General features: G+C 47.7%; 1 protein-coding gene across 4 annotated transcripts; it reads left to right on the top strand.

Annotated features, from left to right (window-relative positions):
- Window positions 1-6,942: 6,942 nt before the first annotated feature.
- SMOX (spermine oxidase) lies at window positions 6,943-80,678 on the top strand. 4 transcript variants are annotated; one of them, XM_040555341.1, is made up of 8 exons: window positions 6,943-7,021; window positions 11,430-11,539; window positions 57,917-58,151; window positions 62,644-62,870; window positions 69,886-70,059; window positions 72,360-73,059; window positions 78,764-78,924; window positions 80,212-80,678. In XM_040555341.1, the coding sequence occupies exons 3-8, from the start codon at window positions 57,944-57,946 to the stop codon at window positions 80,347-80,349; spliced, it is 1,608 nt and encodes a 535-aa protein (XP_040411275.1). In that variant the 5' UTR covers window positions 6,943-7,021; window positions 11,430-11,539; window positions 57,917-57,943; the 3' UTR covers window positions 80,350-80,678. The 4 variants fall into 4 exon arrangements, with proteins under 4 accessions (XP_040411275.1, XP_040411274.1, XP_040411277.1 ...); XM_040555340.1 differs by lacking the exons at window positions 6,943-7,021; window positions 11,430-11,539 and adding an exon at window positions 30,668-30,840; XM_040555343.1 differs by lacking the exons at window positions 6,943-7,021; window positions 11,430-11,539 and adding an exon at window positions 32,235-32,252.
- The last annotated feature ends 21,071 nt before the right edge of the window (window positions 80,679-101,749 follow it).

Below are 101,749 nucleotides of genomic sequence, written 5' to 3'. Positions count from 1 at the left end.
AGTAGTCTTAATTTCACATCATTGAAATTTGCTTTGTCTTTTTTTTAAAAAAAAATTAATTTTATTCTAGGGGTTTAATTGCTTATTTTGAATTACAAGGTGGAAGGATTGTTCCACAGCTTAGAAAGATGTCTGTGGCTCAGGGAAAAGAAGAAAAAAAAAAAGAATGCAGTTCCCTGATTCTGCTATAAATTTGGGAGATCTTAGTAAATTTTAATACATCAATCAGTGATAGTCTCTTGAGGTTTATGTCCTTTGAATGAATGGCCATGCAGACAAGGGACTTCAGGTACTTAAGGATGTGGGTCTACATCTGGCCTTGCTTTCCCTTTGTGTTATCACTGCCCATAGCTGTGAAAAGAAGATAACTGCATGTCCAGGGAGGAGACCTGTCGTTTGGCAAAGAAGCCCCCAGGATGGATTTTGCTTTGGCGAGGCAGCTTATGAAAGCCCATGCTGTGTTTCCTGCACATCTCCCTTTCCAATTCCTGCACTTTCAGAGAGGGCTTTTCATTTGCTTGAACTCGATTCCCTTTTTGGGGTTTTGACAGGGAAAGCAGATCGATGCCTTGCGAACCTGCTCCCTAAAGGACAGGTGTGATTTACTGCCCTGGGGCGGCTTTTGGTCCTGGAAGCTGCATCATTCTCTTCCCCTCTCCTCTCCCTGTTCCCCCTGTGAGCTCATTAGGTCGTGCCACAGGCAGAGATCCATCACAGGATATAACTGCTGGGGATGCTGCCTTAAGTGTCTCCTTCAGATGATGATGAGACTTGAGTGCTTCTCCTAATGCAGTCACAATTCAAAGTTACTGGTGTGCTCCTAACTAATAAACTTGCAATTGCAGACCAGAATAGAAAGCTGTGTAATCATGGGAAATTGCTTTCTGATGGGTGAAAATGCATGAGGCTTGGGTTGAGATTTTTTTCCCTTGCCCCTCCTCCATCTCTCCTAAGGCAGAAAGCTGCTGGGAATTGGGGGATTTTGCAAGGCGGGGGCTGCGAGGAGGGGAGAGGGAGGCAGGAGCATCCTCCCCTTGCTGTAATGATGTATCTTCTCGCAGCACTCAGTATTCAAATGGGATTTGACACTGGTTATCCTTGCAAATTATGGCTCTAGGGCAGATGGGAATGAGATCTCTCCAAGGCGCTGTGAAAGTCTCTGTGCTCTGGGCTTCATCCAGCACGTCTCTAAGCCTTCCCCGTTGGTGCCAAGTCCCCGGTCTCCTGGAAAGGTGGGGCATCAGCATCCTGAGGAGAGGTGCACCTGGGGTCCCTCTCCTTTCACCCACATTTTCTGATGCATTTGTGCTTCATCGGGGTGTACGTGAGCTCCAGAGAGAGTAGGGAGAGCCTGAGCCCGGTCAGAGGCCTCCATACCTTTGGGAACATCTCCCTGTGCGCCTTTCTGTGTTGCACAGCTGACGTGAGGCACTGCAGGGAGCAAGGAGCCTGTGCAGCATGGTGCCAAGTCCTCTCTGAGGGGACTTGAGGGCGAGGAGCACAATGGGGTCACCTCCGTCCCCGGCACAGAGCGGGAGGCTCTGTCCTGGTGTCAACCCTGGTGACTGTGGAGGGAGGGCCAAAACGTTCCCTGGGCTGGAGCCGAGCCGTGCCGAGGTCGGATATCCAGGGGCAGGAAGAATAATGTGTCCCCAGAGATGTCTGTTAGACTGATGGCTGTGTGTCCCTAATGCCCAGCTGCACAAAGCATGTTGACGCAGCACACGTGCAGCAGTGAGGGTGCCAAGCTGCTGCAATTCACATGCTTGTAGCTCCAGAAAAGCCAAATCTTAGATCCGTGCTTCCCCCTGCAAGGTCTGGCCTTAATTGGGACCTCTGTGTTCATTCGCAATTATTCATAAATAAGGGTTCTTTCATACACACTGGTTTTGGTTATCCTGCTTCATATCTGGTGTCTTGCATCTCAGGCTGGCTCCTCTAATTAATTGGCACCTACGAGATTACGAGGCAAAAAAATCCCTCCAAGCCTTTCTGAGAGCTTTGTATCTGAATTCACAGACTAACCAAGGTCTGAGGTTCTGCCTACTATTAATATTCATTAAATAACATTTATCCTTATACTTATCCTCCTCCTTTTTGCTCTCCTCCTTCCTTTGTGCTGCATTACCTCAAGACAAGGCCATCACATCAGCGTCACTCAGAGCCTTTCTGGAGGTCCCAGAACAGGCTTTGAAGCCAGAATAAGTCACTATATATATGTCAAAAAACCTGATATACTTCAACAGCAGAAATAAAGGTGATCTCCCTATTGGTATTTGGCTGGGGTGGGGGAATGGAAAGTACTGGGAATGAGCTTGGAGGTGGCTCAATCCCAAATTGCTCACTGTCTGTGGGTGTTTCCATGCCAGGATGGCCACCTTGTGGGGTCAGCTTATGGCCAATACTTTAGGGATGTAGAAGATGTTGCAGGGCTGAAGACAGCCCTTCTTTTGTGCATATCTTCTGTCACACAGTGGTGGCACAGCACCTGTGGCTGTGGCTTCCCATGATACTGCCCTCCCAACCAGGCAAATTTTGATGGCACAAGAGTGCTTCCCCTGTGTCGTGTTTCCTTCCAAGGCAGAGTGAGTTACAGCTACGGAGCCTGGAGAGCTCTGGTCTGTGGGAAACTGCAGCCAGGCCTGAGGAGGAGCTGATGAGGAGGCAGATGAAGGCCGGGCTGAGGTGGGGGGAACACATCTTTCCCACCAGGCCTGCCCGGATGCTTGGGGAAATTGAGGAGGACACAGGAGCTGTGGGATGATGTGGCTGTCCGAGGGCAGAGGTCTTGGACAACGGGCAGATCTCCAGCGGCTGCAGCCCTGTCCGTGCTCCTGCCTCTTCCTCTCGCTGTGTTTGGGCTGGAAAAAACCCTTGGGTACAAGGGGACCCTTCACATCCCACCAAGCTGAGGGACTGGGCCAGGGCAGAGGCCTTGTCCCGGGGCCGTTCCCATAGCATTGGTGTCCTGCCTGGGATAGCGTTGGCTCTCGGAGGGGATGAGTGGAAATTTGGGCTCACTGGGCCTCACAGATGTATCACAGCCCCCAGCCTCTCCTGACCAGGGCCTCTCTGCAGAGCTCCGGGCTGCTTCAGCCCTCGTAGCAGCGAAAGAGTAAACAGGGCGATGAAACTGGCACAAACGAGCACAGAGATCAGAATCCAGGCCTCCCCACTTCTGGCCTGACGGGGAGTCACAACAAACCCTTTCCTCAGCTGCCTCTGAAAGGGAAACCCACACAGGCTTTCTGCCATTCAGCCCAAACACAGGCCCCTTCTCATCCGAGGGCTGGTCGGGCCGTGCCAAGAGGAGTGAGGCCACTGCTTGTAGGTGGGAGGAAACCACAGAGGCTGAGCACAGCGTTTTCCAGGCCACGTCCCATCCCGCTCATCCCTTTTTTTCCAGGGGTGAATGGGTAAAAGTGGGTGGGAGGACAGCCCGGAGTGTTCTGAGCTTCCTCCTGTAGTTCCTATTAGGGTTTGGGCTCCCTTTTAAAAGTGGAAGCCAAGCTGATCGTTAGCCCAAAGTGGCTGCGTCCTCATTTGGCCCCAGCCAGAGCAGGGTCAGCACAGAAAATTCATATCTGAACCATCCCACGCTGACCACCATGGGTCTGGGGCAGAAGCTGGTGTGGGAGCTCCCCCCAGCTGTGGGTGCCGACTTGTCCTCCAAGGGCACGGCTGCCTTGGACCATGGGCCTCTCAGTGGGGTGTCACCCGGGGACATCACCACATTCTGGGCTGTGTTGGCTCCTTGGTTCAACGCTCCAAGGCCTGGCAAGGCTCCTAGTCTGCCTTACAGCCTTGGGTCAGATTAGAAACAGGGCCCAGCAGGCAAAGGAAAGGGATTGCATGCGTTGCCTGCCTTCTCTTTTCTGTTCAGGAAGAGAGGCTTTTGGCCCTCCTCCACGTTTTACGGCAACCTTCAGGAAGTCCTGGATGCACCTCCACAAATCCTTTGATTTTTAGCCCAAAGAACACCTTGAGAAGCAGCTCATCCTCATGGGTGGGTCAAGGAGAAAGCACCAGGTTGTGATCCACACTCCTCCTTGTGCTTCTTATATGTTGGAGCAGAGGTTACAACACTCACTTCACCTTCCCCAAAGCCTGTGACAATGTACTCAGAGGCATGCTTGCACATCGAGATGCTATTACCATCACCCACAGCTCCGTTTCTCCCAGCTCTGTGGCTTTTCCCCTCTGTTCTCCACTACAAAGCCGCTCGGAGCCCGCAGCCACCACTTCAGTACCTTGCCCTCTCCATCGCCCTGGCTCGTCATGAGGAAAGTCCCTCGGAAAACCACTCCTGCCCTCTGAACGTGTTTCCGTTTGATCTGCTGCCTTTTCCAGACTTCACCACTTACAGCACTGCTTGTTATTTTGGCTAATTGGTGCTGGTGCTGCTTACGTGGGATTTTAGGTCCCCTCTTAGCCAACAACACGGGGATTCAGATTTCTCGCTGGCGCGCTGGGACCGTACCAGGAGGGCTGGCGATGCCAGGAAATTCCTTGCATTTTCTTGGGCAATCTGTTACCCTGTGCCTCCTTGCTAGAAGGGGCTCTGACACCGCTTTTGTTTGTTGTGGCTGCCACAGAACAGAGCCGTTATCGTTCCTCTCCTCCGTGGGTGAAGCTCGTTATTGTGGAAAGGGGGCTGGCGTTTTCAGAAACCTGCTGAGTTGGCATCTTGGGTGCCAGTGTCCAGGGCAAGCACAGCCCAAGCTTTTTGGGCTCTCTGATGGGAGGGACACGCTTCTGGGCTTGCAGAGACACTCAGGCAATGATTCAGTTCCCTAAATGCAGGTTTCCAGTGCCGTTTTATATATACCCAGGGTCTCCTGCCTTGCACATCCCTCTCTCCATCCGCTGCTTCGGTGGTCACATCCCCGTCCTCGCAGAGCCTGTGCCACATCCCCACGAGGATGTCCTAGGCACACACATATATATATATATGTATATCACATAACCCAAGACATCTATGATCTGACAACCACATCAAGACTAGTGCCCCCACAGGCAATAACATCCGGAGGGTAATTCATCTCACCACGGGCAGGCACTTTCTGCAGGGGTCAATACCTCTTCAGGGTCCCTTGGTTAAATCTCCGTGAACTGTAACAGGCCTTTGGGTGACTTTGGCTAAATCTGGTTGCCTCAATATAGATGTTTCAGGCCTTTTGGGAGCTGTGGCACCGTGTCCAGGACACCTGCCAGGCTGGCACAGGACACAGAGGAGACCCATGGCTTTCTGTAGAGGTGGGTAGGATGCCCAAGGAGGTCCCCAGTGGAAAACAGGACCCATTCCAGGTAGACACCTGGTGCTAGCGGGGTTTTGATCTGTGAACTGAGCCCCATTCCTGCTCACTCAGAAAGACACTGACCCCTCCAAGCCCTTAAAGAGAGGATGCAGGGAGCATCCTGGTGCAGGGAGCACATCTGTGCTGTCATTGCCCTACAGATGATCTCCCAGCTTGTTTCCAGGCTGGATCACTTTGGCTACCTGTGCCGTCCCGGGAGCTGCCAATGCATGAATGCAATTTTGGCTCCCTGTAGTGCAACAAGTGCAGGATGTCAGGCAGCATCCTAGGCGTGGGATGGGTTCCTGTGTGATGTGGTGCTGGAGGCAGTGGCTGTGAGCATCCCATAGCAGCGTGTGAGAAGGAAGCAGCCCAGAAGCTGCACTGTGCCCCAAGACCTTTATTCACCCCCCCCCTCCAGGTGAGCTTGGTGGTAGCCACCTCTCCAGTACTTCTACTAGAGTAGAGATTTGGCACCTGCCGTGATAAGGACACGCTCCCAACACAAAATCTTTGGAAGTGATGGAGTGGAAGGACCAGCATCACCACGTGCCCCTCTCGTAGGCTGTGTGCAGGCAGGGCAGTGATTGATGCGCTCTCCGTGCTGGCGGTGGGGGAGGCTCGTTTCATTTGGGTTCCCTTTAGCAGCCAGGGTAAATCTGGCTGTTATCAGGGATAATGAATGTTGCTAAGCAACACGTGATCCCAAATCGGCTCCATCAACCCTGTGGGTTGGTGAGGGAGAAGACAAAAGGCTTGTGAGCAGGGATGTGAGCAGGGAAAATCAGCCCCTGGTGAGGAGGTGGAGGACAGCACCAGCCCCAGTCACCCTGGGGACAAGCCTGTCCCTGTCCCCATGCCCACTGGGGAACAGGGGGAGCCCTGGGCTGGCCGTGCTGAGGTCCCCAGGGATGCCCTGCCCTGGGAGCTGCCAGCCCCTGCCCTCCTGGCTGGCTGGAGCTCCACTGTTATCATCTCTGGTGCTAAAAGCCAGAGGCACCAACGTCAGCGCGGAGCTAGCTGATATCCAGAGGGGTTTTCCCGGGGAAGGATAACACAGGAATTGGCCTCTCCTGCTTTTTCCACTCCCCTCGGATAAGAAAGCTGCCTCTCCTTGTTGCCGTAAGCTCACAGCAGATGCGGGATGAGCACAAGGGGTCACACACGTGTCCCTGGGCTCCTCCATGAGCCCGAGCTGTTTCCTGCCCTGCCCTGCCGGTATCTCTTCAAGCTCCTGGCTGATGTCCTTGAGACCTCACCATCAGCCTGTGTCATTGCAGCAGAGATGTCACCGTGCTCATCGACTCCTTCCCACGCAGATGTTAGGCAGGAGGGAGCGTGGTTTGAGCCTCTTCATCCCCACCCTGCTGCTGACTCCCTTTCTCCATGCCCTTCCTGCTCAAACACCTTCACTCCTGGGCTGTCTCATCACATGCATGCGGCTGGGGCCAGACGAGGCCAAGCCAAACCCAACGGCTGCGGTGGTTTTAGCTGAGAGGAGCAAAGCAGGCACCAGCTCAGCCATGGGGGCTGTCCCCAGAGCCATCAAGGGGCCAGGAACTCTCACGCTGGAATAAAGAACAGAAGGGAATATCACAATGCTCCGTGTGCTGGCCCAGCCCTGCCATGGAGACAGCCCAGAGGTTCTGGAGCAGAGAAAGGTGCAGAGAAGGGCAGCGAGGCAGGCAAAGGCATGGAGTGATATTCCCCTAAGGAACAGCCGGGTGAGCACGTGTTGGCTTCCAAGAGGTGGCTGTGGGAAGACACGAGGGTGGTCTAGAAAGCCAGGAGTTGTCTTGGGGGGGGGGGGGGGGGGAAGGGGGGGGGCACATTTTTAATGCACAGTAGGTGAGCTCTTACACTCTGAGCCAACGCAGTGTGTTGCTGCAAATGCAGAATGAGATTTTCCCCCGTGGTTTCTTTGTGCCTGGGTTAACTTCTTACCCACATCTGCATCGACAAGGGGATGAGACAAGGGACAAGTGAGATGGGTGGTGGCCACTAGAGGGTGGCCATCCCCTAGCTGGCCTTGGGGACAGTGCCCTCCTGGGGCAGCTCTCCGCCTTGGGGACCTCCTTGGGGTAAAAAGATAAAAACGTGGGAGTCCAGGAGGTCAGGTAGTTGTCTAGGCAGGGCCAAGAGTAACGTCCCAGCTGTGTGCCCTACACCAATCTCCTGATTCTCTCAAGGGGGACGTAGAAATGCAACCACCAGCAGCCCCAGGCTAAGGCACTGTATGGGCTGTCCCTGGGGGCCCCAAATCAGCTCTGCCCTTGGTGCCTCCCCCTGCAGCTGGCCGCAGGTCCCCCCAGCACCCCCTTGCCCCCCCAGCTCTCCCGCTGCGGATATCTGATGATAAAGCCGGTTTCCTCGTTCGTCCTCCCCCCGTTTTGGCTCTGCACGGGAGCTCGCTGTTCTCTTCCAAGGAGACTTTGGCACACAGCACATTTCTTCCTTCCCCTCCAGCAGCCCCCTTCCTGCCCCGGCACTGCCGCGGCCAGACCTGTCCCTGCTCCGTCACCCCGTGCCCCCTCCTGCTTTGGCTCTCCCTTTGCTTTAACCTCCCACCAGCTTCTGGTTCTCCTCCTCCTCGCAGCCCAAACACAATTTTAATCTTTCCCATCTGAAACAACTCTCCTTCAGCTCCGGTTTCCTCTCCGGCTCGGTCCGATTGCCACTTCTGTGCGCGCGCTGTGCCAAGCCCCGGATCGTGCCTTCGCTAAAACCTTGGCCGGGGTCTGACAAGTCCTCGTGGATTTTGGGTTGTGCCCAGCACAGCTAATCGCTTCCTCCTGTGCTGTCCTCGTGCCTTTTCTCCGAGCCTGAGGACAGCGCCGTGTCTGCTGACACGGTGAATTTGTCCCTCCTTGCTTACGTACTTCTTCTTCTGCCAGACCTGGGTGTTGGTGCTGTGCCTGAAAATATTGCTGATGCTCCCTGTGCTCTGCCCTTCCCGCTGCTCCCCATGGTTGCGGGGCTCAGCCACGGCCCTTGGCATCTTCATCACTTTGATGGAGATCTGCCTCTGTACTGGGCAGCTGTCCCCTGCTTCTCCTCAGCCCACGGTGCCTGCAGCCTTCTTGCTCTGCTTCCAGATATGTGCCTCCATCCCACACCATCCCTTCAAAGAGAGGAGGTCAGAATTTCCTTTAAACATCCTTGTTCTCCTTCGGGTAACTCCTTAAAACACCGCAGTGCTGTGATAGCTGCAAAATGAAGTGGTTGGGAAGACCAACACCGCCTCTCTTCTTTCTGTTTTGTTCACATTGCTGTCTACTGATGGTCTCTGAGCATACACACCTGAGTGCTAGGCTTTAGGGCAGAGGTTTGCCATGCCCTGGGTTGGGGTTTGAGTGAGCCTGGGTTATGGACTCTAATTTCAGCATCTCTTTTGCTGGAGTTGTGATACCGGCAGAAACGTGCCTGGTTCCCTGGGACGCTGGAGGCAGGCAGAGCTGCCTGGAGTGGACATGGAGGTGCAGGATGGAGGTGCAGACAGAGGGATGTTTGCAGGGCAGGCAGGCTATTCTGGCAGCCAGCACCAGCTGCCCACAGCCAGGACCTGCTGGAGGTTTTGTTCTTCAGCCTGAGCCTCTTCAGGGCTCAGCTGTGTTCATCAGAAGGGCTGTCCGTGTTTGCACGCCCCCAGCACATCGCAGTCCCATGCTCTGACCAGCCCTTTGGGGGCTCTGACCACAACAAAGAAGCAGGGACGGGCATGAAAGTCTCACAGCAGCTCGGGAAGGTTGTGATTTCTGTGATCAGAAGCAGAAAATACTCAACAAATCCTCTTACACTTCCCACCTCCCCGGGCCGTGGGCTGGGATCAAAAGGAGCCTGATTTGCTCGGCAGTGCTTCCAGCGCCTCCTGCCTCGGCTGTCAGAGCTTCCTCGTGTGCCAGTGTTTGTAAGGCGATCCCGGGCAGGGTCCTCTCTCTGCTGACTTTGCAGACGCCAGCAGGCACGGATGTTTGCCTGTGATATGCTCGTGTGAGATTTGCTGTGCCCTGCCCCACCTCTTCCTCAGCAGCTTGGGAGCTGGAAATGGTTTGCCCGGCACCTGGGGTAGCACAGGTGGAGAGGGAGAGGGGAGAGGTTCACGGATGATGGTCCCTGCATGCCTTTATCAGCACCCTGGACCTTTGTCACCCTGGAGGAATTCATGGAAGAATTCACGGAGGAGGCATGTCCTCGTGGGAAGGGGTCTCAGCTGCTCCTGGTCTCTTTTAGGGAGCATCCGAAATGTGGCTTGCTTGCCTCAGAAGGAAAGTGAAGTTGGAAAAGACTCAGGTGAGGACACCAGGAGGCTCAAAAAACTCTTTAGTGGCCACCTGTCACTTAGTAGATGAGGACTCATCAGGATGGAAGGGAGACATCTGAGAAGGGCCATGGCAGAGGAGAATAAATCACTCAGTGGTATGGGAAGGGTGGGCAGGGAGAGTATGTCCACCACCTCTGCCTGCACAAGAATTACAGGGCAGCAGCTGAAACCAGCAAAACTCAAAACAAACAAGAGGAGGTGGTTCTCCCAAGGTGTAATTAAGCTGTGGAACTCCTTGCAACAGGATGTTGCAGATGTTGAAAATGTACGGCGGTTTGTAAGGCAATTAGATAAATTCATGGAAGAAAAATTCACTATGGGTAATTAAGTATGAAAACACTCTCCATGGCACAGGAAGTCTGGAAGCCACAAATTGTTGGAGGCTGAGTGGGTATTTTGGGGCAGTATTGCGAAGTGTTGGCTGTATTCTGACACTCTCCTCTAGACACCCGCTCCTGGCCATGGCCAAAACTGAGGCACCAGGTTGAAAGGAGCTTGGTGGCCTTTCTTACAGTCTCACGTTTTCCTGCCTAAATACTGGGGGGGTAGGTTAGGGCCACCGACACTTTTTAGGTCCCAGGACTTGTGAGGATGCTGTGGTGGTATACCGTGGGAGTTTCTCCTCTCTGTTGGTGGATATGATGTTAAAATTAATTAACTTGTGAGGCCTTGTGTGGGTAGGGCATAAGTCACTTCTATAGAGAACATACGTCAAATGGCTTAGAAACTGTTGGTACCATCCCTGCGTGCTTTATCTTCCTCCCTTTCATGGCTTGTTGGGCTCTCCAAACCACGAAATCTCTCTGGGTTCAGTGGGAACGGGCATGGCGTAGACAGGTCTAATTGTACTTATATGAGATTTCAGACACCTGCTGGTTGTGATGAACGTACTGTTTTTACTGTTTTCCTGGTCCTGATCCACAAGAAAAAATCTCAGCAAGGCTTAGACCAAACTTTGTTATTTCTTTGCAGCTTTGAACAAAGAAACGTTTTACATTTCACTTGTTTCACAGCCAAGACGTGTAAGAAAAGCGGTCACTGCCCCTTTTCCCAGCCTCATGGGGACCAGGATCATCAGGCAGACCATGCAGTGTCAATGTAAAGTGTCAAACAGCGTCAAACAGTGTCAAAGATGGTGTGAAGCCACTTGTGCTTGAAATGGAAAGGAGCAGCCCTCGTCAGCATCCAGGTTCCCCAGGGATGTTTTTTAGGGGATGCCTTTACCTGGTCTCCAAATGCAGCTCTTACAGCCGAGTCTAAGAAAGTGCCTATCCTCCAGAGCCAATTAGATGCAATCCTCTTCCCTGAAATTATTTCTTCCCCATCTGAAGCAAAGCTTCAGTGAGCTTGCAGACAACTCCATCACGATGAACACCCAGCTCCGTGGCATTATTAGCCCACCAGACTCTTGCCTCTTTACAGGGTGACTCCTCCAGGGGCTGAAAGCTATATGGGAATCTGTGGGGATGGAAATCACCACCCTCGTTTAAAGACACGACCAAAGCAAGCTGGGCTGTTAAATGTGCCATGTGTGATCCACGTTAACCCAGTTCAGCTTGGGGACCTTTAGATGAGCACGTTCCCCTTGGCTACCAGTGGGTGACCTGTTGGGGCAAGGAAAGGTCCTCCTGCCTGGGAACCTCCAGGCTGCTGAGCCTCCCCATGTGGAGCCTTGCTCTTCTCCTGTTCCGACAGATCACAAGGGAAAGGAGAAGTCACGATGCTGGCACTCACTGTTTTGACGGCCACAACTCCCTGCTTTGCTTAGCAACAAATTAACATCGGCTTCCCCGTCTGGCTTCCCTCTGCAGGCTACGGTGGACGTTTCCTGCCAGAAGGAGCCCAGGACAAGCAGAAGCCTGCAGCTGGCTGACAAGTGGCCTGCCCAGAGCTGAAAGTGAGAGGTGACTTTGCCATCGAGGTAAGGCATGAGGCTGGCTGGTTGTCCTCGCGACAGCTCTTGCTGATTTGCAGTGAGGGTCTGAGGGCTGCAGGTGAGGGTGCAAAAGACGGACTGAGATTTGGAGGGGAAGAAGAAGTTTTCTCAGTCCTTGGTGTCCACACCCCAGGCAATGTCATCTCACTGAGCCTCGGTGTTGTCTGTGAGCATCATCACTGAAGCTGTAGCTGGACAGCGTTGGAGGTTGTCCCCAGAGGCCAGTCCCAAGCATCCCACTGGGACCCCCCAGCTTCAGATCAATGGGGACTCCTGCCCATTGGGTTGACATCGAAACACTTAGATTCAGCTCTTACCTTCACTTTTACCTTCCTAACAGCTAAAAAGCGAGCATTTCTACTCAAAACTCTCACTGCTCAGGTCAGAAACACCTGCAAGTTCCCAACTCATTAACCTTTGATGCAGGGTTGTGTGGGAGATGCTCACTGCAAAGGAGGCATCAATTAGCCTGTTACAAGCTAAACGACATCACTGGGATTCAGAAGTGTGAAGGTTATAGGCCACATATTAAGCTATCTAAAACCAGCTGGAAATTTGGAATAGCTGCAGGTTGCAGCACACAGGGCTGCAGGTAATGTACGATAAAGCTGAGCTCCCAGGAGCTAAGGAGGAGGGCTGACCCCGGGTACAGAGCTGTGGGTTTTTAAGTGCCCAAGTACCAGTTTCACTAAGTAGCATAAAAAACTCTTAGGTTGGAGGTTTGTCTGCTTTGGCAGGAGAGGGACACCATGAGCTGACCACTTGGAGTCCAGGATCCAACACTGCTCATAGCTTGGTTTCCCTTTAGCATGGATAAGGTGTCCTGCCAGCCTGAGCTGGGCCAGTGCATTCTCTTACTACGAGTTAAACCCTCCCTTGAGTTCACTCTGTTTAAGCCATGCCACATGCTCAATGCCCATGCAGGGCATTTTGGGTCAAATGACTGAAAAAATCCTACTTCCTCTGGTGGGACCCCATTTTCTTATTGGTTATTAAGATAAGTAGATGGATTGACAGCAGTGGTCTTTGCAGGGTGGGAAGGACTCTCACATATTCTGAAAATATGGCCCAAAGGCTGGCATGGTTAGCAGTTCTCACCTTTGCTACACGTAGCAGTCACGTAGTGTGGGGACAGTCCCACACTACGTGACTGCTCTCTTGTCCCCGGCTCTGCTGCAGGGAGGGGATGGGTCTGTCGAGCTGCCTTTTCTGCTCCTCGCTGACCATCTCTGGGGGCGTTCAGCCTCCTCAGCTGCTGGTCCAGCTAGCCAAAGTCACTCCAAACATGGGGCTGCCCCTCCTGACCTTTCCAGCTTTTCCCTGAACCTTTGTGCTCGTGCTGCTCTGATATAAAGCTTAACCGTCCCTACTACAGAAGGTAGCAGGAAGGCTTCAGCAACAGATAACCAGGAACATGAATTTGGGTAGATACGCTTCATTGTGGTAGGCACTAATTTGTACTTGAGTGCCAAGACTTTCCATTGGGATTAATTTCCCTTACTTTTGTCTGTATGACAGTCAGGTATTGAATCTAAACGTTGCCCAGGCTCCTTCAGAGGCCAGTTCCCCAACCAAAAAGAGGATGGAAAGGACCATTACTTGCCATCACATACTGCAGGAATACACTTTGCTGTGCTTGAGCTTTTGCTGGGCCAGAGCCTCTCTGCCCGAAGCTGCTGCAGTCTGAGTACCACTTCCCTGCTCCAGCCATGGGCTGCATGGAGAAGGTCTTCTTGCAGTGTGTGTTTCAGCCACAGCTGGCCGAAAATTGGTCCGGGTTTGTCCGTGACGAGATGGAGGGGGAGGAAGAGGGCTTTTCTCCTTCAGCCCCCTCACCCCTGGGACTGCTGCCTGTGCCTCCATCTCCAGCTGCTGAGCCCAAGCAGCAGCCAAAGGTCACAGTCTCAGTCCTCAAATGCCTCAAAAGAGGAAGTGCTGTACATGCTGAAACTGACTTCTTGACTAAAATAATTTAAAAAAAGCAAGACAAACACCACAGCTGGTTTAAATAGTCTGACCTCGAGTAACATGGGCTCACCAGCTCTAAGTGCAAGGTAAATGCCGTGTTTAGGACTAGGGAAGTGACTGCAGGAGGGAAGGGTCTTTCAGGAGAGGTGAGGGCAGACCCCTGGCTGCCTAGGCCAGGTGTATCTCCATGCCACGTGGTGTTACGACCAGCGGTGGTGTGTAGGTGCCCTGCAGAACATCTACGTGCCCCCCATGTGCATCTCAGGACCCCTGGGACACCACGCTAGTGAGTCGTGACACAATCCTTACAAGGTCTATGAACTTAAAAAAAGAGTCCATTTTGTGCATAAAGGCATCACAGAGGAGACTCAGAGGAAGCCCTATTCAGAGTGGGCATGGTCAGTCTGTTCCAGGCGAGTATTTCTGAGGGGTGAAGACAAGAGACGCCAGCATCTAGCCTGGAGACCACAGACCGCTTCCCGGAGAGGGTGGCTTTGGCAGCAGGGAGATAGTTCGAGTTAATTAGATCATTTGAAGCTTGCTGAAAGGCCGTGAAGGATTTATTTCATCTTTTGTAATGAAAAGTCTGCGGCCTTGTTTCACAGAGCAAAACCAAAGGTCTAAGCCCTTGAGAAAGTACCTTCGCTCAACAAACGTGACTGGCCATATGGATAACTGACCCAAGGAGAGGGTGAAACAGGGTAATTGACTGCTCTGGCTTGGTTTTGGTTTGGGGTTTCTGTGTGTTGGGAGCAGTGGGAGCACCGACATTTCCCAGTGGGAGAATGGGAAGGGTCCCTGACTGTCTTCCCAGCCACCACTGCTTTTGGTTTAGAGGTGCTCATAGATGGTATGAGTGGATATCAAAGTGCAGTTGGCCATGAGTCTCCTGAAACAGGAGACAAAACAAAACAAAGAAACAACCTGCATAAAAAGGCCTGGGGACCCTGGTGGACAGCAAGCAGAAGACTGGCCAGCTGCATGCTCCTGCAGTGCTAAACCACAAATAATGCCACATCAGCAAGAGAGCAGGCTGAGGGAAGTGATTATTTCCTTCTGCTCAGCACTCGTGAGACACATCCAGCTACTGGGCCCTGTTTTGGCCTCTCCAGTACAGGAGAGGCATAGACGTTCTGGACTAGGCCTGGTGAAGGCCTTGGAGGTGGTTGAGGAGTACAGGAGATACAAGGAGAGGCAGATAGGGTGTTGTCTGCAGAGGGGTAGGGCGACTCGTTATCTTCTTGCTGTTGACAAATAGGTAATGGAAAGGTGTAGAGAAGATAGAGGAGATATCTTGGAGGTGGACAGTGGAAGGACAACATGCAATGGGCACAAGTTGCAACATGGGAGATTAGATGTGAGGAATAAGTTCTGCCCCATGAGGGTGGACAAACAAGGGAGCAGGGGGCTGGAGAAGTAGTGGCATCTCCACCCTTGGAGATATTCAGAACTTAGATGGAGAAGGCCCTGAGCACCCTGAGCTAATAACCCTGCTGTGGGCAAGGGGCTGGACCAGAGACCCCCCAGAGGTACCTTCCAACCTGAAATGCTTGGTGATTATAAGGCACGTGAATATATGTGTATGTAGATGGTGTGTGTAGGCAGACACCTCGGGGTGTTTAGTATGTGATCTGAGATGCCTCCTGCAGTTATCCTTAATTCAGGATGTGAAGGAGTGAGTAGTTATGGCTCCTGGGACAGCATCCCAAAGAGAAGAGAGAAATTCTCTTCTTGTCTTGACACTCCCTTAATGCTCCTTTACAGTTTTGCATTGTTCCCTCGTTTTGACTAACCTAAAATCTGAAATGCTGTCGTGTCCCTCCTGGGCCCCTTGAATTGGGTCACCAGCCTATTCAAGCACGAGTTCCTGTCTGGCACCGTGGCTCGGGGATCTGGAGAGGGGTGGCGTGAGGGAGGTGGTTGCAGTCACTCTCAGCTCCTCCATCCTCTGCAGCAGCAGCAGGGGTAGCAAGCCTGGCTCTCCTGGACTCAAGCTCCACTCCTTTGTCTCATCTCCAAGCCTTTCATCTCCTGAGGGAAGGCACCAACCCTCTGTCTTATAAGAATCAAAGTTCCTTTCTTCCTCTGCTGCCAAAAAGCCCTGAGCCTGCTCTGACTGCAAGGCACCGTGCAACACCCCAAGAAGGATCCTCTGCATTTTAATCTGCCAACTTGACAACCTCCTCCCATTGGCACCAAATGCTCTTCCAAGCCCATGAAATCCTCCGCAATCAGGGTAGAGATGGCTGATTCTTTTGTGCAGGGAGCCAGGCCCCTTCCTCCCTTGGGAAATGCTGGTTTTTGGGGAGTCACCAATAGCAGCCTGGATCCGTCTGCAGGATGGCTCCTGGGGTTATCAGACATAATTAGGTGTCCGTCCGTAACTGCCCCGTTTGTTTTGTCAATATGCATGGCTCAGCTTCTTGGTGGAGTTTGTGGTCACGGCGCTGCAGGACAGTGCTGCTGAGCGTGTTCCCGTATGTGGGGAAGTGATACAGACACAGACACAGACACAGACACAGATTTCTAGGTTGGAAGAGACCTCAAGATCATCGAGTCCAACCTCCGACCTAACACTAAGCACTCCACTAAACCATATCGCTAAGATAAACTTAAGAAAACTGGCGAGCTGAGCCTGCAGACTTCTCAGGAACTTCACTGTTATGATATCACCTATAAAGTCACGAAGAACTTCTAACTGTGAGAATAACCTTTCTTTTTCTGCCTTGACTACCACATCTGTCAACGCCTGCAACAAATGAGGTGAGGATCTGCAGAGGAAAATTGCTTTCGCTCTGCACAGCAGGGCTACCGAGGCCAACACACAGTGCAGGAGTTCTGCAGGAGAGGAAGAACCTGTGCATCGACCACCTTAAAGGCGTTATTTCCAGGCTTCAACCAGCTGATGGCTGTGAGTCAAGGTCCCCTCACCTGTGCTTCATCTCTATCCATGAAACCATTGGCTAGACTTGCTAATCCTCGGCCCTGAGACCAGGAAAAAGTGGATTTCTCCTACAGATTAGCAGTGTAGCTTGGTGGGACTATATCTCATGGGCAGGCACGGCTAGCAGATGAGTTTGAAGGGTTCTGGGCTGCCACGGTGCGAACGTTGTCAGCACTAGAAATTCCTGGGAAATGCCACATTTCATCTGTGTCCTCGCTGGCTACAGAAATATGTATTTCCCCTTCCAAATGGAAATCTCATAACATTTTCATCTGAGGCCGTGCCAAGTCCAACTGCTTCCAGACTCGTATGTGGACCCCAGGACCCAGCAGCGCTGACTGAAGAGCTGTGATTGTTGCCAATTTTAAAGCTGCTATCCCAAAGCGATGAGAGCTCTGCTGGTTTCAGATGGTGGCTGCAGGGATTTCTAGGGGTAAAAGAAGGAGCCATGACCTCAGGCAACCCAACTGGATTTAGGTTTTCCGAGGCTGTTCATCTTGATGGGTCCATGGGCCGCCTGGCTGATGGGACAGTGAAGTTCCCCAAAAGAGAGTCCAACATCCCAGAGATAACATGAGCAGGGATTGCACCTGTAATGAGCTGCTCCAGAGCCACGAACTACCAAGCTTATCCCAATACATGACCAGGATCTATCAGAAAATAATTTGGAGAAGTTTTGAGCTCATTGAGTCCTCTGGCTGGATAACCTGGGGACCTGACTGCAAATCCACAAGCCTGGCTCCCTGGAGGTATGGACGAGTGGGTTTGTAAGGAGCTCGTCACAGCATCACACGAACTAGCAGCCAGGTTCCCCGTGGAAATTCATCTCGTCTAGTGGAAATATCTCCCTGCCTGGGCTCCATCAGAGGTTCACTGAATGCAATGCGTTTTATGTGAAACGTTCAGTGTTCCACGCGACTGCACGTTCTGATGGGAAAAAAATGTTGCTCTGGAAAATTCCCAAGCAGCTTGCCTGGCCCTGCGTGGCGTGAAGCAGGCCTGGGAGCAGGGCGATGTTGAGAAAGGCGGCTGCGTCACACCATCCGTCCCGTCTCCTGGGTGTAACCTCGCCCCAGACCTGACTAACCTGTCGCTCTTGGCTGCAGGCGCTGGCTTTCTGCCCCTGCTCTCGTCTCCACAGTCTCTACCGAGCTTGTTCCCAAGGCTCTCTGCCACGGGGATAGCTGTACCTCGGTCTCCTAAGGAAGCACACCTTCCATGAACACCCTATGGGCTTCACCATACGTTTGGAAGAGACGAGTGGTTTCATCTTGTCCTTCCCTACTTCCACTTCTTGAGGCGTTTGACCAACTTCCATCGGATTTCATGGTAGGAGAGTCATGAAGATAAAGATTTTTTTCAAATGTGCAGTCAGCTTGTAGCAGAGTCCAAGCACAAGGCACAAATCCACGTGAAGTCATTGGGTTTTAGTGACTGCTGCATTTTGAGCTATTCATTCTTGCTCCCCTCCTGCCTTTCTCTTGGTAGGGTGAGGCTGAGGTGGGTAAGGAGGCCCACAGCCTCCAGCCAGGGCTGGAAGAAGGATGCTGCAGAGTTTTTTTGCACCCTGTGTGGTGTCCTTAGTAGCTGAGTCAAGCAGGGTCCCTTCTCTTTCTCTGGGGATGTTGCCCAGCAGAGCAGAGAAGAGCCCTGGTGACAACTGCCTAGGAAGCTGACCTCCACGTTCTGCTTCGGCCTCCCAAACCCGCTGTGGTTCTGGAGCATTACAAAAGCAGAAGTTCACGTTTGATGTTAACGAAGCCAGCCAGAAGCCTCCGCTGTGCAAACAGCAAACTTTCCCGTTTAAAATTCGTGCTGCCTGCGCTCCTCGAGGGACGGCTTGGAGGCACCAGGAGCAATCGCTCACACACTCCAAGTTGTAAGTCAGTCCTTCCCCTTCTCTTCCCCACAAACATGGCATTTGGCTGAAGTTTTACATTTATCTGCCGCCTCAGCATAAAGCACTGAGCTGAAGGACTGGAAAATTCAAGGGAGTTTTGTGTGTATGTGGCATCATGAAAACTGTTTTTCTTCTCTAACTGTGTAACTGCAAGGCTGAGCTTCAGGAGGGATGATGAAGATCAGGAGACTCCTGATGACAAGGTGTGAGCTGGCAATGCCCCCTGTCCTAAAAACATCTCAGGTGGATAAAAGGCATCAGCACAGAAACGACGTGTTCTGGCATCTGGTAAAAAGTGAATTCTGAATTGAGTTCTGGCATCCAGACTCCGTCCTGGTTGTAAAGCGGCCACAGTTACCCCCAAAAGTAAGGCTCCTGTGTTGTCTGCAGCTGCCCAGGAGGCCTGGGACAAGCTCCAGGACTCCCTTCCTGCAGGAATACCATTATTTTGGGATGGGATACATGAGGTGGCTCTGCTCTGCTGGGGTGCGGGGTCTGAGCTCTGCTCTCAGCTGCAGCCCTGGAGTGGTGCAGCAAGGAGCGCTTTCAGCCCTGTGCGGGCAGCCGTGGGTGCAGTCGGGGAATATCTCTGCCCCTGCTCCTTTCACTGCTGGAGGCAGCAGACTCCAGCCCCGCGGGGCCGTGGCTTTCCTTGGCTCGTTTGTTTTGCTCTGCAGCTCTTCATTGGATGCTGCACTAGGCAGATTGTTCTGCCCTCCGAGACCGCTTTTTTTGGAGACACGGCACATCTGCTCCTCGTGCTCCTGGTTTTGAATGGCAGCCCCCTCCCCAGCTGCCAAAATCTTCGGCTTCCTGCCAGTGCCAGGCTTTCACAACCTCTCGGACGTGGGGAAGGGTGACAATGTACAGGGTGGCTGCTGCACTAACTAGGGTTCAGGGTGCTGTGCACCCACTCCACGCGTGCGGCTGTGGTGCGAAGCTGACATGGAGTCAGAGCTGGTCCCTTGGACGAGCTGGGTGAGAGCCAGAGGGGGCCGGGGCTGTTTGGAGACAAGCGAGGATGCCGGACATCTGGGCTGACCTGGAGAAAGGATTTCCAGAGAAGATCTGAGTGTGCAAGGCGGTGACATCTCTGCAATGGCCCAGCCTTGTCCTGGAGAAGGCAACGTGGGGGTTGGCACTGCCTGAATCTGAAACCAAAGCAGAGCAAGGAGAGGTGTAAGGAGGAGCCACAAAGGAGTTTGAAAGGGCAATCTGTGAAGAACAGCATGATTAAGGCCTGATCCAGCTGATAAACAGCACCTCTGGGAGTGACCAGCACCAAGCCCAGGTGTCAGTGGCACTTGACCACCGAGAACTCAGTTTCTTGTCGAGTTGGTTTGACTGGACAGGGAGAGCCAGTGGCGGAGGGAAGGCAACAGGGTGCTCTCGCATCCCTGACCCACGTCTGAAGCAGAATGGAGACCTCTATCTGATGAGAAGTGCTTTAATTACAAAAAGGGCTGCCCAGCTCGGTGTTACCAAGCTGGTCAGTGGGGTTGCAGCAGTGCTTGCCATGGGGCGGACACCGGGTGAGGGATGTGGACTTATCCCTGCTTGGGGCTGATGGGGGGGATCCCACCGGGGAGGGCAGAGAGTGATCATGGAGCAGCAGAGACCGAGAAAGGCAGCGTGCTCTGCTCCATGGTGGCTGCCAGAGCTCACCAAGGCCACCTGGCACGGTTTGGGTCCTTCCACTTGTTGCTAGCAAGGACCTTGGGGACCTCACTTTGTCCCATATCACCAACTGGCTGCAGGGCTCTGCTGGTCGTATGGGACAAAGCCTGGCTAGGAGCCTGGAGCTACTTTGTCGTGATTCAGGAGCACTCTCTGACGTGTGAGATTGACTAAAAATTAAGCATGTGTTTCAAATTACCCATGTACAGCGAGGAGAGAGTTCGGCACCTGGTCACATCCCAAACTCACAGCTCGATCCTGTGAAATAAAGGATTATTGGCACACATGGAGGTGTGCCAGCAGACTGGCCACCAAGCTTGTGAAAAGGTCTCTGTCAGGTGCCCCATTCCATTGGGATCCCAGGGGAAAAAAAAACAAAACAAAACAAAAACAAAACAAAAACAAACAAACAAACAAAAAAAAAAAACAGAAGTCCTTCAACTTTGCAACAGACAGAAGGAACAGACCGAAAGGGCTTTCTCAGAGTCCTTCCAGCCTCCTAATGGTTAGCCATATATATACATATATAAATGGAAAAAATAACTATTAGCCATATATATATATATTAATGGAAAAAAACTTCCTGTGCAGGCAATTGATCTGATGTTTCTTGGTGAGCCAGGATAATTAGATCATCGTAGCTATACGCTGCGAAGCGCTCTTGCTATTACAAATAAAGGTCAAACACAAGACACTTCCTGCTACTTTTGCTGACACGTGGCTGCCATTTAATGATTCATAATCTCTACACACAGCTTGGCAAACAGAGGGGGATTTTTTTATAGGCGCTGTTTTCCACTCGTGCAAGCACAACAAAGGATTTAAAGGGACCTGCTCCCACCCCTGGGCACCAGCAGCTGGAGGTAGCTCGGACACGTAGGGATGCTGTCTCCAGGGTGAACCACGCACCGGAGGGGCTCTTCCTCCTTGTAGGAGGCTGAAAAAAAGTTGAAAGTTATGGCTGTTTGTGCTTTTTTATACGGTTTTGCTTCTGCGTATCGCATTGCCTGGTGAAACTGGACGGGCGCTGATAGCGCCGAGCGGCAGCGGGGGAAGGCAGGCGCTGGGAGATAAGAGAACCTGGTGGTGTTTGTATGGGCTTGGGGTGGTCTTCTGCCCCTCAGGCTGTGAGATGAGTTTAATTACACCACCTGGGCGGTCATAGGGAAAAACTGTACGTGAACTTTCTGCGTAGGGTCTGTTCTGGGGTTTGCTCAGCACCTCGGTAGCAGGGATCCCACGGTAGCCCTTAGGTACAGCAGCAATAGGAAAAGGTGAAAAGGACCCTTTGCTTTTAGGAAAACAGCTGGGCTTAATGTCCTTGTAACATCAAACAGTCACTTTTATTTCCAAAGATTTATGTTTAAGTTGAGTAGGATCACAGTTATTTTGAGACAACTTTTCTCCTTTTGTGTGGAAAGTATTGGCAGGATTCAGACACGTGGAACATCAGGACACTGAGAGCTGCTGGAGATTTGGGTATTTGGCCTGAACACAGAAAAGAGGAACGGCTTTTTCAATACACTCTTACCATTTCTCAGGCTGCATCACCCCTCATTTCAGTTTTTTAAATGACCTGATAGGAGACCTTTCTGATGGGAGCTGGGCTGGGACGTACGACCCGGGTTGCGTGTCTGTGAGCAAGTAATTCCACAAGCCCATGAAGGACCATCCTTCACCTTTGATGTTTGGCCCCTTTCATTTCCTTTTGGTAACTTTTTTTTTTTTTTTCCCCATGGAAAGTTCAGGGAAATGGTTTGAATTCTGTAGCTCGAGTGAATTCCTCTCTCGGTTGGGTGTTTGCATCCCAGCCCAGCGTAGACTTTCCACTGTGCCGGGCACCACCTGGAGGTGCGGTAAGAGCCAGCGTGGGCAGCTGAATGGAACGGGACAGAGAGAGCTGCCTGGGGAAGCGAGATCTGGGGCGGGCACCCAAATGGGAGACCTGCCACCCATGGCCCTGAATCACACTGATTTTGTCATTTTGTAAGGCTTTCTGGTGAGGAAGAGACTCCTCGCCACATGGGTCACCAGCCACCGCTGGCACCCAGGAGCAGTGAATCACCGGTGCTGTTTGTGGAGCTGAGTCACTTGCACGGACAGAGACAGAGACCTTTTCACAGAAATTGTTCCTCCGTGAGCTTTTTAAAACTCCAGCAAGTCTGTAAAAAAATCCAGGCCTCTTCTTGGTAGCCTTTCTGAGACGGTGGTGGTGCCTGCAAAGTGTATTGCTCAGCTGTGTATCGCCTCCTCCTGAGGATTTATCCGTGGCTGTGCCCGGGTGCAGAATGACCTGAGGTTTCCAGCTGGCAGAACAAAGCCAGGGGATCGTGTTTGTCGGCTGTTTGCTCAGTGTCCCGGTAACAGGACATGGGGCACCTGGAAACTTTGGCATGCAGAACTTGTATTTCATTATTTTTTTTTTTCTAAAGAAACTGAGAAAAAGAAAAAAAAAAAAGCTTTATTTTTTTTCCTTTTTTTAAACAAAAAACAAATTGTATAAGGGAGACAGAAATTATTGTCGGGAGGCCAAACTGTCACCTGCTTGCTTGTAAACTGTTTGAATATGGGCTCAGGGGAGATAAGTGAAAGCTGAATGTGGTTTTAGGTTCTGGAGAAGCACTTGAGGGACTTCTTGAAAATCCTGAGTGCCAGGGATGGGGCGGTGAGCGTCCCAGCCAACACGAGACCAAGGTGCCAGCACATGATATTCCTGGGGTACGGGCTCCAAGAAAACCAAAGGACATGAGTCCTCGAGCACTGGCTGGCTGAGCTTTCTTGCTGAAGGCTCTTGTGGGCACTGCGAGCCTCAAGAGGAGAATGGGGAAAGGGTTTGGAGGAGAGAGCTGCTGGGATTTACTAACAGCCAAATCCCATCGGGCTCAGCAGGTCATAAGCTCAGACGTGCCCCAGCACTGCCAGCAAACAGCCTGGATGCTCAGCTTTGCCTTTCATTTCTTCTCCCAGTCCCATCCCAACCAAACCTGGACCCAACAAAGCAATTTTCCAAGCTGGACAGACCCTGGGCCAGAATAACGCGGCTGGTTTTAGGCTCTTTGTATGTCCCTAAGCATCAGGCAGCCAGCCTAACATTTTGACTGAGATTTTTGACGGCTTGCTATTACAAATTCCCTTCTGTTTCTCTCCCAGCAGCACTGGGTAATTTTACCAGTTCTTGTTATGTCTTGTTTCGCCCTTCCTTTGTGGTCTGGGACCAGAAGGCTGTTTTCCAAAAATTGGATTTGGGTGCCAGCCTCCTGCCGGTGCCGGTCACCAGCTCTGCCCACCTTCCTGCAGTGTGCTGTCCTCCTTGCCCACCTCAGAGCCAAACAAATTCTGTCCTTTTGGGAATTACATCCTAGTGATCTGAATGTCACAGCAGGCTGCCTGCTTTAACACAGGAAACATTTGTGCCTGCTATTTAAGAGAAATAAGTCACTCATGTTTCCCTGGGAACCAGCCTGTCAGTCGGGCTTGCTTGACTCCCCTGTTATTAAAATAAAATGTGAAAGTGTAAATGGATACGTTGCAAGTTGTGGAAGGGTAAAATGCGATCTGGATATGTTTCGTATCCAAAATATGTACCCTTACGTAAAGAAGGAGCTAAATCTGAGTGCTTTTTCAGATGATTTAGGTGCGTCGTTATGCTTTCAGATTACTTTTGGGGCTGTATCTTCATGCACAGAACTTGGAGGCCGTCTGTAACGAAATCCCAGTGGCTCAGCAGTTGTTGCATTATGTCTGTGTGCAGGTTATACAAAACGCTTGCTCCCCAGGCCCCTCGGCACTAGTTCCTTCTGCTGCCCGTGGGTGCACGGAGGCTGTATTTCCTTCTCTGTTCTACTCCTTAGCCTATTTTTTGGAGCTTTTCTCTTCACCCCAGGAGAACCTTTGCTCCCGACTTTGCCCTCCTGACTTTGCTCCTGACTTTTAAGGCTTACCGTCCAGACCTGCGTCTTTTAAAGACTGCAGGTTACCCGCGGGGCAAGCTATTTTTAGGGAAGGCAGTACCAGGACGGCCCGTTGCACTTGGCAGCGTACATGTGCGGCAGACAAAGGCAGCCTCTGTCCCAGACGGCTTGCAACCCCGGCGTGGTGAGGAGCCGAGACAGGCACGGGCAGACAGCGAGGCTCAGCAGACAACAGGACCCTTCCTGGGATGTTCCTGCCCTGGATGAGGCGCAGGAGGAGACGCAGGGCTGAGCAGGATGGAAACGGTGGCGAGGGCAGGAGGACTCGGCGGACTGCTCGCTGGCTTGTGCAGGTATCTGCCCTCGGCCTTTAAAGGGGGAGCATCCAAAGCAGAGAACCTGGCAGTGCTGCTGCCACCTGGTCAAAGCTAAATATCAAAAATGAGACCTGTAGGATTTGTTTGCGTTTTTTCCGCTGTTCTCACTGCAGTTGCTATTGCTTGTGCCTCCCTCTGCTACCTGCTGTGAGATGCTCTCCGGCAGGCGCCGCGTTGTTATCACCAGCAGAGCCTCCTCCCAGATTTCCACATTCAATCCTCTTCCTTTGCGCCCGCCAAATTTTCATTTCCTGGACTCTCGGTGTTCAGAATAGCTCCAGTGATCACAGTTTCATGCAAGCGAGGCTGAATTGGTTGCAAAGTAGAGTTGAGGTCTGTAACTGCTTCCGTAAGAAGGCACAGAGCTAGGACTCTCCCAGAGATTACTTAAGAAGGATTTTCCAGAGGAGTACAATATCATGAAAGGCTTGGAGACAAGTCAACATTTGCTGTGTTATCCAAAAACATGAGGTCATTGAATGAAGCTAGCAAGCTCTGAGCAAACCAAAGGTGTTTGGTTTAATACCAATAAAAGATACGGTTCACCATGTCGCTAACACCATAAAAGATATGGTTCCTTGGTGGAGCTCTTTGCTGCAGGGTCTCAGGTTGGTAAATAAGGAGACATGAGCACAGACAGGCTCATGAAAGCAAGTTCCTAAGAAGGATTCTAAATACATAGAAAATATATCTATATTATGAAGTCCCTGAGCAGAAAATAACTGGGAGCAGAGAGAGGCGAGTCTTATTCTTCCCCATGTGGAGGCAGTATACTGTCCTGGACAGACTTTTGTTCTCACCCAGGACAATTGTTCTGTTCCCTGCCAGCCCCATTTTTCTGCCTCTTTCTTTTCCCTTTTTTTCTTTTTTTTTTCTTTTTCATTTTTCTTTATTTTTTTCAAAAATTTCACACCCTCTGGTGTGGCTGGGGTACTGCTGTCCTTCCCGGTGTCTCCTGAAAATAACTTTCTCTGGGATTGCTGAGAGACGTAGCATGATGCGAGGGAAAAGAGTGTATAATCAAAGCCTGAAATGCAGAAGCGTGGCTCACCCAACGATGGTGGGGACTGAAGGCACAGGAAGGATGCATCTCATATGTATCCCCCTTTGGTATGCACACACAACCCTCTGGCTGTCCTGGGATGTCTCACAGGACTTGTGCAGCCCACATAAGGCAGAGCAGTCATGCAGGCTGCCTTCTGGATGCCCCAGATGTTGTGTACGAGGAGGCAGTGGGAGACATCCCAGCTGTCGGACAGCCCCTGGCTGGCACACAAATGTGCGAGCTCGTGCGGGTGTCTGTGCGTAGGGGACAGTGCTGTCTTTTAGCCTGTTTTCTGGCTGCGCTCCTGCAGAAGTACTTCCAATTTCCCTAGCAGAAATGAAACCGAAGGGTTACTTCAGCTAGGAGAACTCGCAGAAGTGGAATCGTACGGGATTTTTAAAGTTAATCAGAACGAAGTGGTATGAACAGATACTTGGGACTTGGAGCTTGAGAGATGCAAGCTAGGAATAGCGACGCATCGCTGGCATTCAGTGCACGCTCACTGCAACCATTTATCGAGGATTACAATGGAGATTGCACAGAGATTACTTCTGCCGTTGTTGAGATCAGATGCGTTTCTCAGCAGCTAGATTCTTCCAAGAAACTGTGTAGATAAGCGTTAGAGACAGTAGCTGTCAGGTTATTAGAAGAAATTATTGTTTGAGCTGTATCGTCCTGGAAATCACCTTCTTAGAAGGGAATAAAGAAGAAAAAACCCTTTCATTTCAAGGGAATTTCAGGAGTTGTCCTTCTCACCTGGGCTTGTTTTGTTTCTCGCTGTAAAGGTGAGCTGGATGGTTATTCTGGATTGTTGGTCGTAGCGGGGACATATTTATGATGGATCTCCCTGTCAGCTTGTCAAACGATGACTGAGCAGCAGACGTCACGATTATTCACTGCTCTGAATTTCTGTAGCTATGCTGGAATGACTGGAAGGTCACAGGGCTTTTTAGCAAAGGGCAGGCTCTCTGAAGCAGCTTTTGAAAATGACTGTAGCCAGAATATTCTTTCAAAGGGAGGCTGCGGGGCTTTCAGATCCCCTTTGTAGTCTTGGTAAAACCTTTTATTGAATTATTATCAGGGGATTGCGAGGAGAAGGGGAAAAACATTCACAAGAAGTGATGCTGTTTGATCTTTGCTCTTCCCCGTTGTGTTTATGATCAGCGGCCTTTCTTCGGCTGAAACATCTAGCGGGATTTTTTATTTATATTAACATGTTTCTCTCTCCTGTGCCACATGTGGTTTTGCTTTTTCTCCTGGGAATGTGTGTTTTTGTGTGCCCATTGCAGTGTCCCTCAACTGGGTGAATGAATCCTGGAAATTCCGTATTACGTGTGGATGGAAAGATAATAAAGGATTAAATCTGAGCCCCATCGGTGAGTTTGCTTTGCCTGCTTTGCCTGGAGCAGGTAAAATGGATTAGTCCCTCCGTAGTAAACAAACTGTGCGGAGGATGGAAAAGTCAGCTGGGCTGTTTGGAATTGCTGTAATGTAATTATTTAACACAGGCATTTCCAAACTGTGCTTAGTGTACTGCTTGGGGGAGCACAAGCTGCTCTGCCATCGTGTGTTGCCCAGCCCTGATCAGGGAACCTTGGAAGCCAAAGGCAGCACCCAGCTTCCCTTACGATAACGATTCCTTGATTAGAAAATCAGAAAAGCCCTGTTCTACGCTACATATATTTGCCTATGAGTTAAATGGGGACATCAGTGCACGAGTGGATCCCTCAAAGGCATGAGCAGGTGCCAAACTTGTGTTTCACCAACCTTTTTAAATCTGTGGATAAAAAAAAAACACGCTGTGTGAGGATGGTAAGAGGAGAAGGTTTTTTATATTGAACGTCAGGAATGCAGCGTTTTGGAGCACTGAGGAGTACTGAGTGCTGCCTGCTTTTCATCTCCCCTCCTGCTCTCTTTTACAGGCAGCTGGATCTTTATTTTTCCTAGAAAAGCTTTGTGCCATGCTTGATCCTCACCTCGCCTGACAGTTCTAGGAATGTGGCATTATGTTGCTCAAGGGGAATCTGGAGGACAGTCGCTTGATGGCTTTGCATCATTATTTTGCTTGGCTGAACAAAAAGGATCAATCCAGCCAAGAGATCCCCTTGACAAGACTTCAAACACCCCCAAACCCAGAAGGACGGGTTAGTACAGTGTCCAGGTACCCCTCCAGGCCCACTGTGATCTGTTCTGATTAGTTTGCTATCCTCCTTCCCCCTTTGAAAGTGTGTGTGTGGACCTGAGCTATTTCTGGCCATCCCCGGAGCCTTGCTGTAGCGCAGAAAAAAACCTTCCAGAAAGAGACCCTCCAGGCAATACCCTTCTCCTACTTTATGTGGATTAGTTCTGTGGCTTGCAGCTCTTGGCAGCCTCCTCAGGTGTGTTGCACAAGGAGATATTTCTCCCTAGCTTTTGGGTTATGCTCTACGGACTTTCATCATTCACTTCGCATTTCATTCGTGAACCTGCAGCTCATGGGTTCTTCCCGGGAAAGATGCCTTATTTACCTTGAAGGCCAGCTGTTCGCAGACCACAAGCTAAGAAAAGTAAATTTCAGAGGCACAAAACGTCCTTGTTTTATGATTTCATCAAATTTCAAAGGAACTGCTGTATGAATCAGCCATACATCATCCATACCTATTAACCCTTCTTTCTTAATGCACCAAACACTGCATTAAAGATGTGCTTGCAATACATTTTATCTTTATTTTCCCACAGGTAATTGCATTTCTGTGCATCCTCAAAATGTCTTGCGAACATGTCGAGGGCTTTCGAGCTGGCTGGGCTCTGTTGCCAAATTTAAACTGGAGAACGAGGGTAGAGCCCAGGGGACCCCAGCTACTCCGAGCTTTCTAGATTTAGTTCAAATCCTTCAAATTGCAGCCAAGTGAGCTGAAAGCTAGTGCAGTCCTGGAACATGGTTGTTTATTTGCTACAGAGGAAATAGAAGTGCCATTCAGCAGGAATTGGCTCGCCAGCTTTCCCAGCTGCTGGATGACTAGCATCTCTCATGGGTCAGCTTCTCTGTGGGAACAGGGAGCACCGGTCTGTTCTTCACCGTGGCTTCTCTTTGGCTATGAAGAGACACAGCTCTGGTAGGAGACAGCCCCCCAGGGCAGGTATTGCTCTGACGAAATCCTGGCTTCCTCCCCGTCCCCTCCAGAGAGGCAGCTCCAACCTGGACCATCAAACTGACCCTATTTCCTCACCATCTCGGACTCTGTCCGGTCCTGTGGGAGAGGCTGCTCTTTCTAGCCAACATAATCCACCTCATTGCCAATACTTCTCTTTCCAGATATAGCTGGTTTAAACAGGGATATGGCTCACTTCCCTAAAGTCCTTTAATTTGCAAAGCTCTGCTTCCATCTGTAGGCTTGGTGGAGACCCTGTGCCATGGGGCATGAACAAGGGCAGAGCTTCTCCATCAGCACCCAGTGTGGGTGTGCAGGCTGGGGACAGCCATCTTTTGGGCTTGCAGGCTCAGAAATCACATTTCAAATGTAAGTAAACAGCCTATGGCCATGGGATGCCCATTGTCCTTCACTGGCTGTCAAATACTACCAAAGTTTCCACATCTGGGTGCTTTAAGATGCTTTGCAGATGTCAGCTACAGATATCAGTACGGGCAGTGATAAGAATGCAAGGTCTGGAAGGAAAGGGCCCACATACAACCACTGTACACATGAAATGGAAAAGTTTGCACAGTTCCTATTTAATATTTGATTGAAGCTGGAAAACCCAGGTCCCATGTTATTGCTGCTTTTTTTCTCCAGATGTTTTGGCTGTGTGCAGGTGTGAACCTCAGGCAGTCAGATGAATGGTGTATAAACCTTAAAATGCTCGGAGGCAACGTGCAGACATGACCGTTCCCATCCAAGACAATCTGTTCTTAAGACCTCCTCTGCCATGCAGCCAGCATTTGATGGGGACACCGTGGGACACCCAAGCGGTTCAGCTCTACCGGGGGATCCTCACCCTGTATGTTACACATTCTTCATTCCTTCCTGTAAACTTTTTTCAGAGAGGGACTCTAATTTAATAAAAATGTGCTGTTTACAGGGCTGATGCTTGGAGACAGACTTTTACCATATAGCTGCAGCTGCACGACACACATCAAATTCAGAAGCAGGAGAGCCCTGTCACCGGGTGGGCTGTTATGGGGCTCTGAATGCTGCCTTCTGGCTTGTTAAACCCTAATGAGGTGTTCACTTTCCCCTACCTTTGGGACAGGTCTGTATCATCAAGGTCTGAGCCCTGAGGGTAGTTTTTAGGATATCTATCTTGCAGCAGCCTCGATGGTATCTCTGAGGGGCGCTGTGGGTTAATGTTGATTCCCAGCGCAGTCCTTTACCCAGGTACCGGGCTTGTCCTAAAGGAGCACACAGAGATTTATTAGGCCCAGGGCTTTGACTTTTCAAAGCAATTTGCAGCATGGGGGTGTAGGTTGCAATAAATTTGAGACCGATGCGAATTTTCTTGGCCTGTGCAAGCTGCTCGATGCTTTCAAGGGAAGTCACGTAGTCGTGTTTTGGCAGGTAGGGACGGTGCTTTAGTTCCTCTGGGTTTGTTTCCAGGCTGAGTTCTGTTTGTATTTGAATGTCAGAAAGCTTCAGAAAGTTTATTTATTTTTTTATTTATATTTATGCTGTGCAGGAATGAGATAGGAAGGCTTGTCCAGGTGGAAGTGTGGCACTTTGGAGAGCGATAATTGGGGCTAACTGGGGAGATCTGGGGAAAGCGGTGCTTCCAGGTTGGCAGGAGGGACTGGACGCGATTTGGGGAGCCATATATCAACACTCAGCTGGGATTTGGTGACGGGACGTGTTTGTGGTGACATTTTGGGGTGACGACAGCATGGTTGTGACAGCACGCTGACTCGGGGAGGGCGTTTGCATTTTGTGTGAGGGTTTGGCCACGCTGGGGTGATCCCTGTTAGGGCCAGTTTTTGGGTTTTTGGGGTGACTTTCCATGATTTGTAGTGTGGAGAGGAGCATTTCAGGTGGCATCACCTGAGGACGGGGGTGATGGCGGAGGGGCCCCTTCACCTCGCACCATAGCCGAGGGGCCCGGCGCTCCATGTGGGGGCCCTTTCGGGGATTCCGGGGCAGATTTGTGGGCGGTTAAAACCCCCAAAACGTGCCGGTGGGCTGGGGCAGAGCCCGGCGGGCTGCGGCTGAGCCTCACGCCCCACAGGCGGCGAGGAGGAGGAGGCGGCGAGGAGGAGGAGGAGATGGAGGAGGAGGAGGAGCGGGGAGGAGAAGGGGGGGATCCTCGAGGCGGAGCCGGGGCGGGCCGAAGGGGAGGCGGCTGGAAAACAGGCCGCCGCTGGTTCTCGCCTCGCAGTGCCAGGAGCCGCCGCCGCAGCCGCGCCGGGAGCAGCGAGAAGCGGGGAGGGGAGCGAGGCGCTGAGGCGACCAAGGGCGGCCGGCGAGACCCCCGTCCCCTCCGGTCACCGCAGAGAGAGGTACCCGCGCCCCGCCGCCCTCAGCGGGGGGCTCCCCGCCGGCCTCGGGGGCTCCCCTCGGGGCTGGCGGCCGCTGCCCGGCCCCGCTGCTCCCCTCACGGGTGTCCCCGGCTTGGGGCCGGGCCGCCCGCAGCCCCCCTCCCCGGCCACCTGCCGGCGGTGAGGGGCGGCAGGGGGCAGCCGTCGCCCCGCGCCGGGAGCCTGAGTCCCTGCGGCTGAGGTGGCCCCGGACGGGGACGGAGCACGGCCCCCGGCCTGCTGCATCCCCCTGGTGCTCCCCAAATCGCCCCCAAAATGTGCTGAGGTGGGCGGCCGAGCTGCCCCCGGGGAGCAGGAGGCGGCGGGGGGCGGCTTTAGCCCTGTTTTGGGGAGGCTGAGGGGAAGCAGGTTGGGGGCACGGAGCTCGGACAAGTGGCAGAGCATCCCTCAGAGGTGTCTTGTCTTGTCTTCTTCTTATTATTTTCTTTTTTTTTTTTTTCCCCCGTGTGTTTATGTCAGCGGACAGCCTGCACGGGATTTGTGTCGCCGCGCGCCTCTGCTTTCCCTGCCTCGGCGTCTCGGGCGATGACACGCGAATAAAGGTTAAGTAGGAAAGGCACCGTAAGCTGACATCTCGGTGTAAATCACGAGCCACGAAGGCTCGCAGCCCGCTGGTGTGCGGTGTGCCTTGTTTACACGGAGCTGTTACGCTACCGGGGGCTTGGCAGTCCGGCCGGATCCGGTGTTTTCAGCCACATCCATTGACTTCTCGGGATCGCTCCGTCTTTCAGATCGCTGTGGTGGATCAGGAATTAGTCCCAGACACGCAGTAGCGAAATGCATGAAGCCAGTTGTCACCAAACCTGACCTCAAAACAAAGCTTTTTAGCAATTTACATCCTTCATCCCAGCAGTACAGCTGCTCCGCTTGATCCTTGCTGTCTTAGCACCCCAAAAAATCCTGCCCTTATTCTGTAGGCACGCTGTCTCAAAGCCAGTTTAAAGTCCATTGTGAAGAGAGGACTGAGGCCAGCTGTAATTATCCAGCTATATTAGATGCAAACACAAGCTTTATGTAAAAGTGAAACCATATGTATCAGCTAATACACGTCCGCTTAGCGATCCTGCACAAACAGAGTTGTGTCCAGGGCTCTGTCCTCGGCTCACCCTGTTGATCCCTTTTCCCTTAGCCCGTACAACACAGTCCGGTTCCCGGAGTTACCAGACAAGTTTAGTGGAGGACACGGAATCAGCCTGCGAGTATTGCTGTCTTGTGTAGGAATGCAGTATGTTTTCAGTCTTTTACAAATGTTGCTTTATTGACTTACTGATAACATTTTGCTCTCCCAGGTCCTTTTCCCTTTTCAAATTGTTAGCTGAACACGAGCTAATCTTTTACGGCACTCCTGTGGAACAGATGTGTGGTGTTTTTCAGTGAGTAGCAAGGTTCATAGCTTCAGCTGGTTTAGCCTCTAAAAAAGACAAAACTGATTTTTCCCTTGTCCCCCTGTTCAGCCTTTTGTGGAGTGGGAAACAGATACAGACAAATACTGAGCTGGCAAAAAAAGAAGGACAGTCTTTGCTCTGACTTAGTGCCTGGACCCAAATCATTGCATCGCTACTCACGTATTTACATGGGCATCTTTGGGTTTAGAGGAGCAACTAGCTGGTATTTTGGTCCAACTGTGGGTGGAAATTGCCTGGAGATCTGGGTCTTTAAGTCCCGAAAATGGCAGCTGATCTTGGGCACTGTTGTCTTTTATAGTCCTTCTCAATCCTTAGGCTCAGCAAAGCAGCTGCCCTCAAGCTGTACCGTTTTGTGCCACGCTTTCTTGAAATGGTGGGGTGTGTTGCTGGAGCACCACAAGCACACAGCATGTGTCCTGGGAGCCCCTGCCCTTATCTCTCCTGCTGCTGAAAGCAGTCCTGGGTAGCTCTCTGTGTTTTTTTCCAAAAAGTCTCTGCTGTGTCTTTCCCACCAAAATGTGTCAGAGAGCTGTCACAAGTTGACTGTAGAGTCTTTGTAACACATCTTTTCCTGTGGTGGGGGAATCTCAGGCAACTTGGTGGGCATGAAGAAGCTGAGGTAGAGTTTGAAAAGCTACGTCCTCATAAGCAGAAGGATGCTGCTTATGGGCTCCCTACAGGACACTTTGGTCTAGAAGGTATGGATCCTACTCTTAATACTGGAGACCACCTCAGCCTCCACTGCTGGTAGCATGATTTGGGGTTTTTGCAACATGTAGTAGGCTCCTGCCTTCGAAGTCTGAGGGGTATTCCTACACGTAGTGTATTCCTGCTGCTTACTGTGAAAGTGGAGCAGCGTTTCCTTTAAACCCCGGGGAGTGGGTTATATCGCTTCATGGTTTTTGCGACTGTCTTCCCACAGAAAAATAATCCCTTCTAATGAAATCTAAGACTCTCCATTTAATTTCCTGCTGGCCCAAACGAAGGTCTAAGGAGAATGGCAATGCTGACTTCTGAAGTATGTAGATTTACTTTGTATGATTGGGTTGTACTAAAAAGAAACAGAAATTATTTTCTCTGTGCCTTTGACAAGTATTAAACTACAGGCTGTTGTATTTCACAACTCTAACTGCTGTCTCCTTCTCTCAGTAACCATAATTAACAGACCAGAAAATGGAAAAATGTAGAAATACCCTTTCCCAGTGGCTACAAGCATCAGTCCTGTCTAGAAGTTAATGAAGTCAAGTCTATGAAAATTAAATAACTGAGTTGTTTGCTTCTGTTGGTAAGCTAAAAACTTGTGTCAGAGTGGTAAATAACGAAGAAGTACAAAGACTACCTCTTGGAAATGAAGCGGGTGGCAATGAATTTGAACTCTTTGTTCTCGAGAGAGTGGCTAAACCGTCTGGCTTAAGGATCTGTCCTGCTCTGCGTTGGTGCAGAAATGCATCCGTAGCACAGCAGTAGGGTGGGAGGGTGACAGTAACCCACCACGTAGTCCCCTGGTGGCTGGTGAGCGAGGTGGGAGCTGGGTTTCAAATCCCCTTGCACAGTCAGTGTGCTGGCTGCTCCGTAATGAGGGGGTAGAAGCACAGCCGCAAATCAACGAACGCAACCGAGCCCTTGTGTTGTGGGCTCCTAAGAGGTCAGCTGTCTAACGAGTGGCATCACAAAACGGCGTGCCATTTCCACAGCATGTCGTCATGTTCCTGCTGAGGGAGCATGAAAGTTCTGAGTCGCTTTGATGATGCACCCGGTTATCCTCTGCTCTTGTCGAGGAGTTGGCTTCGATGCGTCCAGGTATTTATTCCTTGCTCTGCACAGAGGGCACGTTGGGGTATGCGCAGCGATACCGCTCGAGTTTGTGCCGGTCTCCATGGCAATGGGTTACAAATCCTCGCTTTTTGAAATCTGATGTTTCTGTGGTTTCTTTTATTTTAAGAATAAATTCCAGAAATACTGTGGGTGGGAATACGAGCTACTTAGAAAATCAAACTTCCTGGTGACTCGGCTGAGCACCAGTGCACCACGTGCGTTGCGGTGTCTGGAGTGCGTGTTGATGCAGTGCGGCTGTTCCACGGCACGAGTGGCTCTGCTCTGAAAAGTGGCTTTGTAAGAACCCGAGCTTGAGGTCCTCTGTTTGTGGCTCACTTGTGAACGTATTTTGGGGAGCCCGTGTGGTTCAGCTCCTCCCTGTGCCTTCTGAGGTTCCACTGCCACCTGTAATAAAGCCTCTCGAGGTTTAACTTGACACATGCAATTGTCTTTCCTGGAGCAGGGTATTGTCAGTGCGGTTTTAGCAGTCTCGTTCTTCAGCTGTGTGGGGCGCGTGCTTTTTTAAGGAGTTCGTGGCAACGTCCTTCACCTTCACCAGACCAGAGCACACCCGTCACATCGCCAAAACGCCCAGCTGTGCCACCAGGGTTTGGCTGTATTCTCTGGTCGTCCTTTGGGAAGAAAAGGCATTGGGTACCTGAGCCAGCACTCGTGAGGAGCCCTGGGGTAGGATTTGGGCTGCAGGCTGGAGGGACAGCGCTGGTGGGGGGGCAGCGCTTTGCTGCCCACCCTGGCTGCAGAGAACACAGCAGGCAGGGGTTTTGCAACAACCTGTTTGCAGGATGCAGCTGGCACTAATGTGACACAGAGCTTTGCTTTGGCAGATGCATGGTGTGTGTAGAACCAGGGAAACACAGAGTATCCTGAGTTGGAAGGGGCCTGCAAGGATCATTGAGTCCAGTGCCTAATGTATCAGTGACTTTTTTTCTCTGGAGGTCTTTAAATTCAGTGGATTTTAAAAAAGTGGTGCTTCTTTGGTGAATTTTAATTAGGCCTTGTGGTTTAAGTGCAGTTCTGTCTTTTTGCGGCCACTGGAGTTTTTATTTTTTGACTTCTTCGGGCCAGAGACGTGGAGGTTGTAAGCATGGAAGCATGGGGAGTTCTGGCACCGAGGAAGGTTGCCGTGAAGGTGGAGAGATGAGCACATCACCAGGAACGAACAGCGAGAGGGGATCAAAACAGCCCTCCCTGCTCTTCACGCCAGAGTTTGATCCCCCAGCTGTTTCAGAGTGGTTCTCTGCAACTGCGCCGCTCTTTAAGATTTTCTGCAAGTCTCGGGGAAACAACACGCCTATTGTTAGTGCTCTCAGATCGCTCCAAATTATGGCGTCTGGGAACTTGCCGGGTCTGAGCGAAGCAGACTTTGCAGCCCTGGAGTAGGGATTTACACAGAGCGTTGGTTGTCGCACGCTCCATCTTCAGAGCCTTTGCCCACATCGTCCTCGGAGACAATTTGTACCTCACTTTTGGGAGCAGGAGGTCGGAGGGAGAGAGCTGGAGGCCATGGAGCAGGTCGGTGGCAGGATGGAGGTTGCAGTAAGGCAGGCAGATTCGCAGCTGTGGGAAGTCCAGAGAGCTGAACTGATGTAAACAAAGCTGATTTCAGGAGTCTTCGGTTTAAAAAAACCCCAAACATTTATTTAATAGGTCTTGAAAGAACTGCAAAGTCTTTATAATGGCTTGAAACTTTCGTTAAAATCTGTTTTTTAAACCCACTGAGCTCAAAGGCAGGAACTACCTTTTAAGAAGTCAGAAAATGTTTGTTCTCCCGGCTGATGAAATAGAGAGGTAGATCAGTTCTGAACAATGGGTAGTTATTTATTCTTTTCTTCATAGCTCATTATTCAGCATAATGGTGTTTTTTTTTTTTTTTTAAGTGTGCTCTCCAGATTTAGCTGAATGGCATTTAACAGCGTAGGTTGCTGGCATGCTTGGAATGACTCAAATATTGGACAGGATATGATGATGTTTGCACACTTTGAGGAGAGAAAAGGAAAAAAAGCTTTGGTTTGGATCATTTCCGTTGTGAAGCATCTACTCAGGCTACCTTGTAGCTCAAGTATCCAGAAAACACCTTGCTCTAAGCTAGGCAGGGAGTCCTGGCCTATCCCTAAGCTGGCTGTTGCATACAAAGGAGTGTTTGCCTTTCTATTATAACACCTCTCTTCAGTTTAATTCATTTTGCAGGGCAGGTGGGGAATGCTGGAGTACCAGGCTTTTTCTCCAGATCTCGTACAGGTGTAAATTCCTAATGTTGCTGCTGGACACACAGACATTTATTCTGAAACGGGATTTAAAATTCTTCTGTCCCACGGGCGTGCGTGTTCCAGGATGTAGGTGTAACCTCTTGCTTTGATCTCCTATCTTCTTCTAACAGGATTTTCTTTTTTGGACTCGGTCGCAGTTGTGGTCCCAGAGGACCCTGCCAGGAAGACGTGCATCGTTAAAGTGTCTGCTGAGCCTTTGGTTGAACTCCTGACAACCACAGATCCAACAAGTTGCTGGAAGGAGCCCTATTTTGCAAGACACTGGAACTTGAGGAGTGAAACTGCATCGAGATATTTTCACTGTGCTGTCCTATCTCTGTCTGCTTATTTCCTCTCTTGCACAAGGGCTCTCCACCCCCATCAGGGCACAGTCTCACAGCTGGCTTACAGAAATTGAAGGCTGGGGAAGGGGTTGGTCCTCTTCTTGCTTGCCTGCTGCTGTGACCGTGGACGAGAGATCCTGAGCAGGGAGCCCACCCCACTGACAAAGCCTTGTACCCCCCCCCGCCTCGCTGCTGAAGCTGATAGCTCCAGCTCTAACCCTGAGATAAAGGTCAGTGCTTTGGGGCTTGCAGTTTACAGTCTGCTGCTCGGATTGTCAGATCTCACAGAACACTACGTGCCATTAATTAACGCTTGCAGAAACACACTGCTTCCAGTAATGCAGCAGACTAAATGAAACGTCTCTTTCATAGTCGCGGGGAGCTCGCACCATTGCTCCGGTTATACAACAGCATCTGGTGCCTCTGCGTGGACTTTGAAGAGAACCTGTGTGTGACAAGGGGGCTTTGGAGCACGGGGTCATTGCTCTTTTTGTCCCTTGATTCCCTCGGGGTGGGATCCATGTGCAGCGGGGCAGGATGCTGGGAGGGGATCTGGAGTTTTGGTGGGAGCACTGCGTAAAATCAGCTTTGCTCTCAATAGCTGGCTGCTGGGCTAAGCTGGTAGGAAGCACTGGAGGTCGTAGATCTTGGGGATGACCGAAAGGATTGCAGGTGGGATTTCTCATACCAGGCTCCCAGCCGAGCACAGGAACTGGCAGTGCTGGAGGGGAGAGGAGTCTGTAATGCTAAGCAGGTGATCTGCGAGGTTTTTTTGTTGTTAGAAGCACAGACATTTTGCTCTGAGCTTCCCGAAGCATGAAAGGGATCCGATCCTGAAGATAATTGTGAAAATATTCCAGAAGAAGAGGAGGAACAGCAGAATGACCTAAGGAAAAAAAAAGAGTCCTCCTCTGACTGCAGGGTGAAGTGTGAAGGAGGCAAAACGCGAGGAAAAAATGCAGATGGGCTCGTGTTAACAAGTGTCCCCGTGCTGTGAGATGCGGGAGAGGCACTCAGCTGTGACCTGTCTCACTGGGAGGGCTGTGCTGGGCAGCTCCTCTGCGCACACGTGTCCTGTAGGACCCGGTGGCGTGTGCTATCTCCGTGCCGTTCCTCCAGGAACGGAGCGAGAGGCGAGCACGTGGGAACGGGCAGCTGCGGCTCGCAGCACCTCCTAGCATGTCTCTGACATATGTGATGGGGACGTTAGGAAATATTCGGAAAGCTCTCGTGCTCTGGGGCTGCTGCTGCTATGTGCTGCTGTCGTATTTCTGGTACGAGCAAAGAGCAGCAGGGCCGGAAGGGCCCTTAATAAATTGTCTAATGTGACCTTCTGCCCCAGGGCTGGGTCACATCTATCTAAACTTTCCCAGCAGATGTTTGTCCAACACAGTTCGTAAAAGCCGCCGGTGATGGACTTTCCCCATCCTCCCTGGGTGATCCTGTAAAGTCCTTCATTGTTCTTGCCATTACCGAGATTTTCCTAGTTTCTGCTTCTTTGTGCAGCAGTTGAAAATCGCTGACCTTTTGTTATTGCCCTTTTGTTTTTGTACAGCGAGCGTTGCTCAGCGCCCTCCTTGCAGATTTGTGGCCGGGCCGTGGCTGCAGCTTGCCTGCAGTGCTGCATCTGGCACCTGCCAGACACACGTGGCTCTCACATGCAGACTTTGGGGCACGATGGATTCCTTCGTTTTCATTCTGGCAGCTGCACAGATAACGTGTTTTGTCCCGAAAGGTTTCCTTATGGGTTTACGTCTCTCTACCCTCTGTAAAAATAGGGCGCATGCTTTTCTAGCACGTCTTTTCCCCAGGGAAAAGATCCCTGGGATGTTCACCAGCTGTCCCAGAGCAGCGCCTCTCCATCGGAGGGTGAAGGTCCTTGCCAGCTGCTATCGCCAAGGCTTTCCCCACGATGAGCTGGGTTGCAGTTCGGGCAACGGGGCTCTCCCGATCTGACCTCCCTGCTCTAGTTCACGAGTGACCTTCTGTGCTCGCACCCTGCCGTGGTTACACACCGTACATCTGACCTGCCGGTACTGTCTCTTTGTTTCTGTGAAGGTTATTCTTGCATTTGCAGAACTGTTTAAGTGTGGCTCTGCAGATTGTTCTGAGAGGAGAGCTAATACTCAAATGTAAAGCAGGACAGAAAATACAGTGGATAAGCGTTAGAAACATTCCTTGCAAAGGTAAGCTGGGTAACGTCAGCCAGAATTAAAGGAGCGATCAGACATCTTCCTGAAAGTTGCTTGATAATTATAATTTTAGGGAAATGATTCCAAATGGCTGTTGTGTGACAGAGCTAGATATTTTGGTCCTTCTGGGTGAAGTGAGTTTGGGTCTTGCTGCTTACAGGTGGGCAGATGTCGACAAAACACTGGAGTTTGCATTCCTTGGCCTTGCTGTACACCACAGCTGCATTTATTTTGTCAGGGTTTATAGGGTTTATTTTTCAGGATACACAGAGGAAGGTAGTGGTTTCATTTGAACTGTGTTAAACTGCTTCACTTTGTGGAGTGCTTCACTTTTGGGACGGAACAAATAACTTGCCCGTGTGTATTGGTGCAGGCATTTTCTCTAGGTCCTTTAACACCTCTTATACTTTTCAGTGGGAGAGAGTAGGAAGCATGTAAAAAAGGTATGTCTACATACAGAGAGCCTTCGTCCTGAGACACCTGAAGATGCTAACACCAAAATAAAGGCTGGTTGGGGCAGGTCTGAAATCCCTCTTGGCATCAACTCACATTTATTGCTGTAGAAAGAGCAGGTAAGGAGGAGTAGTCTTGATTTTTTTGTTTGTTTAAACCATCAGTACATACCTTTTTTGAACTCCCCCCTGTTTTCTTGCAGAGCTTTTGTACAATAACTCGTGTAATGTGATTCTCCAGTGTCTCTTGTTCTGTTTCAAATAGCAGTGATAGCTCTAGTGTTTTCTTTCCTACTCTTTTTCTCCCTTAATTACAGATAAAGAGAACTTCAATCATGTGGAAAGTATTTTATTAACAGCTTTTGAGTCTAAAGTACTTGTTAACACTGAGCAGGTGTACAGAGCTGTAGGCTGTTGTGCAAAATCCCATGCTTAGCGTTTCTTCATAAGGATTTTGTAGAGTTTTAGAATAATGTTCTTGGGGAGTGCAACTAAATTTGATGGTGCCCCAGACTCAGGCTCCTTGGTGCCACTTCCCTGAGCTCCTGCCTGTGGCCATTTCCAATACAGAGCAATATGGGGCTGGCTTTCATTGCCGCAGGGACACACTGCTGGTTCCCATTTACCTTACTGTCCGCCAGCATCCCCACGTGCTTTTCTGAAGAGCCAGTACGTTCCCAGTTGTGTTGAGAATGGGTTTGCTCTGTCTCAGGTGCAGGACTTCACGTTTGTATTTCTCAGCTCCATAAGGTTTCCTTCAACCCGTTTCTCCAGCTTGCTGCGCAGTCCTGCCCTCCTGCGTATTCACCGCTCCCTCCAGTGTGATGTTGTCCCTTTGAGCTCAATTCTCCAACCAAATTTTAACCACCTTGTATTCCACCCGTACCGCCTGTATCTTCGCATTTGTGGGGACAGGTTAAGTGTCTCTAGGACAGTCAGTCTTCTCAAGATCAGCTAAAGAGAGAATTATTAAAAAAAAAAAAAAAAGTGGAAAAGTTGTGTTCAGATTAACCTATGTGGGACTTTTCTATGTAGGAAGAGTGCTGGAAGAAAAGGGGCATAAAGTGAAAGCATATGGGAATCTTAGAAATACTTCTTGATCTCTTTTTCTTCGTTGGTAAGCCAGTGGTCTCTTGTTATTTCCATCCTCATTGATGGCCTGTGGCTTGTTTTTAAGTAGTGATTAAAACCAGAGTGTCCAACACAGAAGAGAGAAACTGAATTTTTCCTGCTGGATGTTGGAAGAAGGAGGCTTCCTTCAGATTGTGACCTGCCTGCTTGCCTGGGCTGGTCTGTTCTTTAGAACATACCTGGCTTAAATGGATCCAGCTTTGTCTCATACCTGGTGTTTTTTAATTTCTGTGACTTTGTGTTGTCCTCCCCAAGATTCTCTCCAATCTGCTTTAAAAAACCAACAAACGTATTAGTTGCACAGCAGTGAGCAAGTAAGGGCAAAACCATGCAAGGTAGAGCTAACTGCTTTTCATGGATCATCACTGCAGGCTGAAGGTTGCCTTAATGCAGCTGTGAAACCTTGTTGAACCTCACAGTTACACTGTGACCCTCCGAAACTGCAGAGCCTTTTCTGGAGTTTTGCTACCTAAGAAGTTGCTCCCCCTTTTTGCATTCGTACCTGTGATTTCTCTTAAGCGTTTCCCCTTGTTGATGTCGGGCCAGTGTGTCAAGAGCGTTTGGAAATCTGAACCTGTACCCCATAATGCTTGCAGATCCTCCCAGCTCTGAATCATCTCTTGGTTTTATGTCCATACATTCCAGTCTATCAACCCAAGCGGTAATGAAAATATTGCACAGCTCTTATGCCTGGCAGGGCCCGCTTTCCAGTGCCCTCTCAGTTAGATATGAAACCCTTGATAATTACGCTCTGAGAGCTATGTTGTCAAGCAGCCATTTTATCATGATTACATCTAGTTCATGTTTTCTTAGCTGGATCTTTCGGGAATGTCATGTGGAACGGTGTCAGAGTTAATAAAGATTGCGTATCCGAATATCCTTATCGCTTCTGCACAGGCATACAATTTTTTCCTGCTGATGTATATATCCTTTATTATTCCATAGATTTCGGAAGATAAAAGGGGCCTTACAGGTGATGGGATTTGCCCTTGTCCCCACTAAAAGCTGAAATGTGTGAGCCATGCCAGATTTATCAGGACTTTCATAACGGGACAGTTGCCATATGACAGCTCCAGGAGATCAAGAGGAAACAATCGTGATGTGTTTATGGGTCCCAAACAAAATAAAACAATTACCTGAATCCAGCCTTCAAAGCAGCCTTTGAACGAATCCCAACCCTCTTTCTGCAAGGGCTGGAAAAATAAAGAACGTGTCTAATCTGTACCAGCTATCAGCCAACTGTTATCTGTGCCTACGTGCTGTTACTCAGATCTCGTTAGCCGTCTAATTGGATAATAGGCAGTACACTTCACAACTACATAAGTATATTAAACTTAATCTGCTTTGGAGCTGGGAGGGGAAGATATGCTTGGTGACAAATGGACACAAGAGGCTGGACAGGGGTGGAAATATGGCTCTCTGTCCCCATCACTTCGTTTTCGGGAACTTCATGGGGCAGAGGCTCAGTGGTTTTAGCCTTTACATTAATATTTGAGTCCCAGAGCAGAGCTGCAACACTTTCAAACTTTGCCCACATTAGCTGGGCAGCTTCACTTTTAAAAGCACGGTTGCTCTAGCTGTTAAATCCCTTTCAGAGGTGTCTTTTAATAACACATGAAGGATGATTTCATCTCTGGTTTTAAATCCAACATGCCGTAACAGAGACACATCCTATGCATGCGTGGCACACCTGGCTTCGCAGCAGGTTCCTTGTCCTAAAGCTTATTCCAGCATTTGAAGGCGATGCAGAGTTGACAGAAAGCTTTCATGGGGGTTGGCATGCCCAGTTCTATAAATGGAAGAGAAAACTCTGTTATTATGGAAATACTCTTCCCTTTCCTTCCTGAGAAGGTGCAGTTACTGCCTTTACCTGCTTTAAAACTTTTGAAGTGGATTGACTCTTTTCAAAGGCATAACTAAAACAGTCCGACTCTTGTAAAAGATGTGTGTTTATATTTTCCCAGCAGCTAGCTTATTTATTGAAGGACATGCGGATATGAGCACATTTCATCAGTTGTCACCACCTATTCCATATTCCCAGGAGAAGGTATTTGCAAGGGACATGTCAGGGTACAGAAGACGCCAAGGGGCGTAGAAGACTACCAAGGGGATCTTTATCTCAAGGGACTGGGAAAACAACTGTGTGAAACATGCACTGTGCAAATGTTTTCTGGCTTCCCTTGGGATGGATCGAGAGTTTTGATACAAGGCTCAAGTTAAGCCCAGCTTCTGTCGCTGTATCTTGAGTGAGGTGCCTGGGGCTTTTCATTTATAGCCTGCTTACCTCATCGAAGAAGTATCTTCAGCTTTTCATGCTGTCCAACAGCCGTCGGTAGTAGGCAGAAAAGATGGCAGTAGACCTCTTTTTCTTTGTCTTGAGCAAATCTAAACCCTGTGAAGTGTGTTTATCACCTAGCAGCTCAGTCACCAGCTGGGCCGAGTAGCTTGTGGTTCATTTATCTGAGGAGTCTGGAGGACTCTGTGATGCTTTCTGTCTTGATATCCGTGTTGTTTTTGGCCAGCAAGAGTTACGAGTTCAGCACTTATCTGCGTGAGGAAACTGCTCCCCTGTCAAGTAGGATGTGAATTCAGAGCATACTGGCTATCCTGTGGAAAATCTTATTACATAACAAAAACCGTAAATTGCCTTTATTTTGGATGAAGGGAAACGATTGTACAGTAGTTGCTCTGGTCCATTTCTGTGTAGGCAGCCTCCCAAGCCACCAATTTGTTTTGGATGAACGAGGGAATAGCTGTTGAATGCAGAAGTGTTTGATAGTTATCCACACCTGATTTAGTGCCTGCATTAAGAGCGTGGTCAGCAGGGATTTTTTTTTTTCTTTTCTTTTTTTCCAGAGTGTAATTCACATCCTAGCATCTTAATTGCTTGGAGAGGCTCCAGAGACAGTCCAGGTCCTTGCTTTCACCCCGTAGAAACCTAGCCTCCTAGCCGAGGCACTGATGGTAGGTAGCTACAGGTAACTGTTCCCTTCTGTTGCTGCATGCCTGGGCCACCTTTCAGGCTGAGGCATCCAGAAGAGGTGAGTTAGGGTGGTCTGTTGGAGGTGGTCTCCCCAAAGTGTTAAATGAGGTGAAGGCTGCACACTTGGGATAACAACATACACTGATAATCCTTTTCTTCCCCATCCTGATCTGCTGTGCACTGTAGTAAACTCCCATTCCCAATCCATCACCAACGTTGAGTTGGGCTTGACGTCAACCTTCACTTATTAAAGGGTGGAGAATGTTCTGTCGTATGCAGTTGATAAGGGAATTCCGAAATGAAGCTGGATATTAAGTTGTCAATGACCTTCTTTTCCCTTTAGCTTTAGGTGGAAAAAAATTAATGGCATAGGCTGTTTTCCTCGTCCTGTGTGTGCAGTATCTAGACATGCCCTGCACTTTCAGAGCTGTTTCTCAAGACCAAAACAACCCTTTTGGCAGTCCTGCCTGCTGCAGTTCAAGCCCACGTGCAGTAACTTGTCCATCAAAAGCCGAACACCTGCTCGGATGGCCATTAGTGTCTTCTGTACAAAACGTCTTGGAACCTAAACCGGACACGCAATGGTGTGTGCTTTCAAGGAGATGAGGTGGTGAGGTTTGTGATGCTTCTTAGTTCTTGGGGGGGATTCATCTCACAGCCGTGGCTGAGCGTAGACGAGCTGTCCTCCTGTTGCAGAGGGCTCCACGAGGTCTTCATTAGGCCCTTCGGCACTATTTTAAATTGCCAGAGCCTAGGTCATCGAACATCTTGTGTCTGGAGTCAAGGCCTGGGCTGTGACGGACAGGTCCTTGGAAAGCTGTGCAAAGATCCTCCTGTCTCTCAAAAACAGCGGCCTCGATTTCAGAAAGGGACATTGTGAGCGAGGAGAACAACTTTCAGATCACATGTACCCAGCAAGTACTTTTCTTTCGATAGGAAGACTTGTTGGAGAATGTTAATTGAGTCCCTTTTTAAATGAAGGAGCCTTTGCTTCCTTCCCAAGTTTTCAAAACAAATTTTCCAAATACAGAGCCTATGTTTCATTCAAGTGTAAATCCTTTCTCTTTAACCTGGAAGTTATCCCAGAAAAAAAAAAAAAAAAACACATCCATTCACTGCAAGACAGACCCTCATGGTTGCGGTGGAAAAAATGAAGTGGATCAAATTGTCCAAACAGGAAGGCAATTAAGAAAAGACTTTGCTCAGTGAGTTTAAATGGTCTTCCTACAAACTCGACTTTATATCTCGGTTGCTTCTGAAGCACAACACAATAGCTGAAGTGTCTGCTAAATTTAGAAATGACAATTTTTTCTTGCCAACCTGCCTGCCTGTCTGGAGGCTGTATGTGTTTCAGCATGTAGTTATGGGATGGATGCGAGAAGTGATTTGAAATCCATTGGCTTGTTATCTCTTCTGACTTCCACGTTGCTCAACAGTCCTGTTGGGTATCTAATACCTTACACTAATCCCTTTTCATTTGAGAGCGTTAATCGAAGTGCTTTTTTTGGCGCAGGTAGGTGCTAATGCTGTTCTACATACGCTGGAGTTGGAGTATGGAGAGGATGAAGCGTGACATGCTAAATGAAATGAGCTCCTGTCTAAAAACATTGAAATTTTACTATATTTTTAGCAGCTTATGGATAGGATTGTTATTCTGTTACCCCAGTTGCACAGGAAGGCTGTGGAAGAACAGATCAAACACAAGTGTACCCGTTCCCGGTCGCTACTGTTTACCACATGACAAGTCTTCCTGCTCTGTGCAAACTCCTTTAGATCTAAAATATCTTTTTTTTTTTTTTTTTCTCTGCCTGTGCTGTGTGATTTTTTTCTTTCTGAGCAATGCTTTATCTTAATTCTGTAAAGTGGTTTGCGACACGGTTTGCTGAAGAAGAGCCATACAACCCAAATCTCTTTTTGTTTCAGTAAAATGTCTTGGTTGAAGAAGAAATGTTTTTGGATTCAGGTGTGTCAGGAGGAACGGCAGGCGCCTTGCAGAAGGGATAATCCATCCGCTGTGTGCATCCCGTAGCAATTCAGGCTGCAGCTGCCTGCAGGGCATTTAGTAACCTCAAAGCACAGGAGCCCGTCTGGAAGAGGTGTTGTGTCGGAGTCTCCAGACAAAATTTCATCCTCGGGGTTTGTTTGCAGCAAGGTGCAAACAAAGCCGAAGGGGTCAATGCTGTGTTTTCCTCTCTTCCCTCTCCCACCCCTCTTTTCCCCATCTTTCACCAGCTGTTTCTACAGCAGGGATATGAGACGTAGCAGTCACTGACTTTAAGTGGGTGTCTCTGGGTGACCTGAATGCAGACAGTGTTTAGGAAGGAGAACGTCTGTGCTTTTGCACTGAAACATTAATAACATCAGAACATTTAAGCTGTCATATGCAAAACCCCGCAGTTCAAGGAGCACAGGGAAAGCACCTTTCATCTTCAAGGCGATTCTCTGGTGGGTGCAGTTCTCAGAAAGCCAGTTAGCCAGCCATGACCCAGACGTCGTCAAGATCTAAGGACACGCTTCCCAGCCTGATTTCCCCTGCCTTGGGGCTCCCGTCTGATGCGTGAGCGTGTCTGTGCAGAGAGCAGGATGGGGAAGGCTGCGCGTATCGCAGCGTGCTGGAGCCAGCCCTGCTCGTGCTCGCTGTCTCAGGGCTGGAGCGCAGTCGTTTGCATTTGACTTTTCAGCAAATTACAGCCTGGGAGAAGAAATCCCCTCAATACAGCTCCACCTGGAGAGGCACACATCTCCTGGACTCGTGTCAAGTCTCTTCCAGGCTGAATCCAATCCAGTTACTGTGGGAGTAAATCAGCGCGGTGTTTGGCTTTTCTAATTCTGGTTCTCATCCCCTAGCGTTTCTGCTGCATTTGATGATTTTCCCTGTGGCTTGAATGGTAAAGATGTGGTAACTGCTCGGGGATGGCTTGAAATCAAAGATTCAGTGTGGGTGTTGCTTTCAAATAGAGAATAAATGATGCTATTTAGAGAGCCGTGTTGCTATTTCAGGGCAGTTTGTTAGGTCTGGATTCTGAGAAGTGGTGAGAAAATATAATTGCTTTTGGGCTAGCGTGTCTCATATGGTGTGTCCTGAAATGATCCTCATGTACACATCGAGTTGGAACTGAGTACTGAGCCTGTCTGCATGCAGACTCCTTCCCCGTCTCACCCTCCTGTTACGCAGGATGGGAGAAGGAGAAGATGCCTGTTGAAACTTTGCTCCCAAGCTTGCTGCAATGAGCTTAAAACACCAAACCACAAAGAATTCCCAAATGTAATAGGGACAGCAGTGTTTATTTGACTGAGACCCCATTGTGTTCTGAGTTGTGCAAACACGGGCATTTTTCCTATTTAATTAAGGCCGGTTTTATCAATTACGTTTCCCAAACAATTGCAGAGAGAAGGAGGCTAGCAGAGATAAGATCGCACGGTTATGCAGATGGGATGGGGTACAGCTCTTTTTGGCAGCCAGACTACGAGTTCTGCAGGAAACTTGTTTGCAGCATTGTTCTGATCCAGTATGCCAATGGTTTTAGCTTGTTACCTCTTTTTTTTTTTCCTGCAGTTTACTGCCTCTCTCGTCTTCCTTTTACAGTCTGAGCACCAAGCCTTGCTTTGACGGGAAGCGTAGCGGTGCAGATGCCTGCCAATACCGAATGTCAGTGAGGAGCTGGAAACACGGGAAAGATTCCCAGCACTGGGGCAGCCAGAGCTTGGCAAGCTTGTGGGTCGGTATTGGTGCTCCAAGTTAACTTTGCACCAGAAATACAAGAGGCAGGCACATGGTACAAGGCTGACCAGTTTGGGTCTGGTTGTTACTGGGCCTGGTTAGCTCAAGAGCTCTGTTCCTGAGCTGTTAACCCCCTGTGTCGGCCGAGGCCAATGTAGCCAAACTGCATCTTGCTGTGCTGGTTTAGGTATGCAGAAACACAACGATTTCTACCCCAGGTGCAAGAATTTATGGCTGGGTCATGATTTTTATCGCCAGGGTTAAGGCAGGATTATCCCATTCACTGCAGCAGGTTAAATACCTCTCAGGTGTCCCTATTTTCTCCAGCTTCTCCTGACATGGTAGAAGAGTGTTCTGGCAGTATAAGCTCTCCCTGGTGATGGAGCAGATGTTGTGGGATGTCTTCAAAGTTGGTGGACCCTTGTTCTCATCTCCACGACCTCCCAAAATAAAGGGCATGCTGATGTGCCAGCTACGGCACAAGTTTCTGTCTTTGGGGGATTTCTGGAGCAGAGGATTTACTGGATTTACTGTTGTGCAACGAGCATGCCAAAGCTGTGCTCTCTGTCACTGCTCCGACACTCCGTTTAACTGTCCTGTGCAATACTGTAGCCTCTGGCACACGAACCACAGCGTTGCAGTGTTGTGATCTCGTTAGCCGTGTGGGCAGGAGAAGCTCCACGGCCCAGACCGCGTGGCGCAGGGAAGTCATTGTCTCAGCAGCAGACGAGCTAACCAGCTCTGAGCGACCAGAGAAGCTGCAATAAAGGGAGGAGGATGGCTCCCAGACCGTCCCCAAAGATCTCAGCGAGCCTGACCATAGCTGACCCATCCCTCCATCACAGGGTGCATTGCTGCGTGTTCCTGAAAGGCTTTTGGCTTCATTCTCAGACCGCTTCTCTGGGGTCACTTGGGGATGGTGACTGCCTCCTAGAATTTGCCCAGGAGCTTATGAAGCTGGAGGAAATCTTCTACTTCTTAGTTTTCTCCCCACACTGTAGATGACGATGCCGACCCACTGGCCAGGCTGCCTTCAACCAGCCTGGAGAGGAGCCTTTGAGGCTCCTCTGAGGGTTTGAGGCTCCTTTGAGGCTCCTCCTGCAGAGGAGCCTTTGAGGAGAAGGTCAAGATAGCCTGCTCTCTTCTCAGCATCTCAGAGCTGGCTGAGCCTGCTGTAGTCCCATGGTGCCCTTGAGCCAGAGGAATAAGCCTGAGAATCAGCCACAGGCCAGCCAATTATTTTGATTTATTTTCTTTTCTTTTCCCGCAGACGAGAAGGGTTTGAAAAACACATAATGGTGCGTTTTATCAGAGAGCTTTAAATGGTGTGATTCATTCCCCGTGTTCTTGGCATGATGCTCCTTGGTTGATTTTTTGGATATCCTCGCAGTTCTGTTCGTGCCAAGCACTGTATGGAAGTGCCCCGTGGCAGACAACCTGCTCTGCCCATATGCTAGTTTTAAAAAAAGCACCTCATAATAGGAAGTCTTTATATCACGTGCCAAGATGCTTTGGGCTTGTTAAATATATTTCGCTTGTCAACAACTATCCGATTGAAAAAGCAGCCTTGGTGCGAATCGCTTTTGAGCGAGTTCATTTGACTCAAGGGATATTTGCAAGCACTGAAACAAGTTGGATCACGGGGGTAAAAATACGCAGTGCTTTCCTGATCAAAACCACAATCCGGTGACCCTTTAAAAAAATATCTTTAACCTCTCCAAAGTGCAGAGATTTTCCCAGTTAGCAGATTTGTGATGACTTTGAGGAGTGGAGGAGGCTTGCTGGGGCAGGTGCTTCTGGAAGCCACTTGGTGTGTTACCAGGGCGCTTGGTGCAGCTGATGCAAGCCGAACATCACCGTGCAGGGGCATGGGTGCAACAAGACCAAGCATCCTGCCGTCCTCCTTTGCCTGAAGTCAGTATTGCTCAGCGGGGTTCGCAGGCTGCAGCAGGGGGTTCCCCCCGGGCTCATTAATCACGCGCGGTGCCGTGTGCTCCTCAACGGGTTCGTTTGTAAAGCCAGCACCGGGGCTCCCAGTGGCACCGAGAGCTCTGCTCCCTGCCCGCTCCATCCTTGCTGGTTTCTTGTCTGAAATTGTCCGCCCAGCCCGCTCCCCTGCCAGCTCTGCAAGTCACCTCTGGCCTGGGAGTGATGGGAACGGGAGCTGGCGGCTCCTTGCAGTGCTTCTCTTTGTCTTGAATTATTACAGATTCTGTTCTGTTCACATCTCCTGCTGTCCCTGGGCTGCTGGTCTGGTCATGCTGAGATTTGGACACTAGCTATTTGCGTCTTGTCTTGCAACACAGCTTCAAATTAGCTTTGTCTGCTCAGAAAATCAGGTGCCCAGCGCCTGTAAGCTAGCAAAAGGTCTTACCACAGAGCCTCTTTCACCATCTTTGCTGATTCAGAGATCATTTTAAAATGTCTGATTTGATGGTTCATTCTTTCTCCCCTGTGTTTTTCCTGGTTGATGGTGTTATGGCGAGAGGCTAAGGGGACAGCTGTCTTGGATCACATGGAAAATAGTGTTTCGCAGTACATTTTTATTGCTGGTGGTGAAGAACTTCAACGTTTCTGCTTCATTTCCAAGGCCAGCAGTGTAGGGCTATGAAGCGGTGCTGCTGTTGGAGCCTGTGGAAAGTCTGATGGCCTCAACCCTGACATCTAGCAGCTTTGGGCTGTTTCTCATTCATTGCTGGCGAGGTTGTTTTGCAGAGGTGGGTCAGGGTTATCATCCTAATATGACAAGTGTGGGTGAAATGGCTTGCTGAAGGTCCCACAGACCGTCAGTGGTCACACCAGGGGTAGGAGCCCATTGTTTGTGGGGTGTGTACTGAAGAAGCAGAGCTTCTTCCCAGCTTGTGAAGACGAAACATGGTAGTTCTGCCCCATTCCTGCCTGTTCTGTGGGGAGGTGATGTTTCTGGAAGTGAGGGGGAATGCAAAGATAAAGCTTGCAGTTTTTTGTGACAAGCTGCCTGCATTCTTTGTGGGGAGGAAGGTGAGTGAAGTCAGCTCTCCATCACCAGGACCGGTGTGTAGAGGTGAGGCAGGCAGGGTAAAGGGGTTGCACTGATGCTGGAGGTGGTGGTGGAGGGACAGGGAGCTGCAGAGGAGGTGGAGGTGCTCCACTCAGCCCGCTGGGCTCAGGGAGAGGTGCTTGCTGTGGCTCACATGTCCCCGTGTGTCTGCAAGGCTCCCTGCTCCCCTTGGGCACCAAGAGGCGATGAGGAGCAAGGGGCTGAAGTCGCACTGATGGGAAAAATGGGGATGTTGGATCTGCGTCGCTTGTTCCAAGCACCGGAAAGCGCTGCTTGCAAGGAGCCAGTGTTGGTGGCAGTCCTGCTTGGAGCAGGAACCTGTTGGAGGCTGCTTCTGACCACCACTTGGGTGAGTTTCGCTGAGTTTCGGTGAGCTGCCGCTACAGTCTCCTCTGCCTGCCCACGCTTGGCAGCTGCCTGCGAAAGAGAACAAAGAGCAGGACTGGTGTGGGGCTGAGCGACTCGTTCCAGCTACCCACATCCAGCCGGCAAACTTGTTTAGCCAAAAACCCCACAATGGACAAAGCCTGAGCGTGGGGGTGCTGAGGAAACGCCGCTCCGCGGGCTGTTTCAGCCCAGCGGCGGGAGGTGGCTTTCCAGCATGTTAACACGAATTAACCTTGATCTCACCGGTGCCGTCGGTGACACAGGTTTACGAGCTTGGGAAGCGCCCCGGTACGTACGTGGATGGCTGAGGACCATTCTCCTGCTCCTGCAGCTCTCCGGGTAGCTGAGTAAACGGGGTGTGCCCGCATCCGCTGCAGCAAGCCTCCTGTTGCGCCGCAGACGCAACCTTGCCGGGCTGGTGTTTGCACAACTGCCGCACAAAGGCGGTTTTTAACAGCAGCCTGCTTCGTGCACGCACGCATCCGAGTGACGTGGAGTGCTTAAGTTCAATTAATAATTCTCCTGCCTTCTGTTGAAAGGCTGCTCGTGCTTAACCCGTGCTGGTGTAAATGCTGAAAAGGTTCGGGAGCGAGTTTGGCAGGCAACCTGCCCGGATTAAGAAAGAGCAGGGGGGGAAAGAAGAAAGAGAAGGATCTCCCAGTTTGACATATTTACAGCCTGGAGAGCTTGGAAAGAGCATGCCGAAGTAACAGGCAGCAAGGATTAATGTGCTTGCTTCTGAGAAGGCTGATGAAAGGAGAAAAGAGGGAGAAGTTACAAAACGCCTGTTTGTCGTGCCGGGAGCCGAGGAGAGCACAGCTGGGGGCGACAGGCAGCGCTGAGACCAGCACGAAAACCTCCTCCCTCTTCTTTTCTCAGCCCCTCTATCTGCTCTGTCCTCACCTATGTCCAGTGGACAGCCGGGGTCTGAAGCCTGCAAAGGTGTTGCAGGAGATAAAAGCACTCCAGCTAGAACAATCACTCCAAGCACTTCTCCCTCAGCTTAAAAAGCATCTCGGAGATAATAATTTTTTTTGTTATTGCAGTTAATTAGTTGAAGGTTATGCACTTGCTCGATGCAAGTGGAGCTGCGCTGTGCAATGAGTTAAGGGTTTAAATGCTGGCCTGGCTTTACATGTGTGAAATAAAATGCCATTCTGCTGCCAGTGCATGAAGCTTTTGCATGCGGGCTCTCCTAGCAGCGCTTTCAGATAACCGTTCTGGTGTGTGCACTTGATGAAATAGTAGAGATTATTACAGCTACTGGGAAAAAAAAATCAAATTCTGAAAATATTTGCTCTTTTTTTTTTTTAATTGTTTTCTATTATTTCCCACGTTGTAGGAGATGCAGTGCACTGGGTGCTCCATGTGACGGATGCTCATTCCTGGATTGAACAGGAGTCACTGGAAGCCACCCGTGTGTGCTCTGTCTCTACAATACCATGCTGCATGTGCGTACAGACATACAGTTGTGCACGACTGCAGGTTCCCGAGGTGCGAAGGCCAGAAAGTTTTGTCTTGAGCATCACTCCTGGCCTTCTCCATCATGGGGCAGGAGCACTCCCAACACCACAACCCTACATTCTGGTGGCACTGGGCCATAAACGTCTTTGAGAGATTTGGTCCTGATTTTAAAGCTTCAAGCAATATCCTCTCTGTCTTCAGTGGAAAGTGTTTCAACAGCTGATTACTGTCACTATTAAAAATAGACATCTTATTTCTGTTCTGAATTTGTCTGGCTTCTGCTCTTTGTTGCTCAATCCTGCTTTGTCTCTGGATTAAATTAGTCTTTTGGTGTCAAGTATTCTCTGTTTGTAAACACTTTCAGACTGTGATCAGAGAACCTGCATTATAAACACGTGTGTATGTCGTGCCCCTTCATGTGTTGATGGTATCCTGAATAGTTGCAATTCAAAGAATAATAAAATAATAGCTTTTTTTTTTTCTTGTGTTTCCATTTAGTCTTTCAAATGAAATTAGGTCCTGTCTTTTTTTATCCGAGCTCCTTTCAAACAAGCACAATGCCGTTGTTTAGGTTTCTGATTAAAGACGGCGCTTAATTCCCAGCAAATAAAAACCTAGTGGGAATAGAGTGCTCCTTCTGTTTATGCTGGAGCTGCTTGGGCTGTGTGGTCAGCGGGGAATTTGTGTTGATGGGGCATTTCTTGCTCTCCAGACTGGCTGTAGCTGCTAATATGAAGACTGTCAATTCAGCACTCTGCAGAGGGATGGAAAGTTCAGATATTGTGGTTAAGAAGGAAAACCAGGTCCTCGTGCAGGTGCCTCAGGATAGGATGTGTGAGTAGTCACTGGTTGCTTGTTTTGGACGTGCAGTTCCTCTTAACCTTATTTTAGCCATCTGAAGCTATGTCTAGGTCAGTAAGCGTGGTCGTGGCAATCGGAGGTGATGTGTTGAGTAAAAGAAGTGGTGCTGAGGTCCTCGTGTCTACCCTGTGTGTGTCCCTGGAGGTTTCACTCCAAAGCCAGCCCCTGATCCTAGCTAAACTGCTAATGGAAGAGGCCTCCGAAAGGTGAGGCAATTGCTTCAAATCGGTCTGTAAGCTTCTTTTCAGCTTCCCCATTGTAAGACAGATACGCCTAAATTCGGCAGGATGAATTACCCTTTAGTGGTTTCTCTTCCTCTCCGTCAGCTGACAGGTCGCAGACAGCTGATGCAAGTTGACACCCAGGTAATGAAACGAGATGAGTCCCACCTCGGATGACCATTATCATCATCCACGGTATGCTGCAAGCTCACAGCTACAGCTTGTGGGTATAACACAACCTGCTGTGCAATATGAGGCAAAGTCTCAAGGAAGAGGAAGGTCTTTTTTTAGACCAGCCAAACCCAGTGAAAAAAAAAAGGGCAAGAAAAAAAATACAAAAAACAAAACACCACAAACTTTGGAGCACGCAAGCCTTACTTTCAGTACGTTGCCTTCTGTCATCACAGCTACCACGACCGTATCTGGGTGAGCTAAGAATAGGAGATTTCCTTGAGAAATGTTTTTGTTTATTTTATTTTTGTATTTTTAAATTGTCTGAACCTCGGTGACCTTTTTTCTTAAGGTTCCTGGAAGAATAGCCTGATCAGAGAGTATTGTTGTAGTAAGGAGGGCAGTTGGGAACAGCTGTGTTTCTCTGGCTTGTTCCAGGTGACCTGCAAGGTTTTGTTGACAAAATTGGAAAAGAAACCATGAAGTGGATAAACCTCTGAACTTTGTCATTTTTTGCTGCTGGATTAGAGGTAGAGAAGAGGAGCATGACATTTGCATCTATGATATTAGTGGGTTGCCATTGTCTGTGGGTCCGTTGTAATGTAAGCAGGTAGCAGGCAATCTGTGCCAAAGGGGATATATCCAGAATATCTCTGTATTAAAAGGAATTAAATTATTTGCAAATATTTGCAAAGATTTGTCTGCTGGGAAACAGCAGTTGAACTCAGGTTTTTCCTGGAAATGTTTTTAGGGATTTTTTAAGGGGATTTTTTGGAAAGAAGTAACTGGACTGTAGTGAGAAGGGCTGAATGAAGGGTGGTGGCACCTAAGGAGGCAAGGGCAGAGTGCTGACGGAGACTGAGAAGAAGGAACAAGTCTGGGAGATGAAGTGATGAAAATACCATGAGTAGGACAAGAGGAAAGAGGATCAAAGCTACATTTTTAAGACAGAATGAAGATGTATATATGTGCTTCTTTTTAATGGGGTGTAACCCGTCTGTTAGCTGTCTCAATAGAAAGCTATAAGCAAGACAAAGCAAGGGGGATTTTACTCCTTGTAAAGCTATGATTTAGTATTACACTTGTTTTTGGATGGACACGAAGTAAAATTACAGCCTCGGAGAGATTCACAGCAGAGCAGTTAACGCACTCCTTACCCTGTGATTAAAAAAAAAAAAAAAGAAGAAGAAGAAAAGAAGAAACACAAACCTTTTTGGCAATCAAGAAGGAGTCAAAAAGCTGGACTATCTATGTGTAAGAGGACCTAGTAATACTCACGGGCTCAAGCCCTGGCTGGTGGCTTGGCAACTACTGAAGGCAGGGCACTAAACATAAAAAGAACAAGTGTTTTATGTGCTTATCTTACTTATAACAGCGTGTATAAATGATACTGAAATAAAGTGCAGTGGGGATTCATATATTTTTATTGTCTGTTCATTTCACAATGGAGCATGTGTCTGGTTGGGAAGCCCAAGCTCTTGCTAAATCTTAATTGCCTGCCCCTGTTCATCATACGGTAAAGGTTGTTGGCTAATTGAGGGCGGTTTCTAAGTCAGGATTCTGTACACACAAGATACCCTGTTATTTTCTCATCTGTCTAGACAGGTCACCTAATCCGGTATTAAGATGCTGAAACAGGAGGGGAAAACATTTTTTTGAAGCTTTCGTGTTGAAGAATTCACATGAGTTTGCCGAAGCTGGGATTAGGAAAGCTGTACTTAAAAAACTGAGCTACAACTGTTCAGGCCGTACGGAGTATAGATGGCAGAAAAGATGTTTCTTTGTAGTAGCAATTAAAATACTTGCACCGAAGGGTTGTCTGGAGCCTGGCTGAGAAGTGGAGAGTATTGCAGAATGGGTATGGGTTGAAATAAATCCTGGAGACTTTTCTAGTAAGGGTTAGTTCAGCTATGAGTTTATAATAGCTCACAAATGGGCAGGTCTAGCCAGGTTAAGATTTATTTCTTCTTGAAGATGACTGGGATCATGTATTAAGGTACTTAGCACTGGGGGGGATGTGAACAGTGAATTACTGTTCATTATTTCCTCTCACATAGTTTTAGAGGATGCCCTCAGTTGCATTGGGTCATGGTTTTGAAACCACCAAAAGGACATTAATGTTTGCCAAAGGTTTATAGGCTGTGGAGCTCCTCGCCACAGAACTGATGTGAAGGCCAGGAGTGTGGAGGGATTCAAAATGGAGCTGGCTGGTGAAATCCCCAGGGACGTTCACTCCACCTTACAACACCTCTTCTCACAGATAACTAGTGATAGGACTAGAGGGAATGACCCCTCATCTCTGCGTTTGTGTGTGTCCCTTGAGGGGTGGCCTTCTCTTTCATATCAGCCTCTGACTGGTGAGGATTTAATCTATATATCATGGAGCAGATCCGGACTAATTGCCGAGGGAGGCCCTCATTACCCGGAGTGCTGTGTGCCTGGTTATCGCAACCATTCTGAAAATCCCCTTTCAAAGTGGATTAAGCTAACCAAGAACAACACTCCTGTCCCAGATGAGGAATGTCCACAGGAGGAATGAATTGGCCTCAAAGCCAAGCAGAGACAAGTCCTAGGGTGTCTGCAACTTGACCCATCTCACCAGTTGCTGTAGGAAAGGGGCTTTGCATCCTCTTCCTCTCTTACGTGTTGATTACAGAACCTTGGGGAAAAAGTTCTTGCTGCTACTTTTTCAAAGTATTTTACTGCTTTTAAATCCTGCTCACTTGGAAGTAAGTCCAGCGTCTGTTTTTGGCTGCTCGCAGCTTCTCTGCTTGTCTAATGGCCATGATTCGTGACTCGTGCCGTGGACTAGAAAGCATCGAATGCTTGACATGTTTGACTTCAGCTTGGAAATAACTCTCCGAACACCGATGGCTGGCTCCCTGTGACAGATATCTGCTAGCAAAGGTTTGTTGGCCAGGAGATGAAAACGGTGAGATGATTGATGTCATGGCAGGTAGGAGTTTTTAGCGTGGCTGCAAGCAGGGCTAGCTCCCTGACCCTGTTGCGTTGTTCAGCGGCGGTTGGGACATGCTGTATTGGCAGGAGCAGTTTGCTCTGTGCTAATATCTCTTGCAGGTGAGCCCAGAGTGGATTGAGCTGAAGTTGTTCCAGTTGAAACTAAACATTTTCAAAATGGTTGCCAAGAGCACCAGTAGGACACTTTTTATACCACTGCTTAAATCACTCCTGCCTGCAGTCTGGAGTCACCTCTGTTATATAAATGCTTTAAGATCCTGGAGTAAAATGGACTGTCCAAATGAAATCATTATTGCTTTGTACTTCAATAGCACACCGGGTCATACACTACAATAGTTGGGCAATTTCTCAAGTGCAAAGGTTTGGTTCTTCTCCTGGTGATGCAAGAGAGAAGCAGGAGTCTTTGACACTGGCCAGGTGCTGGGAGAACTGGGGAAGAGTTGAGAAGGAGCATCCAGCAGCTCGGCAACAGGTAGTGGCAGCATACTGGCTTCTTGGACTTCTCTGCTTTCAGTAAGTGTTGGGAATCTTATGCACACGTTGTCCAAATTGTTAGGCATCAGCTCCTTCCAGGGCTGGTGATTTCTGGGCTTGTGTTTCTCCTTCACAGACTAGGACCAGTGCCTGGTGGAGTATGGGTCTTTAAACGCTGTGTCTTGGTGCTCTTGAGGACAGTTGTGAACTGACCCAGAACCTGATCTCTAGACATCAACATTTGTTTGTAAAGACATCCTACAGAGGTGATTCCTGAATAAGGTGTCACCTTAACCGTGAGCTTAGGCCATCCACTAAAATAAGGCAATGGGACCCGAGAACTAACAGCATGCACAGTTAAAAAATGGCCTCTAGAAGTTTGCAAAGAAGAAAATAGGATGCTGCTTGGAGAAGGAGCTGTGTATGTCGGGTAGGTGGAGGTAAACGTGTTCTAGTCGGGACTGGTATGGGTTTGAAGCTCCCCTCAACAAAGACTAAGGCTGCTCCTGATGTGGCAGGACAATGCTGGCTCTAGGGGCTGCATCACACGGATGTGAATTTTTGAACCGTCCCTTGTTGGCTTTCATCAGTTGAAACATTTTGTCTGTCTGTACCACTTCTGTAAGGGTTGGTTTTGATATCTGATCTCCATGCTTTGAGCTAAATCCTCTTTACCTAGTCCCGTAGTTAGACGATCTGAAGCTTGTGCTTTGTGGTTGCCACAAAGGCAAAGCGAAGCTTCATTACTGTGTTGTGGAGCTTGTCGGCACTGGGTATGTGGCTTTCTTTTGTGTTCTTTCAAAGCTTTTACCACAAAATTGCAACTTGTGGAGGTTATATAAAGAGATGCGAGTCTGAAAATCCTTTGGCTTCTCTGGAAATAGTCTACATGGTGCAAGAGGGTGGGGATTTCTGGAGTTTCCAGTAGTGGTGCTCCAGGCCAAAAAACTGTTGCATCCCAATTTGACCTCAGTTATCCTTATGCATCCTGTTTGGAAGGCTGGTTCTTCTACACAAGCTCACTTTCTTTCTGCTGGACATCTATTTTACAGAGTTCTTCAGGATTTTTAACTGCTGAGGATACGCTTGAGCCGAGTTCCCTGAACACACTTGTCTGCTTTTTCCATAGGTTCCTTAGAAAGAGAGCTTGGACGGCATGCAAAGTTGTGAAATATCTGGAGACAGCACGGATGATCCTCTTAGTAGTGGCCTACGGAGAAAACGACAGCCTCGAATAGTAGTTATTGGTGCTGGGCTTGCAGGCCTGTCAGCAGCAAAAGCGCTCTTGGAAAGCGGTTTCACGGATGTAACTGTCCTTGAGGCGACTGACCGAATTGGAGGCCGCGTGCAAAGCGTGAAACTTGGTAAGAGCAGCATTTTCAGGGTAATTAGTAATCCACTGGACTTCATTTTTTTTCTCCTAGCAAGCCTTTGTGTTGTTATGAAGTTAATTTGACCCTGGAAACTTGCTTTTTCAGTCAGTGTGCACGCCCGAAAGGTTACGTGAGGTATGGCACTATCAGGGCTGCGGATCCTTGGGCTCCTTGCAGGGTGGCTGGGTGATTGTGGGCTCTGCTGCGCATATCTTCTGAGGGAGGGCTGCTCCAAAACAGACCATATTTCTATAAAATTAAGATCTTACTGATCATGCTCACTCTTACAGGAAGCGCTCTGTGGTAAAATAACTGTCTGAAGACAGTTTCCACCACTGTTTTCAGCTTGACTCCTGACTAGGAGCAGTCAGAGTATCTCCTGGCTAGCAAACATCTGTTTCTCTGTGACTTACATCTCTTGCAAAGGGGCAAGCTCAAAGCTATCCTGTTTCACAAATAGCCACATTCATTTCCCTAGAACAAATTTACTGTGTAGGACACTACACACTGTGAATCAGGCCGCTGGAAAAACCTCTTCAATGTATCCTTTCATCCTGATTTGCAGCTTTCCTACCTCTGTGGATTCCTTTCTGTGTGTAATAGAGGTGCAGACACTGGATATTTTAATTCATTGTCAACTGGAAGGGCTTGTAAAATTTCTAAATGTAAAATTACTGGAATAAATGTTGCCCTTTGCAGCACAGTAGTCAATGAAACTTTCCTGGGTATCTAGAAGGGTGTTAACCTATCTCTTCTCCACAGGAGGTAAAAAGCTCTTCAATTTTACTGAATTTCCTTCCTGATTTCAATTAACTCATTCTGTTTCTAATCCAACTCTGTGTATTTAATAACTTTGGCCTCTTGCTGGCCTCCTCATTTTTTTTTTAACGTCAGGTGCTTACATCACTTACTACGTTTTACTCGATAAGTTCACCACAGTAAATAAACAGCAGTGTCCTATGAACTTTCAGAAGGGAAATGAATGAAAAGGTAGTCAGACAAATCTAATCTCCAGGGTTTGAACAGGGCACTTTACATTCTGCTGAGACTTGGCATAGAGGCTTGAATGGGAAGTGTGTCCTCTACGCACAATACACTGTATTAAAAATATCCTGGATCATGTCTGCAAGAGGAGGGAAGTGTTAAAGGCCTGAAATCTTCAGGGAGCAATATATAATTTTGTCAGTGCACCTGTGAAATAACTCTGTGGTACTAGCACAGAAACCAGTTCTCTCAGCATTGGACCCCCTTCATGTTACTCCTGTCTTTACCTTTGCTGGGAATCTACCTCCTGTTTATTACCATTTGTTAACTAACACGAGGCAGGAGCAGGCTCTTTGCAAATCAGAAGACTGGAAACTAAAGTTTTAGTCTTGATCTTTTAATATTTGTCTTAGAGCTACAAACTGTCTGTCTTGTCTTTTCGCAAGATACCAAAATTATATTGCATAGGTACTGACCGCAGTTCTTTCCCAAGGTGGGTACATGTTCTGGCCCCCTGTGTGCTTCTCAGAGTCGCACGGCTTTCAGCCAGACAATTTCGGAGCTCTTCTCTGTGGTGAAGTCTTCAAAAGCAGCACATGCCCAGAGCCTCCCTATTCCCTGGTACAAGGGCAAAAGGGCTGCATGATACTGGGCTGTTTTTTTTTCCACTCTCATACTGCTCAGAGCAGCAAGATTGCACCTGGGGCATGCAAGACCTGCTCATTTCTCCGAACTGGCTAAAACTTCCAAAAAATGTTTCAAAAGTGATTATTCTGGGTCTTCAACATACAACCACTTTGACCTGCTTGTCTAACTGGAATTTTAATGTTAGAGTTCTCTGCCCACTCCCCTGTCTGTACACTGGGCTAAAGATCTAATTTAAATCTTCAGCAGAGCAATGACAGCCCCTCAGGGTTATATCCTAATACTTTTACTTCACCAAGTAATGCTGTATCTTGCAGGGGGCAGTATTTTCCCTCAACTGAATAGAGCATGTTGCTACTAAGCTCAAGGGAATAATATGGATTTTCAGAGATTTGATTCATCATCTCTAGCACAGGTGAGGCAGAGGGTTTGTGCTTGTGGACTGTGTGTTTCATGTATGTGATCTATAACATCTATATCCACTGCAGATATTTCACGGCAGGATGCCCAAGGAATAGTCAGGGCTTCAAAGGGAAGTGTGAAAATTCCGTTGCATACTCAGAAGGCTTGCTATGCAATCTGTGCATTCCTTTGGAGCACTGCTGGTATGGTATATTGTTGTGCATAGTCCTCTTTGACTGCTGCTTGTATCTTGGTAATCACATTCACGGATTAGGAGGCAGATTTTTTCTATCTTTGTTGTATTGACTGATTCATTTGAAGTAGATTAATATTGAAACTAAAATCTTTTAAGGCCCTGGAAGTATATTAACTTTCTCTGCTTAAAAAGATGGCATTTAATTTTACACTTTTAAATGATTCATCATGCAACTTACACTGGGTAACAACTGGCTTATCTGCTTGGGAGTAATGATAGCGCGTTTCTAAGTAGTACAGGCAAGAATGACTCTTTTTAATTTGTTGATATTTAATTGCATTCCCCACAGCTCCTGAAAACAGGAGAATCGGAATGCATCATTAATGCTACAGAGCACCAGTGCAGAGGGACCTGCTGGCAGGTGTTTTCTTTCGCAGATCAGGTGCCCCGTAAATAAGACCTACATGCAGGAGGATTGTTAGTGTTGCAGAGAGCAAGCTCCTGACATAAAGCAGCAGGCAGCGTTCCTGCTGCTGATCTGGCATGTGGTGACTCGCAGGAGGATTGCATTAACAAGGTGACTGCCACATGCAATATTTATGAGCTCTGTACCTTTGGCTGCCAAGGTACAGCAGTCATTTCCGCTAGGCTGGGTGCTCTCGAAGTGTATTTGAGTTTGCAGCTCCTTATGTATTCACGTTTGTGACTTGATGCTGCACGCTCTGAACCACACGCTTGGTATTAGGAACACCTAGAAATCTTTGCACTCTTGAGAGCTGTAATGCATATTTTGAAGGGCAGTCAGCCTGCTTCTTACCAACAAGGCTGTTGTCTGCTTGAAAAATTAGCTAGGTGGGGTTTCTCTTTGAGGTAGTGTCTCAGCTGAACAGACACATTTCTTGGAGCTTTCACCTCTAACTTGACTACATTGGAACAGTGTTGTAATGTCTTTCTAGCTGAGCATCTATTTGCATGTTAAACAGTATGTGATGGCTGGTAACTACAGGATGCTTTCTTCATCAAGCTGGATCCTATTAACGATCCCACTTATTCAGGCATTCACACACCTCTGCAGAGTGAGCTGCGCAGTGTGGTGCTGGCTGCGATGCTGGGAGAGCACTGCTTTGGCAGATTTTGCTAGAGCATTTAGCTTTGGATTTAGGAGAATCTGTAAAAATGTGAGTGCAAGACATGACCCAAGCTTATTTTTAGCACTTCCTTTCAGCTGCTGAACGTTTTCCTGTGCAGTCAGCCAACTGTGGCAGAGCCCTAGTGCAAACCTTGTATAAGGAAGGAGGAGAGCAGGGTTGACCAAGCTCTTTGTTTGCAAACAGAGGCTATAGGTGATGAAGACAAAGTGTGTTTGGTGTTTAACCTGACAGGGCAGCTTTTTAAAGAACCTGATTTAAACTTCCACAGGCATAAATAATAAAATATGACTCGTTCCCTCATTTGGGAAATGGAAATACATTTTTGTATTGCAGTTAGTCTAACTATGGTAACACAAACCATCTTTGTAAATAACATTCATTTTTAATCACAGGACAGGGGTCATTGGCATTGCAGGCCAACATTGCTATCCCAGGGCAGTCCCAATTTTTCCTGCGGCTCCCTGATGTTGATCCTTTTCTTCTTGTGTCTCTGTATCTGTCCGCTCCTCTCCAAAACAGCAGATACTTGAAGTCTTTAGGTAATTTATATATGCTCTTTCCCTTCTACTTTAATATTTATTTAATGATCCTCTTATGTCCTTCTTGCAGTAGTACAGAGTAGCTTCTTACAGCTCTTTTCCTTTTCTCCCTCCCCAACTCCTCGCTAATACATAGCTTGAGCTGCACTGAGAGCAGTACATCCTCTGCTGTCCAGTTGTGTTCTTAGGTGCAAGATTAGAGAAGATGATTTAGAAAGGCCAAGTAGCAAAGATAAAGCAGCTGGCAACAATGATGGTAAGAACTGTGAACCTAAAAGATTCTGCATTTCATCTTAAGTATCAGAGGTGTGTAACTATGGTGTATCTTTACTGGAAACATCCCATCCTTCTAGCACTATCTCACCTTGCATCCCGAAGGATTGGCTTGAAGAACACTGGTATTGCCCTTGTAAAAGAGAGAAAGCTTGCTTAACTGATGTTCAAACATGGTGTCCCTGGGCAATCGTTCTGCGTTTGAATGTATACAGTTTATTTAGGGCTGAGTGGGATGTGCTTTCAGAAAAATGGGCTTCCATAACCTGTCTGCTTCGTTTACTCTCCTGCAGGGCACGCCACTTTTGAACTGGGAGCTACGTGGATCCATGGTTCGCATGGAAACCCAGTCTATCATCTAGCAGAAGACAATGGTTTACTCGAAGAGACTACTGATGGTGAGAGAAGTGTTGGCCGGATCAGCCTTTACTCAAAGAATGGGGTGGCTTATCATCTTACCAACAACGGCCAAAGGATCCCGAAAGATGTGGTTGAAGAATTCAGTGATTTATACAACGAGGTTGGTATTCAGCTGCTCTGCCAGGTTTGCCTGAAACACTAGGAGCCCTTGGTATTCCAGGTACTGGACAAGGGTAGAAAACCAGTCACGTCTTGAATTTCTTTTCAAAAAATCAACACTTAGTTTGCTCTCATCTGCTTAATTATAACCGATTTGTCTCTGATGTGCGCTTAACTCACTGTTGTTAGGATGAACAATCTTTCCACATTTGTCATCAGTTTAATCACTTCCAGCAGCTATTGCTGGTGAGATCCAGTCATTTGCTCTAGAAAGTTGCTACTTAATTGAAAGGGTAAAGGAAGGATCAAATTACTAAACAAAGTAGAACACAAAACCTTAGCAACAACCAGCTAAATATTGTAGCCTGTGACATTTTATTGACGTTATAAATACCATAGTGTGCAGTGTAGTATGCCAAAGTCAGTGCAGTAACGTAGGAATGGCAAGTTTTGTTGCATCAGAAGGGAAGGAACATCTTTCTGGTACATTCAGACCAGTGTTGGCTTCAGTTTGAAGTTATTCTGACTTCTTTTGCTCAATGTTTACTGATGTCCTCTTCCATTCAGTGTAGATGAAGGCCTCAGTATGTGACAGAAGAGCAAAACAGGAAAAAAAATAAAACACAAAAAAATACAGAAGTAGAACCTAGAAATACTAAACAGAAGACTTCAAGATGGGAATGGAAATGCACATTTAGTGGAAAGATTAAGCTCTGCTGAAGAAGCTCTAAGTCAGTGTTAGACTCTTGGACAAAAAGGGCCAAGTTTACTTTGATGTAGGTAGGCAATGCTGCTAGTGATCCTAGTGTTTCTTCAAGAGGAAAAATGGGGCTTCTTGTACTGATTTGTGTGATGAACACATGAAATAGACAGATTGGTATTACTTATTGGTATTACGTCTGCTTTCAGTAGCAAGGTTTAGTTTTAGGCAGAGTAAAGCGAAAGAAGGAGGCTTGCTAAAGTTCAGTATAATTATTCCCCACATTTTTTGTATATCATTTATGAAGTATGTTTAGGGAGGTCAACGCAGAATGTCTAGTTCTTCTTTCTGCCCAGGTAATATGACCTCTCAGTGGGTTATTTAAAACACAGCAAAACATTATTATTTTTATCAGTCTGTAGTCATGCCCGAACCCTTCAGATTTTCATCTGACACTGAACTTCACTGGTATTTGACACATGGATGAACACACACTAGATTGAGGTTACTCGTAGATATTTAGTGTTTAAAAATATGTCTGAGAGCATTTAGAAAGTCATCAAGAGAAAAATCACTGTAGCCTGAAAAGAATTATAAAGAACTGAACGTGGAGCAGGAATGTGGATTTTTTGCTTGGAAAGACTTTTAATACTTTGTCCTGGGGCTCTGATCTGGAATCCATGATGAGATGGCATAGAATTATTTTAGTTTTAGAGAGGTGGAATAGGAATTTCAAAGAAACCCATTGTGGTAAGAATTTAAAAAGTTTTGGAATTCAGCATGGAATTATTTAGGAATTCAACATGGAAGGTAATTCTTTCTGGATGAATGCAGGTGGATATTATTCATCTGAACAGTGTTTTCACATTACTGAATCAAAACCAGAACCACAGCAAGCTGGAGAAAGACAGCTAAGATGTGGAGCAAGATCAACAGAAAATAAGAGTAGAAGAGAGAGGAAATAAGTGAAAATACTGTAGTGAGCAGCATTACTTATGTAAATGGAACATCACCAACTTCATGCAGTGCTCAGTGATCATCCTGACTTAAAGATGTTAAGAAAACCTCCAGCAAAGGGAGTGTGTCAGAGGCAGGCAGGCTCTGATAGAAGAGAATACAAAGATGAGAGCTACTTAGCTTTGAGATACAGCCGGTAAGATAAAGGCTGTAACAAGGTGCCAGTGTTTTAAAAATGATTAATTTGGTAAATCTACCCTTCCTTTTAAAGCAAGAGAAAGGGGACAGCCAGTGACATGAGAGAACAACACATTAAAAGTTAATCTTCTTTACGCAACACGTAATTAGCTTATCGTTGCCACAGGATATCTTTATCGCTAGGAGACAGAAAAGGATTTCACATTTATGGATTGTAAAAATGTCTACAGCTACTCTGCAATACAAAAAAATATGTAGGGGACAGCTTAAGCCAAGAAGAGGACATCAGCCAGCCTCTAATTGCTGTTGCTGGGGAGGTGCTTTCTCTGTAACCCATCAAAGTGTGCTGGAATTTCTTGTGGGGCAGCTTACAGTTTTGTTTAGCTTCTTGTTCCAGCCTCTTTGGGGTGTCAGAATGACCAATCTTTAGTGATTTAAGACAGTAGACTGTTTGTTCTTCCCTCCTCTGTTTAGGAAAAATGGGAATTAAGGTGGTCTGTGTGATCTCCTGAAAAACACCAGTTAAAAAGACTGTGTGAAGTACAAGTGCCACAGTGGGTTGGAAGACAGAAACATGTGCAGCAGGCATGCAGCTTTGGGAACCTTTTCCTCTGGCATAAATTGCAAAGAATGTTTCTGTTTACATGTGCTGAGTCAGCCTGGTGCATTTCTATTTTTTTCTTCCACCACAGCTTTTTTTTTTTTTTTTTTTTTTAAGAGTCCATTTCCATTCCATTATTATTATTGTTGTTGGTAGAAATTTGGTCTTCAGTTCTGTCTCTCTACATTTTTGAGGTGGGATTTTTGGTGTTACAACATCATAAAGCTGTCCAGCATAAACAGCCATTTTACAGATCACCGGGCCCTGAGGTCAGACTCCTTCTCTGCTGCGTAGGAACTCCCAGCTCCTTCTCAGAGCCTTGGGCAGCCTGCTGCTAGCAGTCCCAACATCATCTTGTGTCATCTCTCAGCCTGCATCTCCTGTAGAAGAGGCTTAGATAGCAAAGGCTGTGACACAAACTGTCCCAAATTACAAAACATAAAAAAAGCAGCAAACACATGATGTATGTAAAGCCTAATCAAGGACTGGCATTAACAGTGGAAAATGTAGTCCTGAATGAACAGGGGCTAAACTTGACACAGGTTCAAGTGCCTGCCTTCCCCTGCACAGCCGGCTCACTTCCCAGGCACTCACTCGTGTGCTTGGGCCCTAGCCTATGCCTCCAGCTCTGCTTCTCCACCTGCATTTCTCTAGTCCCAGTCATCTTGTCATTTGGACACCCAATTCAAGAGCATGCAAAGTGCAGAGCATCTCCCTTGAGTGTTTCACTTGCGTATGTGGAGTCACTGAGGCTGGAGCCTGCCAAGGTGAGGTCTGTCCCTCTGTACACTGAATTCCCCTGCTGTGAAAGGCCGAGCACCCCATTACCACTCAGCTTTGCCTCATCAGTTCATTTGGAGAGTCCTTACTCTTTTCCAGGCACTTATCCAATCTTTTTTTGGCTGGCTTCTGCTTCTCTACAAGTTTTGCTTCTTTTTGTTTGCAGTAGCCTGGATTTTTAATAGCCGTGGGGATGCCTCACAGAAGCCTTTATTTGGTTACAAGGAAGCTGAGCAGGCTTCATTTCTATAGCAGAAAGTTCCCTAAGAGAGGCTGCCTTAAGTGAGAAGCTGGTGCACTGAATCGAGGTCAGTCAAGTTCTATCATGAGCTTGTGACCACGCTGACCTGAATCCTCCAACATGAGAGCACTGGCGAAAATGAGCTGGGGGAAGGCCTCCAGTCCCGCAGAGCAGCTCCCTGGATTTCCAACCGCCGGGAGAAAAGGCATCAAGCCTGCTGTTGGCAGAACAGTTCTCCAGCCACTGTTGTTTTAAGATTATCCTTCAGAGACCTTGTATTTTGCAGGGCTGGCACTGCTCAGGGTCATCCTCAGTCCATTTGGTCACACCTCAAAGGAAGGGGCAAAAGCTGTGGAAGGTGGTTCCCCAGGGGGTGTGATGCCCATGCCATGCGTGTTTGTAATTTTCCCACCTTCCTCCCCACTCCTGCCAGGGTAATTTGGGAATCCTGGGGCTGGGAGGGATTTAGGACTCTGCTTATGCCACGTCTGCGTGACCCACAAAGAAAAGGGTTGGGAAAGCGGCCACTGAGGGCTGTGTCCGCAGCTGGGAAATGTAAATGGGGCCAGCCCATCTCAGAGTTGCCCTTCTGTCACTGCTAAGTCCTCATTTTCCTCTGCAAACAGGTATTTATGGCCAACTCCCAGATACTTCTGAGGGGTGGGAGGGGGGTGGTGAGTTTGGCTAGTTAAATGCAGGTGAAAAATCGCTGCTCCCAAGGGTTTCACAGTGTACCGGCTGGCCTGGTTTAGAAACTGTGCCTCTTTTTACGGAGGCTTTTCAGTAAGGCCACGGTCCCTAAAGGCCTGCTTAACAGGAACCCTCCCTTTAACAATCAGCTAATTAATGGCCTCGTTATCAGTCAGCTTTCTCCTGTGTGCTGCACGGTTTCTGGGGGAGGGCTGCAGCCAAGGAACCACGAAGTTTTCCCCCCTCTGCCTCCCCACCCCGTGCTGGGCTTCGTGCCATCTCCCATTAAAGTCCAGTGCCTGGGCTTGCAGTACGGGATGAAGCAGGCCCAAAGGAGGTCACTGGTCCCTCCCTGCCCTTCTATTGCACCGACAGATGTCTGGCCTAGTAACAGCAAGGACCTATCTCCATCAAGGTTTTTTTACTGACCGGGGATTAAGTCACTCGAGTTTTTAAGCCAAGCGAGAAAAAGACAATGCTACGGATCGTCACCGGCACTGACAGGAAGGAGCGTGGCCTGGGATGTGCTTTCCTGAGCTCCTTCGGTTCGGAGAAGCTTCTTTATTTAGATTTGTGCTTCCTAAGGGACTGCCTCTTCCTGTGGTAGATGAGCACGTAGGTAGTAAACACGTGGAGGTGGAAGCCAGTAGGTAATGAGGAGGACATCTTGGGGGAGCCCACGTTCCCTTCACAGACCCCTGTTGTGGGTGCCCCAAAGCTGGCCAGAAAGAAAACAGAAAAGCCAAAGTGGATCCATTTTAGGATTATAACCTTTCAATTGGCTTTGAATCATGATTACCTAGTTTCTGACTGATGGGATGACAGGAAAGGCTTAATGTTCACAGCACAGGGATTGGGGTCTTTCTGCTCTTTTCTCTGTAGGGCAATGGAGAATCCAGTGGTTAATAAAAACATAGCCATGGCTTGCTTATCCTTCTGGCCAAGTGGAAGCTGGGTTTTAACACAGCTTTGCTTGTCTCGTGAATGTGTTATCTGCTTAGAGTGTGCAATCGGCTTAGGGAAGCTGAGCTATGTTGTGCTGATGCAAGGTTTGTGCAGCTTGTGCTTGCTGGAAGTGGTCTGGGCCTTGGAAGTCAGAAGACTTGAGAACCATGGGTTGCTGAAACTGCCAAAGAGCTTTTGGCATTGTGAGATAGAGAAGACACCATTTCCTTTCCTTTGCTGGAAGCCTTCATTTCATAAAGGGAATTGGTCTCCACCTTTCCTACCTGGAAATCTCCTTGGAAAGGCTCCATGTCCAAGTCTGCATTGTATGTCTTCAGCAGTTCCACTCATTCTTCTTGTGATTTCTTCTCCTCTGCTCTTTCAGTTTATTTTACCTTTTGTCTCTCTTTCACTTATTTTCTTCTTCAATTTTCTTCTTGTCCCTTGCTTTTCATCGTCCACTCTCTTTCCTCCTTTCACTCACAGACCTGCTCCCACTGCTCTTGTGTGTTTTCTCTCAGTATCTTCTCTTCCTCATCATCCTTCCAGTCTACCTCCTCAAATTCACTTTACTTATAAAACCCCAGAGAAAATCAAGCTTATGGGGAGCATTGTGATGGGAGTAAATTAGAACACTGTTCATTAGCCATTTCAAAAGAGAATGAGAAGCTCTAGGAGCCTTTGGAGGAGAGCTAGCCTCCTACCAGGCATTTATATTCAAGTTGAAATCTTCAGTATGCCCAAATTATGTGTCTCCAAAAAAATAAAGATCATAAATTTTAGTCAAACCATCTTTGACAGGAAAAACTCACTGAGCAGGGATCATGCCTCTCTACTTGTAAGAGAACTGTGCACCCCTGTGGCATGATACTGAGGAGAAGGTGACTCATGTAGGGGAAACAAGTTATTAACGGGGTGAGTTGCACTTCTGGGAGGCACCTTTTAAAAACTTTCCTCTGTTAAAAGACTCCTCTGAGTTTTTACGTGGAAATGAAGGGCTGTGATTCAACTGCAGGCTCTACTGGGAATCCTACAGGCTTAAGCACTGATTTACTCCAGACAGCCACAAGCAGGTGGCCAAGGTGGATAGCTGTTTGCTTGCTTTTAAATAGGTGATATATAATGGAAAATAGGGGTTTAAAAATGTCAGGATCTCCTTCAAAGAAGAATATTGTTAGGAAGAGACCTTTTTGTAGGTCCTGCTCAGGCTGACTGGGTGGGGGCTACTCCCATGCATCTGTGCCTGTCCTGTGCTCATCAAGTAAAATGATGATTTTGCATACAAAATTCCTGTTCTGAGTGTGTGTTACTTATTTCCTATTTTTTGGGGGACAGCAGAAAGCTAAATATGAAACTGATTTCCCCCAACCTGGTGGATTCCTGGGCATTATCGTAAAGCAGTTAGGTTATAACAGTTAGAAATAACACCTAGCAAATCCAGGCTGTCTCTGTAGAGGTGCTGTGCAGCCTGCACTTGCCTGGCTTGCTGATCCAGCTGCAACATCTAAACAGCTGGCTGAATAACAGGCTTTCGCTTTGGAAAATAGCAGGACTGCCTCAGCTGGTCTTCTGCAAGTGATAGAACGGACACACTTAAATTAATATGACCTTAATAGCAGCTTATATAATGACTTAATGGTGACTAGATTGTTGCAGGTGAGTAAGGGTGATTATCTTTGCCTGGAGGGAAGTCTTGTTTTCTTCCGTCTGACCAGCATAGCTGTGGATGCAGCTAGACACGGTGTTGGAGCAGAGGGCACAAGAGGCCGCTAAAGCTGATCTCTGAGGTTTACAAGGGAAGGCGACCTGAACTTGCTGGTTTGGGATGGAGGAAAAACCATCCTGCTCGGGGCTTGGCTTCTGCTGTGAGTCACGTTGTCCACCTCCTGTCCCGTCTCTTGCAGGTCTATAACCTGACTCAGGAGTTCTTCCAACGAGGTAAACCAGTCAATGCTGAGAGCCAGAATAGCGTGGGCGTCTTTACACGGGACGTGGTCCGCAAGCGTGTCAAGGCCGATCCGGATGACACAGAGGCCGTCAAGAGGCTGAAACTAGCCATGATCCAGCAGTACCTTAAGGTGTGTGTGCACGTTGTTGCTTATTTCTTTTTACTAAGGGCAGACAAATCTTCAACCTCAGAGACCTGGCAAAGCCTTGCTTATCACTGAGAAATTGATTTTTGTGGGCTCTGGCTGCTGGGGCAGTTCCTGTTTGTGTCAACAACTTCTCCTCTTGAGGCATATGCTAAGGCTGTAGGAATAATGCATTCACTGTTTTTTTCTTATCTTAAACTTCCAGTTTTCTAATTAGAACGGGATTTCCTAGGCCCTGTTAAATATTCTAGTGTGATTTAAGGTCTTCTTATCAACTGAAGCTACTCTACTGTCAGCTTGTTCTAGTAATGCACAGTCTTGTGCCTTACACCAGGGACTTCTTGATCCTGCCTGAGTATCTTTTACCCTCTTCTGCCTCTGCCCATATCTCAGACACCAGAAAAAAATGTAACTTCAACACTAGTAATTTGTTGAAGAAATCCCTGGAAAGCATTTCGAAAGTAAAGCAATAAAGTCAAAGGTAGCTTGTATAAACCCATGTCCTAATCATCTTTCCTCACGGCTTCCCTAGTTCTTTTTATCTCCTTGATGCCTTGGCCTAGATGAGATCTCTGTGGGATGAGGACTTAATGCTGCATCAAGCACTCCACAAGTAAAGTGTAACAGTCCTTCCTATTTCAATTATAATGACTTAAAGGCTTATGAAATGAGGCAGGGGAGCCGAGCGGCACTCTGTGACGTGGGTAAGTATGTGGTAGTTGCTGTTTACAGGTGGGAAGCTGAAACACAGATAAAGACCTAAAGAGTCTCTCGCAGGAGGTCTGTGATAAAGCTGGGATTTGAGCCCAGGCATCCCGAAACTGTTCTGATCTCTCAGAGTCCTAACCCAAGAGCTTGTCTACCAGGGCATCTCCAGAGCTGCAACACAGAGGCTGGTTATTTCTTGTGTTATCCCTGTAACCTTACCCATGCAGATGATGTTAGCCATTTGATATGCCTCTGTTTTTTTCTGTTGGTTATTTCTGTGGTGGCTACAGGTTGCTACAGCCAGAGACTTTTCTGCAACTCCTGCAAATCCCTTCTCATGTGTAAATACCTGAGAGCAACAAAGCTGCTGATACTTAAGGCTATCAGATCAGAGTAGCTGCTGAGAGAAGGGGGATTAACTGCTATCTTTGATGAAGTATGGTCTTGGTAGTTGCATGTTTTTCTCCCTCTTAACTGGTTTTCAGTTTTCCTTCATGGTTGAAATAACCCCCAGCCATCAGAAGCAGCCTTTGAACTACTTTCTACAACTTTGGCCTTTTCCTAAAAAGCAGCCTGACTTGTTTGCATGATGTCTTAGCTCAGCACGGAGATTCCTGCCCTGCATCAGGGTGCTCCACAGGGTGAGGGTCTGGGCTTGCCAGGCTTCCAAACACTGTCATGAAAGCATGAAAAGGCCCGGAAAATTGGCCAAAGAGTAAGGCATGGGACTGTAATATTCCCTTTGCCTAAAATTCTTAAAGGATTACAGTGTGGGAATCATTATGACTGGTGACTTGAAGATTTTAACATCATTATGTCTCATCCGTCAGTATTGTCATTAGGAACTTACCACTAGACAGACCAAACTTCCTGCCTTTGTTCCAGGGCAAGCTGCATCTATGTCTAATGCTCTTGCTAACGCTAACCTACAGGTCCTGGATCTAAAGTTTGGATAATCACACCAAGTGAATCAAATGCAGGTGTCTCACATCTTGGTATTTCTCTTTTCTGTCTCCTTCAGTTCCTTCTGTGTCGGGTCCTGCCACCTTCTGCAGACAGTTAGCTTGCTGATTGCTGACTGTTTGACAGTATGTTGAAAGCTGCAGACAGCAGAAAGAGCTGCCAAAAGTTTTTCATGGCTCCTCAAGGGAACATTTATTGACGTTGGGAAGAGCATCCGATTATCACAGCTCCAGCTGCTGTTGTAGGAGCATCAAGCAGCAAGTCCCTGGCCAGGGCTCAGGGTTTTTAGATGCTAGGAGTCAGTCAGAACTGTAACCCCCTACCATCAGGAGCAGATACATCATCTCTGAACGGTGTCTGATAGAATCACAGCCAGTACAACCAAGGCTGATGCAGTGTGTGACCATAACAAAGTGGTTTCTCTGATTGGAAGCAAGGCTAAGGGGTAGATTTCTTCAGGTCTTGCAAAACACTTATTTGCTAGCAACAATAAGGGGGGGATTCAGGATTCCCAGCTTGTGCGTCCGCTCTTTGCCCTTGCAACGTTGTGCTGAGGCAGAATGACCCCGTGGGTTGCTGTGTGGCAATGTCGCTTCTGTCTTGCTTTTCCTTAGGTAGAGAGTTGCGAGAGCAGCTCCCACAGCATGGACGAAGTCTCGCTCAGCGAATTTGGGGAATGGACCGAAATCCCCGGGGCTCACCACATCATTCCGTGCGGTTTCATAAAAATTGTGGAGATTTTGGCCCGCTCCATTCCCGAGTCCGTCATTCAGCTCCGCAAGCCGGTCAAGTGCATCCACTGGAACCAGTCGGTCAGCAAGGAGATCGAGAGGGTGGCTGACCACAACAGTGACCTCCCCGAGGAGGACAAGGGCTCTGATGTCTTCGTGGAGTGCGAGGACTGTGAGTTCATCCCAGCCGACCACGTCATTGTGACTGTGTCCCTGGGAGTCTTGAAGAAACGCCACGAGAGCCTGTTTCATCCCCGCTTGCCCGAGGAGAAAGTGATGGCCATTGAGAAGCTAGGAATCAACACAACCGACAAGATTTTCCTGGAGTTTGAAGAGCCTTTCTGGAGTTCTGAATGCAACAGCATCCAGTTTGTCTGGGAAGATGAGGCGGAGAGTGAGAGCTTGACTTATCCCGAGGACCTGTGGTACAAGAAGATCTGCAGCTTCGATGTACTCTACCCACCGGAGCGGTACGGCCACGTGCTGAGTGGCTGGATCTGTGGAGAAGAGGCTTTGATCATGGAGAAGTGTGACGATGAAACTGTGGCGGAAACCTGCACCGAAATGCTACGGAAATTTACAGGTCAGCCAAGCTCTGGTTCATTTGGTGAGTGGAGAAGAGAGGGAGAGTGGGGCTTGGGTGTTGAATAACCACTAGGAAGGAAGTACGCTAGAGGAATTTTTAGTTCTTTGGCATATTATGTCCCTGTGAATGGGCTGGGCAAGTGCTTCTAGCATACCTCCTGCTTGGGTGTACCTGGAAGCTATTTATACAGAGGACCTGATAACCAGCTCAGGAAGCGGTGGGCTGAAGTGCTTGAGGATCCCACATCCTCTGGTTTATTTAATCACAAATTATACGCAATTGTAAGAGCAGTGTCCTCCAGATTAGGTGCATTTTATGCTATTCTAGGGACGGGTCCCGTGATTAACCTATTTATATCTGTCTGTTACTCGTGTAAGCCAAATCTCAGCACCCAGTGAGTTTCCAGCCTTACCTCTTGTCCACGGACCTCCAGTTAATTGAAGAAATTTGCCTTCGCAAGCGTAGCTTCCCCCTGTGCTTACAGACCATTTGCTGCCTACAATGCAGAGATCTAGAGCAAGGGACCTGGAAGCTGAGGACTACCCGCCTAACTGGCTACTGCCAGAAGAGGTTTTGCATTTTATTACTCTCTTTAGGAATCATAGGCTAGACTGCATGTTCGAAAACCCTCTTGCAGGGACCAAAACGGAATCCTTGTCTCGGTCTGCTCAGCGGTGCGTTTGGGGTGGATGCGGAGCCCGTGGCTCCCCCGCAGCCTGCAGAGAAGCACGATGAATCAGTGTGTGCTGGGCTCTGGGCAGCTCCTGCTTCCTGGGCTGCGTGTTTTCAGCGGCGTGAGTTATCCCTACGTTACGTTGCGGTTGCACGACACACACGAATTTGTTCCTCCTGGCCTCAGCAGGCCAGCTGCTGCCCCACGGAGGCATGGCAGGAGGCCCTTCTCTTTAGGGCCAAGTATTTCTAGTGCTGACATCTCCCAGAGAGTATAAACAACCTCGTGTGTGGCAGCTTTCCTTGCTTAACCCCTTTTTTAAAAAACAAAACAAAACAACACCTCAATTTACCCGTGGGACTTTGTTTTTTTTGGGTCTGTCCTAGTTTGGCAGAATGGAGTATACTCTCCCTCTTCCTTCTTGTGCTCCTTTGCTGTTGTTATTGTTTGCATGTGTTGGATGTCCCTTTCTTCCTCCTGGGACAGAAATATGCTGGCACTGGCTCATCAGTATGTGCTGCAGTTGCTGTTCCAGCTGATACTGCACCTGGTCACTGTCCATCAGGCTCTTCAGCAGTGTGAGCTCTATCTCAACCTTCTGCTGATCCCGGGTTATCTAACCCTGGAGAAATTTAGGTTAGAAAGTGCAATGAACATTTCGTTCATGAGCTGAGAGATCCCCTCAGCTGCTCGAAACTGCAGGAAGAAAGCCTGTCCTTGGAGCACCCATTGCACAACATGACCTGTTCCACTTTCTGCTGGAAAATAAGCTTGTTAGTTTGTGGAAAACCTTTTCACCTGACTTCCAGGATGGCCTTGCTAAGGTACTTCGGTTTGTCCCGTTACCCTTGCTCCCCTGTTTTCCTTAGGGACTTCACAGGAGGAGCAATACCTCGAGGCTGACGTGGGCCAGGTGCCAGGCAGCCTGAAATAACACGAGTGTCTGTACAGCAGGGAGCTCCTTTCCTTAGCAAATGATCATGGTTTGAAGTCCTCAAAGCGAAATGTTCTAGAACTGCCATCAGCAGTAGCTTTTTCCAGCAGTTTATTTTTTGGAGAGGGGAATAAAGCAACCTTTTATCTGTGATCCAACTGTAGTCATTCCTGAAAATGACCCGGCCCCTCTGGTCCATGTAGCCCCACCAAACCCAGCTTTTAAAGTGCTTCCTATCACCCAACGTCTTGTTAGTCAGCTAGCTCAGTTGGGAGACTTGTCCCCTGAGGATCCCAAGCTCAATGGAAGGAGAGCCTCTTCCATAAGGTACTTCAGGGCTCCCACTCCTCACCTGCTGCTCTGGGACATCTTCTGAAGAAGACTTTCTCTACTGAATACAGAGAGGGCCTTATGCTCAGTAATGAAAATAGGTTGTATGAATCATTTAATGTTCACTTCACCTTTTGTAGCTTTCGTGTTCTGGGCATGAAAGCCCCCTGCTCTCCAGTTAAGACTTTAGCAACGTGGGTTCCCATTTGCAGCTATATTTTGCTGGCCCGTTGCTCTTGGAAGCCTTTCCACTGGCTTCAAAGGATGTTGGACAAACATCCTATGCTAAATCCATTCGTTTAGACCGAGTGTTATTTTATTCTGAGGATTTCTCTGTAACAAGAGGTGATATACCTCTGTGACCTCAAATTTCTCTCGCAGGTTAGTGCTGGGGCTTATCTGGCTTTGCTGTGAAAAGCTCTTGGGATTGTTCTAGCCTAAGAACCGTGGACAATTACAGCCCTTCACAACTGGATGGCTGAAAAGCCCAGCATCCCTGTAAATCTGATTAAACGGGATGCCTTCAGACAATTAGAAGTCTTGCTCTGGTTTCTTCATTGGCTAAGCTCCGAGCGTGAGAAGCCAGAAGGCAGTAATTGATGATGATGATAATCTGAAGGGCTCACTGATCTGTCAAGCTGAGGCTGGAGACGCCCTGAGGAGTCCTGCCTGTCCTCCAGCTATTTCTCTAGAAGGGAACAGGTCTCTCTTAAGGTCTGTGTCATACCTCCAGCCCAATGTGGATGCCTGGGGTATCCTCATGTCTCTCTGTGGCTATAGACACTAAGATGTGGGTAGTACCATAGATCTCTGTTGCTCTTGGTGGGATTTTAAACGCCCTGCTCTCAGGTAGACATCTAAATTTGGGAGTCTTAAATGATCAATATGAGCCGATTTTATGATAATCCACTTTATCATAATCAGTCCCATAACCAGTAAATCTATGTAGCCACATCTCCCAGAGCTGAATGAAGAGGGGATTAGTTGAGGCACCTGGATTTATCTCCCATAGCTTCACAAGAGGGAGTCAGCAGCATAATAATACGTGTCCTCCTATTTTAGTGAAGGCTGAGGTCCTTTTTTAGGCATTTTATCTCTGTTTGGACAGTGAACGTGTGCTCAGTTCTACAGGTTTCCACATTTATATTGATTGTTACTTCTATCTGTAGGCAAAGGCACATGTTCACACATCCATTTGAAAGCAGATTGAGAAAGTCCAATTAACTGTATTTCTTGAAAGAGTCTGGCCCTGCCGGTCTTCGTGGTTCATGTCTTGCAAACATGTTCACAATCAGAGCTTCAGTTGTGTGCTCCTGGGTGACCTTTAACCAAGGTCTTCCTATCTGGGTGCAACAGAAATGGAAAGTCTCTTAATTTTTTTTGTCTTAGAAGCAGCTGGATAACATGACCAGTGTTATGGCCATGGTCAAACACGACCAGATAACTTAACTGGTGTTCCTTAAGCTTTCCACCACCAAAATAATGTGTTCCTCACCTAAAAAAAGCGCATAAATTCAGGAGTGCACGAGGATGGTAGTTGCACAGGAGACGCTTCCATCACGCTCATGTGCTCTGATGTGCTGGAGAACCTCATGGCAGGGCCTTTAGGGAGTTCAGGAGAGCTGGTATGTGTGCCCCACGCAGCGTGGTGCTAGGGAGGGATGCTGACTTTGGCTCTGGGAGCTGTACGGCTGGGTTATAATGCACCCAGGCTCCTCTGCCCATGCTCCATGTTGCTCTGCTTCTGGTGGGATGAAGTGGCTGTGTGGGGAATAACTACCTGTTGGGAAGGCTTCTGTTTGCCTCCGTGTATACATGATACTTGGACATCCATGGGAAACACTAGAGAGATGCAAAGCTGTTGCTTTTACCAGTCTGAATGACTCCTGTATTAAATACTGATGGATTTGTACAGTTGTTGATTGGGCTGGTGACCCCACAAATGCTTTTGTTAACAAATTTCAGCCTTTTAGATCTCCTTATCTGTCAAGCCATTGTCTCATTGCTTGTAACACTGTGTGTTCCTATCGTTAATCATCTTTATATCACCATCTTACACGTTGACTCCTGTAGCGAAAATCTTCCAGGTATCGTGGCAGGGGAACATAAGAACAACAACTAGCTACAGAAGAGGCATCAACAGCCCACTGCAGAGACTCCTTTTATTTGAAAATACAGCGTGTGGTTGTTTTTTTTTGTAGTGCAATGTGATGGATGACTGCTTTGGCCCTGCCTGGTGCTGTGTTGTCTAACGGCGTTCATGGTGTGTTCTCCTGGGCTTTCCCACAGCCCTTAAAAATCAAGCGCAGTAACTTATTTCCTTGACGCGTCTGAGAGCTCCCTGTTCTCTGACTCCCTTGGGCTTTTCACTTCCATCCCAGGCAGTCCTGCTTTGATCATTCTTGGAGGAGCGTCTTTTAGAGGCTTTGTTATGCTAAGTTCTCACTCCTGAAACAACATCCATTTGTAAGATGTACTTTGTTTGTAGGGAGTATTTATTTGCTAGACTGTACCATATTTTGATCTGCGGGTTAGTGGTTGGAAAGTGTTCCCAGTGTGCTCCAGCAAGCCATCCAGGTGCCTCTGCTGTTTCCAGTGTTATATTTCATAGCTCTCCTAGACACACCGTACTCCTAAAAGCAGTAGCTGGACCAGGGAAATAACCTGCTCCTGATTTTAAGGAGCAAAAGGCACAACTAATTCATTATAAACTAATAACTATAACTAATTTCATTATGAATCGTTATAAATCATTATAAATCATTAGAGTCTCAGCTCTCCTACATACAGAATTTCTCTTCGTTGCACTTCTCCATGGCCTGTCTCCCCGTTCATCTCCTGCCAGGCCAGATATGATCATGGGACACCAACAAAATCTCGGTCAGTGACACTGAGGCAGACTCAAACCAGCTGTTCAAAGTGTGACAATCCTTATTTCAGTCTACCTGAGGCTCTTGAGGCAACAGCTGGTGGACTGCCTTGGCTACAACTCTTGGATCTCATGTGCTCCTGTACATTTGGGATGGGGACAGTTGCTTATGATGCCGCTATCATTGGTTCACTCAAGTGCCCCTCACCTCCAAGTCCTACATCCTGGTGCAAAACTTACAGCAATCTAGAAACCCTTCTTCCAGCATCATAATCCTTCTTTCCATGCCACGTGCATTCCACAAAATGGTTCTGTTGGATTTTATATTCATTTTGTGGGGTGACTGGGTAGCTGTTAGAGTGAGTTCTACAAGTTTTGAGAACTTTCTGACAGGTTTTCCTATGCATATTGAGGATTTGCCTTCTAACCTTATCTCTGCACCTTTTTGGAGGTGCACCTCTTACAGGACTACCTTAACATCCTAGTTAGACTGGGCACCCAGTTAGATACCTAAAATTAGGTGAGACGAATCCCACACTCGGTCACCGCCAGGCTCGCCAAGGTAAATGAGAGGAGGAAATGCTTTGTATTTTCACCCAGAATGTGTCCAAGGTTCCCTGGAGCTCCCCAGTCTCTTAGGGACATCTGTGTTTTAACAGTCTTTCCCAAAATGGAAGGCTGCAGGTGAGATGACTGGAAATGAAAGGGATCCTATTTCTGTTATTTAGATACCTGGAGCTCAACAACAGAAAGGAGATCTGGTTTAGGGCCTCTTCCCCGTAGCCTGTAGGCTCTGCCAGGATTTATTTTCCATAAATACATGCCACTCCACAACTTGCACTGATGTTTTCTTGGACATGGTCTCACTTTTTCTCTCCTTCTGCTTTCCACCCAGGGAATCCAAACATTCCGAAACCTCGCCGGATCCTGCGGTCCTCCTGGGGCAGCAATCCCAACTTCCGTGGATCCTACTCCTATACCCAAGTTGGGTCTAGCGGGGCCGATGTAGAGAAACTCGCTAAGCCACTGCCTTATGCTGAGAGCTCCAAAACTACTGTAAGTATGGCCCAAATCAGCTCTGTGGCAAGAAGACTAACATGACACTGGGCAGTGGGTTTCCTGGGAGGCAGGTTGAAAGAGACTGTCTCTGGAGGGGCCTCCAATAGCTTGTTTTCCATTTTTTTATACATACCCCCTTGGACAAATGATGTATATAGGATTTTACCTCCTTAGTGACTGGAGGTCACTAAGGAATCCCAACACCTTAGGGATTCCCACCTCTCTCTCCGAAAGTATCAAGAGCTGGGCATCCACGTGGCTTTTGGAATCATGATCCCTGTGTTTAATGTACGTTGGCTTACTGGCCAGTTTAAAATTCCTTAGGAAAGCACAGTTTATTCTGATTTAAGGCATACACTGAATATTCAGCATTAAATACATGACCCCTGGTAATAGCTAGGTCTGAACGTTTTGGAGATGCATATTAGGAAATCCTTCTGTGTTGGCAGTAGAGGGTGAGGGAGATCCAGTCCTTGCCTTAGGGGACTCATATATTTGCAGGGGACAGTGAATTTGCTCCTCAGGTGCTGCCTTTGATTTCTGGGAGCGAAGAGTGCACATGGAGATAGCTGCTGCAGCTCAGCTAATGAGCAGCGATATATTCAGCCAAACTCACCCCGTCATTCAGGGCTTTGCGTCCAAATCCAGAGGCAGTGGCTGATGAATATCCAGCCTCCAAGGAGCTGTCCAGTCCATTTCCTCCACCCAGAGCCACCATGCAACTTTGTTCAGCATGGAAATGTGTTAAAATGGGTAACAGGAGCTTTGGGAATCTCTTTCTAGTTCTCAGGGAAGATCTGAAATCCCTGCCTCAGAAGTGAGTTAGGAGCAATTTCGTCAAGCACCTAACTATTGAGTGAGCTAAGACACTGTCTCACCCCCTGGGGTGTCTTGGCTCCTGAAGTTGCAGTCCTGAAAAAATAAATCCTTAATGCCCCAAAGGCTAATAATGTATGATTTGGAGGAGCAAAGAGAAGAAAGAGCAGAGAGTTTAGGTGCTCAGTGCCTTGTGCAGATGAGTCTGAGGTTATTGGAGCTGGGATGGTGCCGCAGCCCTGCCAAGAGCTCTGTGCAGACGTACCAAGGGTGAGCTTGACATTAGCAGACGTGCTGTGCCTTCCCCGAGGTTCACCACACCGGGATTTCGAGAACCAGCACTCCTGTGAACACCGGTGTCATCTCGTGGGGATGTGGGAGGGCACAGAAAGTTTTGTCTCCTTTTTGCCTCACGTGTGCTTTCCAGTAAGCGCTGCTGAGCTTTCCCACTTTTCTTATCCTCTCCAGCCGATGCAGGTGATGTTTTCAGGGGAGGCCACTCACAGGAAGTATTATTCCACTACCCACGGTGCTGTGCTTTCTGGGCAGAGAGAGGCTGCTCACCTCATTGAGATGTACCAGGACCTCCTCCAGTGCCGGAGCTAAAAGGCCCCGTGTTTGCAAACACCACCAACTCCCGATTCCTTTTACAGGTGTGTGGAGGGGGTTCTTTATTTTTTTTTAATTTCAGTTCACAGTAGAACAGCCTTTATCTTTTCTATTAAAAAAAAAAAAGCCCTAACTGTTTAAAAACCTAGTCATCAATAGCTTCATTTCCATGTGCTGTATTGTTAACAGGGAAGGGTGCTCTTTTTGTCTGGTAAACTGTTTCTTTGTCATTTTAATTCTAACTGCACTTTCGGTGCCTATCATTTTTTTTTCCTTTCTGTATTGTAAGTGCCTTCTATACTAAAATAAATGTTGTAATAAAAAGACTGGGTGCTTTGCTAATTCCTGGAGACTCTGCTCAGTAAGTTATTACTCTTTTTTATATGCTCCCATGTTTTGTATTTTATAAAAAAAGGGGTTTTCTTCCTTTCTACAAAATTTGGAGTAGGAGGATCTTGAGGTAGATCTGGATACTCTCTGTACTCATTCGTCTTACTCACTGTGTGTTCGAGGAATTGTGCCTTAGGGACATAGTCATTTGCCTTGTCCAGATCAGTGCTGAAATCCCCCTGCATCCCTGTACATTTAACTCAGTGTGCCACCTGCCCATCAGCTGCTGCAGGCCCTTGTGCTTCAGGAAACCTTCCTGTAATTTTGCTGGGGGGAATCTGGGGGTGGTGGTCTAACCCGTCACTTGTCCTTCACAAATTCTTGAACCACATTGTGGAAGGAACGTTCACACCTGTGTGCCAGCTAAAATGCCAAGTGAAAACCCCAAACTACCTTGGTAACGCAGATACAGCTGGAGTATAATCTACAGCTGTAATCGTAACTTGTCCAAGTGGAAAACACCACGCAAACTGATGTGGGAGTGCGGGCAAGAAGGAGGAGGATGAGAAGATGCAATCTTGAACTTCCTGTGTGATGAAACTCCACGTTTTGCTGGACAGCAGTGCCCCAAACAGGTGAGCTTTCCATCCCCTGCCTCCAGAAAAGAGGGTCCCAAAATCTAAATGACACCATTGATGTTGAAGAGCTCTCCCAGGGAGGTCATGGCCATTCCCACTAGTAAGGAATTGTGAAGGGATGTGAAAGCATGGCTCAGACATATTATATCTGGATTAATATATATATATATATATATATATATATATATATATTACATATATATTATATATATATATTATATATATATATTATATATATATATATTCCATGGAACCTGTGTATAGTACCTGACATGGCCTTCAATTAAAACTCCTTAAATTCGATAATCCCTGATTTCCTCTTTGTCCAAATACACGATGGGCAGCCATGGGTTATGCCTGCAGAGTTAAGTTAAGACCTTAGGACACAGCCTCTGTTCAAGATGGGGAAGCTTAACTTTCCCTGCAGGGATGCTGCATCTCTCACGTCGATGGTTTTTACTCTGTCCAAGAGGAGGTGGCACCCAAGCACCTCTGATACACCGTGAGTATCCCTACGGGCCTCCCTTTACGTTAAGACTGTACCCAGCTCTGTATAAATGTGCTCGGTTTGTCAAGGTTAGTTCCTATATAAACTATTTCTACAGCAAAGCCAGAGGCTGGGAGACACTGTTTTAGGGTGACCCTTTGGGGACTGCCAGACCAGCTGAAATTTGAAGGCTGATTGAATATATTTCCTTCCTTCCTTCACTCGTGGAAGCAGTTTCTGCTCTCTGTTTCAAGCAGAGATCCTGCTGAACCGTGAGAAGACTTAAAAACCAGCGCCAAGGATAAGGAATGCCTGGCAAGGGCCGGTTTTGAGCCTGCCAACTTTTCTTTGGGTGATCTGGAGAGCACATCTTCATCTGAAGAGCACCTGAGGCAGCGGCCGCTCTTGCACCGAGCAAGTCAAACTGCTTGGAAACGCACTCAGATGTGCTTGAGAACAAAGGCTGGAAATAAAGCTGAGCAAAAAGGGGAATTTAATAAGAAAACACTCTGAAAATTAACTTGGCATGAGCAACTTACTACAAGCTTGTCCTGATGTGCACCACTTTGGGGAGACAACCAGGGTGACATTACTTTCTGGGTAGTAAAACTGCTTCCCCCTGGAGCCTTAAAATAATCACCTGTAGAGATCCTAATGGAGATAAACAATCCTGATGGCCCGGTGTCAGAAGTGCATTACACAAGCAGTGCTCTGGATGGAAGAATTGCTCAGAGCTGGGGTTTTCCTACTGCAACGACGTAATCTGGACCAAAGAGGCCTGCTTAGTGCAAAGTTAATGAGCCGGTGATAAACGAGAAACCATCTGTGTGCTGCGTTCAAGCTATCCCTCAGCCAGCTTAGCAGGAGGATTCGCCTTTGACCTAAATAGGCTTCCTGAAAAGAAACTCGCTGTATATTTTTAAAATGTGTTCTAGCTTTAGTCACTGAGGCATACGTGTGTGTGTGTGTGTGTGTTCATGTTTTGTTTCCCTCGAAGGGTTCTCTCACCGCGTGGGCAAGTATTTGCTGGGACATATGTTTCTTTGTTAACCCGTAAGCCATGGGGCAGCGGGGCCGAATTGCAGCGTGTCCTGCAGAGGAGGTGGGTGCAGAGGCAGGGAACTTGCAGCTCATCGGGGGCTGCGGCTCTTGGGATCCCCTGAACTGTGTGGGTTTAGGAGGGGAGGCTTTGGACAGCTCGTGCTGGCTTCGAGGGGATGTCAGGATTCACGGTACGTGTAGGGCAGCAGCTTGCTGTGAGAGTCCCATTTTGTCCTTCGGTGTCCCAGTGACACCTAAATCCTCAGGGGGCCTTTTCTTGCTTGGAGGCTTCGTGGCAGGAGGGCTGGAGGCTCAGGTTTCTGCTTTCGGAGCCTCCTGCCAGGCAAAGGGCTGTCCTCGCCGCACGGGTAGGTGTTTCACCCCAGTGACGTTTGGCTCCGCTCTCCCCCAGGGGTAACAGCTTCAAGGCCTTGTATACAACGAGTCCCTTTGTTAACGAGTCCGTTTGTTGCCTTATGCTTTAATTGCACGTCCTCCAGCTTAACATGAGCACTCTCTCCCAGTCCAAGCAGCCCCTGAACTGTGCAGATGTGCATCAGTGGGCACAAATGTTAGTAACCAGCAAGGTTTTGTCCTGACTTCATGAAAAATGCCTTCTGGAACAATATATATTTTCTCAAGGATATAAACCCTTTTCTTTTTCAAGTCAGCTGAGCAAAACATAGACATCAGCATAGTTTTATGATGTCTAAACACTTTTTTTTTTTTTTTTCAAAAATAAAAAAAGTTTGCAGGCTGAAGAGGACACGTGTTTAGCTGTTGCCTTATCTCCTTGCATTATCCATCTGTCTGGCCACTGGCCAAGGGCTCGAGCGAGGAGCAAAGTGATGAATGCGTCTGTTTTGGCATCTGTTGCCCCAGGAGAAGCATGCGTAGCCTCCTTGTGGTTTCCTACCAAGCATCTGGGGTGGGAGTCACGTTGCTCAACTGCAGCTATTTAGGAGTGGGACGTCCAGTTGATAAATGAGTTATGGAGGCTCCTTCTAGGGTCAGCAGAGAGGGAAAAGGAGGGAAAGAAAAAAAAAAAAAAAAACTCGTTAAGATGGTAAGCCAGCTCATCCCAAGAGACAGTGGTCTGGAGAGGAGGTGCCTGCCCCCTCCAGCCTCAGCACCAGGGATGCCTTCCTGGCTGTGCCAGAGTTGGGAAGGGTCGCAGTGCATCGGCTTTGGGATGCTTGTCCCCTGTTTTATCGCAGGAGCAAAACTCTTTTCGTGATGTTTCTGAGTTGCAGGAGTTGTGCTGCAGGAAGGGCGAGCAGTGCTCTTGAATTGGAAGGAAGGAAAGGTGGAAAGTCTGTCCGGCTTCAGTCACTCGGCTTTTGCCAAGGGTTATCCTCGAGGACCCAGAGCTGGGTTCCAGCAGCCCCAGCACAGTGGAAGCAGAGGAGAAAACGGAGTCCTTTGGGCTAAGAAACCGGAAAAGCCTCAGGACTGTTGCTTTCTCCCGTGACTTCTTTATCCTGGGATATCCAAGAAAAGCTGCGATGCTGGTGGTCAGGGTTTCAAAGCTCCCTTCCGTGTGCACACAACATGATGATGGTGTCTGATTTTGCTAAATAGGCACATAAATAGGAAACAGCAATGGGATTCAAGCCACATTGAGAAGAAGTGTCCCAGGACCCTGGCTTTTAATGAAGGGTTTTCTCTCCACACCTTGTTTCTCCCAGGACCGTGTGCCATTTAGCTCTGGGGTCTGGTGCTCAGTGTTCACTGGTAAGGTGTGTGTGGGCAGATCAGTGAAGGAGGAGAGGTGAGGGATGAGGGATGAAGGCTGGGCTGAAGCTTCGTACCTCCCAGAGAGGTGCTTTTCATGCTCCTTTCATAGGAGGGCTTCTAATCCACATCTGCCATCTTCTTCAGGAAAACCTAGCAGGGCGAGCCCACTTCGGCTCGTGTTTCTCCCCGAGACCTTAAATTTAGCAGCTGTTTACCAAGAGCTGCTTAAAATTAGCAGCTTCCGCAGCAGCGAAGGCCACCCTGCGGACGTGATGAGGAGAGGTGACCCTGCTCTCCCTTCTCCAGCCCCTGCAGCGTCCTAACTCCTGCTGTGTCCCCAAAACGCTCATCAGTAGGATGAAGGTTGGTGGGAAGAGGATACGGGTGCCGCGACGGTGAGAGCCACCCAATTTCCTAGAAATAATAAATGAAAGCTCGTTCTGGTTGGGAAAGTGGATGGGGAAGGCAGGGTGCTGGGAGAGGTGTCTCAGCACCCAGCCCTGGCTGATGGTGCCACGGGGAACGTGCGTGCCCGTCCCTAGCTGCCCATGTCCTGGCTGAGCCTTGCACTTGGTAGCAAGAAATATTTTAGGTTGAGAATGGCTGGGAAAGATGAAATGAGTCCTCAAAGCTTTTCCTGCACCAGAAGGGTGGTGTTATGGCCAGCTCCTGGTTTGTGGCTTAGCATCATCCCTCTTGCAAGTCCCGATGTGCGGTGAGTGAGTGCACAACCTGTGTAGTGTCACTGGGGGGGGTTAGTGGTGCAATAGTGCAAACAGTGGAGTTTGGGGACCAGGAAACCACCCTGGTGCTGATTTGCTCCAGCAAACACAGACCCAAAACCTCTGGGGAAAGGGGACTATGAGCCCCAGGGGAGATATGGAGAATAAGAAGCAGGAATTAGGGGAGTGGACAAAAAGAAATAGTGAAGTGGGGAGAAGCCGGGAGTCCAAGCCAGGCTTGGAAGTCACCTTGGAGTTACTGCCCGAAAACTGGACAAATTCAGCAAACCAGAAGCATGTTCAAGGAGTGGATGCTGAAACTGCAAATGGCTCGGGGATGACCAAGACCCCCTCGGCTCTGCACCCTGGGGCTGGATGTTTTCCTTCCGTGGCCATCCCTGGGGTCAGACCTCCGGGTTCTTGGCACCAGTAAGGGTGACCTCCTGCGGCAGGAGGGCAAGCCAGTGAAATGTGGTTTTATGCTGCCATCTTGTGGCCTAGAAAGACTTCTCGAGCCATATTAAAAATTACCTAGCATAAAGATTACATGCATATATGTGCACATAGGTGTGAATGATGTTAAATGGGAGGAAACACAGATGTGGGAGAAGGGGCGGGTTGCTTCTTGGTGGGCTCTGCTCCTGGTCCGTCCAGATGAAGGGCTCCACAGCCCGAGATATCCAGGGGTACTGAGATTCCCTGTGTCAGGCAGGAGCTGTGGAGGCGGGTGGAATAAGCTGGGTCATTTTCAGTCTCTCAGAGCCCACCTGTGTGAGATTTTGGGCCACGCTGCAGGTCCCCTGGGGACCAGCTGCTGTTTCCACGGTGTTTTGGGTGAGGGCAGCCCCTACCTGCTTTGCACAAACCCTCAGCATCACGGCATGGCCGTGGCAGCTGGCACACAGACCCATGGGGACTTTGGCTGTCCCCTTGTAGAAGTAATCAGAAAGTGATGTGAGTGTGAGAGCAGCAATAAAATGAATGATTTTGTGTTGCTTTTCTCGCGGGCAGCGTGACCCCGGCCAGGGCGGCTTCCAAGGGGCAATTTGCGAAGCGTTTGGCAAACGAGCAGGGCCTAATGGAAAAGCAGCAGTGCAGGGAGTGATTCAGGGGCTGGAGGAATTGATTTACGGGGGCAGAGATCGCGGAATAAATAAATTAGCAGAGCTGGCTGCAAGTGCCTCGCTTGGCTGGGCGGCCGGGGAGCCGAGCTGGTGCGCTGCCAGGAGGGCGAGGGTGGGGAAGGGTTTGTGGCCCTCATGGGTGGCACCGGGGGTGCAGGGGGTGACGGCAGGGCCAGGGGAGGGGGCACGCAACGGGGACGTGCCAGCCATCGGCGGTGCTCTGCTAAAAACCACCAGCTGAGGGCCGTAAATCTCCAGGAAAACTTCAGTTTGGGGAAATCGGTGCAAAAATCTCTCCTTCACGGTGCTTCTGTGGATGTGCTTGTGTATAGGCAAGCGAGCTTCAAAGTCCAAACTGGTGCATTCTCCCTGACCCGGGGATGTTCATCCCCTCTGTATAACACTTGGATTTGCTTGTGCTCCTAAGTATGCCCAGGAATCATTGCTTATTCCACCCTGCATTTTCTTGGGTTTCCCAGGATAAAACACACAGGTTTCCTTCTTATCAGCAAGCCCCTTTGGTATCATTTCATTAAAAATATTTTATGTCTCCTCGTATCTTGCGGTACAGCTCTGGCCTTCAGACATATGCAGGTGGCACATGTCACCTGCGTCCTGAGCACAGCATCCCTTCTGGATCCTAAAAATGCCCCCTCGCAACGAACTGGGGTTTGATCCAGCCCTCTAATTCCTGCCGCCCTTTCAATTAAAACACCAATTTAATTCCCGTGTAGCTGCCTTCTGATGGGACTGCTGGGTGATTTTCCATGGCCATTTCGTGATGCCAAGCCCAAGGAAACCTTCCTGCTCTGACTTTTAAACAGCAAAGCTTTGCCATCCCCAAAGAATGGGAATATCAAGCCGCCTGCTGACACAATCGGCTCTAAATGGGCCAGGCTTTCAGCACAATCAGGACGGAGGAACGGCAGCTTTTTCCTGTAATGCCTTTTCAGTCGAGGATTAATTTTAGGCTGCCTGGATCACCCCTCCAGACAACATGGCTGGCGTATTGTGTATGGCCCCCTCCTAAATCCATCTTCTGCCCCGCACCTCACATCTGCAGATGGAAAAGCTGTGTTTGAAATAATGCCCATCCTTTTCAAAGCCCCACTTCATGGAAAGAAGTGCCGAGGCATTCCCACCTTCACAGCTCTCGGCTAATCTGTGCAGAAATGGGAAGCAGTGGGGTAAGAAGACAGCCAGAATGGGTAATGATGGGTCAGGCGCATGGGGTGGATTTGGATAAATAGCCCCTTAAATCATCTGGAGCGGGATGCAGATTTCACCACAGCTGAATCACAGTTTTGTTTGCTTGAATTGAAAACTCTTGGTGTATATACACATAAATATATATATGTATATATGCACACACTTTTGGTGAACACACTCTTTATATATACATTTAGGGAGAGAATTACGACGACTGTCCCTCCCAGGGATCTCCTACGCAGACACTGCCGATGCAGTTGACTCTGCAGAGCAGCCGCACAACCCTGAGCTAATCAGCCTGGCTCTGAGCTCATTTCCCACCAAGATCCCTTCCCGAAGCTCTCCGGCCGTGCATTCTCCACCCTCCTTCCCGTCCCCTCGGCCCTTCGCAGTGTCATGTCCTTGCTATGCGCTGGCGTCACCGCAGCCACGCCTGCTGCTCCAGGACAAAGATTTCCGCTGGGAAATGCATGAGAGTGAAAGAAGGAGCCTTGCTGAGCCAAGCGAGGCTCCTTGCTGCTCACCCCTGCTCTGAGGACAGCTGGGATGTGTTCTTCGGGACCCAAAGCAACCCACCGCCGTCCCACCTGGGATGGGGCAGGGTGCTGGAGGACGTGGGTTGGGGTGGATGCAGCCAGTCCATTGACCAGTCCTAGGGGCACAGAGAAGAGTTTTCCTCTGGGTAAGGAGAAAGAAAGAGAGACTGACAAGGTAGAGAAGGAGCAAGGACGTGATGCTGGGAGAGGGATCTCCAAGAGAGAGATGCTCTGAAGATGTTGGTTGCGGGATATAAATGACATCGGGAAGTGATGCAAATTTTTATGCCCCTGGAAGTATTTGATGGGTCACTGCACTGCAAGTGAGAAATGCTGAGCCTTTTCTCTTCACCTGAAGGTAGCTGGCCGTGTCTTCTGCTCCGAAGAGTTTTCTTCTGCAGCATGTTCCTGACCTGGTGTTGGACGTATGGAGCCTTTTTGCTTGGGAAGATTGGTGTGTGGAGGAAGTTTTTTTATCAAAAAGTGGGATGGGGGGAGATACCTGAAGATACTTTGTTACTTTGGTTAAAAAATAATAATAAAAAAAGGTGAACATCTCCATGTTTGTCCTGCTGCTGCATCCCAATGTACTTTGCCTCCTGAGAGCAAGGGATGGTGTGGAGTTACCATGAACCAACATCCAGGGGGCTTTTGTCTCCTGGGTTGGGACAGAGGAGAGCCTAAGGCTACTCAGAATATGTAGGGCTATTTATATGAGCAGGAAAATATCAAGTCTTGCAAGTTCAGCAGTCACAGGGAAGAGAGAATGACACGACACACTTGTTCTCGTGTTCAGATGGGTCTTGTTTAGGGAGGATAAATTTCTGTAATGTTTAATCAGGCCCAAATACAATGTAAGCAAGGTAAACATGGGGTTTGCAGGGCTCTCTTCTTTTCTCCTTGGCTGAAATTTCTCCGCTATTTTTCAGGTCCCTTTGGGACCAGCACCTTGTGGCATGACAGGTGGCTGGTCTCCACAACACCAGGACACAAAACCCTGATTTCCCTGCTCCGTTCTGCCCTCTCCCCCATGCCTGCCACCACTGCAAACTTGCCCCTAACCCCTCGGTTGGATGCGGGTTGCTTTGGCCCATCTGGAGAGAGGGAAAGTCCAATGGAGCTGGAAGAGGAGAAGAGACAGAGGTGAGAACAAGAGCCCAGTATTAGGTGAAAATCCTATGCAAGAAGAGCTGCTGAAATTAAATTTATTTTTTATTTTTTTTTTGGAGAGCAGACAGGTTTTAAGAGGTTCCCAGCAGCTCCTTCCCATGGAGGCTTCTCCCTCCCCAGCTCTGCCCAGAGTCAAAATGTCCCCGTGCTGGGCCAAGAGCACATCTGTAGGCAGGTGAGGAATGGCACAACATGAAATTGAGGACAGGAGGAGGGCAGGGACCGCTTAGAAACGGTACTGAAATATTAAGGAATTTGGGAAGTTGATCAGCAAACTGGTACCATTGAGCAGAGTTGGTTGGGACTGGTAGCACCCCGAGCAGGGTGCCCAGCCTCACGTCCAGGCAGCTGCTGAAGCTCTCCAGGCTTTTCAATATCGTGAGCAGCCAGATTTTGAATATCTAGGAGAGCCCTGCCAGTAATTTTAGGAAGAAGAGGTTAACCTCTGTTAAATCTGGATAGAGAAGGTGAGAGGCAGAAGGAAGGTTAGATGGTAGTGCAGTGGCACCGTGTTTCATGGCTATGGCACGAACTACAGCTATGCTCCTGCAGTGCCCTCAAAAGTACGTGCAAATGGGATGTTTTGTCTCCTGGGCTGGAGAATTCATGTCAGCTGGATGAAATACAAACGCCCCCACTTTCTGCAGTGGCCAGACGAGCCTGGCTGAGAGGCTCGGACGGTGCTTCGCTTGGGTCAAAGCAAGCGGTGACACATTGCTTTCTCTGCCCTCGCAAATGGTTTCAGACATCAGTCTTGGCTTTGGCTTCTCCTTGGCGTGCTGGGGAAGATTTGCATGATCACAGTTCATAGGTTGCTGTTGCTTAAAATCTCTTTGGAAACAATACCAAGAAAAGAAAAATTAAAGATAAACTCACTGCCCACTGCACAAAGTTTGTTAGATTTGTGTAAATCAGCATGGATCCACCAAACTATACATAACTCTATCAGCTTTCCCCAGGTGTTGCCTGGAGGGACTGTTTGAGTGTTGTGGACACACTCATAGGGGTGCATTCACTGACACTCTAATGTACCACAACGTGCCTGAAAATGGGTAAAGCACTGAGGTTTTAATAGCTTTAAGAAAAACAAACAAACAAACAAGCAGGAAAATGTTGATGTTTTGCACTGGGACACAAAGCAAAGAGTCTGGGACTTCATCCAAAGACCATTAATGACAAAAGAAGACTCATGATGACGTCAAGATATTGGATGTAGCTGGTTGCCAATTGCTCTGCATCGTATAGACACATAGGAGCTAATTTAGTGATTATCTGCCTTCTGTAATAAGGCACTATTTCCATCTCAGTCCAGCTGATTCTGTTTTTTTACATATGTTCCATACAGCTTTATATAAAATGTTCCTTCTGCTTTACTTAGCCCTTCATATTTGCTGGGCAAAGACCCTATTGACACAAGGACATAGAAGATGATGAATTATTTATAGGGAGTATTTAAAGTTGAGCCCCAGATATAGAAATTGTTTCATTACAGAAGCTCACAGTAATGCTCTTGATCCTGTTTCAGTATGGAAGTTGGAACACATAAAATATGAATATAAGCACATAAAAGACGTATATAAACTGAGAGGTTCTCCCCATGCTGGGGGTCCCTCTGAGGCAACTGAGAAGAGCAATTGGAGAGCATGTATGTCTTAAAAATGTTTATGTTTTGGTGTGTGAGTGGGTTGAGAAGGAAAACAACTCAAAATGGTGCTTGCAGTCCCTTTCTAATCCCCCCCTGAGGCACTATCAGCTGAAGCGCTGCCCCATGCTACTATTTCAGCACAGTTTTCAGGTACGAGCTGCCTCACACTAGGGTCTCCCTCCCTGATAGACTTTGCAGTTTTGATTTTGGGGTAAAATGTAGATGGTCAGTTATGGCCAGAAGTCACAGTCTGGTGCTTAGTCCCAGCCATGCTGTGCTGGTTAATGGGCTGCCACATGGCTTGGAAATAGAGGCAGATGAATCCGCTGATGGCACAGAACTAATTTAGGTAGTCAAAAGCAAGGAGGAGCTTCAGAGATGCTGAAACAAGCCAAGGGAATTAACAACAACATAGCAGAGGAAATTAAGCACTGATAAAATGCAAGATAATGCTGAAGAGAGGAGAAAAAATTGAGCAAATCCTGCTCTGGACAGGATTTTCAGGCAATCTGTGCCCGCCTGAGAGTGACACCTCTGTATCAGGACAGACAGTTCAATACAAACCTCTTTTCACTCTATAATTGCAGTCAGGAAAGCAAACAAAACACCAAGATTTATAAATAGTGGGATGCTGACTAATACTGATAGTGCCTTCATATAAAAATCAATGTGCAGTCTTCAAAAAAACTAACGCCAAAATCATGCATGTGGTCGTGACTGGGACCCAGGACCTAGAGAAACTTGAGTCACAGGGAGAGGCTAAAAACATTTGTATTATTTACTGCACAAATTAGGGGCAATTTTGCAAAAGCATATGAAATAATATAGGCTGTTTCATGCCACGTGAGGCAGAAGGCCACGGATGTGTTGGGACTTGCTCTTCTGCAGGTTGAAAATACAAATTGTGTGCTCGTCACCCCAAAACATTGGGTGCACGTTGGTGGCGGCACCTCCCTGGCTCTCCGTGTTTGCTTTGACCAAATGAGCTTTCTTAGACACTTCGTCATAAATGCTGGCCCTTTTCCAGAAAGTCAAAGCCCTGGTAGCAGCAGCCATATGACAAATTTGACAGCTTCCCTGCACATTTTGAGCCATTCGGAGAGGGGTAAATAGACACTTTGCTGGCTCTTTTTTACGCAGGCACTTACTGGTAGGTCTGCTCTCATCTCAGTTTTGGTCATTTATGATTATTTGCCTTTCCTCACCTGTGAGTTTGGGCTCATGTGCGTGACCAAAATATTAATTTTGAGGTAATCAAGTGTAATCTCTAATGTACTTGGCAGAGAAATCAACCCACTGGGGTGAGTTTGGCTCCGTCTGGTGGGTTTTTGTGTTGCCCGTGCCACATCAGGTATCCAGCAGGGCCTTCAGTGCCACGTCTGCCCCGTAGGACAACATGGGTTGTGCGGGCTACAATGCAAAGAGGGCTCCGAGTGTTATTCTTGTAAGTAATGATTTCCAGGTCATTAGTGTGGGTTTATTGGGCATATGGTAGCTAGAGCAGGTGTCCTTGCTGTGGTGGAGATGAGGGTTAAATTGCATGCAGGTGAAGGGGGTTTGGGAGGGAGGAGGTTTTAGAGGTTTTTTTTTTTTTTTTTAGGGTATTCTGACCACAATCAAGATTTCTAAAGTGGGTGGAGAAAGAGAGATGCTGATGTGATTTGTAGCACTCCTTGTTCAGAAGGAGACCAGGGCCAGCCAGAACCATGAAATGCACAGCGTTAGGGGAGATCAGCGGCAGGATCAGCAGGCTTTAATAGGGGACTGCTTGTTGGCAACCCTCCCAGCAGATCAGAGTAACTCAAAGATTTATATTTATTTCCTTTCGAGTTGATTTTACCACCTCAGATCAGGGCATTTTGTGGTTAAAAGCCGCATTTTGGGCCTTTGTTGGAGTACAACTATTTCAGGTCAGAGCAACAGCCTTTCAGTAATTGCAACAATTTTCTTCTTCTTAGTTCAGTGTCATTAAGGAGGAGGATAAAGAGAAGGAGAAGAACACAGGGAACGAAGCTGAGCACCTCAGCTGTGCGAGGCAATCGGTGTCACACCGCTTGTGTCAGATTGTCACTCCAGGGAGAGGCAAATAATGGGAAACTAAACTCTGGCATCCCAAATCCCAGGTGAGAAGGGAACAGCCAAGGTGGCTGTGACACTGGAGCCCGCAGAAATGAGACAACTGATGGAAGGAGCAATATTTGTGAGTCAAGAGTGGCCCACGGGTCTGGAGCCAGCTCAGAGCATTGTGAAAGTGCAGCCCATTGTTAACGAGTTAGTACTACTAATGATATTATTTCTCAGGGCTGGGCTCGAACAGGGACGAGGGAGGTGAAGGTGGTACCCAGGTGAGCTGTCCCCTGCCCTCATACAGCTGAGCAGATGATTTGTGTTCACCTTGCTTGAAAGCAGCACTTTCCAAAGAAAAAAGGCAGGGAGAATTTATGGAGGACTGAAAAGGAGAGAAAAATAGTTTTTTCTAAATAGCTGTGTATGTACCTTTTTGAGAGCTGGAGAATATGATAGCACTTTTATCATAAACTTCGGTTACAATAAATAGACCATTTTACGTATCCACCGGGGAGGCCTGATGAAGATGTATTAGCATAAAAGTGACTCAATCTCTCTAAATCTAGGTTCTTTTGATTGCGCTCCATTTGTTTTCTGCTTTTAATGACAAACAACATTCAGTCATAAGCAATGTTAGCACACCATCCTTTTCCAGCTGATGATATTTACACGCCTTTTGTTTTGGATGGGGTTTAGAGAAAGCCAAACGAGACTGGTATTTTTTGGTTTAACTTTTGCCATTATCTGGGCAAATTCTGTTTGTGGCCCCTGAAGGACTGCGGGTCCTGGCTCCCGGACCCTGCTGAACTGGGATAGATGCTGGAGGAGATGTTATTGACCCCAAACATGTGGGGTCTCCTGGAGAAATGGGTCATAGCTAGCTCCTGTTGTGAGCTGCCGGTTCCCCTCTTCTGCCCTAGAATTCTCCATTTTGTGAGACTCAGATAGCAAACACTGGGGTGTTAGGGTAGGAAGGCCCTTCCCTTGGACACGTATTGCGTGACCTTGCTGCCCTTGTTGTCACCAGCCCTCCTGATGACAGCACAGATATAATGAAGAGCTATGACCAGTCAGCACAAAGTCGGGTGATGAAAACCTAGGTCATTAATGATTTAGCATCACCATCAGTGTTTGGGGTGTGCCGACCTCAGGAGTGCATCTGAACTGAAACAACAGGGACGCTGATTTCCCTTGATAGACACAAATCAAAAACAGCAGGGAAGGAGAGCATTTTTTACTTTTTATTATGGATATTTTTAATATTCTGGACAGCAGTCAATGTTTCTCGGTGCAGTACCTCCCAGAAATACGCCCGGCCAACTCTGAGGCCGCCGGAGGAGTGTGATATGGCCACTCTGTAGCTTGACAGCAGCTGATTCTTCCAAGGCTTTTTGGAGCCTCTAAGCACGCCCTCCCGTTGCTTTTCTCTGGAACAAAATGACTGCTGCAAAGCTCTGCACAAGGTGTTCATGCAAAAAAGGTGGCTTTTTGCACTGGAGCCTCAGAGGAGTTCAGCTCAACAGAAATGGCAGCCTACAGAAGAAGCCTCACCTAAAGGGAAGAGATAGATGTATGCACTCCATTTTCCAAAGAATTATAGGCTTGAGGAATAAACGAGGTTGTGGGTCTCTATTTCAGACCCTGCTCAACCGTGGGATAGCCTCAAGGTCAGCTCAGGTTGCTCAGGGTCTTGTTCAGACCCTCTTTTCTCCAGCCTGGATGTACCCAGCTACCATAGCCTCTCCCTGTGTGCATGCTCCAAGCTCCTGACTGCTGCTGTGACCTCCTTGGGACCCACTCATGAAGGTCCCTGTGCACAGCAGCCGGTTGTCTCGGCAATTCCGCCCCCTGCCCAAAAGGTCAGGTCCCAGGGGCACCGCCTGCAGCTCTACTGATGCATCCTGATCAATACCAGACACCTCTCCACAGATTTCCTCCCTGCGTGGGGAAAGAGAATACTTAGTGAACTTTTCTTTCCTTTTCCTTGATTAATTATTTATGGTCTATGCAAATGTGAAGGCTAAATTTTTTTTTTTTTTTTTTTTTACTTTTTTCCTCTTCAAACAGCTAGTGATGGTATTCTCACTGCTCTATTTGATCTAAGACTCTCAAAGCAGGAGGTTCATCCAGGTCCTCTTTCAACCTCCCTCACAGTGAGCTGCAGTGCACGAAGCCTTTTCCTCCTTTGTTCTGCACTCAGCTGAGAGATTCCTAATTCATTTGAAGATATTTCCAAATCCTTCCTCGGTTCTTTTGGTTCCCGATCCCTCCATTAGTTATTACCTCTTGAAGAGACCTAGGGGCTGGAATATTTTTAAGATACATTAGGTACTTGTTACCTAGTGCAGTTATGGATTTTTTTTTTTTAATTTTTATATTTACCTAAACCATTTATGGGAATAAACTTATTTATGCAGAGCTTTAGTTTTTTTCTGTTCACTGCCTGTGACTTTTGTTTCTCTGTTGCTAACAGTATTTTTAGGAATACATTGGCATAAGTACCGTTTTCTTGTTTAAAATAAATACGTGACCTTCTTACTTGGCAGTTGTCTGTCACATTGGCTTTGCTCTAAGGCTGTCTATTGCTCCCATGGAAAAAAGTATTTGATCTAGTGAAGCTGGCATGAGATGCACACTGTACACAGTGTCCATACACTACTGGCCTTTGCAAATTCCTCTGAAGTGATGTCATCCACCACTGTTCCCCTTCTCTTTCCCATAAGTCAATATTGTCTTCCTTCATGAAGGTTTCATAGTGTTTACGGTCCTGGGCATAATATTCAGCAGTCTACCTAACTTTTCTAGGCAGTCATAGGGTAAGATAAAAGGTCTTCTGCTTTAATAAATCATGGAATAAACAGAGAAGAAGAAGAAAAAATTATGATTAAATAGGCATCTTTCACAGTGGAGGAATTTTATTAGAAATTTCCTTAAGGTTGTGCTGGGACCCATACTAATCACTGTATTCCGAAAAGATCTGGGGAAAGATATAAATAGTTTGGTAGCAGTTTGCTGACAATCCTTCATTATACAGAGTAGTCAAAGTTAATTTTCAACACTTGTGGGAAAGGTTTCATGATATTGGATTGCCAGGTGATGAATTTGGTACTAATGAATGCAAAATAATGTAGATGAGGAAAAAAAACTATGCATAGCTGGTCATGCACTTAAAAGTAGTCGTTAGCATTCAGGAAAGATGCTGGAACTTTGTGAACATCTCAGCTCTGTGCCCAGCAAAGGTCAAAAGGGCCAATACAACGTTAGGAATTATTAGGAAAAGAACTGAGAATAAGGGAAAAGTATCATCATGCCATGTGCATAATGATGTTATGCACTTAATGACATCCCTGGTGGAACTACAGCTGAAATAGTCATGTTAACTCCGGCCACAGATTCTAAAAAAAAAAAGATATAATAGACCCAGAAAAGTTCAAGGGGAGAGAGAGAATTAATGATGAGAGTTTGGAGAAAGTTCATATTAAAATAGGATAAATAGGATAGGACTCCATTGGAAAACAGATGGTGAGGATGAACTGGATGGTCTATAAACCATAAGTGAAGTACACCCAACCACAGAGAGCAGAAAGGGAACAAATATTCATCTTGTGTCAGAGTTCAGAAGGTGGAAGCCCCAGGCAGCTTGGTGTAAAGAGAGGACAGAGAGATGCACCTCTCAGGCTGTCAGTCACTTTCCTTTCTCTTCTAATAAATCCCTCCAAAATAAATACCTAAATGAAAAAAATAATAAAATAAAAAAAAGGACTTGTCTAACCGTCTGGCCGATTTCCACCAGCTAAATATAGCTGCAGGGGCCCTTGATAGAAAAATGAAATGCAAAGAAAATGGTCACCAAAGATAAAGTAAGAAATAAACAAGTGCCTCAGCCTCTAAAGAGAAGGAGGAGAGGGGAAGGGAAGAGAAGGGAAGGGGTCTTTGCACCCAGGTTCCTTTGGTCAGCAGCAGGAGGCTCAGCAGAATCTGTTTTCTCCTTTCACCAAAACAGGTGCAATCTTTTGGCAACATTTTAAACTCGGCAGGGCTTGCCAAGTCAGGCAGAAAAAACATTTATTTTTAAAGCCAGACAGCATATTAAGACAATTTAGCCTGACCTCCTGTATAGGAAGGGCAGGAGAGCAAATTTTTGCATCAAGTCCATTACTTCTTCCTGAGCTAGAGCATGCATTCTAAAATGATTTTCTTTTTTCCTCTCTCCAAAGCTTTGCATTTCAAAAACATCTCACATCTTTGAGAGAATTTGCTCCAGTTTTTAATTACTCCCTGAGTTCACTTTGTTTTTCATTTGAATTTACCTAACCCCAGGTTCCCGTCAGCAGCTTTATCAGTCTGTTACCTGTTGAATGGAAGAGTCCTGCTCTCCCAGATCCCAGACCACTGTTGTAGATGTGGTCTGCAGAGAGAAGAGCTCAGTTAAAGCACATATGTTTCTCAGGAATAGCGTTGTGATAGAGGAAGGATGATTGTTTAGAGGCTTACAGGAGAAAGTGGAGACTGGAAAGGAAAGGGAAAACAGTAATTCTAGTAAATTAATCACCAGGAGAATGTTTATTCCTTTTACAGGCAACTTATTAGTGCAGTCCCTTGCTCGGTTTTGGCATCCTTGCAGGGGATTTCTGGGGACTGTTTGGTCCAGACACACTTCCCCAGGCAGGCTGCGGCGAAGGCTGAGGGAGATTTTCACTGTTTCGTTGCTGTTGTTGCATGTGGTCGGCCTCAGGACCAGGCCAAGTCCTAGGCACACACAAGTTGCTGGTACAGTCATAGTCACAAAGGTAACAACTGATTTCAAATTGACATCAGGCAGATTTTTCTGGACCTTGCAAATTTTATCCACTGTGTGTTGTTGCTGGAGAACCTACTTTTTTTTTTTTTTTTTTTTTTTTTTTTTTTTTTTTTCTGGTATGGATTAGTATGTTAGGCCCCAAAGTCCACTGACTTTGGCAACCCTTAGCAGAAGTCTTTACAAAGACAAACATCAGGTCTTCAGCTTTTTGCAAGTGCAGTTTCAAAGCAAGGAAAACTGAAGGAAGTAATTATATTCTTCCCACCAAAAGTGTTGAACTTTAAACTTATCATATCATGTCAAAGGAATCATATTTGTTTGAAGCCATTCCTTAAGTCTGCAAGGATCATTTGGGTCCTGAATTTGAAACTAATCCTTTCCTCCACGAGCCTTAAAATGTCTTCTACTTCATATTTTCTTTAGTTTTCATAAACGCAATCTGTACTATATCATCTGTGACTTCCCTGCGCAGAACCCAGATTTCCCTATAGAACCTAGATTTTAAAAACTTGAGGTGGGGTTAATACCTGTAGAGCATTTTGCAATGAATGACTGATTCACAAAATTAGAAAATATGTTTTTCTAATTCCTTATATATGGGGTAGGGAGGAGAACATATGGAACAGCATCCAGCATAGAACAATACGCCTCAAAGGGACCTCAGAAGGCTTAGATCACCTCACCACCTGTAGCAGGATCCATCCTATCTAAAACATTACCTAAGACAAATATTTGTCTAGAATCCAGTGATGCAGACTCCACATCCTTTCTGGGCAACTAATTTTAGTAATGGATTATTGAAAAACTCTTTACTCATTTTTGCATCACCTAAATGGTGGTTCAACAGCTGCTTTTTACGTACCATCTTTTGGGTAGTAGCTTTTGTCTTGTGACATGGGACACAGCCTGGGTTTGAAGCTAGTCATAGACAGGAGTGCTTTGGGCAAGAGAATGTGAAGAAGTATTTGAAGTACAAAATATGTAAATGTTCATATGTGTATCTAAGTAGACATATCTATTTAAACATATATATAAATATATGCTGTCAAAACCCCCATACCCTAAAGCTTTGAGAAGCAACACTTACACTTGCAAGCCTAAAACAGGTTAGAAATGAAGGCGCAACAGCAGTCAAAGTTAAATTGGATTTGTGCTGTGAATCATTTGTTGAAAGCTGTAGTAATAAACATGCATAAAACAATGGCAATTTACTCACAGATTAACATTAGCGCTGCTAAGGTAGCAAGCCTTTTAAACCCATAAAACTACCTTGCTGTGATCAAACACAGGGTTACGCAAGGGCATTCCCTTTTTCCAATAAATAGTTTAAAATTCCAATCTGTGCCAAGGCAACTGGTAAATGACAAAGAGCTCTTTGGATAACAACGTAACTGTAGTTTCCCTGTGCATGCGTGCATGCTCGAGTCAGTGTAATGCTGGTCTTTGGGCTTTTCAGGGTCTTTTTAAATTATTTTTTTTTCTTCTTCATTAATTTTAGGTTTTTGAAACACCTTCTTTTGAACTCTGGAAATGGAAACTCTCAATTTTACAAGGATAAACTCTCTTGTGATGGTAGTCTTTGTGTAACCATGCCTTATGTTTCTGGACAGGACTAGGAACCTTCTTTTTCCAAAAACACCCTCCTGCCACAAAACAACTCAGATTTTTGGTCCATGTGCTATTAGGCTTTACTGCGTGGCAACCACATATCTGCTAGGAGACAGCAATGGGGTTTGACCAGGCAGTGCTGTACCTCTGAGCTGCTACTTAATTGTGGTTAGATTTCAGTAAAATTTCAGAATCGATTATAACGCTTTGGGATTTTTATGTTTTATTATTTACTGATGTGATCCAGAAGATAGTAGCTGTGGAAGAAGTGTAAATATTGATCACAAAAGCTGGATTTGGCCTTTTTTTTTTTTTTTTTTTTAATATCCAGATACTTTCTTTAAGGTCTTAGTAAGATGTTAACAACGGTCATCAAATCCAGCAATTCTCAAACTGTGTGAAATGTCCTGCTTGTGACTGCATTATGAAAATGAAATGGTAGAGCTGGGCATAATAAAAGGGAGATAATGTTTCCAGGAAAAGCGCAAAAAATTATTTTTGATGCCTAGACCCCACCCTCCAAACCCCAAGGCATCTATTATCCTCTGGGATTGCACAAAGGAAACCTTTAAAGTTAGATAAATATGGTTTATTGAACTGAATGGAACTGAACATTTTGCTCTAAGCCCTCTTTTTCTTGCCTCAAGGGACTTTTACATAGGTTATGATCTCTGACTTCTTCCTACCCCCTCATAATTCTGCCTCCCAGGATGCCCAAGGGACTGGGCTGTGTGGTTCATCCTGCAAGTCAGAAGTTGGGCTAACTTTTGATAATACACTGAACCACAATAAATATCTTTGTTCTCTTTTCCCAAGGGAAAAGGGACCAGAACCTAACTTTCTGCCTTCTCTTTGCCCAGCATCTACCAAGCTTAGAGATCGTTGACTTTCACTACGCCCTTCCATAAATTTTGCACAACAGGTTTTATGTCTTATTTCCTAGCCATGTACAGATGTCTTAGATAGCCTCAGATGGTTCAAATGGCATGAAACACTTATCTTCAGACAACAGATTTTTTGCCCTAGTTCCCAATAATGGAATTTAATCATCTGGCTCATACGTAGATGCCTTATTTTAATGGAGATGTCTTAATCCATGAGCAGAAGCTAGCTAAGTACAGAACATATACTTTTCCATGGTTTTATTGTCACTACATGTGGTCTGCACCTCCATGGAGGGATATTTATATGTCCAAAACTGGAAAAGAAATGGAAACCATTGCACCAAATGGCTGAAGTTTCTTTGGAAATATCTAGGTAACTCCCAGCCCCAGCTACAAGCCTGCCTTCTGTGGGAAGGCCTTCAAAGTCAGTCTAGTCAGGGGCTGCTTTTTAATTTCTGAGTGGTATTCAGTAACAGAAATTTCCCAGTGGGAAACTGAACACAGGGATGGCAAAATAGTATGGCCTTGTTGACCTAATACACATTGAAGACTGACCTTGAGTTTTCAGTATATATCCCCATTTTAGCCTATTGGCAGAGAAATGAACAATTTAACCATGGGATGGGCTACCCAATGTCCAAATAAAGAATATTTACAAATTCCAATACCAGTTCAGAGTCTGGGTCCTTCCATCTGAGTAGCTGCTTTCTAACGGTAGAAACTTCAGGAGGGATAGAGGGGAAGAAAAAGCCTGCAGTGATATCCCTTGAAATATTCTCCCAGCTGACAACAATCACTGCCTCGGGGACTTTTCAGCTCAGAGATTATATAGATGTTTCCAACAGCCCTTGATGGGCTTTTCTATCATGGAGGCACCTAATTGCTCTTCTAACCCCTATAAACTTTTGGCAGATGCAATATCTCGTGGTGATGAATTCTATGATTTAAGTATGTGCCATGTGAAGAATTACCTCACTTTGTTCATTTTGATAATTGGATTTGATGTCATTTAGTTCTTGTATTATGAGAAACAGCAAACAATCATCCACTATTTGTCTTCTCTCTGGCACTCCTGATTTTATCGACCTCTACCGTGTTACTCCTCAGTCATCTCTATTTTCCAGGAAAATGCACTTTGATTTGATTGTTCTTCATACAGAAACTACCCCATATCTTTGGTCATCTTTGTCAGCCTTTTCTGAACCTTTTCTAAATCCATTTTATTCTTTTTCAGCTGGGCTAATCAGAACAATAGGCGGTAGTCAAATTAGAGGTACATGATAGATTTATTCAGAGGTGCAAAGATGTTTTCCACGTTATTTGCCATCTCTTTCCCAGAAAACCTTAACGTTCAGTTGTCCCTGTTACTGTTATCAAATATTGACCCAATGAGATGAG

The sequence above is a fragment of the Cygnus olor genome, chromosome 4, assembly GCF_009769625.2.
Source record: "Cygnus olor isolate bCygOlo1 chromosome 4, bCygOlo1.pri.v2, whole genome shotgun sequence".
Classification (NCBI taxonomy): domain Eukaryota; kingdom Metazoa; phylum Chordata; class Aves; order Anseriformes; family Anatidae; genus Cygnus; species Cygnus olor.
This window is presented reverse-complemented; position numbering and strand designations above follow the sequence as displayed.

Coding starts and splice junctions, on each gene's coding strand:
- SMOX (XM_040555341.1), top strand. CDS start 57,944: ATGCAAAGTTGTGAAATATCTGGAGACAGCACGGATGATCCTCTTAGT. Junction 58,152..62,643: donor CGTGCAAAGCGTGAAACTTG/GTAAGAGCAGCA, acceptor ACTCTCCTGCAG/GGCACGCCACTTTTGAACTG. Junction 78,925..80,211: donor CTGAGAGCTCCAAAACTACT/GTAAGTATGGCC, acceptor TATCCTCTCCAG/CCGATGCAGGTGATGTTTTC.